The sequence below is a fragment of the Cervus elaphus genome, chromosome 13 (genome assembly GCF_910594005.1).
Source record: "Cervus elaphus chromosome 13, mCerEla1.1, whole genome shotgun sequence".
Lineage (NCBI taxonomy): Eukaryota > Metazoa > Chordata > Mammalia > Artiodactyla > Cervidae > Cervus > Cervus elaphus.
Genome location: NC_057827.1, coordinates 51530325 through 51652250, shown reverse-complemented (window position 1 = coordinate 51652250; position 121926 = coordinate 51530325). Strand labels below are relative to the sequence as shown.

At 37.6% G+C, this 121926-nt stretch overlaps 1 protein-coding gene across 2 annotated transcripts; it reads left to right on the top strand.

Moving 5' to 3' along the window:
* Window positions 1-6556: 6556 nt before the first annotated feature.
* On the top strand, window positions 6557-66090 carry SEC23A (SEC23 homolog A, COPII coat complex component). 2 transcript variants are annotated; one of them, XM_043921483.1, is made up of 20 exons: window positions 6557-6748; window positions 10523-10764; window positions 12143-12200; window positions 12430-12516; window positions 13420-13656; window positions 14853-14932; window positions 16116-16260; window positions 22415-22573; window positions 24761-24876; window positions 29018-29141; window positions 31943-32023; window positions 33965-34054; window positions 35705-35811; window positions 40409-40562; window positions 44365-44442; window positions 46128-46289; window positions 49739-49825; window positions 52048-52203; window positions 54196-54261; window positions 64697-66090. In XM_043921483.1, the coding sequence occupies exons 2-20, from the start codon at window positions 10544-10546 to the stop codon at window positions 64784-64786; spliced, it is 2298 nt and encodes a 765-aa protein (XP_043777418.1). In that variant the 5' UTR covers window positions 6557-6748; window positions 10523-10543; the 3' UTR covers window positions 64787-66090. The 2 variants fall into 2 exon arrangements, with proteins under 2 accessions (XP_043777418.1, XP_043777419.1); XM_043921484.1 differs by having other exon boundaries at window positions 6558-6713.
* The last annotated feature ends 55836 nt before the right edge of the window (window positions 66091-121926 follow it).

Genomic DNA, 121926 nt, shown 5'->3' with positions numbered 1-121926 from the left:
ATGGACTATGATGTCACATATGAAGTATATATGGACATTCTGCTGATGCTTAGTATTACTTTTTCTAGTGAGTACTCCAAAAATAGTTGGGTAGTGTCTTATAATGTCACCATCTGAACACATAAAAGAAAAAACTGTTAGAAACACATGTTAGAAAAAACTGCAGGTGCTTCATTTATTCCCTGGTCTAGTGGTTAGGATTTGGTGCTTTTACTATTGTGACCCGGCTTCAATCCCTGGGCAGAGAACTGAGATCCCACAGGACAAAAACCAAAAACAAATTAAACCAAAAAGAAAAAGTAGTGGCAAAGGCTCCATCTGGTGGTGAGTATATGCAATTCCAAGAAATTTGCATTCTCTGTGTACTACTGGAATCTCCAGTTTGGAAAAATCTGTGGGTTCAAAAGTGGGAAGGAAAATACTGGCTGTTACACATTAACTAGTGATTAAAGTGATTAATGACTGAAGACAAAATCATAGGTTGTTCAGAATACTTGCCCCTAGATAGTCCCTGGAAAAAGTCCTAGGTCAAACATCTTTGCGAAATGTACACAAATGCCACTTTTAAAGATTCACAATAAATATTAACATATTAAAACTCTTGACAAGTTAAGAGACCTATTTTACATAGCTGGCATTTCCAGACTTTATTTGACCATGGGACCTCTCCTTCTTCCTCTCTCTTTTTAATTTGCTGTTGTTCAGCCACTCAGTTGTGTCCGACTTTTTGTGATCCCATAGACTGCAGTACCCCAGGCTATTCTGCCATTTTCAAAAATACTAGTTTGAAGTAATTATCTTAGGAGTATTTACTTTTAAAAAAGACTTTTTCTGTGGGGGATTTATGTCAGATTTTATAGTTTTACAGTCAATCTAAATACATAAGAATGATGATGATAAAAACAGTATTTTATAATTGTTTAGGTTTCATGCTCAATTCATAAGTATTTCGGGGAACAGTCATTTTGTGCTAGGACTTACTGAAAGCAAACAGTTATAATCGGTTGCATGTTGGTAAATGTTTAACTAGTATCCTTCAGGTTAATAGATTGATCTAAAATGCCTTGGTCTATCGATGTCTATAATTAAATTAGAAAGCCAGGAAAGATTGTTTTTGGAGATTTTCCCTTTTTCCAATTCATTGTCTGACTCCTTTCTCAGAAGCTCAAGAAATTTTCCATTCTTTAAAATGGCCATACTCTTCAAAGCAATCTACAGATTTAATACAATACCTGTCAAATTGCCCATTATATTTTTCACAGAACTAGAACAAATAATCTTAAAATTTTTATGGAACTTCAGAAGACCCAGAATCGCCAAAGCAATCCTGAGGAGAAAGAACAAAGTGGGAGGCATGACCCTCCCAGACTTCAGACATTACTACAAAGCTAGAGTAAGCAAAACAATGCTGTTTGTTGTTGTTCAGTTGCTAAGTCATGACGAGCTCTTTGAGACCAGAATACTGCAATGGGTTCTCCAGGGAATCTTCCCAGACCGGGGATCAAACCTGTATCCTCTGCATTGGCAGGTGGATTCTATACCACTAGCCACCAGGGGAGATCAGTGTGGTAGTACTACACAAAACAGGCATATGGATCAATGGAGCAGAAAAGAGAGAGCCCAGAAATTATCTCACACATGTATGGTTAATTGATCTTCAACAAAAGAGGCAAGAATATACAATGGGGAAAAGACAGTCTCTTAAGCAAGTGGTGTTGGGAAACCTGGACAGTTGCATGTAAATCAATGAACTTAGAACACACTCTCACACCACTTGCAAAAATAAGCTCAAAATGACTTAAGACTTAAATGACATGATACCATGAAACTCTTAGAAGAGAACATAGGCAAAACATTCTCTACTATAAATCTTACCAGTATTTTCTTAAGTCAGACTGATCTAGTCAAAAGAATATATACACATATCTATGTATCCGAATCACTTTGCTGTATACCAGACCAAAAACAAACACAACATTGTAAATCAACTATACTTCAATTAAAAAAACTTTTTTCCCATTCTCTATTCTTCTTCAGATCAAAACTACTTAACTCTCAATATATCAGAAAAAATAGTCTTCACCTTTTACCATCTGGACTCATTATATTTTTAAAGTTTATATCTTCAAGTCATTTCATGAATAACTGATACATATTTAGATTAAAGGGATATTCAATAAAGCCATTGTTAAAAAAAGAATAAAAGGATAATGGAAAGCAACTTTATTGGAAATTTAAATAAGTATCTAAGCATAGAATATCCCAGTTTTTATTCCCTTTTTTCCTGGTTTTGAAGATATACCCCAAATGGGCAATGTGCTCTGAATGCAACTACCTTCTAATTGCCTGCAATAATGTGTCTGGAACACATCCATCTTGCACAAAGTGACTGCAAATTCCAAATACATTACTACTGCATGCTATGAATTGCTTATTGTTACTTCTGGTTCTTTTTGTAGTTGCATCATCAAAACATAAGGCAAAGAATTTTCTGAAACCTTTAAAGGCTCATCATTTTGTTGAACAGAAGACAGCCATCTTCTTTGCTGCTGCTGCTGCTGCTAAGTCACATCAGTCGTGTCCGACTCTGTGCGACTCCATAGATGGCAGCCAACCAGGCTCCCTAGTCCCTGGGATTCTCCAGGCAAGAATACTGGACTGGGTTGCCATTTCCTTCTTCTTCTTTGCTACCTAGTTGCAAAACATTTGTATTTTTAGTTTAATAAATGAGCAACTCAAAGAATTTTTAATTTCTAGGTTATCTGTTTATCATCTTCGTATACAAAATTGCCATTAGCCAATATCCCCTTAAGAATCTTATCAAGTAAATTATCCATATAAACATCATAAAAGATGAAACAATTCAATAATATGTACTCTTAGCAAAATAAGATCATGCAACTGCTTGTTGCAAATCTTGTGGAATGAAGTTATTCCTTTTGAATGAATAACTGAATGAGAATATCACGGTTTTTGTCTTTAGAAATATATTGTTGACTCATTAATTCTTGACTTTGAAACATTCATTTAGGAAATGGTCATCTAAAGATTCTTAGTTTAAGATTTTGCTCTCATTATTAGAGAGCAATTTCTGTATTTCTATTTCTGTATTCATCTTCTGAATTCTCAACTATATTCAATGAGAGCTAGAGGCATAGTACAAAGATCTTGAAAGAAGCTACAGTACTTGGAGCATTGCAAAAAGAAAACTGAAGGATAATGCAATAGTGATGACTTACTTCACTATTCTATCATCTTAGGTAATTATATCATTTTCCATTTTCTTATTATTTTAGTATATTTTAAAGCATAGTTTGGAACAATTAATCATTAATGATGAAATAATTCCATGGATGATGAAGTAGCAGAATGTTGCAAGACAGGAAAAATAAGATCAGTAAGATTTCATGATGTATCCTAGATTTACAGCAGTTCAATGGACCCATGTAACAACTGCAAATAGAATTAAGTTTTATCCTATTTTTTTAAAATGAATTTTTGTTTTTTTGAAGACCTTTAAGAAATAATAAAAGTTGTAAAAAATCAATCCTTACAAATAGTACTCCCAGAAGAGGAAATCTTTGAAAACTAAAGTTGGGTCTAATAGTTCCTAATATGTAGAAGGGTTAACTCTTAAACTCATTAATCCTTAAGTACATAAAAATAGATATAATTGAATGTGTTACCCATCCTAACATTTATTTCATTGTAATAGGAAACAACAGCCTTTTGTCCAACTGAAAACATAAACATTATGAGTTCTTAGAATTCATTGAGTTGTATGGTAAAGATCCCTCTCTGGGGACCATAAAATGAATGAACTTACCAAAGGTGCTGGACTTTGATTTATTTCTCACGGAATTCCAGAATCCCAGTGGATCCGCTCATCTGTGTCTATTTACCCTACTCATTCTTAGATCTTGCTTTTTTTTCTGTGAATGTCCATATTCCACCTTTATATCATTGTTTACAGCTATTTACTTGCTGTACTTTCAGTCAAGAATCCTTGTTAAGGTGGCACATTGACCCCACTTTATTTGCAGGTCTGTACAGAATTTTGGCCTTTGATTCCCATTTCCTCTTCAGGATTGTTTAAAATCTGACAGCCAAAATCATCCTCTTTTATCTTACAAAACAAGTTTAGAGAAAGTAAAATATATATTTGCTATGTATCTTCTTTCTTGTGAATATAAGCTTTGAAGAACAAAAAAATTAATCATTTTCTCTGTGCAGTAAAATGCTTATAGGGCTAAGCTTGGCAAGAGTTTAGGTGTTGTCCTTTTTGGAAATAATTTCATGAACAATCTGTGACATGAAGTAACTCCTGCCATATCAATAAATAAGAAATGTCACAGACATCAGCAATTTTGGAACACAATGCCTTCTGTCCAGCAGATGCTGCCATGCCCCCCTCCTTACCCTCCACCCCCAGGATTGCTGAGAAGCTAGGGGAAGCAGCCATCTGCCACATTTGCCACTCCTAAAGGTGAACAAGGAATTAAGGATGTAAACAATCAGGAAACAGGATTTGGCCCCAGAGAGTTGAGGTCCATATAAAAGGAATGAATTCAGTGAGCCCAGAGACTTGCATCTTCCCATACATAGAATGCTAAATTCCTTAACTTGATAACTGATTTCCCTTCAGTTCAGTTCAGTCGCGTCTGACTCTGCGACCCCTTGGACTGCAGCATGCCAGGCCTCCCTGTCCATCACCAACTCCTGGAGTTGACTCAAACTTGTGTCCATTCAGTCGGTGATGCGATCCAACCATCACATTCTCTGTCGTCCCCTTCTCCTCCTGCCTTCAATCTTTCCCAGCATCAGGGTCTTTTCAAATGAGTCAATTCTTCACATCGGGTGGCCAAAGTATGGGAGTTTCAGCTTCAGCATCAATTCTACCAATGAACATTCAGGACTGATTTCCTTTAGGAAGGACTGTTGGATCTCCTTGCAGTCCAAGGGACTCTCAAAAGTCTTCTCCAACACCACAGTTCAAAAGCATCAGTTTTTTGGCGCTCAGCTTTCTTCACAGTCCAACTCTCACATCCATACATGACCACTGGAAAAACCATAGCCTTGACCAGACGGACCTTTGTTGGTGAAGTAATGTCTCTGCTTTTTAATATGCTATCTAGGTTGGTCATAACTTTCCTTCCAAGGAGTAAGCATCTTTTAATTTCATGGCTGCAGTCACCATCTGCAGTGATTTTGGAGCCCCCCAAAATAAAGTCTGACACTGTTTCCACTTTCTCCCCATCTAATTCCCATGAAGTGATGGGACCAGATGCCATGATCTTAGTTTTCTGAATGTTGATTTCCCATACCTCACAATAATCTTTGATGGTCAGACTGCCTGCTCCACTTTGTTGTAAACTTGTATAATAGCATGACTTCCCCTCTTGCCTCCTTGGAGCAGTTTTCTCAGGTCTAGTGAATGATGCTGCTTCTGGGCTCAAAGTCCTTAACATTCCCACCAAATAAAATACCTCTCTACTTTAAGGTTGTGACTATATTATTTTTTTAGTCAACAAACTCCTCACTGAAGGGTGGGGTTGCCTCAGACCATCAAGCTCCAGTGTCTTTCCAGCCTGTTTCGGTCTTCCCCATTTTACTCAATTCTTTTCTTGGAAAGAGAATCAGAAAACACATCAAGATTAATCAACCAAAGATTGTAGAGGGTGTGTGTGTGTTTATTTGTATGTGTTTAGGGGGGAGAGGAAGCAGAGGCAGTGTGGGAGGGGAGGTAAACTGACTAGGAATACATCAATAGTGTACAAATAGTATGTAAGTTCTTCCAGACCGAATATTTGGCCCTTTTTGCTTACGCGGTATCACAGCATCGCTGCTGTGCCTAGCACAAAGCAGACAAATGTTCAGTAAATGTTTGTTGTACTAAGCGAAAGAACGAACTTCTCACTTTGCTTTTTCAGGGGAGATGCGGCTTGTTCTTGGAATCAACCAGGGCCCTAGAGGAGAGGATGTCCTAGGGAACACCTCCGTTTCTCTCAACGAGGTGAGGAGTCTGGCGACAGAAAGTCCCACATCGTGGAGGCCCACGGGGAATGGGATCCGCCGTGCCTCCCGGGAGAGGAGACCGCATCGCCACGACGCAGCCCCACCCTGGCGTTTTAGTTCCACCGGGTTTCTGCGCCTTTCCGGGGTATCCGTCTCAGATTTGTCACTGTCGCCCCGCCCCTCAAGCTCCGTCTCCGCCTATTCCCCCTCCCCTCTCTCCTCCCCTTCTCCAACCTCCGGGCTCCGCCGCGCTCCCGCGGGCTCCCCTGCGGTTCTGCGGCTCGGTCGCCCCGCCCTCAGAGTGGCCCCGCCCTCCAGCCCCGCCCGTCCTCTCCTCTCCTCTCCCGCCCCGCCCCGCCCCTCCTCTCCTCTCCCGCCCCGCCCCGCCCCTCCTCTCCTCTCCCCTCCCGCCCCGCCCCTCTCCCTCCCGCCCCCGCCCCGCCCCTCTCCCTCCCGCCCCCGCCCCGCCCCTCTCCCTCCCGCCCCGCCCCTCCTCTCCCGCCCCGCCCCTCCCCCTCCCTTTGACGTGGCAGAGGCGGCATCAGCCATGTTGGTCCAGCAGAGTTCTGTGCGCAGGCCGGGGGCGGGGCAGCGCGGTCCCTGATTGCGGTGCCACGGCCGCTCCCGCTCGGCGGAGAGGACGGGTTTGTAAGGTAGAGGCTGCGACGGGCGCGGATCTCATACGTGGTGGCACTGTGGTAAGGATCGACTTCGGGGCCGCTAGCGCTCACTGGTAAGCGGGGGAAGGGCGGCGGCGGGTCCGCGGGGCCGGGGTCTCGAGGGTGGTGCCCACTCTGCCCTCTGGGTGGCCCGGGCCAGGTGGGGGTGCTCTGGGGCTGCGACTCGGCCCGGTGAGGGCTGCCTTGAGCCCTGAACTTGTCACCTCTTCACCCACCACCTCTGCTTAGTTCTGTCAGGGCCTGGGAACCGGCCCCCTCACCCATCTCCCCCGGATCAGGGGTGAAAGATGAGAGTCGAGTGAAAAACAGCAGTTGGGGCATCTCTCGCAGCACCCCACCCTCCGCTCCTGGCCGATCTGCCTTCTCCACCGCACCTCACCCCACCCCATCACGGCTTCTGGGTACTTTGGCTTCTTGGGTCATTCCTTGCCTCATCTGAAGAGCCCTAGACTTTGACCCGAGGTGACTTCGTCACTCGTAGTTTGGCCTTGGGAGTTAAAGGGGAGAAGGAGAAAAGTGCCAGCTAGAGCTCACACCTTGGGCCTTGATTACAAATAGATTTCAGTTTTCAGATTGGACCCATCTTCCGTACTTCCGTTCGGCCCTAAGTGTTTTCCCGTTTTGGTGGTAAGGGAAAAGTCATCGTAAATCCGCTTGGAATCACTGGAGTGAGTTTATGTTGAATCCGTGTTTTCACGGGAGCTTCCTCAAGGTCCAAGCCTCAAAGTCGTGGATAACCAGCCAAGTGAACTTGGTTAAAAGAAGTTTTAGATTTAAATATAGATGTATGTTAAGTCTTCCTTTTCTGCCTTCTCCAGTAGTCTAACAGACATCATTTTAGAAGTTCAGTTATTTTTAATTGGCTCAGCATTTTAGATTTGGAAGGGGCCTTGTAGTTTTCCAACCCAAACCTCTCATCTTACTGATGAGAATTTGAGGATCTGAGAGATTAAGCTATTTGTGCAGCATAATAAATCTAGTCGTGGGAAGTAGTTGAAGACACTTCAATTGAGGATTTTAGGACAGAAAAGTGGGAAAGCCACATTTAATTGTCTGTTAACAGATACATCTGTTTGGAAGGAACTCAAATTTTACTTACAATTTACAGTTTTTTCACTTAGCTATCTATAAAATGGCTAATGGGCATATATCTGATGTGCTAGGTTACAGTGACTTAATGTTTCTTTACTTCTAGTTATACCGTGAAAAAGTATTTAGAGTAATTCCCAATGATTATAAGTTGTGCTAAAAAGGAGACATTTCTTTAGAATGGTCTTTTATGTTTTGTACCACTTAATAAAATGTAATGACTAGTCAGTCTATTTTCTGCATCCTAGTTTAGTGTTTGAATCAAAATTTTTTAGTTTTATGCTTTTATAGAGACAATACTAGGGGAGAGAATGCTTATCAAATAATGCCATTTCATAAAGAGCTGGTTTGCAAAAGGACTTTATTTCAGATATGATGTTGTTGAGTATGGGACCAAGCCTGGCAGCATTTGTTCTAGAGTGAGTGATTTTAAGATTAATTTCTCCCTAGGAAAGGTGAGGGAATTTGGGGAGGTGTTTTGCTTATCTTTGTAATCAGACCAGTTAAGAAGAAAAACGTGGGACATTTTTCAGACTACTGTTGAAAAGTGATAATGAACAAATCGGATGTTAGAGCAGAGCGATTGAGAGGACAAACAGTGAGGAAGAGGAGGGGAATTGTACTCAAATATCAGTCAGGTGATACTCAGTATGTCTCAATAAAAAGTAAGGATGTGGAGTTACAATCCAGGCTTGTTACCTCTTGTAGAAACATACCTGGCCATTGCCTGTGTGTAGATGTCTTCATGATAAGTTTCATAGAGCCTTTCTCTATCAGCTTCCATGCTTTTAAATTAAGCCCTGGAATCCTAAGGAGGTGATTCTCAGGACCTCTTTATACTCTTAAACATTACTGAGGATCCTGAAGAAAAGAAAAGAAAAAAAAAATAAGTCGATCAGTCACGTCCTACTCTTTGCAACTCCATGGACTATACAGTACATGGAATTCTCCAGACCAGAATACTGAAGTGGGTAGCCTTTCCCTTCTCCAGGGGATCTTCCCAACCCAGGGATTGAACCCAGGTCTCCTGCATTGCAGGAGGATTCTTTGCCAGCTGAGCTAGGCTTAATAGAAGACAGGTGGATTTTCAGATCTACTTGCTGTCTGTTTTGATATGTTGTCTGGTTGAATTGTATGAAGGAAATCTGGCCTCACATAAACACATAGTTGGAAAACTCTTATTGTTTCCTGTGCTAAAACTGAGGTTGGCATCTTCTAACTCCCCTCTGATTATCCTTGACCTTTGTTTTATCATTATCTTTCAACAGCCATGTTTTTCTTGAATGCTTATATTTTTCTCAAAGCTGTCTGCTATATTTAGCTTTAAAATAATCTTTTCTAAACAAATCTAGTTATCTTAGGATTTCTCTCTACCCTTTGTCAATCTTTGAAAAATCCATGATTGCTTTTGCTTAGTATAAGATTCCCTAGTTGTCTCTGAAATTCTGATAGGAGGAATTACAGTGTCTAATTTTTATTTTCTTATTATATTTTCAATTAGGATATAATTTGACTAATAACATTCTTATTTCTTTTAAAGAAGGGAAAGTTCTTAGCTGTTTAAGATACTTAGATTTGTTAAGCATCAGTTTCTGTAATTTGCATTATCAAAATATATTTGAGCATTTTTCTGAAAACTGTTATATCTAATAATACCTTTTCTTCCCTCACTTATATTTTAGAATCATTTCCTCATCCCATCATTGTTCTTAGCAACTTCAGCATCCATGCTGGCTCTGTTGGTACCCTACCTTCATAATTCTTCAATTCTTGATGCCATTCATCCCTCCCACAAATCTTTTAGCCAGCCAGATAGTACTTGAGATTCTATCTTCTTAGACCTTTAAATTTTATAATTTCCCTCCATCACTAACCACTGCTGCAGTTTGAGAGCATGAGATAGACCTGTTGCCTAGGTAGGAGAGCTGGCATCCTAGTCAAGCAGTTAAAGAATAACAAGATGAAGATGTCTTTTGATACCGGGCCCTAACCAGAATGGCATCTCCCTCTTCTGGTAGTGAGTTTAAATGATTATATTGAAATTATGTATCTCAAATTAGAGTTTAAAATGCTGTCATAAGTTGGAATATTAGAAGTATTCTGAATTGTTTCTGCAAAAGAAATAAATGATGTATACATCACATGGAACACTTATCATGTATTTTACTACTTATCATGTATTTATTTCTTGTGCCTCAAATGTCCTGTATTAGTATGATAAAAAATTGCCTGTCTAAAATAGAAGTACCTCTTTTAGAAAAATCTTTTTGTTGTGTACTCTTAAGCATTATCTTTAGCAAGTTTAGTGGAAGCTTACTACCTTCTGGGTAGAAAAGCATGTGAGTTTTAGAATTTAATGTTTTTGACAATCTGTTTATTAAAACGATGTAACTCACAAGGCTGATACAAAAAACTTAGGACTTGGATTTTCTCCATTTTTGACTTAAATCAATAGGACATCAATTTTATCATTTATTATTTTTTCTGTAGTTTTTTTCAAGAGTGAATGAAAAAAGGATAAAATACCTCACTTGGGGCTTAATGAGCTTTGGGTTCTGTAGAGCCATTCATTATTTTATTATAATTGAGGTCATTGTTCACTTACTAATTTTTTTCTGAAATAATTATTTTCTTTCGTTTATGATTTCTAATGGATGAGTATCAGTAGAACTGGGAAAAACATACTTATTTTGAATTTTCTTAATAAGATTTAAAAATATCTTTAAATTTTGTTTCAGAAATAAGAATCAAGCTCTACAATGACAACCTATTTGGAATTCATCCAACAAAATGAAGAACGAGATGGAGTCCGATTTAGTTGGAATGTTTGGCCATCGAGTCGATTGGAAGCTACAAGAATGGTCGTTCCGGTAGCAGCCTTATTTACACCACTGAAGGAGAGACCAGATTTGCCACCCATTCAATATGAACCTGTTCTCTGTAGCAGGACCACTTGCCGTGCAGTCTTGAATCCTTTATGGTAATTAAAGCATATGGAAAACACTAAAGTGTCCCTATGATTTAAAAATGTAGTTTCTTTCATGTTCATTTATATAAAATGTTTTTGTTTATAGTTGTTTTTTAAGTTAAAGTAGAATCAGAGTTATAAAATTTTAGACTCATACTAGTTGTAGTGAGTTAAAAAGAAACCAAATGCAAAACTGTCAGTATGTAAACTGTTAGATTCTATCAGTATTCTCTAGATACTGATGCTGGCTATCACCTTATTTTGTGTCATTTGAAAAGTCATAAATGAGTGGTATGGTGTTTAAAAAATGTTATGATTTCTTGTTATATAAGCCAGAGTCTGAAGAATCACCTTTTATTCCTCTTTCTACTCCCTCTTTCCACTCAATCCACTGGCAAATCTGGTGGATTCTGTCTCAAGAACATTATTGATCCTGTCTCTTACTCTCATTCTCTGCTAGTACATGGTGCTTCGAAAGATGGTGATCTTTTCTTGGGTGGTTTTGTTATCCTCCTAACTGTTCTTCCTGTTTCCATTCTTGCCTTTCAGTAGTCTCTTCTCCACCCAGAAGAGTGGAGAATTACACTTATAATGAAAAATCCAAACCCCTTATCAAGACCTGTAAAGCTCTATATAATCTAGCCTGTATATATTTCTGCCTTCATCTGTATCATCCATTTTCTTCATTTCACCTACATTACACCTTATCATCTTTCTATTCTTGGATATACCTAACTTATTTCTACCACAAACTTTGTGCAGTAGCTGTACATGCTGCCTGGATTGCTCTGCCCCCAGATTTTCTTGTAACCGGTTTCTTTTCATTTCAGTTACATTTTAGTTGTTTATTAATGAAGGCTTTCCTTTAAAGTTGCCCTCCCAAATAACATTCTCATGTCTTGCTTTGTTATCTTTAGTTTTTATTACCACTATCTAAAAGTATTTTCTGCATTTATGCATGTATTGTTTATTGTCTTTCACTTCTAGAATATAATAAGCTTTAAGATAGTAGGACCTTTGATCTCATTTACTTATCATCAGCACCTAGAATAATGGCCTTCAATAACTGTATATATTTTTATTGAATATGTGTTTTCTAGAGCTGAGTTTAGAAGTTACTGAGTCACTTGGAGAAAAAAAATAGTATTATCTTAATTTATTGTTGGTATTTGCTGTATATTAAAAGTTACAATATATTCATTTTGGTGAGCTTGTATGTGTTAAAAGTATGAATTAAATATTGGCAACACCTAAAAATACATGGCTTTTAAAGATCGCTTTCACTGTCAATTTGAATTAATTCATTTCAGAAAGAAGTTAATTTTATTCAAATTGGAATTACTGCACAGTTTAGCTGAATCATGAGCTATTGTATCTTTTCTTAAAACAGTCAAGTGGATTATCGAGCAAAACTCTGGGCTTGCAACTTTTGTTATCAAAGGAATCAGGTAAGAAAGCCCCCAGTGTAGATGTTAATGCTGTAATACTAATGCTGATCTATATATGCAGGAAAATACATATTTAAAAATAAAGATTAATTTTTTTAGGATTAAATAAATAAATGATTAAAGTATCTATTTTTAAGTAATTAAGTGATCAGGAAATACTTCTTTACAGTTTAAAATTTCATTACTTGGTAATAATTTCTTAAAATATTTTGCTTTTTTCTACCTGTAGTTTCCACCGACTTACGCTGGTATATCTGAACTGAATCAGCCTGCTGAACTTTTACCTCAGTTTTCTAGCATTGAATATGTAGTTCTGGTAAGAACATAAGAGTAACTCTTTAAGAAAGTTTAAAATATCTAGTAATTTAGCAGTACTTTATACCAAAATAATTATTCAGTTGAGCTGACTTAAAAGGTTCATTCTTCATTCTCACATTGAATTGATTGAGCATTTCAAAGGTAGAACTGTCAAGGTCAGTTTGAGCAAGGTAATTTCTATTGTAGTTATTTGAAAGGTGGCCAGGATTTTGGGCGGGGAGGTTTGATTTGCTATATTGAGTAGGTCAATAAATAGTAAAGAATCAATTTTGCTTTGTAGTTGGAAGGTTAGTTACAGATACTTGGTCAATATGATACTGGAGCTTAATGATATATCCCCAAGTCTAATGATGAAATTACTCTTGAATTGGTTCTTGTTAGGAAAATAATTTTTCTTCCCTTTCTGAACAGCTTTACATAGTTTATTTTAATACTTAAGTATTAAGGTAATATCTTTTATGAATGTTGTAGAGAAAGCAGAATATGACTCACTTGAGCCTGTCAGTAATTTGTCCACTCTGACTAGTTTCCAGTTCCTTTACAATGCAATTCAGATTAGGTAATTGTTTTATAAAAATAACCTAATTTTGCTGTTAAGCTTTAAAGTTACTGTTTTCTTATTTTAAAAGAAATACTTGTAAGAAATCAAACTTCATGCAGTTAAGTAAAATTGAAAGTGAAAGTCCCCTTCGTGTAACATAACTAATGTTCATAAAGTTAATTTTTCACTTGATGATGTATTAGATATAGAATCTGTTTCATTTGTAAAATGGCTTTATTAGAATTCCATTGTTAAACATATAATACATTATTTAATTAGTCCTCTATTGATTATCCTGTGTATTGAGCTGAAGTGTTATACTTTTAAAACTTTTTTTTTTATCACAATGTTTTTTAAAAGCGTGGTCCTCAGATGCCTTTGATATTCCTCTATGTGGTTGATACTTGCATGGAAGATGAAGATTTACAAGCCCTGAAAGAATCTATGCAGATGTCACTAAGCCTTTTACCACCTACAGCTTTGGTTGGCTTAATTACTTTTGGGAGAATGGTGCAGGTTCATGAACTTGGATGTGAGGGCATTTCAAAAAGCTATGTCTTCAGAGGAACAAAAGATCTGTCTGCCAAACAACTGCAGGTAACAACAAGAATGGTGGTTTGCCTGTCTCTGCATATCTTTCTATGTACGTCTAAAAATGCCTTCTAGATAGATGCTTCCAGAAAATGTTATGAATGACTAACATAGTTGTCTTAAAACAAAGCCTTTAAACTTAGTGTTGGCCTCAGCTTTCTTTCGTTTGCCTCACGCTGTAATCATAGAGATTGAAGACCCTTCACCTTTGAAGTATCTGTAAAATCTGGAGTGAAACTGAAGCTCTTTTACCAAAAATCTGAAGGCTTGTAGAAGAGTCATGCTGAGACTGCGAGGAGGCAGCCACACAGTGTTATCTCTTGTTTCTTTGTGTGTCACTTAGGAGCTGAGCACTTTGTGTTTGGCAAGGGGAGCTATTTTAAGGCTTGAGAGTTAATAGGTGAACCGTGAATATATGTATTTTTTCATACACTGGGATATTTTTGTTTTTGCAGCAAATTAAAGCCTTGTCTTCCAAGGCAGGGAATTATGTGCAACATACTAGGATTATCTTGGTATATTTTTCAAAATCTTTTTCTGTCTAGATATTTTGACAGATCATGAGAGATATTCATATTACTTTAAATAAATATGTTCATCAATTGGAAGATAGTTGAGAGGGCAGAGAATGTTCATGTAAGTCAGAGAATTAAAAATCATAGGCATGCAAGATGTTTATTACTTTATAATCCCCCTTTATACAATTCCTTATTGTCTATCCATCATATTTATTATTACACTTAATTAGCTAATACTTTAACTTTTGTTGGTTTTGCCAGATTTAAATTTCCATATAGTCAGGGACTATTTATATTTTTCACCATTACATACCTGGCCCATAACAGATACTTGAACTATTTAGCTGCTGAAAGGAATAAATGAATACAAGTTAAGAATACAGACATTCAAGTTACACAGTAATTTATTTTGACTGTTAATTAGAAGTGAAGTATTCTGAGCCAGTTTCCCCCTTCTTTGCTCACATAGCACTTTGTACTTTGCTCTCCTATGATGTTTATTTCATTGTATCACTGTTCACCTGACAGTCTGCCCACTTGGAACTTTTGCTTTCAAGGGAAGAGATTTTGTGTTCTTTATTTTTGTGTTTCTAATGCCTGTGGAAGCACCTTCCATGCCATAAATAGTTAGTACATCTTTGTAGGAGTAATTAAACGGACATCACAGAAATAATCTCTTTACAGGAGATGCTGGGGCTCTCTAAAGTACCAGTTACTCAAGCAACACGTGGTCCTCAGGTGCAGCAGCCACCGCCTTCCAACAGGTAATAAATATGGCAAAAAGAACCTCACAGTTTTACAGTTAATGCATCTGTCTTCACCCTTAACTTGAACACAGGCCTTCAGTGATATAATACTGTTAAATATTTTTAGGAATATAAATACTGAATTAGTGTACTTTTTAAAAAAGAGTTGAGGTAACATCACATCGCTGAAATGGTTGGTTTTTCATCATTACAATGTAAGGAGTTACTTTAGTTTTGATACAGTCTTTAAAATTTTTTTTTAAATATTGGAGTATATATATATATTTTTAATTTATGTGGGGCATTTTATTTATTTATTTGTTTGGATGGTACTGGGTCTTTGTTGTTGCATGGACTTTTCTGTAGTTGCTGTGAGCAGGGGTTACTCCTCAGTTTCAGTGCAAGGGCTTCTCACTGTAGTGGCCGCTCCCATTGCAGGGCACAGGCTCTAGCGTGTATGGGCTCAGTAGTTGCGGCTCCCAGGCTCCAGAGCACAGGCTCAATAGTTGTGGCATAGGGGTTTAGTTGCTCTGCAGCATTGGGATCTTCCTGGATTTGGAATCAAACCTGTGTCTCCTGCATTGGCAGGCAGATTCTTTACCACTGAGACACCAGGAAAGCCTCTGGAATACAGTTTTGATATATTCCAGATTTTTCTATTTTTAAGTTCAAAAACCTTAATTTTTGTGCTTGGGAGGGCAGCCAAGCAAAAATAGGGCCCCATAAGCTTTTTACTTTACCTTCTTACCTTTATGGGTAGCTTTTTCTGCTAAACTTACTGATCAGAGGTGGTATTAGTAAAATTGAGTTGATGCATCTTCTCATAATTAATTCAGTAACTTTAAAACTTACTAGATTGGTAAATGGAAGATGCAATCTCAAAGTAACACTTGGTTTGAGTGTTTTCTTTACAGTAGTTGTACACACGGAGTTCCTCAGCGGTAAACAGCATCACTTGGGAGCTTACTTGAAATGCAAATTCTTGGTCACCACCCCAGACCTGCTGAAACAAAACCCTGGAACCAGCAGTCTGTCAGTACAAACCCTCTGACTGATTCTGATATACACAAAAGTTTGAGAACCATTTGGTCTGCCATGTATTCAGCTGCTTTTTCTGTTTTTAAGAAAGTGGACAATTTGTTTCTTAAACCTTCACCCACAAACATTTATCAATGGCTTTTTATTTTATTTTGTTTTGTAGATTCTTGCAGCCAGTACAGAAGATAGACATGAATCTCACAGACCTTCTGGGAGAACTTCAGCGAGACCCCTGGCCTGTACCACAGGGAAAGAGACCTTTGCGTTCCTCTGGGGTGGCACTTTCCATAGCTGTAGGACTCCTTGAGGTAGAGACAGTAACTTTATTTTGGAATGTAAATATGTGCATGTATGTGTGGACTGATATGCACAAGATGATGCTGGGTGGAAAAATCAGGTCACGGGACAGCACATACATGATTTTATTTAAAGTTTGATCCATGGTATATCCTTTTGTGTGTAGAGAAGCTTCTGGAATGATGTTTTCCCAAATATTAAGAGTGGCGGGATAAGGAGAATTTTACTAAATACAATTTGAAAATTTTAAACTTGATATATCTTGGCTTTATATTAATAATTAGAAGAGTTTTTGTTAAAAAAAGTTTTTTTTTAAATTTGAAATGTTAACTAGAAAAGTTGCAAAGGACTTTTTTCTCTGAACTATTTGTGATTAAGTGATGTTCCCAATTCCATGAATACTTTAGCTGTATTTTCTATAAACTGAGATATTCTCCTATATAACCACAATACAGCTTTTAAAATCAGGTTTTAAAATATGTGATATATATATCAGTGTATATATACCGATGTTTTATACAATACATGACACTGATGTATTGTTGTGTTGTTGTTGTTCAGTTGTAAGTTGCATCTAACTCTTTGCGACCCCATGGACTGCAGCACACCAGGCTTCCCTGTCCTTCACTATCTCCAAGAGTTTGCTCAAATTCATATCCATTGAATTATACAATACATAGCACAGATATATTACTGCCATCTAATTCTCAGAACTCATTCAAGTTTCACTGATTATCTCAATAATTTTTTTTTGCTTAAAAGATTTAATTCAGAGGCATGTAGTGATTGGGTTCCCAGGTGACACCAGTGGTAAAGAACCTGCTTGCCAATGCACAAGACATAAGAGACGGAGGTTTGATCCCTGGGTCGGGCAGATCCCCTGGAGAAGGGCATGGCAGCCTACTCCAGTGTTCATGCCTGGAGAATTCCATGGATAGAGGAGCCTGGTGGGCTACAATCCATGGGGTCATAAAGAGTTGGACACGACTGAAGCAACTCAGCATGTATGCACGCACATGTAGTGATTATGTCTGTTTAGTCTCCACTTGAGTACATTTCCTCAGCCTTCCTTTACTTTCATGACCTTGGCATGTTGGAAGATTCAGGCCAGTATATAGAATATCTCTCAAATTAGGTTTGTCTTGATGGTAGCCTTACAATTAGATTGAGGTCTTGCATCTTTGGCAGGAAGATCACAGAAGTGATCTGTTCTTTTTATAGCCTATCAGGTGACACATGATTTTCATTTGCCCCATTATTGATGATGATCACTTTGATCATTCATTAAAATGTGTCTGGCAGAAGTCTCCACTGTAAAATTATTCTCATTTCTCTTCCCTTTATGATTAATAAACATTAGATGGTGAGGATCTTTAAAACCATTCCTCATCAAACTTTCAATTTATTCATTTATTTATTAATATCACTGTGGATTGATGGTTTCCTGTTTTATACGAGTTATAATCTGTTACTTTCAGGTTTTTTTTTCCTTTAACTTTCTAGTTTGACATAATTCCAAAACATATGGAAAAGTCACAAAAATCGTTTAAAGAATTCCTTTATATCTTTTAACCAGATTCCTCAAATGTTAACATTTATTACGTTTGATTTGTCCTTCTCTTTCTAGATGCTTATATAGATAGTGAAACCATTTGAAAGTAAGTTACAAATATGTCCTTTTACTTCTAAGTACTTTAGTGTGTACTTCTTAATTACACAAGAACATTCCTTTTATAATGCAGTTCATTTAACAGTCATGAGATAACAATGATAGAACACTATTTTCCAAATCTTTAAACTTTATTCAGATTTCACCAGTTATCCTAATAATACTCTATTGTATTCGGTTGTCGTGTCTCTTTAGTGTCCTTTATTCTAATAGTTCCTCAGTTTTTCTTTGTGTTTCGTGACATTAATATTTTTTAAGAGTACAGTCTAGTTATTTTTTTATTTTAATTTTGAAATTTTTAATTGTAGGACAATGGCTTTATAATGTTGTGTTAGTTTAGGCTAGTTATTCTGTAGAATGACTTTCAATTTGAGTTTATCTGATCTTTTCTCATGAGTAGATTGAGCTTTTGCACTTTTGGCAGGAATATTGCAAAAAAAAATGCAAATACTGATTTGCGATCTGCTTAGTGGAGCATCTGAGGAAGTCCATGATGTGACGTTAACTTAGTTTATTTCTGCTGGTTTACTTAGCTTTGATCACTTGGTCAAAGTAGTTTCTACCAGGTTTCTTCACTGCAGCGTTATATTTTTCCCATTGTAAGTATCTAATGGGGAGATTCCTTGTGTACTCATCAAACTTTTACCCAGTAGTTTTAGCATCCATTCTTGATTCTTGCTTGATCAGTTATTATTGTGCGGGGGGCTAAATTGTGACTAATTCCATCATTTCTTCTACATTTATTGACTTTCTACTTGAGGAAGAGTGTTCTATTCTTCATTTATATGATTATATCAACGTGAATTCTTATTTCATCCAATGGATTATATTCCTTTACTGTCATTATTTATTTTGAAAATCAAATTGTCCAGATTTGGGCAATGGGAGCCCTTTTAGGCTGGCTCCTGGGTCCTTATTATATGTCCTCATCATTGTTTGAACATTTACTTGCTTTCTAGTATAGTAAGATGTTCAAGGCTCATCTTACATGTTCCCTGCCCTTGACCTGAAATCAGCCATTTAAAAGCCCTGGTTTCTTTTAGCTCTGTTTCTTTTTAAACATAACCATGCTTCTACTTCTGCTTTATTGACTATGCCAAAGCCTTTGGCTGTGTGAATCACAACAAATTGTGGAAAATTCTTAAAGAGATGAGAATACCAGACCATCTTACCTGCCTCCTGAGAAATCTGTATGTAAGTCAAGAAGCAACAGTTAGAACCAGATGTGGGACAAAAAACTGCTTCCAAATTGGGAAAGGAGTACATCAAGGCTGTATACTGTCACCCTGCTTTTATTTAACTTATATGCAGAGTACATATAATGCCAGGCTGGATGAAGGACAAGCTGGAATCAGGATTGCCGGGAGAAATATCATTAACCACAGATATGCAGATGACATCACCCTTATGGCAGAAAGTGAAGAGGAACTGAAGAGGTTCTTGATGAAAGTGAAAGAGGAGAGTGAAAAAGTTGGCTTAGAACTCAGTATTCAGAAAACTAAGATCATGGCATCTAGTCCCATCACTTCATGTCAAATAGATGAGGAAACAATGGAAAAAGACTTTATTTTTGGGGCTCAAAAATCGCTGCAGCTGGTGACTGCAGCCATGAAATTAAAAGATGCTTGCTCCTTGGAAGGAAAGCTATGACCAGCCTAGACAGCATATTAAAAAGCAGAGACATTACTTTGCCAACAAAGGTCCATCTAGTCAAAGCTATGGTTTTTCCAGTAGTCATGTATGGATGTGAGAGTTGGGCTGTGAAGAAAGCTGAGTGCCGAAGAATCAATGGCTTTTGAACTGTGGTGTTGGAGAAGACTCTTGAGAGTCTCTTGGACTGCAAGGAGATCCAGCCAGTCAATTCTAAAGGAGATCAGTCCTGAGTGTTCATTGGAAGGACTGATGCTGAAGCTGAAGCTTTCATACTTTGGCCACCTGATGTGAAGAACTGACTCACTGGAAAAGACCCTGATGCTGGGAATGATTGAAGGCCGGAGGAGAAGGGGATGACAGAGGATGGATGGTTAGATGGCATCACCGACTTGATGGACATGAGTTTGAGCAAGCTCTGGGAGTTGGTGATGGGCAGGAATCTGGCGTACTGCAGGCCATGGGGTTGCAAAGAGTTAGACACGACTGAGTGACTGAACTGATGGTTCATGTGTTCACTGTTACCAGAATGTCATTGCTTTTATGTCCTAGTGAATAGAGCTAAGAAGTAGATATGTATAAGAAGAAGATTAGTAGATATATCTATATGTATGTTTCCCTCTCTCTCTATAGCTGTATATTTATATACATACACACATATCCATATAATTAAGTGTATGTGTACATATGTGTGCATATATTTATACATATATCTACATTCCCCTGCAAACATCTATGTCTATCTCTATTAAAACCTTAAACACTATATATATTAAAAACCAAGAGTTCTTTCAGATGTATCTAATTCCAATTTAGTACCACAGGGTTTATTCTGTCCTTCCCACTTTGCGTATTTGTAACTCCTTCTTTGACTGTGAGAAGCTGGCTGTGACTATTCAAAATATATTTACTTGTTTTCTCAGTCCTAGAATACAGATAGACTAGTTTTATAATTTTTAGCTCAAACCTCTGTGAAAAAAGCCTAGGAATTAGGGCTCAAGGTTTATTTAACATTCTGAGGATATATGAGACAAAATATACTATACTCAAAAGTGAACTGGGTTAGTTATCCATACCCTCCCCCCACTTCATGTGGTTATGTTTTACATTTGTTGCACATTCTGTACATTTCTTTTTTAAAAATCCCATTCTTGTTTTGCATGTGTGTATATGTATAGTGAAACATTAACATGCTTCCAAATCAAAGTTGTACAAAACTATGTATTCAGAGTAGTGTCAGTCCCTTTGTTGTATGAAATTTGTCTTCTAGTAAATTTCTTAAGAAGATGTAAGGGTACAGAATTTCATAAACTGTCTAATGTTTAAACACTTTTTCTGTGGCTTTTTTATAGTTGAAGGATAACTTGGCAGGATATAAAAAGCCTTGCTTCTCACTTTCTATCTGGTAGTTTTTGAAAATGATGCTCTGTTGTTTTCTTGCTTTGATGATTTTGAGAAGACTGATGCCAGTCTAATTCTCATGCCCATGTAAATTATTTGATCATTTTGCTTGGAGATCTTGAGGAATTTATCTTTATTATCTTAATAGCATTAGTAGTGTCTTGTGGGTAAATTTTCTCCAGTGTCTGGTGATCCTTTTTTATATGTGTATTCAAATCTTTTGTATCATAGTTTTAAGTGTTTTTTCATTGTTTTATCTTCTTTAAGAACTCCAATTACACATAAATTGGATCTTTGCCTATTTTCAGCCACTTTGTCTCTGCTCTTTTATTCTTCTTTGTCAGCCACTTTCATTTCAGCCACTTTGTCTCTGCTCTTTTATTCTTCTTTACTTCGTTTTTATGCTCTTGGGTAATTTCTTGCTTTTCTTTAGTTTCCTTTAAGTTTTCATTTGAATCTGGCAGTTGTTCTATGCTGGTTGCTAGCTCCCTTCTTTTTTTCCCTGTACTTTTCCCCAAACTGCCCTTGCTCTGTGTGAAGGTTTGCATGGGAGATAGCTCACTGGGACTTAGTGTTTATTTTTTTCCTTATAAGTAATTCAAAGTTTAAACGTTTTTTGTGTTCTAGTTATGAAGATGTGTGGTTTGTATACTTTTTTTTTTTTTTTGGTTTGGTTTGTATACTTTTATTTGTTCTTCTTTACTGATGTTTCAGCTTTACATGATTGCTATTACATCAGGAAGATGATACCCAGGATGAAAAGAGTATTTTTATTTATTAATCTAGTTTAAGAAAGTTATACAAGTAATAAGTATACCTAATAAAAACATTCAAACAATATATAAGGATATATGAAAATGAAAATTAAAAGGCAGTTTTCCTTGCTTTTCCCTAGATTTGTTAAGTATGTGATTTTTAAAATTATTATTAAAGTTTATGTCACTTACATTCTTTTCTGCACTTGATCTTAGCCAAAAGCCTGAGAAGTGATATATTCTTTTCTGAATGTAATGAATAAGTAGCTTGAGAATGCACTCTGAATTTTTATTCAATAACTGCTTATAGAAACTAAAAATAAAAGCATTTTGAATATGATATTATTCATTACTAATGTGGAACAAATAGAGTGCCCTATTTTCTTCTTCTTTCCCTACTCCTTCCCGTCTGTACTAGTTAAGCAGGAGGAACAACCTTGCTTATAGGGATCAGGTTTATAGATAATTTTAAAATTAGAAAAATAAAATAAGGAAAACATGGTTATTAGAATAGACTTTCAAAAGAAAGATATTAACATCTCGTGTTTAAATTTTGTTTTAAACATTTGATCATTCTTGAAATATGTGTGCTCTCCTGTTGTTTAGAAAGAATATATCAAAATTCACTATCAGAAATGTATATCCATGTTTCCCCTTAAACTCTTCTCATGGGTTACTTTTTCCTGATAGTGTACTTTTCCCAACACTGGTGCTCGTATCATGATGTTCATTGGTGGTCCAGCCACTCAGGGGCCTGGAATGGTGGTTGGAGATGAATTGAAGACACCCATAAGATCATGGCATGACATTGAAAAAGACAATGCCAAATATGTCAAAAAGGGAACTAAGGTAAGTTTTATTTTTAAGTCTTTTTGCCTTATTAGAAAAATTCATTTGATGAAGGAGGAGGAATATAATTACTTGATGATAAATCCGATATTGTGGTGAACCTATAAGCTGCCGTTCCGAATTAGAGAAATAGTCTTTTTTTCCTTGATAACTTAGGGTATTTTATTTTCTGGTTTTAAATATTTAAAAACTTAATTTTGTTGTTTAGTTGCTCAGTTGTGTCCAACTCTTTGTGACCCTGTGGACTGCAGCACGCCAGGCCTCCCTGTCTATCACCAACTCCTGGAGTTTACTCAAACTCATGTCCATTGAGTCTGTGATGCCATCCTCTCATCCTCTGTTGTCCCCTTCTTCTCCTGTCTTCAATCTTTCCCAGCATCAGGGTCTTTTTTTTTTTTTTAATTTGTGAAGAAAGCTTTTTTTTTGTTAACCAGAGTTTTCTATTCATTGTATTGTCGTGGGTTTTAACATTTAACAAGATTATCTTTCAGGAATCAGAGTTTGAATTTACAGCATGGTGACTATAAAATTAAATACTGAGGTCCATGCTTATGAAGCTAATTGGCACATAATGATCGATATAATGACATTTTAGTAATTCCAAATATGTATTTTTCTTCATTATTCAAATTCTTTTGTTTGCCTTCACGCTGAGACTTTACAGACTGTTTTGCAGCCCTCTGTATAAAATATGTCCCAAGATGGACACCTATGAAGGAAATCACAGCTACAAGAAGCCAGTTCTTTCTGATCCAACTGTTATTTTTCATCTCTTCTTTCTAGCTCAAGCTCTGACTCAGAGCTGCTTCTTTCTGAAACTTGCAAGCCTGTTACTTCCCTGGGAGGTGGTTCTTCTTAGGACTTGTAAGTGCCAATGTCTGGTTCAGAGAGGTTGTCCTTACTAGGAATTTGGAAAACAGGGCTGCTTTTGATCCTGTGCCACCCCAAATGTATGAACCCAATCAGAGGTACCATAACAACCAGAACTTTGTAGTCTTTCCAGAAGTTCTGAAAGCTCATAGTACTTCAGCATCAGTGTACCCTCCTCCAGTCTACTTTCCACTGCCCTTACGTTTCCTGGATCCTCTCTGAACACGCTTCTGCCCGCCAGCCGCTGCCCGCAGCCTCCGAGGCTGCACCCCGTGCCGCCGCCGCTCCCCAGGGTCTTTTCTTTTTTTTTTTTTTCCCCCCAGGGTCTTTTCTAATGAGTCAGACCTTTGCATCAGGTGGCTGAAGTATTAAAAACTTTAAAAATTTGATTTTTTAATTAAAAACTTAATAGTGAGCACCAGTAGGTGTCTCTTTAGAAGTTAATCCTGGGAGAAAACCTGTGTGTCTTTTTAATACTCATGTTAATGAACATCTTTCCCATAAGGAAGAATTTCTTAAACTTTCCTATTTCTTGTTTCCAAGAGGCTGCCCTTTTTAGATGTGAGTATTATTCGTAATTTGAATAGTCCATCATTTTCTCATGAGTTGTTCTCTGTTCATGAAACTTCAATTTTACCTGGGTTTGTGTCAGTACATTTTTACTACTTTTAATTCTTGACACCCTTGTATTGGTTCTGCTTGTTAATTCCCAACCATCCCCCCTTTAAAAAAAATTCTCTAAAGTTTACAATTTTAGCTTGGTTGTGCTGTATTGTCTCGTATTTTTTTTTGGTAGTCATTATTCAATTTTTAGTATGTAGTTAATAACAGATAATTTTTGTTACTATTAATGGATACTATTTTCCTGACACCTAACTTCTCTTTTGAGCTTGGAATATTTCTTAGAGCTGCAAAAACAGTTTTATATTTGTTTATCTTAACACTTTTGTTATTGTCTCTCTGTTTTTGATGTTACTTGGGTATAGATTTAGCCAAGAAAAAGTTCTGTGTTGATTCTTCTATTATTTTTATGTATGAAGAGCAAGATGTTCACTATGCTTTTCTTCAAGGTTAACTTGATTGAGGAGTTTAGAAAGAATAGCAGTTAAAGTAAAGAATGTGAAAGTGCCAGATTTACTGTAATGTATTGTATTATTTTATGAGACATTATAGAAAATTAAATTAGGACAAATCACATTTAAATTACTATGGACTCTGAACATTTCTTAGATCATCTTGACCTATTAATGGCAAAAGAGTTATAGGATGATGAAGTTTGTACATTACTTTGATTTGATCTTAAAAATTCTGTTGTAGCATTTTGAAGCATTGGCTAATCGTGCTGCTACCACTGGTCATGTTATTGATATCTATGCATGTGCATTAGATCAGACAGGTCTCCTAGAGATGAAATGCTGTCCTAACCTTACCGGGTATGTATTCACATTTTTATATGTTTTACAATTATAAATTAATAATGAGAGTTTACAAATATGAACCAATGACAGTTTCGGAAAAAGTAACTGAGTCATCATCTGGCCACTCTCGGGCAACAGCTATTAAGTTCTTGATACTCCTTTCGGTGATGCTCACTTTAAATTTTTTCTAAAATACAGTTAAAAAGGCACAAGTTCTCTTTGAAAAGCTCATCTTGATACTCTTAAGTCATTGTTGTATTTTATTACTTCAGTGACTTTTGTGAAATTTAATCAACATACCATAAAATTTACCCATTTAAAGCATATAATTTATTTTACTTTCTTTTGGCTGTGCTGCATGGCATGTAGCATGTGGGATCTTAGTTCCCCGACCAGGGATTAAACCAGGGCCCTCTGCATTGGGAGCACAGAGTCTTAACCACTGGACAGCCATGGAAGTCCCTAAAGCATATAATTTATTTTTTTAGTATATTCTAACTATCAACATAATTTAATTTTAGGACATTTACATTATCCCAGCAAGAACCTCTGTACCCATTAGCAGTTACTCTCTATTTCTCTTTCCTTCCCCTCCCCTTTCAGCCTAAACAACCACTAAACTACTTTCTGTGTCTATAGATTTGCCTATTCTTGATTAGGGGGAAGCCATTTTGTCCTTCTCCATTAAGAATAACATTAGCTGTGGATTTTTGTAGATGCTTTTATCAGGTTGAATATTTTCCTATCCCTAGATTGTTGGATTTTACTTTGAGTGAGATGGGAAGTCATTAGGGAGTTTTCGGGAGAGGAGTGATATGATTTGACTAAATGTTTTAAAAGGGTCATTGATTTCAGTTGTCTTCAGCAGTGAGATACAGGAATACCAAGTGGTGGTATCACAGATGGTGAGACATGGTTGGATTTTGGATATATTTAGAAGGTAGAAGATTTGCTGATAGGTTGGATCTGGGGTTTGAGAAAAGCAAATGAGTCTAGAAGGATTGTGCTGTTCCTTATTGAAATGGGTACGACTGGGAGGAAGAACAGTTGGGGAGAAGATTAGGAGTTCAGTTCTGAGCATGTTTGGTTTCATATGCCAGTAGACATCCGTTGGAAGAGTTGAGTAGGTAGTTGGATATTAGAACCTGGAAGGCAGAAGATAGGTCTGGATTTATATCTGTAGATATAAATGTGGGAGTTGCCAGAATAGTACAGATTTTTTTAAAAGTAGTAAAAGTGGATGAGATTATAAGATTGTGTAATTTATCACTGTGAAGGTCATTGGTGACTTTCTTAAGAGGTTGAAAGTTGACTTAGAATGAATAAGAAAAGGAACAGGAGAGGGGAGTGGGAGCAGCTGGTATAGACCAGAACTTCTCAGACTTCCATTTCACATTTACACATCAGCTGGATATCTTGGTAAAATGCAGATTCTGGGTTTAGTATGCATAGGATGGGACTTGAAATTCTGCTTTTCAAACAAGACCCTTGGTGATGCTAATGTTGATGGATCAAGGGCCACACTGACTAGGAACGGTATAGACAGCTCTTGCATAAAAGTTTGTTGTAAAAGGGAGCAGGTAATAAGAGTGCAGTATATGTTGCCATTAATTTAGGATGCTTAACTAGGTTTAGTATAACGTAGATCATTATAGATGGTATGTTTACAAAAGTAGAAAATCTGAAAGAATGTACATGTCGACTGTAAAATCAGTATGTTAGGCTGTCAAGACTTCTAAATCAGAGTCAGTGTACAAGCTTCAATTATATTTTTGTATACCAGTAACAAATACAGTAGACCCTTGAATACCATGAATTTGAACTGCACAGGTCCACTTATATATGGATGTTTTTTCAGTAAATATACACTGAATTACTACACTATCCTTAGTTGGTTGAATCTGGGGATGTGGAACTGTGGATACAAAGGGGTAACTAAAAAGTTTTACATAGATTTTTGACTGAGCATAAGGGTCTGTGTCCCAACTCTGGGTTGTTCAAGAGTCAACAATAAAGAGCAAGCAAAATTTAACAACATACAATCTTTAATAGCATCAGAAATGACATAAATTAGGACTTTAGCAGTATCAAAAATAAAATTACTGTTGAGTACTTCCCTGGTACTTCAGTGACTAATAAGACTTCACACTCCCAATGTAGGGGGCCTGGTTTCAATCCCTGGTCCAGGAACCAGATCCTGCATGCCTCAGTGAAGACCTTGCACAGCCAAATAAATAAATAACATTGATTAATTACAGTTTTATTCTTCTGCCTAATTTAATTTTTGATTGTTTTTATTATTTAAAAACTGCTCAAAATGTTTTTATTATTTAAAAACTATACAAAATGTTTATAAATGTTTGTACTCATGTTTATGAGTATATGTGTCCTCTTTTAATTTTTTATTAAAATTTTTTTAATCCCCCATTTATTGTAAACAGAAATTTTACATGCCTTCCCCTACTTTGCATTTTTTCCTACTTTGCATTTTTTACCCACATCCTGGAAATAGATTTATACAGTTGACTCTTGAACCATTTGAGGATTAGGGGAACTGACTGTTTGCATAGTGGAAAGTCTGAATATAATTTTTAGCTAGCCCTCCATATCTGTGGTTCTTCCATATTTGCAGTTCTACATTCTCAGATTCAACCATCAGTGAATAGTATGGTTCTGTGTATTTACTACTGAAAAAAAAAAAAAAAAACACACGTGTAAGTGAACCCATGCAGTTCAAAACCTTGTGCTGTTCAAGGATCAATTGTATATTACTCCACAGTGTGGATATAGAGTATTTTATTCAGCTAGTTCAACAGATGATCATCTGGATTATTTCCAATCTTTTATTATTGTAAAAAGTACTTAAGTGAATAGACTTGTGTCTATATTTTGCTTTTTGTTTTTGTTTGCCCAGTGATCTTTGGGATGGATTCCTAACAGTGTGTTTGCTGGATTAAAGAGAAAATACATATTTAGTTTTGTTATATATTGTCACATTCCCTTGCATTGGGGTTGTACCATTTTCCATTCCCATCAGCAATTATGAAAGTGCCTACTTTTGCCACAGTCTCCTCAACAGAATATATTGTCAGACTGCTTTGCTGATTTATTAGGGTGGAAATGGCATCTCAGATAGTTTCTGTTTGACAATTAATATTTTTTTAAAACTTAAATTTACAGAAGTACATGGTTATGGAAAAAAAAAATTAACAGTATTTAAGTGCATAAAGTGAAAATGCTCCCAAAGTATCCCTGTATTCTCATTCACGGGGTTAAGTTTGATGTGGCACACAGAGACAGATACATGCATATACATGTACACATGTAGATACTTGTTTTTAAAAATGAGAATGCATGCCATTAACTCAGCTGTCTTCACTAGCAGGGAGAACTGGGTAACCGGGGTAGGAGAGACCCACATGTTCAGTTCAGTTCAGTTGCTCAGTCGTGTCTGACTCTTTGCGACCCCATGGACTGCAGCACGCCAGGCCTCCCTGTCCATCCCCAGCTCCCAGAGTCTACCCAAACTCATGTCCATCGAGTCAGGGATGCCATCCAACCATCTCATCCTCTGTCATCCCCTTCTCCTCCTGCCCTCAATCTTTCCCAGCATCAGGGTTTTTTCAAATGAGTCAGCTCTTCACATCAGGTGGCCAAAGTATTGGGAGTTTCAGCTTCAACATCAGTCCTTCCAGTGAACACCCAGGACTGATCTCCTTTAGGATGGACTGGTTGGTCTTCTTGCAGTCCAAGGGACTCTCTAGTCTTCTCCACCACCACAGTTCAAAAGCATCAATTCTTCGGCACTCAGCTTTCTTTATAGTCCAACTCTCACATCCAACACATGGTACTGTGTACCCATTTGTGCTCTCTGAATTTTGTAATGTATGATGTATAAACTATTTAAAAAAGATTTTTAAAAAATTACTGAGGACAAATACAAGTGTTAGGGGCACTCAGGTACCCTCAGAATTGAGATTATTTGTGGGGAGGAATATTTTCATATAATTGAGTTTTTAAAATTAATGTTAATAAGCACATTTTAGGAAGTATCTTTAAAATGTTGTTAGTAGTGTTGAGAAATAGTCTGCTTTTCTGGTTTTACCACATAGACCCAAGTACTCGCATCACATTGTTTCTTGTTCTTTTCATGCAGAGGATACATGGTAATGGGCGACTCTTTCAACACTTCTTTATTCAAGCAGACCTTTCAAAGAGTTTTTACCAAAGATATGCATGGGCAGTTTAAAATGGGCTTTGGTGGTACATTAGAAATAAAGGTAAGAGCTAAAACTTGACATGTGTGGTATGTTACTAAGAGAGAAATTTGTATGCCTGATCATAATTTTAAAATACCATCAGTCAAATTCAATATATACTTTAAAAACAGTGGTTATTTTACATTGAAACCTGGAGTTAGAGATTTTATTCACCATAATACTGTTCATTATTAAACATATAATGAAATTTTCCTTGAGCATCCATAGATAATTGTTAAAACAAAAAATCATGTAAGTAAAATTTCCTTTGACTCCATTTTTTGTTTATATAGGGTTTAACTTTTTAAGGCTAGGTATACCTCGTATTGGGGGCTTCCCTGGTGGCTCAGAGATTAAAGCCTCTGCCTAGAATGCGGGAGATCTGGGTTTGATCCCTGGGTGGGGAAGATCCCCTGGAGAAGGAAATGGCAACCCACTCTAGTATTCTTGCCTGGAGAATCCCATGGACGGAGAAGCCTGGTGGGCTACATTAGTCCATGGGGTCGCAAAGAGTCGGACACGACTGAGCGACTTCACTTTACACTATACCTTGTATTATTGTGCTTTGTAGGTACTGTTTTTTTACAAGTTGAGGATTTGTGGCAACCCTGTGTGGAGCAAGTCTGTTAGCACCATTTTTCCACCAGCACTTGTTTATTTTATGTCTCTGTCACATTTTGGTAATTCTCACAATATTTGAAACTTTATTATTGCATTTGTCATCCGTGATTTTTCATGTTACCATTAATACCATAATTGTTTTGGGGCACCATGAACCATGCCCATTTAAGACAGTGAACTTAATCAGCAAATGTATATGTTCTGATCACTCCATCTGTCTCTCTTCCTCTTCTCAGGCCTTCCTATTCCCTGAGACACAATAATATTTTTAAATTAAGTCAATTAATAACCATGTAATGGCCTCTAAAGCATTCAAGTGAAAGAAAGAGTCCCACATCTCTCACTTTAAATCAAAAGCTTACTGAGAAGAAAAAAAAAAAACTTACTGAGGAAGCCATGTCAAAAGCCAAGACAGGCCAAAAGCTAGGCTTCTTGGCACCAAACATTTAACCAAGTTGTGAAGGCAAAGGAAAAGTTCTTGAAGGAAATGAAAAGTACATGAATGATAGCAAAAAGAAGGTGAAATAGCCTGATTGCAGATATTTTTAGTGGCCTGGATAGTGGATAAAACCTGCTATAACATTCCCTTAGGCCAAATCTTAATCTCGAGCAGGCCCTAACTCTTCAGTTCTTGGAAGGCTGAGAGAGGTGAGGAAGCTACAGAGGAAAAATCTGAAGCTAGTACAGAGTTCGTTCATAAGGTTTAAGGAAAGTATGAAAGTGCAAGGGAAGCAGCAAGTGGTGATGTAGAAGCTGCAGGAAAATTATCCAGAAGATCTAGCTAAGATATTAATGAAGGTAGCTAATTAAAACAAGTTTTCAGTGTAGGTGAAATGGTCTTCTACTGGAAGAAAATGCCACTGAGAACTTGCATAGCTAGAGAGAAGTTAGTGTCTGGCTTCAAAGGACAGTCTTGACTCTCTTGTTAGAGGCTAATGCAGTTGGTGACTTTAAGTTGAGTTAAGACTCATTTACCATTTTTGAAAATTCCTGGACCCTTAAGAATCTTCTCTCCATGCCCTTTAAGTGGAAGAGCATAGCCTGGATGACAGCATATCTGTTTACCGCATGTTTACTGAATATTTTGAACCCACTGTTGAGACCTACTGCTTAGGAAAAAAAGGTTCTCTTACGTGTCCAAATCCACCACAATGGACAATGAGATTCATGTTGTTTTCATGCCTGCTAACCCAATATCCATTATGCAGCCCATGGATCAAGGAGTAATTTCAACTTTCAAGTCATATTTTTTAAGAAATATGTTTCATAAGGTCATGGCTGCCATAGACGGTGATTCATTTGATGAATCTTGGCAGAGAATTCACCATTCTAGATGCCATTAAGAACATATTTAATTTGTGGAAAGAGGTAAAATATATCAGCCTTAACAGGCATTTGAAAGATGTTTCAAGCCTCATAGGTCTCTGAGGGGTTCAAGACTTCAGTGGGGGAAGTAATTACAGATATAGTGGAAACAACTAGGGAACTAGAATTAGAAGTGGGGAATTAGAGCTAACTAGAATTAGAGCCTGGGGACTTCTCTGGTGGTCCAGCGGCTGAGACTGTGCTCCTAATGAGGGGGCCTAGGTTCCATCCCTGGTCAGGGAACTAGGTTCCACATGCGGCAAATAAGAGTTCATATGTTGCAACTGAAAGAAGTCACGTGACACAACTTAAAGATCCTGCATGCTGCAATAAAGATCAAAGGTCCTGTGTGTTGCAGCTAGGATCTGGCACAGTGCAATAAATAAATATATAAAAGAAAATGAAGCCTGAAGATGTGACTGAATTGCTACAATCTCATGATGAAACTTGAATGGAGAGGAGTTTCTTCTTAAGAATGAGCAAAGAAAGTGGGGTTTCTTGAAATAGAATCTGCTGCTGAAAATGCTGTATAGATTGTTGAAATGACCACAAAGGATTTAAAGTATTATATAAACTTAATTGATGAAGCAGTGACAGAGTTTGAGAGGACTCACTCCAATTTTGAAAGAAGTTCAATTAATGGGTAAAATGCTGTCCAGCAGTGCTGCGTTCTACAGAGAAATTGCTTGTGAAAAGAAGAGTAATTTGATGCAGCAAATTTAATTGTTGTCTTATTTTAGGAAATTGCCACATATATCCAGAAAGCTCTCATTCAAAACAATGCTGATGTGGAGCCCACCAATATGGAGGGCTGACTGTATATTCTTATTTTGCAGACCTCAAGGGAAATAAAGATTTCAGGAGCTATTGGACCCTGTGTGTCTCTCAATTCTAAAGGACCCTGTGTGTCTGAAAATGTAAGTCATGACCTTTTTTTCTAAAAATCATTATTTCTCAGGGCAGATCCAATAGAGACCTGGGGTGGCAGTATGTAGCATTCCTTTTCAAAATTACTGTGTGGGCTGCTTTTCAGTAGAATGTGGTTCAGCTTCCATTGGTATACCTCTGTTTGTGGTTGTTCTTTCCACATACTACTATTTCCATCTGTCCCTAAATTAAAACTTTTGCACTGTCACTTGCCTTCTATTTTTTATGCCTAAGTTATTCCTTGCCCCATTGTGCCTGGGGGAAAGAAAGCAACTACTACGATTTGGAAAGTTGGAGATTTCTGAAAGTCAAAATTAATCCCCCCATTTTTTTCATTAATAGAGGTTCCATTGGAGTAATTAAATTAGATTTAAGATTTTGAAAGTGAAAGTGAAAGTCACTCAGTCATGTCTGACTCTTTGCAACCCCATGGACTATACAGTCCATGGAATTCTCCAGGCCACAATACTGGAGTGGGTAGCCTTTCCCTTCTGCAGCGGGATCTTCCCAACCCAGGGTTATAACTCAGGTCTCCCACATTGCAGGCTGATTTTTTACCAGCTAAGCCACAAGTTGAATTAATTCCTTTCTTTACTATTATTCCATCTAGGAGATGTATAAGGCGCTTTGAAATGGTAGAATCATGTAGCTGTGAAGAAAATGATGGAATAAAATACAAAGTGTGCAATCATCTTTGAAATGACACTTTAAAAATTAATTTTAAGCAGTTTTCATGGTAAAAATTTATATCTAAGATGTTTTCTTGGGAATTAGACTGCTTAAATTACACAGTTCTGATCCAAAGAACCTGTATTCATATATGTATGTGTGTTAGTCACTCAGTCTTGTCCGACTCTTCATGACCCCATGGACTCTAGTCCACCAGGCTCCTCTCTCCATGGGATTTTCCAGGCAAGAATACTGGAGTGGGTTGCCATTTCCTTCTCCAGGGGACTTTTCCTACCAGGGACCTTCCCGATGGGATTGAACCCGGGTCTTCTGCATTGCAGGCAGATGCTTTACTATCTGAGCTACTAGGGAAGCCCTGTATTCATATATGCGTATGTTAAATCACATGGAGAAGGAAATGGCAACCCACTCCAGTACTCTTGCCTGGAAAATCCCATGGACTGAGAAGCCTAGTAGACTACAGTCCATGGGATCGCAGAATCAGACACGACTGAGCGACTTCACTTTCTTTGGGCTTCCCTGGTGGCTTAGATGGTAAAGCATCTGCCCACAATGCCGGAGACCTGGGTTCGATCCCTGGGTCAGGAAGATCCCCTGGAGAAGGAAATGGCCACCCACTCCAGTACTCTTGCCTGGAAAATTCCGTGGACGAAGGAGCCTGGTAGGCTACAGTCCATGGGGTTGCAAAGAGTCGGACACGACGGAGGGACTTCACTAAATCACTATCTCTTTAAGTGGGTTAAATCATTGGATAGAAGGGTAATGTTAGTTGTAATTACTTCATTAAATTGAGTATACTTTTAATGTCTACAACATGAGGAACTTATGCTGAAACTTTTATAATTTAAGTACTTAGCAAGGATTTGAATTACTTTTATTTGTGTGAAAACTGCTTAATTTTATTTCATGGCATATTTAAATGATCTTAAAAAAATCTTAGACATTTGACATTTATTGAATTGGTTAGAAACCTGAAGTAAATTTTTTCTCACTGGTATTTTTTCTAGTTTTCCACCTTTATATATATATGCATGTGTGTGTGTGTGTGTGTGTGTGTGTGTGTAGTGGTAAATTCCCACTCCAGTACGCTTGCCTGAAGAATCCCATGGACAGAGGAGTCTGGCAGGCTACAGTCCATGGGGTTGTAAGAGTCGGACACGACTTAGTGACAAAACCACCACCACCACCAGAGATAAATTATATTCTCTAGCTTTCAAATATGCTATGTTTTATTTTTACAGGAGATAGGAACAGGTGGCACTTGTCAGTGGAAGATATGTGGACTCAGTCCCACTACAACCTTAGCCATATATTTTGAAGTGGTCAATCAGGTATGACTTTTATATTTGAATATTGAAATGTATATTTGAAAACATAATTTAGGCCATGAGTATTTCCAGAGCTATGACCAAAAGCTTATTCTGTTTTGAAATTTTTCTTTGTCATTTTCTATTTCTCAAGGCTATACTCCTTGGTGAGAGGACATACTGTATAATAGAGATGTCAGGGAGAGCTGCAAATACCCAACCTTGGGCAACCCAGCTTTTGGTCTTTTGTTCTAAAACTGTAGCATAAATAAAATCTTAAATTCTGTTCTAGTTATGCAGTTTTGTAGGTAGGTATCTAGTTCCTCCTAGGTGTCACAAGGTATATACTGATATATGAGTCCTTTTGAAAGAGAGTTTAAGATATCAAAATTTATAGAAGAAGATTGGAAGGTAAAGATGCCAGTATTTGGAAAGATATTTTGTTCTGCTGCAGGAGAACATTATCATATTAAAGAATGATATAACATATAAATATTGATATACCAGTAGTTACTGGGCATAAAATGAACTGTGAAGTATTAGTAGTGAGCCTTCCTAAAATAGATGCAGTAATTTTTCTTTAACTATTAGAATTTGTGAAAAAGATAGTGGCTTTTCTTGACAGACAGTAACAACAACAGCAAAGCAAGAATGTCTGTTGTCAAAGGGCATGAAGAAAGTTTCCCTTTTGACCATCTTGTTTCTGAGGATTATTATCATATATTACTGTTGGTCTCTTCTCGTTAATGGTTTTCTGTTGGTCATCTGTTCATCATGTGGTTATCTTCCTAAAGTCTCTGTTTTCATCTTGTGTACCTAGGGGAGGAGACGTTAGCTCAAGTTCTTTTTCTTTTTTGAATTGTACTCAATTTAAAATGTTGTGTTAGCTTCAGGTGTACAGCCAAGTTATACATATGTATTTTTCTATTCTTTTTCAGATTCTTTTCCCTTATAGGTTATTACAAAATATTGAGTATAGTTCCCTGTGCTATACAGTAGGTCCTTGTTGGTTGTCTATTTTATATATAGTAGTGTGTATATGTTAATCCCAAAATCCTAATCCCCCACCCCAACCTTCCCCTTTGGTAACCATAAATTTGTTTTCTATGTCTGTGAATTTGTTTCTGTTTTGTAAATAAGTTCATTTGTATCTTTTTTTTTTTAGATTCTACATATAAATGATATCATATGATATACATGTTTGTCTCTCTTACTTAGTATGATAGTATGATACTTACTTAGTATGATGGACTTATATCTCAGTCCATCCATATTGCTATAAAAGGCATTATTTCATTCTTTTTTATGTTAGTTCCATTTCTTTTTATCCAGTTACTGTTAGGCAGAATTGCCTCACATATGCTTTCTTTTAATCTTTTAATTTCTTTACATTTCTCCCTTCATTTTGCTTTTTCATGTTTCTCTGAATTATATATTACTTGAAATTGGTTTCCTAGCTTGACTCAATCCCCTTTTATCCTGCGTAATTTTTCTCCTCTCCCCAATCCATTTCTCTTTCATGTGGCAAATCACCATTGTTCTGTATGCCCTTGAAATAAGCATCCTTCTGATAGATTTTAGAATGAATTGTTAGTGCTAGGATATGCAATCCATGAGTGCATGACAACATTGTAATAGACTTTGCTTAGATTCTACTCTTTTATTTTTATGCAGCATAATGCTCCAATTCCTCAAGGAGGGCGTGGTGCAATCCAGTTTGTGACTCAGTATCAGCATTCAAGTGGGCAGAGACGTATACGAGTGACCACCATTGCTAGGAAGTAAGTTGTATTTGTTAGAGATTTAATTTATGTGTCATGCTCCCAAAACTGGCTTCCTATTTTGAATGACATTTTGGAATGAAGTTAGTCTGGAAAGGATTCTTAGATGAGCTGAGTCTAGATGTGAATAGACTTTTGGTCTACTTTTGTCTGTCTTGGACTTGATTGTCTGGGTAGGAAGTGTTGGTCAGTATAAACTTAACCTGGTCTAGGTATGGTCTAGAAAATGCACACTGAAGGAAGGCATCATAGCTCTTCTTTTACTGAAATGTATTTAAATTCCAGCTTCATTTCTGAAAGCCGTGAGACTGTTTTGGTGAGTGATGGACATGGCCTAATGTTTCAACATAGTGTTGTGTTGGATGGCCTGTTAAATAGTAGAGGGCAGTATGTAGAGAGATTAGATTTATTGTCCTGCTATAACTTTGCTCTGACTTAAAATCCTTGAATGAATGTTAAGGGAATATATTATTCTTTTGAACAAAAAATGCCAATTGGGCTTTCCTTTATATTTGTTCAGATTTCATGCTACAAACTTTGAAGTATTGATTCTTGGCAAATAGGTCAATTTATTTATGCCCCCTCAACATATACACATCCCACCCCCACATGCATGTATAGCTTAATTTGGAATTCAAAGTATTTCCTTAAGGAAACAACTGAGCATGTCAAATTGAGGGATAGTTTACAAAGCCACTGGCTCAGACTCAACAAAAATGTCTTAGAAGGCAGAGAAACTGTTAGTAACTTGTTGAAATTAAAGGAGACTAAAGACATGACAACTAAAGCCAGTATGTGATCCTGGATAAAATCCTGTCCGGAAAATTTTTGCTGTAGGGACATTGTTGAGACAATTGGGGAAATTTGAATTTGGTCTGCATATAGGATAATAATATTTTATCAGGTTTTTTTTTCCTTTAACCACGGACTTTATTGTTTGAATATTTGCAGCTATTATTCTATACACAAATTTTAATTTCATACAAAAGTCTAAATTCCATATTGCTAGGTCACTTCACTTTCCATTTTATGCCAAATTTCCATCAAGAACTATTTCCCCAAATCCCAACCTCCAGATTGTGTGGCGGTGGTGTTGTTCAGTTGCTAAGTTGTGTCCAACTCTGCGAAGCCGTGGACTATAGCCTGCCCGGTTCCTCTGTCCATGAGATTTTCCAGACAAGAATACTGGAGTTATATCAGTGTTTAACTTCATTAATTTTGTAACTGGGGGTGTATAAGGGAGCTTTTTTGTTCTTAGGAGATACACACTGAAGTATTTAAGGAGAAGGTGATATATCTATCTTTAATTTACTCTCACAAAGTTTGGCAAAAGAAAAAGTATGTGTGTATGAAGGAAGAGAGAATGGCAAAGCAGAATGTTACAGGGCTGACAATTGTTTAATCTAGGTGATGAATATATAGATTATTCTACTCATTGCTTTTATGTTTGAAATATTCTTAAAATGAAAAGTTTTAAAAAGAGGTTAATCTTTCAAGAGAAAGGGAACTTTTGTTTTGAGAAATTTTTCATGGATTTATAGATCTTCAATTTTTTTTTGCACCGAATTTTTGAGGCCATTTGTAGAGAGATACCATGTGTGTTTTGGTGCCATTTATATCGTTGTGTCTCATCAAAGCGCCCACTCCTTCAAATTAACTTATCCTGGCCATTTTCAATAATCAAGTCTTATTTTTTTCCTTTTATTTATTATAAATACGACTTTAGGGGCTGAGGTAAGTACATTTGTTAAGTGAATAAGCCATGTGAAAGTAAAGGACTTAAGTTCCTGAGATACAGTCAAGTTATCCTGTGTTGTATAGAGAAAATAGCTTTGATCTTGAAAGTTTGGTTTGAAACTAGTGGTAAGAATCATAGTGAAGGAGTATTGAAAATACAGAAGACAGATTTTGCAATGTGAACAAACCCTTTAAACTTTAAGAATAAAATTTTAAATTTATGGTTAAATAACTTTAGGTAGTAAATTTGTATGTGTTTGCTTGCTAATGTATTTTTCACTGTTGAACCGTTATGTTTTCAGGAGAAAAATGTTTCAACAAGTGAATATCATGGTCGTACAAGTTGGGGAAATTGCTATTTAAAACAATTTTGCTTTTGAGAATTCCGTGGTGGTCTAGTGGTCCTAACCATTGGTACTTCAACTGCTGTTGGCCCTGGTTCACTCCCTGGTTGGGGAACTAAGATTCTGCAAGCCCTGCTGCATGGCCAAACAAGCAAGCAACAGCTTTGGTTTTAGTTCTATGTTATTTTTTTAGTTAAAAAGTAATTAAATTAAACTATTAGTATAATCACTAATTGTTTAAATTGTGCTAAAAATAACCTTTAAATCACCAATTCTTATTCCTTTATTCATTCTCATTGTTTTCTGCTTCTTGGTATTTCATTAGACTGAGATAATCTATGGCTATAAGTCACCTGGAAAATATTAAACAATTATTTGTCTACTTGAAAAAAAATTGAAAGCAAAGGAAGAAAGAAGAATTTGAGTGTTGCTGCCTGAGTTTTCTTGGGATCCCTTCTTAGAGCTCTGAGTCATATAAAAGTGGTTCAGCTTTTCACAAAGCTATAAGTATTGCCAGAATTGCTTAAAGTGAGGTACTTTAGGAACAGGATCAGCTGAAGTATTAAAAAACTCTGCCTGTGGAATGTTAGACAAACAAACAAAAGCTATTGATGGGTCTCCCCTTTATCAGCTTGACTGGATTAGATTTATAGTGCAAGTGAGTTTAATAATTTGTGTTATTTTATATATAATATCAAATGAATCACTTAGACTAAAATTTTACTTATTATTTTTGATTGTTTTATTGTGTCAATATGGAGAGAAAAGAATACATAATAATTTTAATTAGATAATTTTTATTACTAATAATTGAATTAAAGACCAATGAGAAAAAATTCTGATATTTTATTCATTTTCCAGTTTAGGAAATGGTAATTATTTAGTCTGGGAGAAAACTTAATTTTTTGCATTTCCATTTTTCTGTTTTTATAAGATTGAAGAAATGAATTTTTAAAATCTGATATACCAACCCATGTCAGTGCAGTTCAGTTCAGTCGCTCAGTCGTGTCCGACTCTTTGTGACTCCATGGACTGCAGCACGCCAGGCCTCCCTGTCCATCACCAACTCCTGGGGTTTACTCAAATTCATGTCCATTCAGTCAGTGATACCATCTAACCATCACATCCTCTGTCGTTCCCTTTTCCTCCTGCTTTTAGTCTTTCCCAGCATCAGTCTTTTCAAATGAATCACTTCTTCACATCAGATGGCCAAAGTATTGGAGTTTCAGTTTCAGCTTCAGTCCTTTCAATGAATATTCAGGACTGATTTCCTTTAGGATGGACTGGTTGGATCTCCTTGCAATCCAAGGGACTCTCAAGAGTCTTCTCCAGCATCACAGTTCAAAAGCATCAATTCATTGGTGCTCAGCTTTCTTTATAGTCCAACTCTCACATCCATACATGACTACTGGAAAAACCATAGCTTTGACTAGATGGACCTTTGTTGGCAGAGTAATGTCTCTGCTTTTTGATAGGTTTGTCTAGGTTGGTCATAACTTTTCCTCCAAGGAGCAAGTGCCTTTTAATTTCATGGCTGTAGTCACCATCTGCAGTGATTTTGAAGCCCACAAAAATCAAGTCTGTCACTGTTTCCACTGTTTCTTCATCTATTTGCCATGAAGTGATGGGACTGGATGCCATGATCTTAGTTTTCTGAATATTGAGTTTTAAGCCAACTTTTTCACTCTCCTCTTTCAGTTTCATCAAGAGGCTCTTTAGTTCTTCGCTTTCTGCCATAAAGGTGGTGTCATCTGTGAATCTGAGGTTATTGATATTTCTCCCAGCAATCTTGATTCCAGCTTGTGCTTCATCCAGTCCAGCATTTCTTATGATGTACTCTGCTTATAAGTTAAATAAGCATGGTGCCAATATGTAGCCTTGATGTACTCCTTTCCCGATTTGGAACCAGTCTGTTGTTCCATGTCCAGTTCTAACTGTTGAATTTTCCACAGTTTGTTGTGATACCAACCCGTGTATCTGTGTGCATACACACACAGATAGTTATGCTGTTATTTTTATGTGTAAAGATCTTAATGTTTTAAGGAATGTGTTTGGAAATCTGCTGCTTCTGTGGTGGCACTAGTGGTCAAGAGCTTGCCTGCCAGTGCAGGAGACATAAGAGACATGGATTTCATCCATGGATCAGGAACATCCCCTGGAGGAGGGTGTTGCAACTCATTCCAGTATTCTTTCCTGGAGAATCCCATAGACAGAGAAGCCTGGCGGGCTGTGGTCCATGGCGTCCAAAGAGTTGGACAGGACTGAAGCGCGTAGGCACATGCAGTTATTTTAGAGGATTTTATTAGGTTTGCATGTATTTTTCTGAAAAACAGTGAGTACTATACTGAAACTACTACTAGTGATTTTTTTAACCTGATTTTTCTAGGTAATACTGGAATTTTGAAATATTGAAGTAATTTTCTGTATCTTTTAAATTTAAATCTGTGTAATAGCCAACTAAGGTATCATGAACATAATAATTTAGCAGAAATTCTGTGTTTTCTTCTTGTTTTTAGCTGGGCAGATGCTCAAACTCAGATCCAAAACATTGCTGCATCTTTTGACCAGGAGGCAGCTGCCATTCTCATGGCTCGGCTGGCGATTTATAGAGCCGAAACTGAAGAAGGTCCAGATGTGCTTAGATGGCTAGACAGACAGCTCATCAGACTGGTAAGAAATAAACATACTGTTCTAAATCGGTATGCATTTATTTATGGTCAATACTTTCTGATAATTTCTTTCAAAGGTATTTGACAGTGTAACTGAAGGACTGTGTGAGGGACTACTGATCAAGTTGCTGAGAAAGGCATAGTAATGAATAGTAGAGTTCATTGATCTCTTCCAGTAAATGAAAATGCCTTTTTTCCTTAAAATGAAGGAGTGACAGTTATATAACCTATTATTATTTTGGGGGACTGATATCAAATTAATTCCCAATTTAATTGCTGTATTTGTCTTTACTGTATTTTTGCATATTTTCCTCCGCTGCTGTGGTTTTAATTTTCTATTTTTATTTTAGTGGAAGTTTGAAGAGAAATTAATTAGGATGTAAAAATTATACACATTAACATACAAAACTTAGACAAGTCTTTATTATCTGTATCTAGGCTACCAAAGTATATGTTAGTAAACTTATTAAGAATGATAATTATACTTGGGCTTTAACGTATCAGGAACCCATTACTCTCCTTATGACCTAGAATGCCTAGTTAAGTTCTGTTCTTAATGCTTCCTATTTACTCAGCAAATTCTGGCCTATAATTCTCTTGAAAGTACTTCTTCAATTCTTCCTTGAGTTTGGAAACTCTATTGAGAACTCTATTTGCTAGGCTATCAAACTTCTTTTTTTAGCAGGAAGTTTTTGTGTTTTTTGTCTAAATTTTCATGTATATTTAAAACATTATTGAGGGAACTAGTATTTGTTTAATAAAGTTAACCATTTTTGTAGCATCATCCAGTGCTTTCATTCTTTCACTTTCGAGGGCATTTTTACGCTGGTACCTCTTTGTGAAGAAAGCAGTGTTATGACAACATCAGCCTGTCTTTTTTTGACAAGAGTCATAAAACCTCTCTTGGAGCCAGCCATTAATTGGACACCATCATTACAAATGCCAGCATAGTTTCTCCAAGGTAGACTTCGGTTTCCATTTAAGAAGATCAAAACTTTAAATATGTTTTTGCCTTTTGCTTATTTAGGGCAGCAGAAAAGTCCTCTGGAATTTCACTGTCATTTAGCAACTTGGCATGACATTGGTGAAATCTGTTGACTTGTTCGCTTGAATAGGGAAGCTGTTATTTTTCAGCCTATTATACAGACCTCTTCAACATCATGTAACATGTCATGAATGCATTCATTTTTTATATTGTTTTACAATGGAACCTTTTTAATTTCTCAGACTTCATCTTATCCTAGCATTTTTACTTACTGTAATTTTACATGTGGTCATTATTAGGTTCTTATTCACTGTGTGACTTTTACTTTTCTAGATAATAAATTTTGCTTTGAAATATCTTGTTTCCTGAGCTTTTTCACTGATTGTGACTATGTAATTTTAACAAATGCTTTACTGCTTTGAGAATCTAAAAGCTGTTTCAAGTAATCAGCACATTTATTTGTTATATGGTTATGATTTGTAGTAAAGTACTTTTTCCGTTTTGCTGGAGCTATCACTGCATTTGTAGGTTATGACATATGACATAAAATTGAATAGTACAACTTGGGTTGTCAACCGGTGTAAAACCCACTGAGAAGTAGCTTTCAGTGTGAAGCTGGACTTTTTCTGGTATACTGATGGGACCAGGCACTTTAGTTGTGCTGTTTGTAAGGAGGACTGCTTCCGTTATTACCATATTCTTATAGAGGTTAGGCTTTGACCCTTTGGGCCCATTTATGTGGCTGGCTTTGTGCATAACTAATTGCTGAATTAAAGACTAAAGTTTTTACAAGTGTTGTTATTTTCTCCAAGAAAATTGTGTTACTGTCGGTTTATTTGCCCAGTCTTACTGCTACTAAATAACTCAAACAGTGGATCTTTGATATACCTCCTTTTTGCTTCAGTTTTTTTTTTCTTTTTTCCTCATTTGTTGTAGTGTTCTGTTTGGGTTGTAAATAAGAACTACTCCTCACAATTCCAGTAATTAATTCTAGGGCATTTGAGTGTTCAATAAAATTTTTAAAAGTAACCCAAAGATTAGAGATTTATGTTTGTGTATATTACACAAAGTTTATATTGTCATCTGTGGCATAGGCAATATTTATAAAAAAAATAAGTTAATATGTATTTAACTTCTGGATGAAAAAGGACTTTAAATATGAAACATATAATCAGGAGCCATTAAATAAAAATATTAAAAGATTTGTTACATTCAAATGAGACAAGAGTCTGTGTGGTAAAAATACCAGTAGCACAATTTATTACCAACATTATTACATGTATGGCAAAATGTGAAAATTTTCATATATAAGAGCTATTGCAAATCAGTAGTATTTGGGTAAAAGATAAGCAAAGGTCATGGACAAGGAATTAGCAAAAGAAGGAATGCAGTGACCAATAAAAATGAAAACGAAAAACATGAAAAAGTAACTGATCTTCTAATAAAATCAAATGATGTGTGACATACTGGCTTTTCTGAAGAATCTTTTCAATGTGTTTGATGTTCTGGATCTCAAGTATATTTTATAGTTTAGACCAGTCCTTCCAGGAGAACTTTCTACAACGGCAGAAATGTTCTGTTATTGGCACTGTCCATTATGGAACTACTACAGACATGTGGCTCTTGAGTACTCGAAATATGGCTAGTGCAACTGAGAAGCTGGATTTTAATTTAATTTTAATTAATTTAAATTTATCATAGCTAGTGGCTTTTCATATTGGACAGTGAAAATTATTATCCTAATCTATAAGTTTCATCAGTGAAATGTCACTAGGGCGCATTGATGTCAGAAATACTTATTCCCAGATACCAAGATGTATTTTCTGAGGATTAGTGCTGCAACTGCAGCTTTTTTATCCTTTGGATAGCTGTGGTTCTGAAATGATTTTTCCTGAAAGCCAAAGATGTGATCAAACCAATTATGCCTTTTATGTGCTCTTTATGGCACAGATAGCTACGTAAATGATTTAGTTGAACATTTTAGGCTACAAAAGCCCTGTACTACTTTCAGCAGTGAATCTTTTGTTACTTTTTGCTTGTTATTTTTGCCCTTGATTATATGCAAGTACTATAGATGTCGCCAGGAAGTAGACCAGTTACATAAGTACTATAGAAACTTTTCAGGTCAGAGACTTTGCTGAAGAACAAAGAGGAAGCTACCATTTACTGGTGCTTAGTGTCAGCCATTGTGCTGAGCACTTTCTCCTGTGGATTATCTTAGTTATTTTGACGCCTTTTGTTATATTATCATGGAGAGTTTACTTCCCTATTGCTAGAGTATGTGTCTCCTTTATTGTCTTTTAATTTCTGCCTTTGTGTTCTTTGTTTACTGGTTTACCTGTTTATCTTGATTTTCTTTTCCTCAGTAGCTCTTTCTTTTTGGTATTTTTTCGAGTGTACCCAATTTTATACCATCATTTTGCCTTTAGAGCCACTATGGTATCTTGACAGTACATCTTTCTGTCTGTAGACTATTGTCTTTTTTAGGTAGGGTCTTAGGGGGCACATATTGAGCTCTTTGGGCCATCATCCAGAGCTCTTTATTTGCTATCAGAGACACTTAGTTTAAAAAAATTTAGACACTTTTAAGGTGAGTTGTTCTGCACTGAAGCAAATGTATTGTTTGCTTCCAAAATTCAAATTTCTGTCTTTTTTTATAATCATTATCTTGGTAAGTCTATAAATAATATCCCAGTTTTATCCTGTGTCAAGTATCTGCCTCCTAAAGAGAATAACTTTTTAAAAATAGAAAACACATAGGCAGAAGTTTTAGCTCTGTGCCAGAGAATGTATTACTAACAAGTTTTATTTAATTTAGTGTCAGAAGTTTGGCGAGTATCACAAAGATGATCCAAGTTCCTTCAGATTTTCAGAAACTTTCTCCCTTTATCCACAGGTGAGTAGACAGGAGATCTGTGTTCTTAGTGTTGATAATAGCGTTGGGTCTCACTTTTCCTGTTGCCTTTATTACTCATCTTACAGGATTATTCTTTTGGTTAGGTTTTAAGTTTTGAGATAGCTAAGAAAATAGTATTATGGTTGAATAGTTAGTGAAAAGTAAGTAGTATTTTTATGATAACCTTGCATATAGCATTTATTTGTGGTGAGTAGAAATTTACACCAGAACCTTATCGGGGAGCACAATTTGGTATGAAGCAGATTAGCTTTCCATCTGATAAAAGGGATCTAACTAATTGCAGTACTGCCGAAAGGAAATAATCTTAACAATCTGCTAGTCTTATGGGTATCACTGCCTGAGGACAACTTTATGGAGACATCCCAGATAAATAGAAGAGAACCTTTATCTTACAGAACCTTTCTACTTGGATAGTGGAGTCTGTCTGTCTGTTGTTTTGGTAGATATTCTCAAAAATATAGGTTTATATGATGAGTAATAGAGATAATATTTATTCAGCTGAGTATATACGAAGTGCAAGTAATTTAGGAGAATAAAGATGGTTGACATGGATTCTGTTTTCAAGGAGCTTTCATTTTGAAGGATGAGATCTGAAATATATGTAAACAATGCAGAAAAGAAAGTGAGATACAACACTACAAGAGAGACACAATATTTAAAGGAAACTTTAAAGAATCCTTCCAAATGGATTATTTGGTATATCTTTATGGAAGAAGTGATATTTTATTTTACCTTAACCTGGAAGGATGATTAATATTGAGATACGGAAATTCAAATTTTTGCTCCTCACAAAAACTTTGTTTAAATCTCCGGCCTTCTTTTCAGAGATACTCTTATTTTTTGAAAATACTTTATTGATCTGTAACCTAGAAACTCCATGTTTATAGGGGGAGACTTCCCCAAGTCTCTGGTTGAGATTTTGGAGAATTAGAATAAGGCATTGTCTTAATGGAGAGGGAATGGCTACCCACTCCAGTATTCTTGCCTGGAGAATTCCATGGACAGAGGAGCCTGGCAGGCTATATATAGTCCATGGGGTCGAAAAGAGTCAGGTACAACTAAGTGACTGTCACTCACTCACTTGTCTTAAGGGAGGCAACCCTTTGTGTTTTGAGAATTCTCGGACCTCACTTCATATCAGAAAATAGTAAGGGAATTGAGGGCATTAGTCTAAGTTATTGTTGTTTAGTCACTAAGTCGTGTCCAACTCTTTTGTGCCCCTATGGATTGTAGCTCGCCAGATTCCTCTGTCCTTGGAATTCTCCCGGCAAGAATACTGGAGTGGATTGCCATTTCCTTCTCCAGGGGATCTTCCATCTCAGGGATTGAAACTGTGTCTCCTGCATTGGCAGGCGGATTCTTTACCACTGAGGCACCAGGGAAGCCCTTAGTCTAAATATTTGACTTAGATCCAAACAAGGGGTTTTTGTCCCTAGTCTTGTTTTTCTTTTGAGTCATCTCTTTTACTTTTTAGTTGTTGTTGAGTTGCATTTTTAAGTAACTGATAAATATCATGGGTAAAATTCTGAGAAATACAATTTAGAATGTTCTTATTGTAAGTTGTTTTTTTGTATTAATGGTTGTAATCAAATATGTTCATAGTAATAAACTTCTGTTGCTGTATTAAAATCAGTAAAAGCTATCTTGCGTGTTTTATCTTGTAGTTTATGTTTCATTTAAGAAGATCTCCTTTCTTGCAAGTTTTTAACAATAGTCCTGATGAGAGTTCATATTATCGTCACCACTTTATGCGTCAAGACTTGACCCAGTCTCTCATCATGATTCAGCCTATTCTATATGCTTATTCTTTTAGTGGACCACCAGAGGTAAGGGGGTAGAAAAAGAAATTGGTTTTGTTACTGTGCTGTGTGCTATTAAAGTAAAACAACTAGGTCTTTCTTGAAATATAGTTATTAAATGTGAGAATTTAATTCAAGCATGAATATCTTCTTATTCATATATACTCTTAATATTTATGAGTGTTTATGCTAGATAAAATGCTAGGCTATATTAGGAAATTATTAAAAAATAAACAGCTATAAGAGACTTTTTATTTATTTAAAAAATTTTTTAACAGACTTTTTAAAAGATCATTTTGTCTAGTCATTTGGTTGATAAAAATCCTACAGGGCTCATGACTAGTCTTATGTCTTTACCAGTGTCTGCAGGTGATGTTGGTTCTATAAGCTGTATTCCAGAGTTTACTGTCTGACAATTAGGGCATTCTGTCTAAACAAAGCCTCTTGTTTAATACAGTCCCATTATCCTATATTCTTTTGGAACATAAGATACAGTTGATTATAAAGATATATACTCAGAAAAATGATAAAGCTATCCATTTTGCCTTTTTAGCAAACTGTCCCAATTATTTTAACCTATTTTCAAATAGATAGTTTTTCTGTTTCATGATTAAAACAATTTGTTCACTTAAAAGTATATAATGACTATATTTGAAAATAATAACTTTAGGAAGGGTCAGTATAAAGAGAATATAATATCTATTGATTAATGATCTCTAATGCTGCCTTTATTCACTTTTGTAAAAAAATGATGGTTAAAAAGTTATATTTTGTTGCTATTTTTTAAAGTAATTTGTCATAGTTTTTACATTTCTAGAAAATACATTTTTAATTGGTCTAGCTATATAATTGGTCTCACAGTTGTTTGAATGAGGAAAGTAAGTTTTAGAAATATCTTTTTTTTTTAAATTATTTTTTTTCATTTATTTTTATTAGTTGGAGGCTAATTACTTTACAATATTGTAGTGGTTTTTGCCATACACTGACATGAATCAGCCATGGATTTACATGTGTTCCCCATCCCAATCCCCCCTGCCGCCTCCCTCCCCATCCCATCCTTCTGGGTCTTCCAAGTGCACCAGCCCTGAGCACTTGTCTCTTGCATCCAACCTGGGCTGGTGGTCTGTTTCACCTTTGCTAGTATACTTGTTTCAATGCTGTTCTCTCAGAATATCCCACCCTCACCTTCTCCCAGAGTCCCAAAGTCTGTTCTGTACATCTGTGTCTCTTTTTCTGTTTTGCATATTGGGTTATCGTTACCATCTTTTTAAATTCCATATATATGCGTTAGTATACTGTACTGGTCTTTATCTTTCTGGCTTACTTCACTCTGTATAATGGGCTCCAGTTTCATCCATCTCCTTAGAACTGATTCAAATGAATTGTTTTTAATGGCTGAGTAATATTCCATTGTGTATATGTACCATAGCTTCCTTATCCATTCGTCTGCTGATGGGCATCTAGGTTGCTTCCATGTCCTGGCTATTATAAACAGTGCTGCGATGAACATTGGGGTGCACGTGTCTCTTTCAGATCTGGTTTCCTCAGTGTGTACGCCCAGAAGTGGGATTGCTGGGTCATATGGCAGTTCTATTTCCAGTTTTTTAAGGAATCTCCACACTGTTCTCCATAGCAGCTGTACTAGTTTGCATTCCCACCAACAGTGTAAGAGGGTTCCCTCTTCTCCACACCCTCTCCAGCATTTATTGCTTGTAGACTTTTGGATAGCAGCCATCCTGACTGGCGTGTAATGGTACCTCATTGTGGTTTTGATTTGCATTTCTCTGATAATGAGTGATGTTGAGCATCTTTTCATGTGTTTGTTAGCCATCTGTATGTCTTCTTTGGAGAAATGTCTGTTTAGTTCTTTGGCCCATTTTTTGATTGGGTCATTTATTTTTCTGGAATTGAGCTGCAGGAGTTGCTTGTATATTTTTGAGATTAATCCTTTGTCTGTTGCTTCGTTTGCTATTATTTTCTCCCGTTCTGAGGGCTGTCTTTTCACCTTGCTTATGGTTTCCTTTGTTGTGCAAAAGCTTTTAAGTTTCATTAGGTCCCATTTGTTTATTTTTGCTTTTATTTCCAATATTCTGGGAGGTGGGTCATAGAGGATCCTGCTGTGATTTATGTCGGAGAGTGTTTTGCCTATGTTCTCTTCTAGGAGTTTTATAGTTTCTGGTCTTAACATTTAGATCTTTAATCCATTTTGAGTTTATTTTTGTGTATGGTGTTAGAAAGTGTTCTAGTTTCATTCTTTTACAAGTGGTTGACCAGTTTTCCCAGCACCACTTGTTAAAGAGGTTGTCTTTTTTCCATTGTATATCCTTGCCTCCTTTGTCAAAGATAAGGTGTCCATAGGTTCGTGGATTTATCTCTGGGCTTTCAATTCTGTTCCATTGATCTATATTTCTGTCTTTGTGCCAGTACCATACTGTCTTAGTAATATATGTAAATTGTCAACATCTGGAAAATGTCAAAAAGTGTTTAGAAGAAAAATGGAATCCCACTGCCTGCTCCTGTCAGATTTCAAACTCTCCATTTAAACCGTGAATCCCATTCATTTCTTAAGGCTTTGCATTTGAATTTATCCTTTCTCTTCTGCCTTGTCTTATCTCTCATCATGATCATTCTCATTAACATAGAAACCTTAGTGTCACTCCTGTTAAACAAAAGCCCCTGGACTTCGCTTTGTCTCTAATTGCTGCCTCATTGCTCTGGCCCCAGTCACAGCTAAACGCAGAGAGTTATTTGTTGTATATATGTTCCCACGTTACATTCTCTTCTCAACCTAGATTAGTCAGACTCTTGTCCCTGAGATTATTCTGAAACAATTCTTATCAAGGCCACCAAGCCCTCATCTTGCTGGAACTCACAACAGCGTTTACCCAGTGAGGACTCTGCTTGAAAATCTTTTGCTCTAGGCTTCTCCAACGCCTACAGCACCTACTGGTTTTCCTCCTCCTCATTGCCTGTTCCTTCTCAGACTCCCCCTGCTGGCTTCTCGCTTTCTGAACTCTAAATGTTGGTGTGCTCCGGGCTCAACCTCTGGCTTCTCTAGATTCCCTTGAAGCGGTGCAGTCTAATCACATAGCTCTAATTGCCATCTTCATGCATGTGATACCCCAGTTTATGTCAGTTCAGGCTGTTTCCTTCTATTTCATATTCAGAACTGTGTTTCCATCTCCAAATTTTCTCTGTCCCAAGCCTTTCCCCTCTCACTCAGTGGTGCCGCACACCATCAGACTTAGGAGTCATCTCTGATTTCCTATGGCTAGACTCTAGTTTCAATTGTTATTTCAGTTTAGTGATTTCTCAGAAAATTAAATTGAAACATCCTTTAAGAATTCATAATAGCAAGAGGTTTTAAGTAGTAAGATAATGCATTTTAAAAATTTAAAAGATCCTCAAAAGATAAATTTTTATTTTTAAGTAATTAATTTTTCCTTCTTCCTCTTTCATTATTATCCTCACATCAGCCGGTTCTTCTTGATAGCAGCAGCATTCTTGCAGATCGTATTCTCCTCATGGATACGTTTTTCCAGATTTTGATTTATCATGGTGAGGTAAGATTCCCTTGTGTTTAAAGCTGTGCGCATAGTTTCAGTAAAGTCTTTTAATTCGTATTGCTAGAAGCTTCCCTCCCTTTACTATATGACTAGTGTCTCTATGGTAAACTTTATTTCCATTTTTATTAAGTTACGTGTAAAATGTGATTCTTCCTTTTGTGAATTTTTAGACTTAATTTGCAGTTGACCTGTCTGTGGTTATTTTCTTTGCACATAATTGGAGAAATGAATTTTATACAAAGCATAGCTGTGAAAGTTGGGTTTTACCTGAAGACACTGAGAAGGGAAGAGTCAGTAGGTGGGCTTTCCTTTTTCTTATTTCATGTGACCATTTAAAAAGTGTTCTGGGAAAACAAACAAACAAAAAAATAAAATAAAATAAATAGTGTTCTGGGACTTCCCTGGTAGTCCAGTGGTTAAGACTCCGTGCTCCCAATGCAGGGGGCCTAGGTTTTCTCCCTGGTCAGGGAGCTAGAGCCTGCATGGTGCACCTAAAACCCGACACAGACTCCCTCCCCACCCCCCAAATATTCCACATGAAGTATTTAAAGTAAAAAGAAATATTTCAGTTGATCTTAAAGATTCATTTAAAGCACAAGGTAATTAAAATTTATAACTTAATTGGATTGGTAAATGATTGAAAACAGCCTACTATTTGAGTAGCAATTGAGTTTAATCTAGGTTATTTAGCATAACTCTATTCATTCCTGTATTTATTCATTCAGGCAGTATTTAAGTGCTTCCTCTGTGTAAGAAAGCACTGAAATCTAGGTGCTTTGAGAGATACAGATCTTCTTTTTCATAAACTTATACTCAAGCTTATAGTCTAGTATTCAGGTAACTTGTGCAGATATATTTTTCCAGTGTTATAACTGTAAATGATTTTAGATTCGCACTGTAATACGGAAGGGGCTTCCCAGGTCAGTAGTGGTCAAGAACCCACCTGCCAGTGCAGGAGACATAAGAGACATAACCCGGGGTTTGATCCCAGAGTTAGGAAGATGCCCTGGAGGAAGGCAAAGCAACCCACTCCAGTATTCTTGCCTGGAGAATCCCATGGACAGAGGAGCCTGGCGGTCTGCAGTCCATAAGGTTGCTAAGAGTCAGATGCCGCTGAAGTGACTAGGCACGCATGCACTCAGGGAAGATCTTATTCAAAATATCACTTTAAATATGTGGGACTTTTAAAGACCTATAGATGATTATTTTTAATTGATACCAGTTACTAGAGCTATTTAACTTTTAAAAATAATGCCTCTGATACTAGCTCTGTGACAGAGCTAGGTTTTTGATTATTTCTTTTGTCTTTCGGTAGTTTTATTTCTTCAAATAGCTCATTAACATGCATAAATGAGAAATCAGAAATTCAATTAACTGTTCCTCTGTTAAATATAGAGATATAAAGATATGCACTGATTGATTCAAGTAACTTAGAAATCAAGCCAGGTTAAATCTTTGGATGATTTAATTAAATGGTGTTTTGGAGTCATTTACCTTAATAAAAGTTGATTAATAAGATCATTATTTTTGCCTTAAAAATATTGATTCAGATGCTCTTTTATAGGTATATTATCTTTATAATATTATTGCTATTATTATTAAAGTTTTTCCTTTTATGTATCTTGTGAGAATGTAACTCTGTTGGTGAAGATTCATAATAAGAGGTAATTAATTTTGAAGTCTCTAGGAAATCTTCTCTACCAGAAATCCCCTGTACTTATCATAAGCTTAGGTAGATACCTTTTTGTTGTTGTTCAGTCACTTAGTCATGTCCGACTCTTTGCGACCCCATGGCCTACAGCCCACCAGGCTCCTCTGTCCTTGGAATTCTCCAGGCAGCAATTCTAGAGTGAGTTGCTGTTTCCTTCTTCATGGGATCTTCCCGACCCAGGGACTGAACCCTTGTCTCCTCCATTGATTTGTGGATTCTTTACCACTGAGCCACCTGGGAAGCCCAGCGATACCTTTTAGCTAACTTTAATATGACAAATGTAGTGTTTTAAAATTTTTCTTCATTATTATTTCTTTTTACTTTTAAAGAAGAAATATCCTAATTTTGCATCTGTTTACTCAAGAATACTGAAATTAGTATTGTAACTTAAAAATAAATGGGACAATATTCTATGATTTTCTTACTTTCTGATGATTGTTTCATTTGAAAAAAAAATTTTGGTTAGGCAAGAAAAAAGTAATAATTCCTTTAATCGTTTTAAAATTAGACCATAGCTCAGTGGCGCAAGTCAGGATACCAGGACATGCCAGAATATGAAAATTTCCGCCACCTTCTGCAAGCCCCAGTGGATGATGCCCAGGAAATCCTTCACTCCAGGTTTCCAATGCCGAGATACATTGACACTGAACATGGGGGCAGTCAGGTATACTCTTCATTTGTTTGCATGTGTGTTGCTGATTTTGCAATGAGTTGTTCCTATTTGCCTTCTGACGTTAGTTTGAATAGACTGCTTCACCAGGCAAATGAAAAGGAAAAAGATGGGCAGATGGTTTCCAGAGGAAGGTATGCTTTCTTCTTGCCTTAGTTTTGAGAGCAGAGCAGTAAGATCATTGACTAAGCTGACTACAGGGGGTGGTTTCTCCCGTCTTCTTCCTCCAGCTCAGCTCTAATAAAGAGCCAGGGTGGTGTTTTGGTGATATGCCAGCTTTAGTTGAGCAAGTAGATACGAACAACTTAGGAAGTGATTTAGTGTACTTTTCTCAGACCACTTTGTTTACTGACAAAGTCTATGAATATGAAGTTTGTGGTAACATAATTTTTGTTTTCCTCATTCTATCATTTCACTTTTCTAGAAAATGCCATGTAATAGGAAAGCATTATGGCATTATAAAAAGGTGTGTAATTTTTAGAGTTATGAGGGTTAAATAAGGTACATATTCATATAGCCCTTTTTGGCCTTACAGAAGACTCAATTAGGACCCCATACCACACACTCATTTTTTTTTTTCTGTTTTTAAAAAAAATTTTTTTTATTTATTATTTTTGGCCACACTGGGTCTTTGTTGCCACACAGGCTTTTCTCTAGCTGTCGTGAGCAGGTACTGCTCTGTTGTTCTGGTGCACAGGCTTCTCATTGGGGGGCTTCTCTTGTTGTGGAGCGTGGGCTCTAGGGTGTGCAGGCTGTAGTGGTTGGGGCACATGGGTTTAGTAGCTGTAGCTCCCAGGTCTTAGAGCACAGGCTCCATAGTTGTAGCACACAGGCTTAGTTGCTCCGTGGCTTGTGGGATCTCCCCAGACTGGGGATTGAACCTGTGTCTCCTGCACTGGCAGGTAGATTCTTTACCATTGAGCCACTAGGAAAGCCCAACTCTTGAGTCACTTTTACTGCCTCCTTTTAATTCTTATTAGAGGTATATAAATTAATTATAGGTTATTGTAAGTTTTTTCACTTGTTCCTAGAAAGTACAGACCTTGCTTTGTTTATTGACGTATCCCTAGTGCCTAGCACAGTATTACAAAGTAGGTAGTAGATATCAGTAACTATTATTCAGAAATGATAGCAATTATTATTAGGGTTTTACTATATTTATAATAGAAGCTACTATACCCTCTTGAGAATTTGCAAAGCTGATAAAACTTTACATAACTTCTCTCATTTGATTCTCTAGCAGTCCTATTATTGTTTCCATTTTACAGATAATAAAACTGAGACTTAGGTTACTTGTGCCCAAGGAAAACTATAAATGGAGGAATTGGGATTTGAATCCAGGTGTTCTTTAGAAGTAGAAAAAGATTTTGTGTGGTACTAAGTTTCAAATGATAGGACTGTCTTGTTCTTTTAATGTGAAATAATTTATGAATTGTTCTCTCATTGATGTCTCACCACATGTAGTGCTATATTCCTTTTTAATTTTAGTTATTATTTCATGATGATAAGGCATAGTGCGTAGATGGGCAAAGTGTTGGGCAAGTGCTCTCATGGAATAGCCTACAGTTTGAAAAAGTTTGAGAGTCATTGTTTAAAGTGAAAGAACATGTAGAGACTTTGAACCTTTGGAGACTTTGCACCTTTGTTGATGTTTCAGACCAGGTGTTTGGCAAATGTCACACTAACTTTGTCATAATTGTTGCACATATACTCTTTATATGCTGAGTTTTGAATTCTCCAATTTGTGTTTGTTACTGTAAATGTTATTATGTATGTGTGATTTGGAGAGGTTACACTTATTTGTAACATATAGTGGCCTACATATTTCAAGATTTATCTCATTTTTTAAAGTTTCATTTTAATAAAATTAATTTTATGAAAATATATTACATAGAATTGATTTTATATGGCATAATGTATTTGTTTAGCCTATATTGACCAAATCTTATATTTGATGGATAATATTATTTCTTCTTTGCTTTTAAGGCTCGTTTCCTGCTTTCAAAAGTTAACCCCTCACAGACTCATAATAATATGTATGCCTGGGGACAGGTAAGTGTAAATAGCAGGTCGTAGAAATTATTTCTTTGTGTTTTTTATAGTTCGTTACTTTAGTGAAAGCTACATTTTTTGCCTTTGCTTTTGGCAATGGTTTCTGTTGGAAAAGTAATTAAAAAAAAAAAGGTGAAAATAGAATTAGCATTTGGTGGCACCACAGAAAATACAAAAGTGATTGTATCAAATATATAGAACCCTTTCATATTTCAAGCTTAACATGTTTCCCTTGAGACAAAAAACAATAAAGTGTATAATAAATGAACTAGAAGGTGATGATTCAGACTTAATCCTAGGCTGTGAACCACAAAAGGCCACAGTATGCTCGGAGTGATCAGGGATTGTGGTTGAACAAGAGAGGCTGGAGGCCTGGACATCATTATTAATATATTTTAATTTGGTAGAGATTCTACCTCTTGATACACTATTATCACCACTTATCAAGTGTCCAATCTGCAGGACTCTATATTGGTTTCTTCAGGATCCCAGCTGTCATCCCTGCCTTTGAAGAGCTTGTAGTCTAGTATTAGAAATAAAACACATACCTAAGTCGTTAAAAATACAAGGCAGATTGAGTTGTGTGCTTTTAGGAAAATTTAAAGTGTTACGGGGGGATAGAGGAGAAGGAGGGGAAAGGGTCACATGATGGCAGAAAAAGAGATATTTCCTTTAGAGTGCTTATTATTACAATAAGTAGAAATTGTGTGAGGAATGGAATTCTAGGTAGGCGACAGTGTGGACTAAGATAAAGAGTATCTGTCAGGATGAATAGTAGAACAATAAACTGGAAATGTAGCTGTGCAGTCAGTTATGGAGGCTCTTGAATACCAGGCTGAGGACTGAGGAGCTGAGTTTGTATTTGCTGAGTTATGGAATGTCATTGAAGGTTTTTGGCCAGAGGGCCAGTTTTGACTCTCGGATAATATAGTTGAATCTTAAGATTAATTGGAAGCAGTCTGTAAGTTGGAACTGTTTCTGCTGAAGTAATCCAAGTGAGAGAGAAAGAAGATGAGATGGTGAAAAGGAATAGATTTGAGTTATATTTCGAGAGGAGACTCAGTGAGATTTGATCAGCAGTTGCAGGAAAGTAAAACTTACTCCGGGGCCAGAGAGCTGTATGCAAAATCTGAATTCTGATTGGATTCTGGATTAGAGCAAACAGCTTATAAAGAACATAATTGGGATGATTTGTGAAATATATAGACTGTATGTCAGATACAGTCTGACATATATTACTAGTATATTACTAGTAATAGTAATATTACTAGTATATATAATATATACATACTAGTATATACAATATATAGTATTGTATATACTATAGTATATACTATATATATATAGTATACAATATATAGTAATATTACTAGTATATACAATATATACATACTAGTATATACAATATTACTAGTAATAGTAATATTACTAGTATATATACAGATATATTACTAGTATAGTAATAAATTTCTTAAGAGTAATAATGGTGTTGTGGTTATATGGGTGATTGTCCTTGATCTTGGGAGATATATCCTAAAGGTTCAGGGATAAAATGTTGTGATGTCTTCAACTTGCAAAAATGATTCAACAAGAAGAAAAAGAAAAGGAATAATAGATACAAACATAAAATGTGGCAAAATGTTCATCATTGATTTTAAGTTTAGCACTATGTTGGTATTCATTGTACTTTTTCCCTAAGGTTTGAAATTTTTGAAAAGTAGTTGAGGGAGAACAAGGTAATAAGGAGTTTTGAGCCTGGGTAACTGAGGAGAGCATGTGCCAGTAAGAATGAGAGTGAATCATTATTAGAGAAATGCAAATCAAAACCACAATGAGGTACCATTACACGCCAGTCAGGATGGCTGCTATCCAAAAGACTACAAGCAATAAATGCTGGAGAGGGTGTGGAGAAAAGGGAACCCTCTTACACTGTTGGTGGGAATGCAAACTAGTACAGCCACTATGGAAAACAGTGTGGAGATTCCTTAAAAAACTGGAAATAGAACTGCCATATGACCCAGCAATCCCACTTCTGGGCATACACACTGAGGAAACCAGATCTGAAAGAGACACGTGCACCCCAATGTTCATTGCAGCACTGTTTATAATAGCCAGGACATGGAAGCAACCTAGATGCCCATCAGCAGATGAATGGATAAGGAAGCTGTGGTACATATACACCATGGAATATTACTCAGCTGTCAAAAAGAATTCATTTGAATCAGTCCTAATGAGATGGATGAAACTGGAGCCCATTATACAGAGTGAAGTAAGCCAGAAAGATAAAGAACATTACAGCATACTAACACATATATATGGAATTTAGAAAGATGGTAATGATAACCCTATATGCAAAACAGAAAAAGAGACACAGAAATACAGAACAGACTTTTGAACTCTGTGGGAGAATGTGAGGGTGGGATGTTTCAAAAGAACAGCATGTATACTATCTATGGTGAAACAGATCACCAGCCCAGGTGGGATGCATGAGACAAGTGCTCGGGCCTGGTGCACTGGGAAGACCCAGAGGAGTCGGGTGAAGAGGGAGGTGGGAGGGGGGATCGGGATGGGGAATAAGTGTAAATCTATGGCTGATTCATATCAATGTATGACAAAACCCACTGAAATGTTGTGAAGTAATTAGCCTCCAACTAATAAAAAAATTTAAAAAAAAAAAAAAAAAAAAAAAGAATGAGAGTGAAAAGAAAACGTTTTAGACCTTGAGTTTGAGATACCATCTAGATGCCCAAATGAGTAAGCTGTTGAAAATTTGGGTTTGGTGGTCAGGGCAAAAATTAGACAAGTGGTACTTAAAGCCATCACAGTGGATGGTTGTCCTAGGAGAGACTACAGAGGCAAAGGCAGGATGAGACAGAACCTTGAGGAAGTACAGGTGGTAGGAGTATTTTATATGTAATCAGAGAAGTGGAAGGAAAATGGGAGGAATGCCATGTCTTAAGTGGTGAGGGAGAACTTTATAGAAGGAAGAAGAAGGGAGTGACAAACCCTGAGATGCTGCAGGTACTTGATTTGAGGACTAGGCGGTTACTTGTGCCCTTGCTAAGCAGTTTTAATGTAGTCATTGTGTAGAGGATAGATTGTTAAGGAATTAGTGAGTGGTGAAGAAATGGAGGTCATTAAGTATAAATGATTCTTTTGCAAATTTAGCCTGAATAAATAGTAGAAGGATGATTGTTATTAGAGTAAGGGCACAAAACTTATTTGTAGACTAAGTGTAAGGAGCTAATGTCTGGGAGACACAGAAGAATGGTGTATGGATGTTTAAGATCCTCAGAAGGAGACAGTGTGATCACATTATGTGGAGTTTAAGCACTGGTATGGAGGCAGGACATTTCTTTCTGGAAAAGCAAAGAGTGAGAAAAGGGGTGAAGACAGGAAGATTTTGAGGTGCAGAGAAAAACTCATTGGAGAAGCCTGTTTCTTTTCAGTAATTATTTGCTGGAGTGAGAAATGCTGGGTTTAAGGACTAGATAACAGAACAGGTTAAAAACAGCTGTAAGGAATATAAGAAAACAATAGAGGATGAATAAAAGACTTACAGCAGTGATGAGGGTCCATTTTGTTTACTAACAATTTCTTGAGCATGATTCCATAATGTTCCTTAGCCAAGCTGTGTAGTTAGGCATTGCATCAAAGATGAAAGAGCTGGGGCTAATTTAGGACTAGAGGTAAGAAAGATGGACATAGCAAAGAGAGTAGAATGTTTGAGAGCATTGTTAAACAACTGACTATGGGGCCCAGCCTGGGTAGAAGAGAAATAAAGCAATAATTGGAATTCAGGCCCTTTTTTTTGAATCGAGTGATCGAGTGAGTGAGTGAAAGTCGCTCAGTCGTGTCCGACTCTTTGTGACCTCATGGACTATACAGTCCATGGAATTCTCCAGGCCAGAATACTGGAGTGGGTAGCCTTTCCCTTCTCCAGGGGATCTTCCCAACTCAGGGATCAAAGCCAGGTCTTCCGCATTGCTGGCGGATTTTTTACCAACTGAGCTATGAGGAGAGCCCTTTGAATATAGAGATGCCTCAAAAGTTTGCCTTGAATTCTCTACATTTTAGAGAATTTTCTCTGGGTGATTGCACCCATTCCTGTGGCTTCAGCTTTCATTTGAGTCTAACTTGTAAGTCTCCATCTTTGCTTTGGCTTCGCAGTGACCTCCAGACTGGAGTATCTACGACCGCCAGGTGTGGAGCATTGAAGCTTCCTGTAGACATTTCATACGCAGCATGCCCCAAGTTGAGCTCTTGCATACCATCTTGCCTACCATCTTGCACTTACTGACTTGCAGGTTTTTTACAGAGGAGCACACCGTTCTCTCAATTGCCAGGGCTTGGAACTTTAGTTATGTACATTTTCTCCCATCTGCCCCTAATTATTGACTTATTTTCCCTGGCCATTCCCTCCTTTCCCTGTCGCTAATCAAGGTCAGGCCCTTGTTACTGTCCACATACTGTGGACAGGCCCAGTACTGTCCACATACTGTTGGAATTACCTGCTGGCACCGCTTCAGCCGTTTCCTCCCATCTTGGCACTGGTCAGAGTGGTCTCCCTAAAACGGTTCTACGTCAAAGCACTGTCTGGAAGTCTTTAATAACCCCCTGTTGAGTTACTGAAAACTCTGCATTGCTATTGAGGGTCCTTTGTGGTGTGTTTCAACTTTGCCCACTTTTAGCTACTATGTAGTCTTTTTAATCAAACTAGTCTTCTTACTGTACTCTGAGTATACTGAGCATGTAACTCGCCCCTGTCACTGCTTGTCACACATCGTAGCCATCCCTCAAGGCTCAGTTTTAAAAGTTTACTAGCTCCATGAAACTTTTTCTGTGATTGTATGACTGGATATTGTGGAATATCCCTGACTCTTCATTCCCCTTCTCTTTCCCCATCCATTTATGATGCCACTTATTTTTCCTGTTAGAATATAAATTACTTGAGGGTAATAACTGTGTCACTTTCATTTTTGACTTTCCACAGTACCTTAAACATTAGCACATATTGACTATAATACATCTGGACAGGAGAATAGAGATTAGAGTAAGGAAGTCTGTGGAGATGCTTTAGGAGTTAAGAAGCTTTTGTGATATAGGTAGGTAAATTGAGTCCATGGTCTAAAAGTCCTGAAAAGTGAGGAGGTTTTTTTTATAGCAAGGAAAGGAACTTACTCCTGGAAATTGTCCAAAGGGTACATAGCACATGTGAGAAAAATTTGTCTCCACCTAATACATGTACGTATAGATTTTCAGTATCATCCCTCACCGTCTTCCACTTGGCGGGAGGGAACAAAAAGCCAAGTATAATACTGTGAGGTGGAACTTTGGACTACAGACTGTCCATGAGTTAGCCTTTCTTTTATACTTTAGTCAGTTGAGTATTGGCTTTGGTTCTGGATCCCACAAGTTAAGAGGAACTTCACGAGAAAAGAAAATCACAAGAATATAGAAAATATAGCACCAATAAAGAGAGTTAATGAAAATAGTAAATAATCAGTATGAAGGGGAAATTAAAGGATACTTTAGTATTCTTCAGGGGTCATTTATCAATTGCCCGTAGGGACTAGGTGAACAGGTGAGTGAAACTGGCTGCATATAAGAGACCCTGTCAGTCTCAGTGTCAGAAAGCAATATCTGAGGGCAGGGGGCCATGGCAGACTAGGGTTTATGGGGAGGGTCCACAGATCTTTTTCTAAAGGGAGTGGTTGTTCCTCCCCTCCAGATGACTGTTGGTGTTCATGTAACTCAATTAACAAAGTGTTGTGAGCTCACGTTATGAAGTCCAAATAAAACATATCTCTTGTGGCTGAATTTCTGCATTAAGAAAGCATGATTTAGTTCTTGGAAATAATGACTTGTTCTTTGTTTTGGGGGATTTAAATTACAACGTGGAGATGTAGATGGAAGACTTATAAAGAACCTGTTGAGCTGGCTTAAATGTTAGAGCTCTTGTTTATGCCTCTAATGTTCCTATTTCCAGGCAGTAATAATTAAGTTCCAGTTTAATTATTATAGGTTATATTATTATAACCTATAATATTATATTATATAACCTATATTATATATAACCTATAGGTTATATTATTATAACCTATGGGCGAATTGAGGTGGAAAACCATCATGGATGTATTTTTTTTTTTTTTCCAGCGGGTTTTGTCATACATTGACATGAATCAGCAATAGATTTACACGTACTCCCCATCCCGATCCCCCATCCCACCTCCCTCTCCACCCGATTCCTCTGGGTCTTCCCAGTGCACCAGGCCCGAGCACTTGTCTCATGCATCCCACCTGGGCTGGTGACCTGTTTCACCATAGATAATATACATGCTGTTCTTGTGCAACATCCCACCCTCACCTTCTCCCACAGAGTTCAAAAGTCTGTTCTGTACTTCTGTGTCTCTTTTTCTGTTTTGCATATAGGGTTGTCGTTACCATCTTTCTAAATTCCATATATATGTGTTAGTATGCTGTAATGTTCTTTATCTTTCTGGCTTACTTCACTCTGTATAATGGGCTCCAGTTTCATCCATCTCATTAGAATGGATGTATTTTTAAAGAGAAAAAGGGTACAGTCGAAAAATTGAGATCAATCAACTGGAAATTTTTGATAAGATTGAGTTGAGCATTAGTATGTATCATTTCAAATAAGATCACAGTATATAAATTAGAAAACCCGTATATATTTTGTCTGGTCTAGGAGAAATAGATCTGGGACTGGGTGAATTGAGGTGGAAAGGCATCAATCCATGTGTCATTCTGGGCTGGTAGCTGAAAATTCTGCAAGTTACTAAACTTCCCTATGCCTTCTTTTCCTTATCTACTATAGAGTTTAATGACACATACTTGATATGCCCAGTAATACTCAGTAAATATTAGTTATTAGTTTTCCTTGTTATCACTGGAGAAAACAGTCTCTCTCTAAAGATATTTAAGATAGGAAAGAAAACCTATAATAATATAACCTATAATAATTAAACTGAAACTTAATTATTACTGCCTGGAAATAGGAACATTAGAGGCATAAATAAGAGCCCTAACATTTTAAGCCAGACCCTGAAGGAGGGAGATCATTTCATTGGGTGAATATGATGGAGAAGGAAATCCCAGGTCAAGGAACAAACATGCAAATTGCTTATCTTATTCACTCATTCATTTATCCATCCACCCATCCATCTATTCAATTTTGAAAGCCATCGTCTTTGGAGAAACTTAAATATGCTTAGTTGTTATTAAACGAGTTCTTTTTATTCATTTGATAAAACCTTGTTTAAATATTTGCAATCATTCGGTTAAATTATATCCTTACACTATATGGTGGTTTTAATTACGTTATCAGGTCTGTCTCTCCTTAGGTTATTTTATAAAGTTTTTTCCTCAAAGAGGCAGTTAAAAGCAGTTTGGATTTCTTCTCATTATTACATTTTAGAAAATATAATAATCTTTTCCAGAAATGCATCTGGTTTAGGAAAATTTAGAAATTAGTCACAGTTACACCTTTGGGGGAAGCTGGCATTTGATCCTATCTTTTATGAATAGACTCTTATGAAAACAAAACAAACAACTCCTTTTAGGTTGGTTCCAAACTATTTGAAAGATCTTTCAGTCTGTGTTGAATTAGTTCATGTGTCTAAAAACAATGAAATTTTGGTCTGATGTATTTATATCAGTGTTTCTCAGTCTTTATATTTTGTTAAATTTGAAAGCATCCCTTTTTTGTAATGCTGTTTGAAATGTCAAAATTAAATAAATGTGATAATTAGAAGTAAGAAAGAAACCAAGAGCCTAAGGTTTTTCTTGACAATGACTTTTATAAGAGAAATTATGTTAATTTTTTTATAGATAATAATAAATTGAATCTACACTGTTTTAGTCATTATACTAAGATTTTCTTAAACTCTTATTTATGAAAACACTCTTGTGAGGTGAGTACTGTTAATCTTATTTTTCAGAAGAGGAAACTGACACTTAAGTAGATTAAGTAACTTTCCCCAAATCACATAAACTGTGACAAGGGTTTGGATTTGATCCTAGGTCATTATAACTCCAGAATATGAATTTTTAACCATTAAGCTTAATTGATGGTTGAAATTTAGGGAGTTAACATGATAGCCAAGCATTTTGCTAAAAATGATGAAATCTAATACCTTAGTCTTCTTTTTGTCAGAAGTCAAGAATCCAGTGTGAGGATTATCCATGGATGACCTGAAGGGGGCACCGCTGCGACACTGCTTCTATGGTGGTGCTGGAGGCCTCTGATGCTGTAGTGCTTCATGTACTAAATGATAGAAAACTTGGCCCTTTCTGCCCGATCCTGGGTGTATGTTAAAGAGAAAAAGGGTCCAGTTGAAAAATTGAGATCAGTCAGCTGGAAATTTTTGATAAGATTGAGTTGAGCATTTAGTATTTATCATTTCAAATAAGGTCACAGTATATAAATTAGGAAACCCATGTATATTTTGTCTTTACTAGGAGAAGTAGATCTGGGATTGGGTGAATTGAGGTGGAAAATGTGTAAAGTGGAAAAAAAATCAGGTTTAATTACAGGAAGAAGAAGAGGGAGCTCTTGGCTTATTACTAGTCTAAGTCACATTTTTGATACCTTACTTCCTGTGTTAACTAGGAATGTAGAGTAAGAAGTATTTCAGCCTATAAAAGAATAGATTTTCTAAAATAGATAATAATGTTTAGGCCAGCTGCGTGTGTCAGGTATTGTTCTGTTTGCTTTATACACTTTAACTCATTTAATCAATATAACAACCATGTGCAGTAGGTTCTGTTCTTACCTGTATTTTACAAACAAGGAAACTAAGACTCAGAGAGGTTAAGTCACTTCTTCAAAGTCATGCAGGCAGTAAGCAGCGGAGCCAGGATTTGAGCTCAGTCTGTCTGGCTCCAGTCTCTAAGCTCTTAATTCCAGTGCTGTTGTCTCCCTTCATTATGTAGTTTTTCAAGTTTATGAATTCACATATGAAAACACATAATAAAATTGATTGTCCTTTATTCAGGAGAGGTCATGCATGTCTGTGGCTATAGCAGATAAGAACCACAAGAGCTGTAAATTCTTATCTCATGTTTGCCACTAATTTGCTGATATCCTCTGAAAATTACTTAATTTCCTTATTTTAGACTTTTATATATACCTATAAATAAATTGGATATCAGGTGAAGAATTTAAAAATCCAGATATAAAATACTCCGGGAAACTTTCTTGCTACAATAAAATTTCATTATTAGTGGATTGGATTACTAAGATCATTTCATCAACACAGTTTTTATTAAAATAGAAGTCAGGAATTTTCCCTAACTCTTGTTAGTTACATAGAACCCACAAGAATCAATGAAAATGACTTGAATGAAAATATATGTGTGTTTTATTTAAAACATGATATAAATTCTCTTCCTTCCAGCTGGCAGTTCTGCTAAAATATGTGTAATTGAAATTTTATTTTAGTAAACAGGCAGCAATGAGGGAGGGTTAACATCTTAGTAGAGATAAAAGCACCAATGCATTCAAGACAAATTAACACGTTACTACTTTAAAGACTAAATTGGATATGGAGCTGTTCTAATGCCAACTGATGAATTGCAGTACAAATCTGACTCTCACCTCTTGGGGTTAGTGCAGACCCCAAAAATTAAAGGACATGGTCCACCCAAGACCTACCCTACTTCAGATGCCAGCCAAAAGTCGAATCCCAGGTTACCCACATTTCCGACCAGCTGGCTCAAATCTGTGTGTAGGGGTGGTGAGAAAGGGAGAGTGGTCGGATGGGAGATGGGTCGGTGGGGTGGATGAGGGGTTCCCACGACCCCCATCAGGTTTGGAAATTCCCTGGAACAACTCACAGAGCTCAGAAAAGCACTGTATTTATGATGACAGTTTTATTATAAAACTGATAATAATTCCTTTTCCCATGGAATTGGGGTTTGTCACCCTCCCAGCTGATGTATTAATGTATTTATTCCTCAAATAGGAATCTCCACTTGGCTTTGGTATCCAGTGGGTTTTTTTTTTTTTCTTTTGCCTTTGTATGATTGATTGAAAATCTAGCCGCACCCCCCCCACACCATCCCTTCCTCCCTGGAGGTCAGGCTATCTTAAAGCCCAGCCATCTAATTACATGGTTGATCTTTCTGGTGACTGGTCCCTATCCTGAGTCATCTCATCTCACAGCATAAACTCTAGTGTGATCTGAAGGGCTCATGAATAACAGATGCTGCTGTCAGGTAATTCCAAGGATGTAGTCTCCCTCTCAGGAATCTGGGACAAAGACCGGTCAGATTTTTTATTATACAAGAACATAGACATTATTCTCCTTAAAATGATTTCCTTGTCTATTTTTTTCTTTTACACATTTGCTTATACATTTTAAGGTATCATCCTGTGTTTTTAATTATAGAAAATATCTTCCTTTTCTTCTAGGAGTCTGGAGCACCGATTCTCACAGATGATGTTAGTTTGCAAGTGTTTATGGATCACTTGAAAAAACTTGCTGTGTCGAGTGCTGCTTGATGTGCTGAACTTATTAAGATTGAGAAGATGAAATAGTATTTGTTTCTTTTTTTCTCTTCTTTTCAGTTAATCTGTGGAAATCAACAGAGAGATCTCTGTAGACTCTTTTTGTATTAGTATGGTTTGAGACAGCATTTGGAAAAATGTTCATGTTTGTAGATTAAGCTAGAATATAAGAGCAATACGAACAAATTTGTTTTCCTTGCCACAGTATTATAACTGGTTTTAGAAATTTGAGGTCTTTATAACTTAATTATGTTAAAAAGTAAAAATAGTCTGCCTTGCACTACAGGGATATAACTCATTTGTATGTTTGCAGACAAATTCAAAGTGGCACTGAGTGTTCCTGACTCTTTGAAAACTTGTTTCTTAATTTTAACCAGAAAGTAAACAAAATCATCAACAGTAATGATAAATGTGAACATTTTTGCCTATTCATTGAATATTTTTCCATGATATTCAGCACTTATGTATACACTTCTGTACTTACTCTGTTAAGGCAGATTTATTTTTATGATGACTTGTTTAGGAATTATTTGACTTTATATATGGTAATTTTCATGAAGATAATTTAATGTTTTTGGTCATTTGAAAAAAATAGTTTAGAGGTGAAAGTTTTTTTGGGTGACAATTCCATAACTGATAACATGTGAAATTCCCACAAAGGACCCAACTATGTGATTAAACATATTTTTTTTAATAAAGGGAAATAGAAAAGAAATAGTTTCGTCACAGTATGTTTTAGAAAGGCTTTGCAGTAAAAAGACTATTGTAACTTCTAAACCAAATTTAATATTCATTGCATGCTTTTGTTTTTCTGAGGTAAGTTTTATATTATATCCTTCAGTATTTTAAACTCTTGGGAGTTTACACACTACTTTCTGTTTTTGCTTCCATTTTGTGAACTGTATTAAGTTGTAGTCCTTATTGAAACAGTATTATCTAATATTTTGTTGAATTTTATCATGTGATGATGCTCAGTTCTCTCTTGATTTATTCATTAGTATCATTCACTTTTACCTTTTAAAGTTTACTTGTAGCAGATGTTTACATTGCTAAAGCCAGATATGTTTGACGATGAAATTTACATCAAGTACTGCAATAAAAGGTGGTGCTACTATATGGGCTTAGAAGGACTGTGCAGTGATTGTATTTGCATGAACACAATCATTTGATGGTAAAACAGATACTTTAAATGAATTGTTTATATGTTTTATTTGATTAGAGTAAATAAATTGCTCTGTTCCATTTTATTTGAACTGTGATAGGTCTAAATACCAATAAAATAACACATTTTCTCTGTTTTCCCGCTTATTTTGAAATCTAGTAAGCCTGAAAAGCCTAGTATAAAATTAGAGCATTTATAAAACCTGCTATTGATGGATTAAAAAGTCACTTATTAAAAAAAAATAACAGCTTTATTGAGTTTTAATTCACCTCACACAATTCACTAGTTTTTAAATATTCATGGAGTTGTGTAGCTATAACCATAATCAATTTTAGAGCATTTTCATCCCCCAAATAGTTATTTGTTTTTGCTGTCAGGCCCTGAGAAGAGTCCCTGTGATGATGATACATGTTTGGTTGGTCTGGCCCCTTTAACTTGGGTCCTTCAAGAATGTATTGTTATTTCTTCTCTTGAGTGATGAATTGGTTCTTACCCCTAAACTGTCCTCATTACAGCTGAGAGAACTAAAGTGTTAATACCTCTGTATTTAAGGGGTAAGGATGAACAAATATATCATCATATCCTTTTAACTTACCATTTGAAAGAAATCACCTGGATTATTTTTTAGCTATTACTGAATTGCTAGCTATTTAAATAGACTTGAAGGAAGAAATGTTAACCCTTTCTGTGAATTTAGAGTGGGTAGTCAATATTTGCTAAATCATGAGCAGCACTGAGAAGCTTTGGTGTGTCCAGAACTGTTTGCGAATTCATTCTTGAACCTACTTACCCTTGGTGCCCTTATCTCTAAAAATGAATTTAGATCTCATCTATGCACAGTTATAGTTTGTTGTAACAGAATAAATTTATTCTTTTATTGGCTGATTGCAAAAGCGATCTGATATTTTCTCTATCCACTTCTTCACTTGATAAACTTCCGTCTCATATTTCCTAGCCCAGACTGCATGTGAGGAATGTGCTTGTTGTCCAGACCAGACCAGAAACCAAGGAACTATTTTCAACTCTTCGTCTCCTCAACATCTTTAGTAACCAGATTGTACCAATTCCAGCTCTTTAGTATCTCCCTAATCTGTTTTTTTTTTTTTTTTTAAGTTTAAGTGAAGTCGCTCAGTCATGTCCAACTCTTTGCAACCCCATGGACTGTAGCCTACCAGGCTCCTCCGTCCATGGAATTTTCCAGGCAAGAGTACTGTAGTGGGTTGCCATTTTCTTCTCCAGAGGATCTTCCCAACCCAGGGATCGAACCCGGGACTCCCACATTGCAGGCAGACGCTTTACCCTCTGAGCCACCAGGGAAGCCACTGTTCACTGTTCTCCATTTTACTGCTATTGTACCTTCGTCATATCTCACCTGGTTTGGTGAAATGGTTTTCTAACCAGTCTGCTTTCCCCAGTCTCTTTTTCTCCATCTCTTCAGTTCACTGAAACCTGGGTTATGATTATGTCACTCCCTCTGCCCTCCTAATAAAATCCAAGCACTTTGACCTGGTAACATTGTGTACTATATACCAAATCTATAGCTCTCCCTAGAAATAGTACAAAGGATGCAATTGAAAAGGTAGGGCAGGAGGGTGGTCTCTAGTTCTACCTAAGTTTTAGACTTAGGTGTGGTGTTTGGGGTCAGTACAATGATGGGAGCAGATGTGTTCTTTACTGGCTGCTACAGATTAAGTGCTGTGGCTTATTGCACTGGGCTTTAAAAAAATGAACATATTTTTTGTTATTTTTCAAGCAATACTGACCAATTAAGATTATTTGTTTTCTAATGTCTTATTTTCCCTGTTTCTGATGTACATGCATACATACTTCTTGTACTCTTATATACTTGGTTTGTATTCATCTTGAGCATTTTATCAAGTAATTTCAGAGATATTTCTATTTTTTGTTTGCTTTTTAATAGTCTATTTATACCTTCTCCTTTCCTATGTGCATTGTCCCTTTTTTGTTAAACATATTAAAACAAAAGCTTGTCTAAGTTTGACATATTATCTGGTGACTATAATAATAGGCATGCAATTTGCCTATTCAGTATGTAATACTGAAGTTGGAGAAGGGAATGGCAACCCACTCCAGTACTCTTGCCTGGAAAATCCCATGGACGAAGGAGCCTGGTAGGCTGCAGTCCATGGGGTCGCTAAGAGTCGGACGCAGCTGAGCGACTTCACTTTCACTTTCAGTTTCAAGCATTGGAGAAGGAAATGGCAACCTACTCCAATGTTCTTGCCTGGAGAATCCCAGGGATGGGGGAACCTGGTGGGCTGCCTTTATAGGGTCGCACAGAGTCGGACACGACTGAAGTGACTTAGCAGCAGCAATACTGAAGTTACATTGGTAAATCACATTTTTTCCTCCCTCATCCCTATCTATGGCTGATACTGAAATAAAGCCAAATTATTTGGGTTGAGAATGTGATACTTGGGAAATTGAGGATTTTTTTCCCTAAGTAAACATAGAAAAACATATATAGTAATTAATACTTCTGAAGTGTTTGGAAGATGGGTAGAAATATTAACTTTAGGCTTTGTTAAATCAACATGACATTAGCTATGTATTTTTAGAAGTTAAAGGTAACAAAGATAAAACCGGGATACATACTTTTTAAGCCAGATTTAATTTCCAAACCAGTGGAGGAAAAGAAGCAATAAAAGTAATTTGATGGATCAAGAAAAAGCAAGAAAGATTAGGAAGGCAGCAGGGCAAATGGGAAAGCATGGTAAAGGAACACAAAAAGGACGAAATAATGGATTAATACTTTTTTAGTGTATTTTATGAAAATGGAGAAATATCTACTAGCCTTTCACTATAATAAATAATAACATCACATGTACTGTTTTTGAACATTCTGCCAACGTGTCTTGGACTATAAAAACTGGTGTTTTCATATACCATACAGAGTATAGCCAGGTTGGTCATTCTTTATTCATAGTTGAGTGAATAACTGCTTTATTATTTAAAGCAACAGAAACACAAATAGGAAAATAAAGATAAGTTTCATAGATATTCATAAATATTCCATTTCATAATTCCTGGATTCTTAAAACTTTCTTCAGGATCTTTCCTAGTGGCTTTCAAAAACGCTTCTTGGACTAAAAAATTCCACTAATATATATAAACCAGAGAATTCAAGATAAATTCCTTTTAAATCTGATAAAAATCCTCCAAAATTTTTCTTTTGCAAAAATTGAGAGCAAATAGCTCAATGCTGATGAACATTGACATTATTTGATCCATTGATTTAGAACAAATGTCCATTTATGGTGAAAATGATCAAGGCATTTGAACATTGCTCTTTTAATTTCTTCTGATCATTTAAGACCAACATCTTTCTGTCGCTTTCCTGGCATTCTTCAAATTTGATTATTCAGTGTAAATGCATATCTTACATTTTTTGTCATTGCATAGCTGATAGTCTCTACAACTGCTGTGTGCTGCTCTTCACAATTTAAAAATGGAGGAGCAATTTAAAAAATGTTTTACTGTACACTGTTTAGTTCTGTTTAGACTGCAACTATTTTCATTTCCGATCAACCTCATCGAAAATTTTGCACCGAGGAAAATTTCTAAGTTGTGCCATTAATGTAATGTTTTATTTTCTTGGTCAGTCATTTAGTTTTAAAACAGTTCAAAAGAAAGTTTTAATTGTAAAGATACTAAAGCTCAGTAAAGGTTTCAATATGCACACTAAAATTCGCACTTACAAAAAAGATAACACTTCAAAGTTCACACTGTTTCACTGTTTTAAAATTTAACCACAAACAAAAACTCTGGGTGGCCATATAAAGACTGAGTGAATTGTTTCTTCACCTTTTAATTACCACTGTTTAATTGAATCTACTGTTTAAACACTAGGATACTTTGAACAATGGATATTGAAGACCAAAAAAAAAAAATCTCTTCAAGGGAGATGAAATGATTCAAAAACTGTTACTAACTTAACCTTCCAAAGGCAAGGGTGTCCTTATGTTGGGACTGGATTGTATGGGATTTCTCTGAATTAAGTTCTGAGTATGGGACAAACACAATGTTTATGAAAGGATAGGTAGTAACAAGGTAATAATCAGAAAGTTACACACATATTATAACTCAGGGATAGCCATAGCAATTGTATAGATTGTAGGCCAGTAAAAATTGTTTTAAGCTGGAGTATTTTATCATTGATATTATTTGGAATTGCTGGGATATGGCAATAAAACTCAAGCCAAGTGCTTTGACCTTGTTACACTGCTGTCTTGGAAACAAGGTTATTTTCTCATGAGTTATATAAGAAATTTCAATGAAAATTATAAAATATTTAGAATTGAACAATAAAAGTACTCTATCAAAACTTGTGGTATGGAAAAAAAGATTACTAGAGGGATATATTGTTTTAAAGGCAACTGGAGAAAAAAGATTGAAAAATAAATGAACTTTGTATTCAACTCAAGAAAATAAAAATGAACAACAAATCTAAGGAAAGAAGGAGAAAGGAAATAAAATAAGAATTTTAATGAGATAGAAAACAAATGGAGGAGATGCTTCATAAAACCAAAAAGATAATAAGCTTTGAAAGTCTTAAATGCACTTCAAAAGCAAAGAAGGAAATTGAATATCAGCTCATCTTCTGAATAGTTTTTTAATAGAAATCTTAAATGAACAATTATTCAAATTTTTTTGGTCCAGGCCATTTAAGAAGCATAATTGTTTAGTTTTTTAATTACCAAGTCATCTAAAATTAGTTCTCTAATGAATTTCAGGGAAACTTGATGTTAAAATCATATACTTACTCCTTATGAACATAGAAGTACTTATGAAGTTGAGAAATTACAGTTAAGAGTCCACTGAGATCGTTAAGTCCTATTTCCTTACCCAGTTCAAGAATTCCCTCACAATATCCCTGATGGTTGATTGACCTCTCTAGATCACTTGTAGTGACAGCTAAGACAGGAGAGCTGTAATTGCTGACCCCTACAAGTGACTTACACTTTTAAAGAAAAGATAGTGAACTGGGAAGGATTAATATGTGACATACCAAAAAGAAGCCTTGACCAGAATTTGATGGCGAACATTTAAATATGTTTTACACAACACATTCTGAGGACCATAACCACTGACCTACAAAGCCTTCTGGCCCTCTGATACTGTCCTTAAATGAGAGCGGGGCAGCCCGTAACGCAGGAAGTCTGTGCTAGTTTAGAAATACGCTTTCCAAGCAGGACATCATGTACCTACTTCCCAGCAGAGCCCTGTGTGTTTCCCAACTGCAGTAACCAGAGTACACTTCTAGGTAGAGACAAGGGCATGAAAAGCCGGGGGGTGCGAATCTGTTTCCTAGGGAAAATGTGGCCTGAGCTGCTGCTGGAAAGAATTCTATTTTCTGATCTTTGTCAAGATCTTGCTCAGCTGCCTTAACAGGGTGAAGCAGCCACAGAAGGATCCTATGTGTACATTTAAACTTGTCTGAGGACTGCACTGTTTGTTTTAGCAGAACAGGGAAATCCATAAAATCAACAATTTTTGTAGGGGTTAGACATTTTTCTAAGGATAACAAATCTGTAGGTTACTTAGGAGTTACAGTAAAGACATCACTTGAAGTGATAAGCGTTCTGATTGAAGAACCTCCAACGAGGGAGGATCACATTTCACTAGATGTACTGGTTTAGGGCTGATAGTTCCTGTCGTGAAGGCAATTTAAAAATAACTTAATCTGCAGAAAATTAATCTTCATAAAATCCTTGTGATGTTGATAGGTCAAGTATTTTGCCTGTTTGAAAACATCTGGGAAGAAAAATTCAACCGAGATGAGAGAATCATAGCACAGTGCTTCTCAAGCTTGACCAGGCATAGGAATCACCTGGTGATGATAAAATGCAGATTTTGACTAAGTGCTAACAAGGTAGGTGGGGAATACAGAGTCAGACACAGTCCTCCTCTGCTGAGCCCAGGTTATTCCATCCTATGTGATCTCTTGAAATGTATCATTCTAAAATTCTATTTTTAATGAGAACATTAAGCCAACTGATTTATCAAATATCCCATTTCAGCAAGTATTTCTATTAAAAAAGTTATTAAGTTACTGAAATATTAATGGGAGTACAGTATCATGTACCTGAAGAGAATGTGTTCATTGAATCTTGGGTTTTGGTAATACCTGGAATCAGCTTCTATATTTAGATAAAGGTGTTGAGAAAATAAGATTCTGAGTAATAGACTTTGGAATAGCTTTAATTATTTTAGGGAAGATGCATCCTATTTTTTAGGACTGTGAAAGCGAAGGCATGTTACGAAATGTTCTTCACTAGGTATATTTATTAGTTGCTTAGACAATTATTATGGGTTAGATAGACATGGATATCCGGTGGCTCAGACAATAATATGCCTGCAATGTGGGAGACCTGGGTTCAATTTCTGGGTCAGGAAGATACCCTGGAGAAGGGAATGGCAACCCACTCCAGTATTCTTGCCTGGGAAATCCCATGGACAGACAACCTGGCAGGTACAGTCTATGGGGTCACAAAGAGTCAGACATGACTGAGCAGTTAACACACTAGACAACCATTATGGGTTAGACAGACGTGGATATTCATGGAATTAGAAAAATAAATTCAACAGTCTGAACAGTCTTTACACCAACAGACTACTGTTCTGTGTATATTACATTGTCTCTTTTTTTAAAATTTTATTTCTTTAAATTTATTTTCAACTAGAGGATAACTGCTTTATAATATTGTGTTAGTTTCTACCATATATCAACACAAATCAGCCATAGGTATACTGATGTCCTCTCCCTCTTAAACCTCCCTCCCACCTCCCACTCTGTCATATATTTATTTACAGTAGTATTTTCAATTATGTTCACTTATTGAGTATCATACAGCTTTTGATGTGGCTTGTTGTAAATGACTCTAATAGTTTCCATTTGGAGTCTAAAGTCCAGCATGGTTTCAGGGAGCTCATGCTTTGTTATTGCAGGTTCTCTGGCAAGAACATTCACGGCGCCCATTGTGCTTACTCAGCCTCTATGGGAGACAGCTACATCTGCTTCTCCATCTGCACCTTTAAGTTTTAAGTCCATATGTCCATATCATTAGCTGTCCAGCTGTCTAATGAAGGAAATTAACTGGATTCAAACAAATCTCCACCTTGCTGCAAGACCTTCCACAAAACAATAGTTATGTGGAACGCTGCAAGGATTTCTTATGATTAAATAGATCATGAAACTGTGATGGCTGAAAAGAGATACGTTTAAACATGACCAGAGTTTACTTTTATTTATTAAGAATATAATAAAAAAATGTTTAATAATGAAGTAGCCATGCTACATGTTATATATGGCTCTGCACCCGTCATAGATAAAACCCACTCATAAATAAAATCTAAGGTTGCCACTACAGGGTAAGAAAACCAAATCCTTAACATGGTATTCTAGACATATTAATCAGCACGCCTATAACACTCAGCAAGTCCTCTGCTTGCAGCCCCTCTGCCGAGATAAGCAGTCAGTTCCAGTTTCTTCCTTAAACAAAGGCGTGGGATCATTTAAAGTCATCTCTAATCTGCAGACTGGCTGCTAACCTATAAAGTGATTTGGCATGAAAAAGTTTTCCCAGTAAAGATCAGTTCAGTTCAGTCACTCAGTCGTGTCCAACTCTTTGCGACCCCATGGACTGCAGCATGCCAGGCTTCCCTGTCCATCACCTACTCCTGGAGCTTGTTCAGACTCATGCCCATCGAGTTGATGGTGCCATTCAACCATTTCATCCTCTCTCATCCCCTTCTCCCATCCAACCATTTCATCCTCTGTCGTCCTCTTCTGCCTTTGATCTTTCCCAGCATCAGGGTCTTTTCCAATGAGTCAGTTCTTCGCATCAGGTGGCCAAAGTATTGGAGTTTCAGCTTCAGCATCAGTCCTTCCAATGAATATTCAGGACTGATTTCCTTTAGGATGGACTGGTTGGATCTCCTTGATGTCCAAGGGACTCTCAAGAGTCTTCTCCAACCCCACAGTTTAAAAGCATGCATTCTTTGCAGCTCAGCTATCTTTATAGTCCAACTCTCACATCCATACATGACTACTGGAAAAACCATTGCTTTGACTAGATGGACCTTTGTTGACACAGTAATGTCTCTGCTTTCTAATATGCTGTCTAGGTTGGTTATAGCTTTTCTTCCAAGGAGCAAGCGTAAGGATATCCCAGTAAGGATACTGGCAATTAATTAGACTATGTATACTTCCTTTTCTTCTAAAATTTGAATAGGAAAACTCAGAGAGCAGCAGCTCTTCTGTAATGAGAGGAAAAATGATAGAGAAGAAACAAAGAGTGGAAGAGGCACATTGATTGTAGAACCAGAGGGTGAAGGTTCATGAGCCGTGGCTGAGGGAGGGTTCCGAGATGCCCTTGAGCCTTGAAGCGTAGCTCTTTATGGAATCCTTTCAGCCTTACTCCCAAATTGTCGTTGTTGCTGTTTAGTTGCTCAGTTGTGTCCAACTCTTTGGAACCCTGTGGACTGTAGCACGCCAGGCTCCATGGGGATCTCCAGGCAAGAATACCGGAGTGGGTTGTCTCTTCCTTCTCTAGGGGATCTTACCAACCCAGGAATTGAACCCTTGTCTCCTGCGTTGCAGGCGGATTCTTGAACCAGTTGCAAATGTGCCCTTACATCAAATCCCCACTATTGAAAAAGAGTTAAACTTGTTGGTGAAACAATGGTCACAGTGACAATGATGATACTAACTTTTCACCTGGCTGTTGGAAGGAAAAGGGATTCAGCATTGAGAACACTAATCAGACAGTGAGGTATGTGGCACATTGGAGTCCCCGAAGATGCTTTATCTGCTCACTTGGAACAGATAAGGTTCACCTGGTTTGGGTGTCTTTCTAACACTATCTAAGAGGATCCCTAGCTTATAGCTTTCTGAAGACAACAAAAAATCTTAATATCGGTGAGTAATGGGAATTACACATGACTCACTCCACGTCTTTATAATTAGTGCATTGAATGAGCAGGGATCAGGGATCGTGAACCATAATTTTGAGAGCTACTGTATTTTTATCTCTGTCCCTTTAAACTTGTTCAATGTGTGTAATTTCCATTCATCAACGACTTGCGGAAGACCCTAGCAGGTTGATAATTTGGGCGTGACTTCTACCTAATAGATCTCTCTTAAGTCATAGACATAGTCCCACTTACCAATAGCCAGATTCTTGCTAGGTGGAAAGCATTCATCATTTCATTCACAGTTCTGCATGCAGTCTATCTTACAGCTCACGTTGTATTCTGCTATCTATGTTATCTTAGTCCAAGTCACTTGTTTCATATTTATCCACAAGAAGAGTATAAACTATACATACACAGAGAATTCCATTGTCAGTCTCTGGTTCTGCTCTCAGTGAAGCTTCCTAATCAGCCTGTCTTGGGAATAGTTCTATTCTCTGTATACTCTTTCCCCAGGACCTGGAGATTGCCTCCTGGGTCCGACCTGTTCACCTCTTCCTCCCCAACATTTGCTCTGTGATACACAATTCTCAATTTAGGACCTTTTATTCCAAGTCACAGGATTTGCTTATAAACAGCTCAGAGTAAACCCGAAGAGACAAATCTTTATCAATGAATTCTAGTGGAAGGCTACATTTGCCTCTCAAATGCTAGACAAGGCCATCTGTCTGTTTTTCCTGTTAGTGAAGGTGGTGATCTGAGGCGTGGCTTTGTGCAGAACATCGGTGGTTATGTTCTCCTCTGCCCACTGGGTCTGCTCTGCTGGTGGGCCTTCTCTGTGGGCTGTGACCATGGGAAGGGTGACTCAGTGGCGAGAGTCCCACCCTGGTGGGCGTCCATGCTGAAACTGGACACTCCTCTGTGCAAGTCTATGACACCTTGTCTAACACTTCGTGTAAGTGTTTCTCGGTAATTGTTGCTAAAAAATATCTCGGAGGTACTATCATTCACTCACTTTATATGCAATACTATGTAGGTTACATAAGTGCTGATAGACTAGATATGAAAATTATTTATAGAGCAGTGCCTTGTGCTAAAAATATCAGTTGCTGATGATTCTAGAAAGTTAGGAAAAGAACTAACCTACCAGTCAGATATATGCAGGGAGGGAGACATGAAGTATTTTATCGTTTATCCTTCCTGTAAAGAAAATTATAATTTCATTTCAAATAATCAATGAAAAATTTCTATGTGTTAGATGATTCATACATTAGAATATCTGTCCTTTATTTCTGACTTTTGTACTTAAATGAAATTAATACTAAAATATTTCTTGCCATGTCTTCTTTACTATTAGATTTTAAAAGGACTGAAAAACAAATTTGTCAAGAGACAAAAATTATTCTGTGCTTTTTTTTTTCTGTTAAGGGCTGTGTCATTACATTTCTCTATTATTTTCACTTTCTATTTATTTGTAGAATTGCTGAACTAGTTCTTGAATTGTGTGAAAATTTTAATTCACTGTGTTTTTTTACGTTAATACTATTAGACCTTCAGTAAACAAAAGACAAAATGACTAAGGGAAGAAAATAATGACATAATAAAAATAACAAGGGAAGCATTTCAGAGAAATGTTAGAAAATGTTGAAGAAATTTCAAACAGGAGGTGAAAATAGCTTAAAGGCACTAACACTTCTTCACCACACGGGGGCAGCAGTTACTGCATAACTGAAACAAGTCATTTTTTTTGTATTTCTCCACTTTAAATTCTGGACATTTCTAGTTATTTTCTGTGATTTTAAAAATACCAATGCCCATGCCTTAGTGTATGATTTTTGACAGCTAATCCCTACTCTTGTTAAAATAATTGGACCCCCAAAGTAAAAAAATAGTTTGTTGAAAGTGTACAGAATTGGAAAGTCTGAGTTAATGTCCACATCATGCATGGAAAACTTAAAAAATCCGAGATCCCAGAAGAAAATTACAAATACATAAAATTAAAAATTTTCTGTAAATCAATTTTTTTAAAAGTAGCAATTGTGAGAAAAAAAAAATAACAATTGTGGACTCTGTAGCACAAGAGAGACTGGGAGGGGATTCCAAGGTCACACATAACCCTAAAATCTCCAGATTGACCACGTTTTTGACCTGTACTTTCTCGCAGAATATTTAATATTTTAGTCATGTTTCATTTGGTTACCATCTAAATATAGATTTTTAAGCATGATGTTCATTTTTTAAGCAAAAGCACAATAACCATAACCAGGAGAATTTGTGTAAGAAAATTATATTTAGTAGAAGATCCTAAAATGTCAAAAATTCTCTGACTCTTATGTTTCCATGCTCGAGTGAATTACTTATATGAGTGGAGATCTTCTGTGGGGATAAACAGCTTTGGTAAATGTTAGACATAGTGGGTGTTTCAGCTATTTTTAAACATCAAGGTTTGAGCATTTGCTGTTTCCAGCAGGAGTAATCCAACAGAGTTTAGATTAAGAGGTGCTTTCTTTTTTATTTTTCTTTAGTATAATCAGTGTTTGTCTATCTAGGAAACAGGGGGAAACAGATAGTCTATCTCTTTTAAGAAGAAGAATCCATGGGTGTTGATATTAAGCGTACACGCAGGGGACTGAGGGTGCCGAGTGAGGTGTTTAGGAGCATGTCATGACTGCATGGGTTTGAGTCCCAACTTTGCCACTCCCCAGCTGAATCACTTTGGGCACGTTAATCTCTCTGAACCTGCTTCTCAGCTGTAAGATGGGGAAAATCACAGTACCTGCTCATAGGGTTGTGTGAGCACTAAGTGATTAAGTGCCTGTAGTATGCTTAGCACAGTGCCTGGCGCTTACTAAATGCCCTACTCTAAGTGTTGGTTGTCATCATCGTCATGGGAGGCTTTACTCCTCTCTGACTCTTCATTGTCTGTTGGGCACCCCACGTTATTATCTGCCTTTTACGGATAAAGTAACTAAGACTTAAAGACCTTATAAAACTGTGCATGGCTGGTAAGTGGTAAAGTACATGGATTATATTATACTGATTGTACACAAACACACCATGAACTGAAACTGAATAACAAACTTAATAGTAATTAATAACGAATTTAGCACTCACTTTGTGCCAGGCACTGTTTTATGTGCTAAGGATAACCTCTGAGACAGGCACCATTATTATTTTCATTTTGTCAAGGAGGAAATAAAGGTACAGAATGATCAAATGACTCATGCAAGATGATATAGCTACTTAGTGATAGACTTGAGTAAGTCCAGGTAATTTGCCCCAGAATCCACGACTTATTTTTGCTGTTTTCCCTGGGGGTGATTAAAAGTTCCTGTGGAGCGTCTATGGAGTCCTGAGATGAGGGAAGGGTATGGGAGGAACTCATTGAAAGGATGTGACCACCAATTGGATGGAGAACCGGACCAATACAGTTAATGCTCCTCACCCCTGCCCCTGTCCTTGGAATGATGCTCTGCCCATTGTTCCCAAACTAGAGGCTCTTTGAAAGACATAGCCTTAAAAAAATAGATGTTGATGAGACCATCTGAACTGAAAAGGTGACAGAATCTAATTAAAGCCTCTGTATAAGCTTTTAAGGTTCTGGTGGGTGAGTGCAGAGATCAGCTCATCTAGCAGCCACCCAAGACAAGTCTTGCATGCGAATTTTCTTGTTTATTAAAACTGTCACCCACCAATCTGGAGTGGTCTGCCCCTTTCCTCAATTCTTCCTTGCTCTCAGTGTATGGGGCCAGTTGAACCAACAAAGTGTCATTTGGTCATCACTGGCTCGGCTGGAAGGCCATTCCATTTGGTGTTTGGTCATCAGCCTTCCCCTCGCTGCCTGTGGCCCCTGTATCTTGAGGATTGTCTCTCTTGGTGATGCTTCAGGAGAGCCCAGCCAGGAGCCCCTGCTGACCAGCTCCCACGCCTACTCACAGGGGTCCTACTGATCTTCCCAGACTCAGTCGGTCTACACTTTGGCCACTGGCTGTGGGCTTCCATCACTGCCCCATGCTGCAGTGACCTCTTGCTTGGTATACTGATTTGTGATTTTTCAAGTAACTTCAGGATCCTTCATTAAAGTTTCTGAAAACTTCTGTTGCTCTCTCTAGCTCTATGCCTGCATCCAGGTACACCTGAGTAGGGGTTAAACGCAGTTCCCATAGGCCTTCTCCACACTGCTGTCTCCTTTATTATATTGCCTGTTAGAATAAAACTCCAGGCAGGAACAAAGACTCAAACTCCTATTGATTTGGGATTTACACTTACCAGAACTTTTTACTACTTACCTCCTCCACCGCAGGTGCTTTGACATTGAGTTGAGGTGCTCAACCTCATAAACATGTCCTAGATATCCCTCTTTTACTCCCACCCACCTCCTACCTACTTTCCTCTCCTTCTCTACCCAGACTCCTGATTTCTTTAATTTAAATGGAAGTATAATCTATTTCCAGTACTATCATTACTACAAGCATTGTCACCATCACTGAGACAGCAAATTCCCAGGCCTGGGTATTATATTAGGGATGTGTTGCAAACAGACTGTTGGAACCTGCAAGAAAATCTAACTTACAAGAGTCTAGGGGGTTATTGGGCAATATCTGCTTCTCCAAATTAATCCACTGGGAAGATACAGTAGATGAAACAGCTGAGATAGACATGGGTCATATATTGAGGGGCCATGTAAGCCAAGTTAAGAAGTTTGTATTTTATCTTAAAGGCACTGAGAATCCCATGGCAGATTTTAAGCAGGACAATGTATGATCGGTGTGGACAATCTGGAGGTTGGTAAGGCTCAGTTCAGTTCAGTTGCTCAGTTGTGTCTGACTCTTTGTGACCCCATGGACTGCAGCACACTGGGCCTCCCTGTCCATCACCATCTCATGGACTGAAAATCTTTTGGATGGACTGGTTGGATCTCCTTGTGGTCCAAAGGACTCTCAAGAGTCTTCTCCAACACCACAGTTCAAAAGCATCAATTCTTTGGTGCTCAGCTATCTTTATAGTCCAACTCTCACATCCACACATGACTACTGGGAAAACTATAGCTTTGACTAGATGGACCTTTGTTGGCAAAGTAATGTCTCTGCTTTTATATGCTGTATAGGTTGGTCATAACTTTTTTTCCAAGGAGTAAGCGTCTTTAATTTCATGGCTGCAGTCACCATCTGCAGTGATTTTGGAGACCAAAAAAATAAAGTCTGTCACTGTTTCCACTGTTTCTCCGTCTATTTGCCATGAAGTGATGAGACCAGACGCCATGATCTTAGTTTTCTGAATGTTGAGTTTTAAGCTAGGTTTTTCACTCTTTCACTTTCATCAAGAGGTTCTTTAGTTCTTCACTTTCTGCCGTAAGTGTGGTGTCATCTGCGTATCTGAGATTATTGATATTTCTCCCTGCAATCTTGATTCCAGATTGTGCTTCATCCATGCCAGCATTTCTCATGATGTACTCTGCATATAAGTTAAATAAGCACAGTGACAATATACAGCCTTGACGTACTCCTTTTCCGATTTGGAACCAGTCTGTTGTTCTACGTCCAGTTCTAACTGTTGCTTCTTGACCTGCATACAGATTTCTCAGGAGGCAGGTAAGGTGGTCTGGTATTAGCATCTCTTTCAGAATTTTTCCACAGTTTATTGTGATCCACACAAAGGTTTTGGCATAGTAAATGAAGCAGAAGTAGATGTTTTTCTGGAACTCTCTTGCTTTTTTCGATGATCCAATGGATGTTGGCAATTTGATCTCTGCTTCCTGCGCCTTTTCTAAATCCAACTTGAACATCTGGAAGTTCACGGTTCACATACTGTTGAAGCCTGGCTTGCAAAATTTTGAGCATTACTTTGATAGTGTGTGAGATGAGTGCAATTGTGCCATAGTTTGAGCATTCTTTGGCATTGCCTTTCTTTGGGATTGGAATGAAAACTGACATTTTCTGGTCCTGTGGCCACTGCTGAGTTTTCCAAATTTGCTGGCATATTGAGTGCAGCACTTTCACAACATCATCTTCTAGGACTTGAAACACATAGCTCAGCTGGAATTCCATCACCTCCACTAACTTTGTTCGTACTGATGCTTCTTAAGGTACACTTTGCATTCCAGGATGTCTGGCTCTAGGTGAGTGATCACACCATCATGATCGTCTGAGTCATGAAAATCTTTTTTGTATAGTTCTTCTGTGTATTCTTGCCACCTCTTCTTAATATCCTCTGCTTCTGTTAGGTCCATACCATTTCTGTCCTTTATTGTGCCCATCTTTGCAAGAAAGTTTCCCCTGTCATATCTCATTTTCTTGAAGAGATCTCTCGTCTTTCCCATTCTATTGTTTTCCTCTACTTCTTTGCATTGATCACTGAGGAAGGCTTTCTTATCTCTCCTTGCTATTCTTTGGAACTCTGCATTCAAATGGGTATATCTTTCCTTTTCTCTGTTGCCTTTTGCTTCTCTTTTCATAGCTGTTTGTAAGGCCTCCTCAGACAACTATTTTGCCTTTTTGCGTTTCTTTTTCTTGGGGATGGTCTTGATCACTGCCTCCTGTACGATGTCATGAACCTCCGTCCATAGCTCTTCAGGCACTCTATCAGATCTAATCCCTTGAATTTATTTGTCACTTTCACTGTATAATCATAAGGGATTTGATTTAGGTCATACCTGAAAAAAGGAGGACAGCTGAGAAGTACTTGTGGACATCTAGGCAAGAAGGATTATGCTGGGAGAGGGGTAATGAGAAGGATAGTATTCAGAGACTGATGTGGGAGGGAGAACTCCCTCCCACAGACTGCCTCTGCCTGGAGTTATTTTAGCTAGGAAACTCATACTTATTCTTTCAGTTTTTAAAACAATTTCATTGAGATATATTCTACATAAAATTGTATATATTTAAAGTATTCAGCTTGATGTTTTGATAAATGTGAAAATATCACCATAATCAAGCTAAGTAATTTACAAATCAGCTCTACACAGTTACAATTGCATGTACAATTCTATCTTGAGAAGATTTAAATTGAGATCAGTCTTCTTAGCCAATTACAAGTATGCAATATAGTATTGTTGAAAATGTGAAAAATATGTATATACGTGTACACACACACAAAGAGAAATATTATTCAGCCTTAGAGAAAAATCCTGCCATTTGAAACAACATGAATGAACCTGGAGGGCATTATGCTAAGTGAAATATGCCAGAGAAAGACATACTGTATATTTGTCCTGAAAGAGCTCCCCAGTTAAGACTTCCCTTACTTCTCATGGCTTGCTCCCATAGCTTACCTGTGCACATTTGATATGATAATTTTTTTTTTTTTTTTTTTTTTTTTTTACTGTGTCTGTCTTTCTCACTAGATTGTGCTGTCCCTAATGAGGGCAGTAAATTTCCCCCAAAGTTTTTGTATTCTCAGACTTTATTCCGTTGCTTGATACATAAAAGCCTGTTAAATATTTGGTTAACAAATGAATGGGTGAATAAACAAATGAATAGACCTATCAGAGTACTAGGTGTTACTCTGGAAAGTTATGCCATGTTGTGCCTTGGCACCCAAATCCCCTGAGTCAACATGAATGAAAACACCTGGATCCTACAATGCAAGAGTATTGACCCAGACAAGGAGACTGGCCCAGAGCTGGCACAGCAGGAATGTCAAGGAATGAAATCTGAACATTGAGCACAAGCAAGGCAACTTGACTTCTTGCAAAGCAAAACCTAAGTCCGAATTTTAATGTATCTTAGGGTATAAAAAAAATCACGGGTCCCTCCAGTCTGTACTTCTCTAACATGGTGGACTGGAATTCTAGTGTGGCACCATGAAAAGCAAGAGAAGTTACAGGCAGCCACATCCACCCACCTGCATCATACCCTTCGCACTATTTGCTGCATTGGAAGCAGATCAAAGGAAAAGCAACTGTTTAAACTACTTGGTGTCTCTGGTCTTTCCTGCCCTCCAAACCAAAGCATCTCTCAGCGCATGCACCACACATGTGCAACACTGGTTAGATTTTTATGATTTTTGCTAGACTAATTGGTATGAAGCTCTATTCCATTGTTTGATCAAGATTTTCAAAACTTTAAATCTTTTACTTTAAAAAGTTTCCCTTATCTAGATTCTAGATCCTCTGTAACTACTTTCTGTCTTTGCTTTCTGATTAGAGCCAACAGAAATTTGTCCTTTTTTTTTTTTTTTTAATTTCAAAGAACCATCTTTGGGGTTATCCTGATATTTTTCTATTTTCGTCTTCATTACTTTCTTCTCTTAATTCCTTTGTGCTTACCCTTGTCTTGCTTTACTGCTTTCTTAGAAGTTCTCAGCTCATATTATGATGCTTTCTTTGAGTGTGAATATTTTCCTCTGGATACCTGATTGGTGATACTGTATTCTTTAATGTGTAGTGTTCTCATTTTGGCTATTTCTAAATTTATCTTAATAATTTTTGTTTTACTTAGGAGGTTTATAGGAGTTGGTGTTCGGTTTGTTGTATAAACAATATGATACACATATCCAATAAATTGATCTTATGTATTTCTTGAAATATCATCCTTTTTATTTTTATTTTTTGGCCTATATCTGATTGGCCAAGATGCAGACAGTGTCAAAGTTCTCTACTACTATTGCATTGCTGAAAATGTATCCTTGTATGTCTATGGATATATTTCCAGTGTGTGTTTTCGATACAATCCTAGTTGGCATATAAAGATTTGACTGTTGTTCACGTACTAAGGACTTATTAATGTAAGATAATCCTATTTTAATGTAAAACAATCCTGTGTAATGCTTTTGGCCTTATATTCCTCTTAATTAGTTATTAGTATTTTCATCACTGCTTCTTCCTCCTGTGCCCTTGTTTTTCATACATCTTCCTTTCCTTTTACTTTTTTCCTTTTTATGTCACTTGATTTTATACGGGGCTCTTAAACTCAGCAGTTTGGGATCTGCAACCCTCTGACTTCAATATGTTTGCTGTTACCTGTCATCTTGTTTCATGTTTTGTTTTCCCATTTCTGTGCATTTCCATTGTTTTGAAATATGGATCTCATTTTCTTTGCTTTTATCTTCCTTCGGAGATACTCACACATATATTTAAATTTTGCTAGTGGTACTTAGCTTAAAAGTTTTTCAAAAGCATTCATAAATTTACATTTCTGTAACTCCCAAAGAGTAAAACCATATCTTTGATTACCATTTAGAGCAGTTTAAACTCCCCTCCGACTTTTCCTTGAGGATCCCTGGGGGGTTCAATGGTAAAGAATCTGCCTGCAATGCAGGAGATGTGGCAGAAGCCATAGGTTCCATTCCTGGGTTGGGAAGATCCCCCAGAAGGGACATGGCAACCCACTCCAGTATTCTTGTCTGGGAAATCCTGTGGACAGAGGAGCCTGGTGGACTACAGTTCCTGGGGTCTCAAAAGAGTCAGACATGACTTAGCACCTAAACAACAGCCACCACCTTCTCCTTGCTTATTACCTCTCACCCATCCAGTTCTTCTTAATGAAATCTGAGTTTTAAAATTTAGATTATTATACAAATTTTAAAAATATTTTTTTCTTTCAAAAATGTTTATTTTTAATTGTAGCATCAGGACTGTTTTGATACTGCTTTAGTTTCTCTTTTTAAACTCTTCCTAGATGATTAAATCCATCTTTTAGCCACTTTTGAAGCTCTGGAACACTTCTATGTTTACCTTCTACATTTTTACCTCCTTCTAGGCTTCTTCTCTTGGCCAGTTGAAATTGGTTTTCAAATGTATATTTTTTTAAAAGGTTTTAAAAATATGAGTGGGTATAGTTTCTGGAACACCCGAGTCTGTTTTATTGCTTTCACAAGTATGAGACAACTTGGGTGTATGAACAGGACACCCACCCTAGACAGCCTATCAAAGACAGGATTTCAATGAGCCCAGACTCTTGCATCTTCCCCTACAGAAAAATGTGCTAAATTCATTAACTTCAGATGTCTGATTTTCTTTCATTAACAGTGATCTTCTGATGTTCCAACTACCTGGTTTTTGTTGCAAAGCTTATATATACCCTACCTCCTCTCTAACTTCTGCTAGAGCAGTCTCTTCCAGCTAGCTGAAAGCTTGGCTTAAGTCCTCAGGATATCTTCAGAATAAAACACAATTATCAAACTTAAGGCTTTTTCTTTTTTGCTCCTTAGTCAACAGCTGTGTATAAAATTCTTGGATCACCATGAATTTCCCCTCAGGTGTAGCAGGGCGGAGACAAGGTCTTGCACACTTGATGGTGCCCCTCAGAGTGGCGTGGTCCCTGAACTGGCGCCATTGGTGGCCAGGAGGCCCGTCCGGTTGCTGCCTTTTCCCCAGCAAACACCTCTGCACTGACTGGGCTTTGTCCTTCAGGCTCCAGCACTGAAGGTGAAGAGAGAGCAGAGAGGGTTTGTGGAGGACCTGGCCCCTGACTCAAGATCATCTGGGTTCTCTGGGGGACGACTGTGCAGGGCACGGCCCTGGTGGCGTCCCTGCGGCGCCGGGTCACCAGGGCCAGGCAGACGGCCGACTCCCTAACGTAGTCTGCGCACTTCGCAAAAAGCCAAGCACGACATACGTGCGGATGACGTGGACGACCCAGTGTTGATGACGCAGACGACCCACGTGCGGATGACGTAGATGACCCACGTGCGGATGACGTGATGACCCACGTGCTGATGACGTGGACGACCCACGTGCTGGTGACTGGCTCAGAGTAGTAGTGGGCCCTGTGGAAGGCTGAGGCTGTGTCCGGAGCCGGGCTCTGTGCACCTATAACCCCCGGCGCCCCGAGACCGCAGCCCCGTGGCTAGAAGGCCTGTGCGGAAGTGGCCGTCGGTGCTGCGCTTGCAGAGGCCACCCGCCGCCTGCGCTCCGAGACGTGGTCTAAGACCCTCTCTGCCCCCGCCCGGCTGCTGGGTCTCGGGTCCTGGTCTTGTGCGCAGCTCACGTGCAGTCCCCACGTGCCGCTGGTGCGGCAGGTGCGTCACAGGCAGCAAGTGGGTCACGTGTGGCCCCTGCGGCCAACCAGGAGCGCCGGCCGGTGCCCGGCGGTCAGTGTACTGACATCTACCGTCAGCCTCGCCTGGTGCCCAGGCTCGGCTCCAGTGGTAAGTATTTTGTACTAAATATAGGGTGGCGTTGATTGTTCACTGTTTCACAACCTAGTTATATCCTATAGAGATGCATGATCTACTTTGAAAGGCTTTTCCGGCAAAAGAGGGTTAAAAAACCATACGGGGTCATACATTCTGAACAAAATAACTAAAATAGCATAATATTTAAGGGTCATTGTCGTTGGTTATTTTGTACTTTATTCTGTAGAACAAGCGCAAAGAACCTAGAAATTAATTAGTGTTTCTAACCAGAGCGTGTGATTGCTACTCCGTTAGTACCTGTCAGGAAGCATTTAACAAGAGGCTTCTGTGTGCCGTTTTGGATCTGTCAGGAATCTTCTGGTCTTTATTAATTCCTGAATATTCAGGAATTAAGAGGAGAGGCACTCCTTTCCTGGGTCTGAGGAATCCAGGCATTTCTCATTATGGTGATAAGTACTCTTCCTTTTTATGAACCATACGGTAAAAAGTTTTTGTTTGCAACTCTCTCTTTGATAGGGATCATGTTATGTTTCATAAATCTGAAATTTTAATCTTTATCTTTGCTGAGAATAACTACCTTGTAAGACAGTGTATGTGCCCACACCATGTTGATTAAAACACCTTTGCTCCATCAGAGCTTGGTTCCCTGTGTCTTTCTTTCTTTCTCTTCCTCTCTTTCTTTTTATCTCTCTTTCTGGCTGATTCCCTGGAGCGTGAAAGCTGGCTGCGTAACCCAGGGAATATTAGCCTCTTTCCTTCTTTCACTCTCTCATCCTTGACTCTGGACCACTAAGTTCTGGTCCAATAAAGGACCAACAAGTACCAAGGTAAACTTGACTTTCTTTTTTAGAGAACATTAAGTAGAAGGTGTTTTTTCCCCATTCAAACATGACTTATTTAAAGTTTTTTTTTTTTTAATCAATTTTGGACTCTGTAGTAAGTATTGAATACGTCTGGTTTTGTAATAAATGACTCATAGTTGTTGGTTTAGGAAAATCTATATTTTTAATTCTGTTTAGTTTGAATAAATGCTTTTTGTAATGAGTGCTCATGTTTAGAATTGGATTAAATGAACTCTGGAAAAAAACGAACAAAAAAAACCCCAGCCGAAAAACATGCCCAAACAAATAAATAAGCAAACAAATGAAAAATGAATTTCTCCTTAAATCTTTTAAAGGATTTTTTTCCCTCTGTCCTTTGGCCTTGAGTATTACAGTACATTTTATTTTAATCCAGGACAGGAAAAAAGAGGGGGCAGTATTGTATAGTGTTTCAGAAGACTGACTTTAGTACTTCACAGAGATTTAACGTTTCTATCTGTCACTTACCTGCCTACCAGAGACCAGTCATAAGATCCTGGGTAAGTTAGGCTTCAGTTTTCCCACTAGCATGAGGAAGAAGCCCAGTGATGGTATTGAACCTCATAGTAACTGTACGCATTCAGTGAGTTAATTTCTATATTTAGCCCAGTACTTATTGTTCTGTGCTGTGCTAAGTCCCTTCCATTGTCTGACTCTTTGGGACCCTATGGACTATAGCCTGGTGGGCTCCTCTGTCCGTGGGATTTCCCAGGCAAGAATACTGGAGTGGGTTGCTATGCCCTCCTCCAGTGGATCTTCCTGACTCAGGGATTGAACCTGCATCTCTTAACATCTCCTGCATTGGCAGGTGGGTTCTTTACCACTAGTGACACCTGGGAAGCCTTCAGTACCTATTACGTTACTCATTTATTTACTTGATTTTCCCTTCTGTCTGTTGGGGCTTTTTCCCAGAGATGTCAGTTGTCTGCATTTCAATCTTTCCTTTTCTTTTTCTTCTGCTGTCATCATGTTACCTCTTATTGTTTTATATTTTATAACAGTATCCAAGTTCAGGAACTTCCCTGGTGGTCCAGTGGCTAAGACGCTGTGCTCCCAGCAGCGGACCTGGGTTTAATTACTGGTTAGGGAACTAGATCCCACATGCTGAATCTAAGACCTGGCACAGCCAAATAAATGAATACTAAAAAAAAGGTATACAAATTCATTCTCATTTTTTCTTTTATCAGACCTGCATTTTCTCTCAACCTAGATTTTAATTTTGCTAATAGGTTTCCAAAACTTTTAAAGTCATGAAATGTCATGCACATACAGAAAAGTATATATCCTAAATGCACACACTGAGAAATTCTAAGAGGAGGAGGTTGGAAATGGAACATGGCGGCATCCCAGGAGTCTCCACATGCCCCATCCCTAGGGACAAACTCTTTGTTCCTTTCAAAGGTAATGGTCTTCTGACTTTGATGGTAATCACTGCCTTGCTTTCTGTTCTTTAATCATTTGGCAGCCTACATATACATCCCTAAATATTGCAGTTTAGCTTTTTAACTTTATGTACAAGAAGTCAGCCAATGTGAATTGTCTGTTTGACTCCTTCCATAAGTCATTGTACTTATGGCACTCATCTGTGTTGGGGTGAGTAGGTGTGGTCTGCTTCATTTTCGTTTCTCTATGGTAGGTATCTCAACGTTATGTACATCACCATACTACCCTGTCCACAGGCGTTGGGTTGGGTCCACATAGTTGGGTTGACTGTGGTCTTTGGCTACTAAAAAAATGCTGCTGTAAGCATTCTCTAAAAAGTAAAAATTATATATATTTAAGGTACATACCATGATGATTCAATGTACATATACATAGTGAAATAATTACCACAGTCAAGCTAATTAACATATTTTTCCTTTGTAGAGTTTCATTTTTTTTTTTTTTTGCTCATCATCAACAGATATTTATTGAGAATGACTTTAATGTGGACGGTATCTTTTTAGGAGATTACGAGGAGTTTGACTCAACAAGCATTTATCTGACTTATGTACTGTGTTTCAAACAGTAGCGAGTATACAAAGACCAAAGCAAGTCTGCCCTCCCTTAAGATGCTTATAGTTTTTTTTTAGTTTCACTTTTTAAATGATTAGAGCACCTGAAATCTAAGCAAGTTTCCAGTATCCAATACAGTTTTATTAACTTGAAATTTGTATTCTGGTGCACTCTGTGATATTTCTTAGGGTAAATATTATATGTCCACTAGAAGGTTTGTTGGCTAATAGAGCACAGAGATAATCAAGTCTAGTAGATATTTTCAGACGACTTACCGGAACAGTACTGTGTGCTATAGTACTTTTAATTTCCTTAATTAAAATTCCTAATTTTAAAATTTTAAAATTAAATTTAAAATTTTTAAATTTAAAATTTTAAAATTCCTAATTAAATTTCCTAATTCATTTGACCTTCTCATTTCACCCTGCTCTTTCTTTGTCCAGATTCTCTTCGTTAGATCAGATGTCTTTTGATATTGTTCTTGAAGACTAATCAGAATTTGGAAATTTTTTGCTGGAATATAAACAGTTTATTTTCAGACATTAGCTCTTTTTTTCCTGGACTCTCATATATGTTGTTCTCTTTTTCTTTATCCTGTATTTTTTCCCCTCATAGACTCATGTTGGTTTTTTCTCCTTTTGTTTCCTTGAACAAAGTGAGATGAATCCAAACTCTGTATTTGTCATCAGATAGGGTGAGTGGACTTTCTCTTACCTCCTCACTCATATCTTTAACAAACCGTATTGGTATATTGATATGGTTCAAAGATATTTAGATATGATCTCTTTTTCACAGGACATGTGAAGGGCAGGTTGATGCATTGCGCTTTCAACCCAGTTTCCCTTTTCTTTTTTTTTTTTTTTCAGTTTCCCTTTTCTAAGCGGGTGTTTGTTCAGTTAGCATACCGTTTGTCTCTGATGCTTGATTCTGTGACATGTGAATCGCTACAGTGCACACAAGCTTCGATCCTCAGCATTCAGTGTTCATAGCAGAGAACACAGATGTCGCCAGTCCCTTCCTGCACCTCCTGCCACCTCTGTACCCATTACTTATTGTCCCACTGCTTTCTGGTGTTTACTGTCCCTGCCTGGATGCAGAGATTTGGAGGAGTGAGGTAGGGAAGGGGAGTCTTGTGTGGTTTTGTTTCACACATAGAACAGCATCCAAGGGGCATGGAGGGCTTCGTCTCTGTTTGCTACATTCTTTTTTTTCTTTTGGGCTGCGCTGGGTCTTCGTTGCTGCTGGACTTTCTCTAGTTGCGACGAGCAGGGCCTTCTTTGTTGCGGTGTGCGCAGGCTCCTCATTGCGATGGCTTTTCTTGCTGTGGAGCACAGGTTCTAGGCAAGCGGGCTTCATTTTTTTGGACTCTGAATCAGGGGACTGAAAGTGGGATAATGTAAATATCTTTTTTGAATTTTAAATGAAGCTACAAACCTTGGTGTGGGGGTTAGTGGTTGGCAGGAGCCTGAGGCAACCCTCTGGGCAGCTGGTATTATTCTGTCTGTTGATCTGTATGCTGGTTACACAGACGAGTATGGTTTGTGAAAATTCATTGAGCTATATGCCCTAATGATGCACAAACTTTTCTATATGTTACTCCAATAAAAAGTTTTTTTAAAGGTTAAAAATAATTTTTGGTTGTGTATTTTTTTTCCTGAAGTGGCTTCTTTTTCATGATTCACACCAGAGTATGTGGTGTGGTGAAGAACAATTAGGTTTTTGTTAGTGTATTTTCAAATGCTTGGGCTTTGTGTTGATTCCACTGATTGTGGCATGAGGTTATTGATCACTTCATTGTATGTGCGATGGATTTAGTTTTATATTTCCATGGGTTATTAGTGCAGACATAGGAGCATCTTTTTGGAAGCTATTAACCAGATTCCAGCGCACTCCAGTATTCCTGCCTGGAAAATCCCCATAGACAGAGGAGCCTGGCAGGCTTCAGTCCATGAGGTCACAGAGTCGGATATGCCTGAGTGACTAATCACAAAACCAGATTCCACATTGATCTGGAAATTATAACACATTACATTTAATTATCAAAGTAGAGAAATATGAGGACAAGGTATATATGCTTAAATCTACTGTGCTATATCAGCTGGAAACATTATACTAAACATTATACTAAACATATACTAACATTATACTAAAGATGCATTAGTATCTGTTCAAAGATACCAAGCCTAAATCTACTTTGTTGTTTTATGGGGTAATGGTACCAGTTTTAGACTGACTGCTGAGATTTAAAAACTCACCTTTTGAGATACTAAACTGATTTTACACAAGTCAGCATTAAAGAAGATGGTTGATGACATCTAGTGAATTGAAGATGTCAAGATAGACAGTCCACATAATTAAAAATGTATCATCTTTCACATACCATTAGTATGACATGTGCTCTGAAGGGTAAAAACTAACAGTTTTTCCTGAATTAGTTATATTTTTAAATGGACAGAACAGTGGTTTTCAAACCTAACTGTGCATCAGAATCAATTGGGGATCTTGTAAAAAGTACATATATTTTTGCTGTTACACCAGACTTACTGAGCCAGCATATACATGGATGCACCTGGATATGGGTCAGCATTGTGATGCATTGGACTGGGGCACATAACTTCTCTTCTTGCTTTTCTAAGCTTCTGGGATGTTATTTTTTCTTTTTTCATGCATTCTGCTTTTTCTCAATCCACTCTGAGTTTTTTTTAAAGGTTTATTTTATTGAAGTATAATTAATTTAGTGTTGCATTAATTTATACTGTACAGCAAAGTGATTCAGTTATACATATTTTTGTGTACATATATGTACATTCTTTTTATATTTTTTCCATTATGGTTTATCACAGGAAATTGCATATAGTTCCCTGTGCTATACAGTAGGACCTTGTTGTTTATCCCTTCTATACACAGTAGTTTTCATCTGCTAACCCCAAACTCTCAATCCATTATCTTTATGAGTTTTTAATGTTATATTTGTTGCTATGGAAATTCTGTAGCAAAGCAATAAAAAATGAAGAATTTCATTCATTCATTGATTTACTCAATCAACATATATTTTCCAGGTACCTTTTCCCAGATATCTTTTATTACATCATAAATCTGAAAACTTAGTTGCTTAAAACAGTAAGACTTAATTTTCTTATAGTTCTGCAATATGGGGTCACCTGGAGAGTTCTGCTGATCTTGTTGATGGTCACTGTGGTGGCTCATTCAACTTGTAGGTCAGGTGGGGCTTGAATTAAATTGGGACACGAAGATGACGGGGCCTCTCTCCAGCAGAGTCGCCCAACTTTCCACGGGTTCCATGGACTCAAAAGCAGAAGTTCCAGGTGTTCTCAAGGCTTAGCCTGGGAACTGGCCCAGTGTCACCGCCACTGTGTTCCGTGATTAAAGCTAATCATGAGGTGTACACTAGTTATGGGGAGGGAAGCACATGAGTATGTTTAAATCAGGAGTTTTGGGTCACTGGGAGCCACTGGTATATTAATAATAGATTATCACAATGATTTCTGTTGTGGTAGATATTTACAAAGGGGTGGAGATAGAAGGAAGTGAAACTGATATTGAAAAGTTACATTCTAGTTGGAGATACGGTGATTAAAAAATATACAGGTGTTGTTAAATAACGCTGAACTAAGGCTATAAGACCTCAGATGAGTGCCAAATTCATGCTAACAGGGGATAGAGGGTCAGGCAAGGTCACAGATATGTGGTGAATGAGGTAGATTCTTGATATACAGGTAGGAGTTTCCCTTGGAGGAAGAAGGTAGGTTGTGTGCCTAAATGGTCATTAAGCTCTATAATAGTTCACACTCCACAGCTGCTTTGTTTTAGAACCTTTCTAAGCCACCACTAGTCCACAGATGCATTTCAGCTTGTTGGACAGGGGTTAGCTCAGGCGGGAAAGAAGTGTGGGCACGTTGGGTGGTCAGAACAAAAAGGATAAACTTGGCAGATCAGCGTTAGGGTTATTTTAGGGTTGGTCTGCCTTTAGAAGAACATGCATGGTAGCTTTTGCAGGAATGATGCCTGTATTTTCATTGCTGGAGTTTTCAAAAGGCCCGGTTTTCCTAAGGCTATCTTTTGTTCCTTAAGTGTTGAGGTAACATTGGTTTATAACATTATGTTAGTTTCACATGTACAACACTGCGTTTCAACTTCTGTAATGGCTACAGGGTGCTCACTGCCAAAGCTTTGGTTTCTGTTCATCACCATACAGTTGATCCTCTCTATCCATTTTGTCCCCCACCTCCCTTTCCCTCTGGTAACCTCTACTCTGCTGTATCTGCTTGTTTGTTTTTATGTGGTTTGTTTTGTTCATATAGTTTGTTTTTCTGTTTGTGTTTCCTTTTTGCATTTCACATGTGAGTGAAATCATATGGTATTTGTCTTTCTCTGTCTGATTTATTTCACTTAGCATAGTGCCCTTGAGGTTCATGTTGTCAAGAATGGTGAGATTTCAACTTTTTTTTTTTAATGACTGAAAAGTATCATCTTTTTAATGATTGAAAAGTATAATATACACACACACACACACTGCACCTTCTTTACCCATTTACCTGTTGATGGACATTTATGTTTCCATATTTTGTCTAAACAGTGCTGCATGATCATAGGGCTGCGTGTATCTTTTTCAGTCTGTTTTTGTATTCTTTGGATTAGAACTACTGGATTATAGTTCTGTTCGTTTTGAAAGGAGTCTGAATACTGTTTTCCATTGTGGCTGTGCCAATTTACTTGTCAGTAGTGTATATGGGTTTCCTTTTCTCCTGACATTTGATATTTCTCCTCTAACACTTGATATTTCTTGTCTTTTTTTATCTTCTGTTTTAAAATACTGTTTGCCTCACAAGGTAGGATTTTCAATTTAAAATTCTATTTTTGCAAAGAGACCAAGAGTCTCACTGTTCTATATCTGACTTTATATATGGAGCTTAAATTTTTAGTCACACCATAGATATTTGATGCTCATAAATGACCTGACTTGACACACAAAATCTCCATCCTTGAGCAAGTATCATGGAAAGAACAAGCATTTAGTGCCAATGGATCTAGGTTCAAGTTCAGATGCTTTAAGTTCTTTAACTTCTCTGTCTTTCTGTTTTCTTAAAGTGAAGTGCGTTTCAATAATAATATAAAGTTTCCTAACTAACTCATCAAGTTGGGAGAATTAAATGACATAATGACACATAAATGACACAATTATTCTCAAAACAATTTGAAAAAATGAGTACCATATATATGTTTTTTAGCTACCTCAGTTCCATTATAGAATAAGAGAATATTCATTGCTATTGTTATCCAGTATCTGAATGGTGTTAACTGAATCAATGCACAAATTTAGAAAAGCTCCCCGCCCCTGGATCAACTGGTTGTTTGATCAATTTGAGGCTGACTAAAATCGTAATGTAACTGTAAGCTAAATTAACCACATGTGTATTGCTAATCTAAAATTCAGTATGCTAGAGATAGACTTTTAAATCTGCAGAAGATGTTTTCTTGGTATCAAGCGTCAATGGCTTCAGTTCTTAAAAACCCCAGTGAACATGGCTAAATGTTTTTTTGTAGGCTGTCAGACTGAGAACAGCTTTGAAAAACCTTAGTACACTAATATACTATTACACTGAAAGCTCAACTGATTATCACCTTTCAAAAAGTTAACTTTCCAAGTGGAAGTTTAAACTTGTCTTATTTACTTTTTGTTTTTATTTTATTCCAGTAAATTCAAAAGAAGATCCTTCTTAAAAAACCTGAAATGCTTTAGAACAAGGGTTGGCAGAGTATGGCCCCTGAGCCACTTCTAGTTCCCTGTCCGCTTGTGTATGACCTGCAAGCTAAGAATGTATTTCTCAGTTTTAAATTATTGAAAGAAAAATCAAAAGAAGATAATACTTTGTGATACATGAAAAGTATCTGAAATTCAAATTTCAGTACCATAAATAAAGTTTGATGCGAACTCATCCATGCACATTCATATATGTGCTGTCTGTGGCTATTTCCATGCTGCAGAGTTGAATAGCTGCAGCAGAGACCGTGTGGCCCACAGAATCTGAATTTGTACCATCTGCTCCATTACAGATAAAGTTCACTGGTCCTGCTGTAGGTTCTTCAGAAAGGAAGCCGAGCATCTGGGATTTTCCCTACAGCATAAGGAGTGGCTGACATTTGGGATTTCCAGATAGGGAGTAAGGAGCATCTGGGGTCTGTCACCCTTGAAAACACCGTCTGTTGTCCCCAGAGACGGAAATTTCCTCCAATGTTGATGGAAGTATAGCTCTGTAGAGCCTCTGAGGCTTCTACAGGACTTCTCTCTCTCTCTCTTTTTGTAAAAGGAATTTTCTTATTCAGTGAGTGTGTGTAGAATGTTCACTAATGATGTGTTTCATGATAGGTTGGAAGATGAAGGATAGTGAAAGTCTCTGATTTTCAAGAACTTACTGTCTAGGTGAATGACGCATATAAATTGTCATTATCGACAGTATTGGTGCTAACTTGAGAAGATGACTTTGTGTGTGTGTGTGTGTGTGTGTGTCGCACTATTGGTTTTGGTGTCAGAATCCCTCCTTTCTTTTTGGGATTCTCCCTTCCTCCTTTGCACTGCGTGGATTTTGGGTAGAACTGATCTTGATCCCTGTTCCAGAGGTGAGCATCTAACTCAGGGCTGGGCCTCCTACCAACAGCCCTAGGACTTCTCCTAGAACTCTGGGAAGGAGAGTCCTTTTCTCCTGGGATTTTCAACTGTTAGGATTATATAAGCCACCTTGTAGGGAGAACTTGCTTGAAGAAAATGCACAGAGGGAAAGCAGAGCCAAAGGGATGGAGAAGGAGGCAGAGAGTCCAGTGACTCTGATTGAACCTCTGGACACAGCTAGGCCTTAATTCCTTTTCTTTTCTGCCTTAGGAACCAGTACAGTTCATTTATTAGACTTCTTGCCAGTGAAAGAGAAGAGAATGTGGGCTTCAGTGCCAAGATGAGTTTTATAAATAGAAAGAGTCAGGGAGTCAGAGATCAAGATCGGAGGGAGCTGTGCATAGTGGGGAAGTTGATGTTGAAAAAGTGGACTTAGCTGGGCTGGGAAGGATGAAGGTGTAGGCTGAGAAAAGGAGGGATGGAAGGGCAGAGGAGAAGTGTATGGAAAGAAAAATTTTCTCCATTAATGAAGTGCAAGCAATAACATGTGAGAGGGAGTAGATTAAAGCAATCTCAAAGCCTAGTTAAGTCTTGCAGAAGTGGAAGTTAACTAGACTTCTTATCCCAAATCTTCATGCCTTCAAACAGTTCTTTTTCATAGCAAAGGTAGGCTAAATTTTCTCTCTGAACAGTATTTGAAAAGAAAAATGAAATGGAGAAAGAGAAAGACAGTAGTTATTAACTAATTCTTCCAAGGAGTGGTCTGGATAATAACAGCAACAAAATGCTTTACATTCATCTAGGTTGAACAGGGCCCCTCTTCTGGGTTCAGTCCAGCAAGTCTCACAGACACAATAACATCAGGTACAATAATGTCAGACCTGGCCTTTAGCATTTAAAAGGGAAATTTGACCTTTAAATTTTAAAGGAAATGAGAAACAAAGGGATTACATAATTAAAAATCTGTTTCTGTCTCTTAAAAGCAATTCAATTTAGGTCAGGAGCCAACAGACTCCCTTTCCCTCTAATTGTTTTGTCTTGGCTCCTGGTACCCAGTTCTTGTTTCTCCTGTGACTAGCTCATTAGTGTTGGGCAGATGTTCCCATTGGGTGCACCATGTTAAGGGGAAATAATAGAGGCAGTATTGTCATCCAAGAGACGTTAATACTGGCTCCAAAATAGAATGATGAACGAGAACGTGGCCTCTTTCACGCCTCTTAGCAGCCAACCCCCAGCTAGGGTTTGTTTTCTATTTGACCTTTTTGGTAAACCTGCTATTAAGAAACACTGGGCAGGGACTTCCCTCTCAGTCCTGTGGTTAAGACTCAATGTTTCCAACACAGAGGATAAGAGTTCCACCCCTGGTGGGGAAACTAAAAGCCCACATGTCATGTGCCCCACCCCACCCCCCAAAAAAGAAAAGTATGGGGCAAAAATATTCAGTCCTATTCGGTTGGTAGGATGCTGAGACTGCCCCCACCTACCCAGGTCATCTAATCTTTAACATTCAAAAAGAGAGAAAGTAGAAATATTAAAAAATATCATGGAGATGGATATTTGAATATAATTAATATTAAATCAAGAGTAAACCACTAAACCAATCACTTATAATTCTGAGGATACATGACAAGTCATTGAAAAGTGTAAAAGATTAATTAAAGTTTTTATTTTTGACTAGGTAATAAATTTACAAGTTTCAAATGTAAAAAAACACGAAGAGGTTTATCTCTGTCCCCCATCAGCTCAGTCATTATTCCCCACAGGCAAACACTGTTAAGTTTCTTATTTACCCTTTCAGATAATTTTTATGCACATGGGAGCCAATCTGATATATCCTTTTGTGAACAATTGGCTGCATACTTTATACATTTTCTGCTTCTTCATTTTGCTTTTTCACTTAATAACACGTTAGAGATGAGAAGCCTGATGATTTTAAAAGAGCACTATATGTGGACTCTGGAGGTTTATGTACAGATCTCATCACTGTATCTATAGCATAACATTGCCTGCTTTTGGAAAGAGACACTAGTACAAAAAAAAGCAAATGCTGGGTAACTACTTGAATGATAATCTTCAGCCACAACTGTGGCTGTTTTCTTTATAGCAGTTTTCTTTGTGACAGCCTTCTTTACTTTTTACATTTGTAAGTCATATCTCTTACAGAAAAATAATTGAAATAAGCAAGAAGAAAGAAGTCATTCATAATTTTTGCCTCTCAAAAATATCCATTTTCATCTTGATGTTTATTGAGACGCTTCCCTTCCTCCTCTCTTTCTCCTGTAGTTCTCTCCCTCCTTCCCTGTGTACACATATACATTTATATGTGCAAAAATACATATTTTAAAAAGGAGATCACATTGTACATGCAGTCTGTGATGTGATTTTCTCTTCTAACAACTGTCCATGTCAATGAAAATAGGTGTATACAATAGCTTTAAATCACAGCCTGTTACTCTAATGCATGGATAATCCGTAAATTATGTTACCAGTTTTGCAACTTCAAGTGTTTACTATCATAAACAGCTTCACACTCTACAACATTAAGTGCTTAAAGTCTTATTGACAGGAGATTTTCAGATACTTTGCCAAAACACATTTATTTCTCCTTCATTCTGTCCTCCCCCTCACTTCTTTTCCTCTTCTCATTCCCCTGTGTCTCTTTCCTTTTTTAGAAACACTTCTATTAGCAATGTATTTCGTTCTGTCTGGTTACCAAGCCTGAATCAGGGTGGGCAGCTGGCTAAGGAGGCTAAGAGGATGCTTTAAAAGCTGCTGGTAAGAAAGAGGTTTCTGCCTTGCTAACTCCCCATGGTCATTAAGGCAGTGTACAGCCCCGCCTTTCCACACGCACCCCACAAGCTGATGTCTGTCATCCTTCTCTGATGGCCTCTTTTCTCGTTCAGACTTTGTCTTGACACAGTATTTTCATGAAAGCTCACTGGTATAAAAATGCAGCCATGTGACCTAAATAATTATCCTACCAAGGTGACTATTTAGAAAGACAAGACTTGTTTGGATACAGAAGTTCTGATATGTTTGTTTGAAACAAGAAGCCTCACTATCTTATACTAATGTGAGACATTTCACCGAGTAGAGTCTGTAGGCTGCAGGAGTTGAGACTTAGGGGAATTAAACAAAATAAGGACCACTTTACCTGAGCCTGTTGGAGAAGAAAAATACATTGGAATAGCGTGAGAACAGCTGTAATTATATCAACATTATGTCTTAATTTGCATCTCATCTTCCAGGCAGGTCATGCTGGGTAGCAGAAACAATTAGCATTTCATAATGTAGTAATCCTGTGTTCTAGAAAAACAACCTACGTGTGAAAGCCAGATTAATTCACAGAACATGGTGCTGAACTCACCGGCACCGTGTTTGGTTCCGTTAGCACCTGGTTTGTTCTTGCTGAGGCAGGGGAAGCAGAGTGTTGGAGATATGGGCTTCCCTCTCTCGAGGAAGATACATGCTAGTATAGTAATTTTCCTTCTGCTCTTTCAGTGTGGTGTTGGGTATTTGTGGGTGTTCACATCTGTGCTTTTGGGCTCAATTCTCCATTCTTTCTCAGTTAACTAACAGTTTCTGTGAGCACAACATCACAGAGGCAGGAGCCTTTGTTGCTGACAAAGGCTGTATGCCTGAAACTAACACAACATTGTTAATTACTTATACTCCAATATAAAACAAAACATTAAAAAATGAAATAAGAAATATGGAGGGATTTGAACCACTTAACAAGAAAGAGACATCCACTAAGTTGCGTTTGAAGTGAGAGAGACCTGGTGGGTCTACTTATCCCTTTGTGATAACTGACTTATTGTCGTCTCCCAGATCACCTGGCCTTGGGGTGTTATTTCCTAGCTATGAGTTATTAAAGTAAATAATCTTTCTCACTTCAAAGACAACTTAATAGATGTCTCTTTCTTGTTAAGTGGTTCAAATTCCTCCATATTTCTTATTTCATTTTTTTAAACTTTTTATTTTATATTGGAGTATAAGTGATTAATTAAGGTTATGTTAGTTTCAGTGTACAGCAGAGTGATTCAGTTATACATGTACATGGATCTATTCTTTTTCAAATTCTTTTCCCATTTGGGTTGTTACATAACATTGAGCAGAGTTCCCTGGGGTATACAGTAGGTCCTTGTTGGTTATCCATTTAAAATAAAGCAGTGTGTACATGTCAGTTTCCAATTCCTCCATATTTTTTGAAAGAAGTACTATGTATATAAGTGAGTCACTGATACTCCAGACCCCATCTTTCTAACCATTTTAACGTGGCATGAAAGTGAAAGTGTTCGTCACTCGGTCATGTTCAACTGTTTGCGACCCCATGGACTTAGCCAGCCAGGATCCTTTGTCCATGGAATTCTACAGGCAAGAATCCTGGAGTGGGTAGCCATCTCCTTCTCCAGGGGGGTCTTCCCGATCCAGGGATTGAACCCGGGTCTCCTGCATTGCAGGTGGATGGATTTTTTACCATCTGAGCCACCAACTGCATCCGAGCACAAAACTTTTCTGGAATTTAATTTTAAAGGTTTTCAAGTCTTCTGGCTAGATAGCCTGCATTTGCTTCTCTGGATTCCCTTTCCACTCTTCTCCATTCTGCTCCACATCCCAGGAGGGTGACCTGTAGAAACCCTTCAGTGGGCTTCTGTGACTTCTGGTTGGGTTCAGCCCTGACAGGAAGTTGGAGGGAGGGAAGCTGGGGTACTTACCTCCCCAGCTGTCTCCCTGCAAACCACAGTGTTACAAATCCTGATGGAACAACTGAGTGCCTACTTTAGATTAGGACCTACTTGCCCCAGTTCCCAAAGATAAAGAAAAAGCAGAGCCTTTTTGTTGTTTCTTTTAATGTTTCTGTTGTTAATTCCTATGGAGAGTGACAAAAGTAAATGACATTATGAAAGTCTAAGAAATCTTATCTAGGTCTTAAAGCCGTTGTCTCTGGGCTGTAATTCCTGACTCCTTTTTTCTTAAGTTATAATAAGATCTTCGTGTTTACTCATATTGAAAAATTAAGAATAGTAATTCATTTCTAGATTGACTTCTATATATATTTAATTTTAACCCCAATAATGGTACCATATAGAATGTGTAGCCCTTGGCCCAGCTAACATGGAAAATATGAATGTACATATGTAGCATGGTTGCAATATTCAATCTGGTCTTTTAGCCATCAGTTGGAGGCTCCATAAAATCGATTTAGTGGAGACAGATATTGATCATGAAGACAGCTAATGCAAAGAGATCAACTCTGCCCATTTCTCCTCATTTTCCCAACAGCTCCTCAAGGTCAGGGAACATATCTGCTTCTTTCTGTAAATCTTCATTAGGTGTAGGACAGGGCTGTCCACAAAGGGAGCCCTTCCAGGTGCCCTTGAGAGAAGGGAAGCTATTAAAGGACTCGGTGAGTTGTTTTGATTAAAAGTAAAAACAGCATCTTGAAATAGTGACTGGATATACCTGACTGAGAAAAACATGCATGTGAAAAAGTGGGAGAGATGAGACTGCAATTGTGGGTTGAGAATAGCCCAAGGAAGGCCTGGAAAACCAGGTCAGAGAGCTGGAACTCTGTAGAAAATGAAAAGGGATTAAAGGGAATTCCAGATGCATTTCTCTTCCTTATACTGGAAGGAAGCTACGGGGAGCTTGGGAGGGAAGAAATACAATTTAGAAAAACTATCTTTTCTCAGTTCTCGTCTGTCTCATGTCAGTTCCGTGAGGGCAAGGGACATATGTTTTGTTCCCTGCTGCACCCTCAGAGCCCACTGCAGTGGCTGCACAGGGTGGGTCTTCTGGAAATGCCCATCTCCCCTTCTCCTTTTCAGTTGTTTATAGAAAACTTAGAGTAGGAAGACGTAAACTCTCCACCTATTTTTGTTTTTAATCCCGATCAGGTAACGTTCTTTGTTTTTCCACTGGGACGCTTATAATCTCCTTGATAGCACCTTCATCTGGTTATTATATTTTTCTTTTTTATTTACACTTAAGGGAATGCACTTGATGTAGTTTTGCATTTAATTTTTATATTTGAGTTTTGATACTAAATATATACTTCCCTGGTGACTCAGACGGTAAAGTGTCTGCCTACAATGCGGGAGACCTGGGTTCAATCCCTGGGTTGGGAAGATCCTCTGGAGAAGGAAATGGCAACCCACTCCAGTACTCTTGCCTGGAAAATCCCATGGATGGAGGAGCCTGGTAGGCTACAGTCCATGGGGTCTCAAAGAGTCAGACACGACTGAGCGATGTCACATCACACATCACATTGTACTCATAATGCTGTTTTGTGACATAATATAAAAGCTTATTTTATTTTGCTTTCTGTTTTTTAACTTTTCTAGCTTTTTGCCATGGGTAGCATGCAGGATCTTAGTTCTCTGACCCGGGATCAGATGCATCTCCCCTGCTGTGGAAGTGCAGTGTCCTCACCCCTGGACTGCCAGGAAAGTCCTAAAAGTTCATTTTAAAAAAGGAAATAAATTTACTTTGTTTAAAGCTTAAGACATCACATTTTTATATTAATACATTTTGTATATACATATGTATTAATGTCTTGTGGTAAATTCCCAGGGGATTATATCTGAAGTAAAACCCTCAGGGATATTTTGTGTGTTAAAGATATAATTATAGTGCCAAACTACAAGCAAATCTTTTCCAGTCTAACCAAGGATGGACCTAAGCTTATATTTTTCATTTTGTTTCAAGATATATTAGTTCAGTAAAAACTCAAGGAATTAAGACATTCCAAAATAGATCCTTTTTTTTTTTTTTTGGTTACTAAAGCATCAGAAGCCAAAAATTAATGTATGTTAGTGATGATAATTTATCTACTCAAGCATTTTAGTCAGAGACTATTAGAGTTTCTGAAGAAAAGTTTCAAAATTATTTAAAGTGTAATTCATCTTAAAAACCATATTGAGAGCACTGACTGTTTTTACCTGTCATTTGCATTTTACTAGCCTGTCACTCACACCATTAACCCTGCTGAGACATATGTGCAAAGATGCATTTTCCCTGTGACCATCTGGTACTACCACACTGACAGTCACTTACCTGGTTACTACCATACTGTGTGGGTGTCACATTTTTTCTTGAGAATTAGCTTGATGGGCTAATTTTTAAGATTTACCAATAACGTGGGCTAAATTACAAGCTGCCACTAAAATAGCAAGTCTTTATAGGATGGAATCTCTTTTTCTTGCTACAGAATCTCTCTTTAATGGGTATCTTCTGCCTGGAATGTATGTCCCCTTCTTTGTCTAGTTCAGTCTTGCTTTTCTATGTTGCTTGACACCCAGCCCACATCAAAATATTTGTTCATTGAATTAATGTGTTCAATAATTAACAGGAGAGGAGATTTTAAAGCCTGAAGAAGCAGCAGAAAATAAGTTAGTGTAAATGTGTCCATTATTGTGACACACCAATTATATTCAGATAGGATAAAGTTGTTAGGAGGCTAAAGGGAGCTGGTAGTGTTTATTTTCTCAATGCTAAGGAAGACAGAATCCAGTAACTACCAGCGTCATGTTGGGGGGAAAACATACCAGAGTAGAAGAGATACTGTGAAAGCATCAAAGGATGCCTCTTTTCTCTCTCCCTCCTGCTCCTCATTCATGCTGACTGCTGAAATTGATCAGGACCCATGCTTGGAGTCTTGATAGTGGTGTCTGAGATGTTAAGTGGGAGTTGGTTGTCACTCATTTTGTGAATTTGCTTAATCAGATTTCATTTATCCTGTAGTATATTTGCATATGTGGTTGTTTAGAAACAATAATTTATCTTTTAAAAAAAGTGATCTTGATCCAGTGTCTTATTTATATATGAATTTTGATTATATATTGTAGAGATCATCAGGCTTGTCACTGAAACTAATAGCAGTAATCTGGGACTGGAGAAAGTATTCTTAGTGAGGATCTTAATATTAAATGCAAAAATCTTAGAAAGAAGATCAATGATCCCTAGGATTAGAAGAGACCAAAGTCCCCAGTGGGTGAGACATAACATGGCCTCTGCTGTTGGCTCTACACATAGTAGTTGCTTAAAAAATGCTGCTGTTATTTGTATTTCCAAGTGCTGAATTTTGAATTATCTTTGGGTTATATAATTACAGCCTCAAAAATAATATGAATATTTGTAGATTTTTAAAAGAATATTAACGTTTCTATTTTTTATTTATGGAAGGGAAATAAACCTCACTCCTTGTTTTTCTTCTTCCCCAAAGCTAGGTTACTCTTGGTTACATTGGATACCTTGGGGCTATTTGTTAAATTCTATTTGGGCTCTTATTGGTTGGCAGGAGGGCAGGGGTTATGGTGCATCATTTTGAAAGAAACCTAGTAACTCTTGACCCTGGGTTGTGAACAATGGTTTACTCTGTTTTCACTTGGCCACCACTGTCACTAGAAGCACAAATTATCTTTCGAGTAAAAAACAATTATATGCATCTTGATTATATATTAATTTGTCCAGAAGATGTCAATTTGTTTTATAACCTAGGTATTGAGAGGGAAGGATAAATCTGTGGAGATAAAAGTAGTATTTGAAATAAAATTTCTTAAATTCACTAATCTCAGCTTGTCATTCTTATTTGAAATGATAAAAAATTACCTTAGGGAAGAATGCAGATTCTGACTAATGATTAAATCTGAAGGCAGCATGGGACAAAGGAGTTTGAAACTCATATCATTTTATTATTGTCAATAGCAGTCACACAGACAGACAGGAACACCTAATAGATACCTCCTTCAGTAAATTTATAAGCTAATCTGAATTAATCTTTATAAAATCCTGTGATCCATCTATACCTGGACACTCCACTGAGCAATCCATGAGAGGCCACATGGCTTTGTCGTAATTAGAAAAGAGAGTTGGAGCCTGGTGTACTCTATGCAATCATAAAGAAGCCTCAGTGCACTCTGCTGTGATTAAAACTCCAAGATATACAGAGAAAGAACAAAAGGCTCTATATTAGAATTCTCTGGCATGTTTAAGAATGAATTGAGTGGCTCAGACCTAAAGCTATCATACAGAACATTGATTAGTCAAAACACAAATGTGAGCAGGCCCCAGGCTGCTGTTAAGAAGAATAGAATAGCACCAACCCTGTACTGACAGGGTTAAATTAACTAAACTATGAGGCAGGCAAAAATGTGAGACTCAGTTTTCTTGTCTCCAAAATAAGACTTTTGGATTTAGATGATCTGATAAATATCTTTTAGGTTTAAAATGTCATGAGGGAATAAGTCTAAAATTTAGGGATTCTCCATTTTCTTGGGTTGTAAAATGTCTTTCTGGGCTTCCTTGGTAATTCAGTGGTAAAGAATCCACCTGCCCAAGTTCAGTCCCTGGGCTGGAAAGATCCCCTGGAGGAGGAAATGGCTACTTACTCCAGTATTCTTGCCTGGGAAATTCCATGGACAGAGGGGCCTGGTGGGCTACAGCACATGGGGTTGAAAAGAGTCGGACATGACTGAGCAAATAAACGATAACAGCAAACAACAAGCTGTCTCTGGGGCTCCTCCTTCATCTGTGAGATATCAGCCTGTCTTCTCCATCTCACACCTCGCTAAGGGGCTTCACCAAGATCTGCCTCTCACTCGGCTATGGATGTTTTTATTTCCTCTCTACTCTCTCCTCTCATGGATTCTTCTGCTTCAGGACACCTAGGCCAGAAACCTAATTTGTTCAAATGATGATTTTAGTAGTTACCTCCTCTATAACAGATCTCCATTTACAGAGGGGTGTATGCATGTTTCCCTTTCTTACTTCCTTTAGTCCTTTCAGCATTAAGATTAGACAGTGAAGCTGAATTCTCTACTCTCAGGGAAAAGACGAATACAAACAAGTAAGGAGAGAAGGAAGGACTTCATTGAGTTTCTCTCAAGATTTAAACAAGAGCAGCAATGACACTATAAGGAATAGGCACAGAATTCCTGGATTTTAATAGCAGGTGCTAGTTTCTGCTTCTGATAATGGCTTAGAAGCTCCTGTCAGAATAACCTTTCCACAGATAACTATAAACACCACATAAAACGGAAAACACGATCATCTGAAGGCATTAGAGAGCAAACCAAAGTAGGCACATTTGTATGTGTTTTATATGGACATTTAGAGGAAGGGACCCCACTGAGTGGCTTTCCAGTTTCTCTAATAGATTTTAGCCTGAAGGAAAGTCCCAGGCTGGCACACTTGGAAACCAAACCATGGATAGTAAACCCATAGCCTTACTGAGGATAGGGTTTGAGATAACCATAGCAGCTGAAGAGTAAGGCAGGAAGTAGGAGAGAGCCATGGAGAGGGAGCCCCAAATTCTTTGTATCAGTTGTCCAAATATCTAGATGGGCCCTGAATGACACATAAAGAGCTGAACTGAGATTTCAGTTTCGAGTTTGAGTTCAGCCTAGGTAAGTTTTTGTCAAAACAAAAATAAATCTCTCTGGAGAAACATAACAGTAACCAGAGTCTCTGTAATGTATCGTTTATCATATCCAGGTCCATTTAAAATTATTAGACATGAAGAGACCTGAAAATGTGACTCACACTGAAGAGAAAAACTGACCCAAAGATCACTGGATGTTGGATTTAGCAAACAAAGATTTTAAAGCAGTGATTATAACTATGTAAAGGATAGAAAGGAAGATACTTCTGTAATGAATAATGATATCTCAGCACATATACTGAAATTACAAAAAAGAACCAGATACAAATTTTAGAACTGACAAGTATAATACGTGAAATAAAAATTCACTGAATGAGCTTAATACTTGATTGAAAATGACAGAAGAGTCAGTGAACTCTAAGATAGATCAATAAAAATTATCTTTTCTGAAGGACAGATAAAAATGATTTTAAAAAATGAACAGAGATCGCAGACCTGTAGGGCAGTATTAAAGTAGGTTGAAAATAAATGGATGGAAAAAGAGATACTGTGTGAACTATAACCATAAGAAAGCTGAGTAAACTGTATTAATATCAGATAGACTAGACTTCAGGACGAAAGTTATTATTCGTGTTAAAAATGTAACAGTCATAAATAAGTGTGTACCTAATAGCAGAGCTTCAAAGTACGTGAAACAAAACTGGACAGAATTAAAGGTAATAGCAACCACTAGGCACTTGAGAGTTTTCTAGATCCCCAAAGCTTTTCTTACTGTTATTAAAATTCAGAGTCTGATGGACTAAGTACAAATAAAATGAAACTGAAAATAGAAAGGATGCAGGATGTGGAGCATAAAGATTTGTGCTGTATTTCCCATAGCATGGTGCAGGAAGATGGAAAGCAAAGGATAGAGAAATGGATAAGCCTAGGGAAGCCTCACATAGTCCTCAGATTTTCTGAGCCTGCAGGGCCTTGCAGAAGTGCTGAGAGGGCTGGTAGGCTAAACGAGGGCCCAGGTCTGACTGAAAAGGTTTCAGAATATGCTGCTTTCAAGATTGGATTGGAGTTGAGGCAGGAATTGAACTCATGTTTATCAGACACCACTGCATGATGCCCTGCGACCAGGTGGGTGAGCTGGGTGCTACTGGACCAGATACTTCAGTTGCCAAGATTTCTTGCAACCACCTTGGGAAATAATGTTATCTTCAGTGGAGAGGGAAGGTGGAAGGGAATGGGAGACTCTTGAACCGATATATTACCCAGTGAGACAGGTATAAATCAAAAGTGGCAAGACTAAGGAATTAAAAACATTTTTTTTAATGTTGAAATTGAACAGCTTGTAAAAGTACATATCATGTATGTGTACAGTTTAACAAATCATTCAGATTAAGAAATAAGACATTGTGAGTATTTGAAAATGTTTTAGTATGTTCATTCATGGTCACAGCCCCCTTCCTTCCTCTTAATGGTAACCACTGTGTTGATGATTGGCTGTTGTTTCTTTTTTAAAAAATAATTTTACTACTTACATAAGAGCAGTCATGCCATGATTATTCTTGTATGGGGCCGTGATTACCTAAACACACATTTCTATAGTATGTATAACTAGGAATGACTGCTGGGTCACAGGATATGAACATCTTTGCCATTACTGAATTTTGTCACACTGTTTTCCAAGTGGTTCTACCAGTTTTCATGTCCAGTAGAAGGAAATGGCAACCCTTTCCAGTAATCTTGCCTGGAAAATTCCATGGACAAAGGAGCCTGGTAGGCTATAGATAGTCCATGGGATCACAAAGAGTGGGACACGACTGAACAATTTCACTTTCAGGGTATGCAAAGAAAAAGAAAAGTCTGAAGGCAAAGTGGTTATCTGTGGAGTCCTTGCAAATAGTTAAAGAAAGAAGAGAAGTGATAAACAAGGGAGAAAGAGAAAGGTATATTCAATTAAATGAAGATTTCCAAAGAACAGCACCAAGAGACAAGAAGGCTTCTTCAATCAGCAGTGTATAAAACTAGAAGAAAACAACAGAAGAGGAAAGACTAGAGAGCTCTTCAGGAAAACTGGAAATATCAAGGGAACATTTTGCCCAAAGATGGGCACAGTAAAGGACGTACATGGTAGAGACCTAGTAGATGCTGAAGGGATCAAGAGGAGATGGAAAGAATACACAGAAGAACTGTACAGAAAAGATCCAAATGAACTGGATTGCTTTGATGGTGTGGTCAGCCACCTAGAGCCAGATATTCTGGAGAGAGAAGTCAAGTAGGCCTTAGGAAGACCTGCTGTTAATAAAGCTAGTGGATGTGATGGAATTTCAGTAGAACTATTCAAAACCCTCAAGGATGATGCCATCAAGGTGTTGCATTCAATATGTCAGCAAATCTGGAAGACCAGCAGTGGCCACAGGGCTGGAAAAGGTCAATCCTCATCCCGGTTCCCAAGAAGGATAGTACTAAAGAATATGTTAACCACCGGACAGTTGCACTCATCTCCCGTGCTAGTAGTTCAGTTCATTTGCTCAGTCATGTCCGACTCTTTGTGACCCCATGGACTGCAGCATGCTAGGCTTCCCTGTTCATCACCAACTCCCAGAGTTTGCTCAAACTCACGTCCATCTAGTCAGTGATGCCATCCAACCATCTCATCGTCTGTTGTCCCCTTCTCCTCCTGCCTTCAATCTTTCCCAGCATCAGGGTCTTTCCTAATGAGTCAGTTCTTTGCATCAGGTGGCCGAAGTATGGTTATGCTAGTAAGGTCATGCTTAAAATCCTGCATGCTAGGCTTCAGCATTATGCAAACCAAGAACTTCCAGATGTCCAAGCTGGGTTTAGAGAAGGAAGAGGAAGCAGAGATCAAATTGCCAGCATTCGTTGTATCACAGAGAAAGCTAGGGAATTCCACAAAGATATCTATCTCTGTTTCATCGACTATGCCAAAGCCTTTGACTGTGTGGATAATAAACTGTGGAAAGCTTTTAAAGAGATGGGAATACCAGACCACCGTACCTGTCTTCTGAGAAACCTGTATGCGAATCAAGAAGCAACAGTCAGAACCCTGTATGGAACAATTGGTTAGTTCAAAACTGAGAAAGAAGTAGGACAGGGCTGTCTCCTGTTACTTTGTTGGTTTAATCCATATGCTAAGCACATCATGAGAAATGCTGGGCTGGATGAGTTACAAGCTGGAATCAAGATAGGTGGGAGAAACATCAACAACCTCAGACATGTGGATGATAATACTCTAATGGCAGAAAGCTAAGAGGAACTAAAGAGCCTCTTGATGAGGGTGAAGGAGGAGAGTGAAAGAGCTGGCTTAAAACTGAATATTAAAAAAACTAAGATAAGGCATCCAGCCCTATTACCTCATAGCAAATAGGGGAAAAGGTGGGAGTAGTGACAGATTTCCTCTTCTTGGGCTCTAAAATTACTGTGGATGGTGACTGCAGCCATGAAATCAGAAGACGTTTGCTTCTTGGCAGGAAAGCTAGAACAAACCTATACAGTGTGTTGAAAAGCAGAGACATTACTCTGCTCACAAAGGTCCATATGGTCAAGGCTGTGGTCTTCTCAGTGGTCACATATGGTTCTGAGAGCTGGACCATAAAGAAGGTGAAGCACAGAAGATTTGATGCCTTCAAACTGTGGTGCTGGATAAGACTCCTGAGAGTCCCTGGGACAGCAAGGAAATCAAATGAGTCAATCTTAAGGGAAATCAACCCTGAATACTCATTGGAAAGACTGATGCTGAAGCTGAAATTCCAGTATTTTGGTCATCTGATGCACACAGACAACTCATTGGAAAAGTCCCCGATGCTGGGAAAGATTGAGGGCAGAAGGAGAAGACGACATCAGAGCATGATGAGATGGCTGGATGGCATCACCGAGGCAATGGACATGAACTTGGGCAACTTGGGACATGAACTTCAGCAGATGGTGAGGGACAGGGAGGCCTGGCGTGCTGCAGTCCATGGGTCACAAGGAGTCCAACACGACTGGGTGACCGAACAACAAGTGTATGCAAGTTTCTGTTGTTTCACATCATTGACAGCTCCTTTTTCGGGTGTGTCAGTCTTTAGTACTTTTTTTTGCCAGCAATGCTTGCAGTATTTTGCAGTCTTCATTCTAAGATGATGACTTTCCTTTCCACTGCTCTGAGAAAACAGAATAATCAGAAGAGATATGCCACATTGCCATCACCACTTCTACCTGCATACCTGCATCAGTGCCCCTGTAGCTTGCCTTTCCTCCCATTATTGTGGAGGAACTGCTCTTAACTGTGACAGTCATCCCACTTGTGCCCTGGATCCCATCTTTTGTATTTACTCAGGGACATTGCCCCATTAATTCTGTCCTCTTTCTTCCACACCATCATTTCCCTTTCCTCTATTGGATTGTTTCCATTAGTAACAGATAGGCAACTATTTCTCCCAACTTAAAACAACAACAGCAACATAATGATAATGCAAGTGCCAGCAAGTGCTCCATTTTCTACTTTCCTCTACGAAACTTCTACAGAGTTGCTTCTGTTTGCTCTCCCCAATTCCTCACTTCTCATTCCACTCTTGTCCGTCACCAGTGACTGCCATATTGTTAACTCCAGTGGTCACTTCTCAGTCCTTATCTTACTTGATCAATCAGCAGTATTATTATCACTCTTTCTTTAAATTTCCAGGATACTTGTACTTTCTTGATCTTCTTTGCTGTTTCCTCTTCATCTTTCTCATCTCTTAACATTGGATATTCCAGACCTCAGTACTTAGATTTCTTCTTTATTTTTTCCCTCTTCACTGATAAACTTATCCAGTCTCATGGTTTTAAGTAGTATAATTAAGCTCACAAGCTCCTAAATTATATTTCCTTTCTGAACCTGTTCAGGGAACTCCAGATTTGTTTATTCAGTTACTTGAGAGATTAACTTGGCTGTCTAATAAATCCCTTAACATGCCTGAAACCAAACTCTCAATATTTCCTAGAGTTGTTATACATTTGTTTTATGCAGATTAGAGAAAGACTTATCTTCTCTAAACAGAAGCTCCCTGTGTAGGGTGCACAGCTTTGGCTCCCCCCCACTTTTTTTGCGACTTTTCCTTCCCCTAGTTTTCAGCTAATAGCAGTGCCATCTTTCTTGTTGTTTTAGTCAAATATTTTTGAGTTATCCTTTGCTTCCTTCTTCTTTCCAGCCGTTTCCAATTAACCAATAAGCCCTGGTGGATATATTCAGTTGGAGAAGAGGAAGGACATTTGTAGCTAAAGGAAAGCAGAAAGACAAGGAGGCCAAAGAGCATGAAACATGTTTGAGGCAGCGCTTCAGCCTTGCCGAGATTCCAGCCTTGCCACTGGCAATGTCTTCCTTTCTGCCTTTCATAGCCCAACTCATCTTTTACAGCTCAGCTCAAATAGGATCTACTCTGCTGAAATTTCTTTAACACTGTTTTAGCACCAAACTGTTCTTTTTACTACTTTTAATCCTTTGTGTCAGTTTGGTTTTCGCCTTGGTTTCTTTATCTGTATGTACAATGCAGATATTAAATTACCCAATTCATAGCTTTATGAGATTAAATGAATATAAAGTGCTTTGGATAGTGCCTGGCCCATGGGTAATATCAAAAAAAGTTAGCTCTTTGGATAATGCTGATGATGTCACTGTCTTTCTAGTAGATTGTGTGTCTCTGAGGGGTCCGTGATGTTATCTGAGTCACCTTTGGATGCCCGGCCTTTTTTTTTTTTTGCTTGAATTTATTAATTTTATGTAAAAATCTCCTAAATGCCCATATTTATACAGGTTGGAAAAAGCCCTTTTTGAGGCCACTTAGACATATGACATTCTACAATACACTTTTCAACATGAAAAAAAAGTATACAATATTTTGAGCCTAGTGCCAAAAAGTTAATGTATTATTTTCTCTGATGGGGTAGTGCTTCACACTTAGCCTGGAGAGCAGCTGTAGGCTCTGTTTATGGGACTTATCATTGCAGTTGTCTCTCAGTATCTGGGTATCTGTGGGGAACTGGGTCTAGGCTCTCTGTGGATACCAAAACCTGAGGATGCTTCATTATGTGAAATGGCATTGTACGGTCAGTCCTCCAAGCCTGTGGATTCTTAATCCAGGAATTCAGTCAACCGGAATTCTGTCTGTGGTTGGTCTAATGTGCTGATGTGAATACCTTAGCATACTGTTAGGCACAGAATAGATGATCAGTGTTTATTGAAGAGGTGGATTCATAACATTGGCCATGCAGATGTGATTGGATGGACGTAGGTACATGGAGGCAACAGCAACAGTGGTGCATTGGAAAAAGTGATGGAATTAGATTTTATGGCAAAGCTCTGGCTCAGACTTCATCAGTTGCATGACCTTGGGCAAGCCCCTTAACCTTTCTGAACCTTAGTTTCTTCAGCAGAAATGAGAGATATGTCTTAGGATAATATTTTAAGGACCACTGGAGTTAATACATAAGAAAGTACTTGGTAATCTATAGCTTATGATGCAAATTAAGGTTGTTTGGTATTAAGGTTTGTAATTCAAAAAATATACCTAGTGTAATTATAGAGCAATGAGACTTAGTGTAAATTGTATAAGAAAATCAGTCCTGTCATTTTATGCTTATCTATATGGATCTCTTTACTCTTTGTCTGGAAAGGTGGCAAATGGCTTATGGTTACTTTTTGTTCATATAGTGGAGGCTGTGAGAACATTTCCACACTGTGTTCCCAGAAGGTTATTTTTTTTTTGGCTTGCTTGAGTAGTCACAACTGAAGTCTGTTGTTCTTTCCTACATGGCTTCTTCGTTTTCTCCCTTAGAAAATCAGTTTGTGAAAAATTAGGTAGGTTGAGCACAATCAAACATTTTGAAAATAATTTGTAGAATTAAAATTTTAAAAACCTAACTATTAGTCAGTGAGATTATAGCTTTTTTTTTTTCCAAAATAAATTGCTGGATGAAGAAATCTACACGAAAACCCCTGACACTTGAATATCAGCTTTCTCTTAGGTGCGTTTTTCCCAGTCAGTTTGTGTACAGTTATGAGTGGTCATCTTGAAATCTTAGTCAGATGGAGCCCATAAGTCCCGCATTCCTCACTGCTATGGCTGCCTGTGCTGGTGTTTTTCAGCAGATCTCAGCTGTTAGGTCTAGTGCAGTCTTTGAGCAGAGAGGGGCTGCTCAGATACAAGCTTTTTGCTCATGCAGCTGCATCTTATCCCATTTGTTAAGGGTTTCTTCAATGTCTCCTCACAAAAGTAAATAAAGAACTGTTTTTGTATTCTACTGTTATCCTTTTAAACCTGGCCACGTTGAAACATAATAAGCCTAGTTTCTATGTTGTAGTATCGATTACATTTCAGGCCCTGGGTATTGGTGATCTGTCTCATCGTGTAGTGCTCAGCAGCATTGATGGCACTGCTCAAGGAGCCGTGTGTGTCATCTGTGGCAGTTGCAGATTTTACAGTCATACTAAGGCTTATATCTTACCATTTTTTTTTTCTGAAGGATGTGACCCAAACATGACTACCTTGCAACCCTATAAGCTATTTTATTGTTTTTAAACTTATTTTGAGACTAACCGTAGTTATGGTGGTTTCAAGAATATCTCAGTGTTGTTAGAGTAACTCTCAGTTGAGATTCATTCATTTCTTCATTTCACTCAGAAAGAGTTATATAGAAGGATCTCTGCTTATTCTGTGTGAGAAAACAATATCTAATGTGATTGAGTACATAGTTTTTTGTTTTTAAAATTGAGCCGAAGTTCTCATATATTCTGGGTAATTCAAATTTGTGATTAGGGAAAGCAACATGATATCCAATTTCTGTTTATAAAGTCAGATGACTCTTTAGTTCCTGTCATGTGTACATGTGTGTGTATATATATAACACTCCTTTTCCTGGGGGCAGTGAAGACCTTTGACTCAGAAGAGGAAAGTCAGGAATCAGCAAGGAAAATTAGCTTATCTTTCTACATAGGTGATATTGCCTGCAGTGCCATTGGCTACAAAGAATATCCTGGAGGTCCTCCTGTAGGAAGTGGCAGCGTGGCCTGTTTTGAAAGATGAGTGAGAATGAACTGGATTCAGAAGGTGGAGGGTGATACTGCTGGTGAGGGAGGAGTGTATAGAAACATAGCAAGAAATATCACATGTAATTGGGGAATTGTATTTGGTCTGGTGGGATCAAAAAGAGAATGTAGGGGAATGGTGGGAATGAGCCTAGACCCACAATTGGGCAAATAATTAAGTTGTTGCTGAAGTAATTGTCATCAAGATCATCAGTAACATCATCACCACCTTACCCTCACACCCACTGTCATTGTTATCATCCTGACAAGTTGCATACCAGGCTCAATCAAGGAAGTGGCAGAAAGGGAGATGTTGGGGCAGTCTAATCTACAGGATTTGGGGACTGATTTGATGTGGGGTGACTTATGCATAGATGGGTTGTTGTATTTGTACTGCTGTGGGACATCCAATAGAGCTGTCAATCAGGAATATGGGCACGCAGGACTGGAATTCAGCAGAGAGGTCTGGGATGCAGATGCACTTTAGGAATCATACTTGAAGCCTTTCTTCTTGTGTATCTCTTTTAGAAAGTGTGTAGGAGAGGAAATAAGGGAAGAGAGAGCAAGTTATATTTTTTGGTGGGGGGAGCTTGAAAAAAATGTTAATGTTATGGAACGGAAAAAGGGAAAGAAGAGAGTTCATAAAGAGGACAAAAAGGACTAAAGGGGAATTGGAGAAAATGTGAATAGCAGAAAGAAAAAGAAAGTTCATTTTTTTTGTAATTTTTGCTGAGTGCCTGTTGTGTGTAGTCATGTGCTAGATACTGCAGAGACAGAGTGAATGACTGTGCTAGGTGTTATAGGCAATGCACGATGAGTCTGAGAAGAGTCTGTGTTTTCAAGGAACTCATAGTATTTTAGTGAGGAGAGGCACATAAGCTGCTAACAAGAAGTAATAGGAGGGAAAATGTAATGGCACAATGGTAATAAATTATTCCTGGATGGAACTGGAGAAGGCTTCTTGGAGACGATAACATTTAGGTGGACACTGAGTGGAATGTCTCTCAGGGGAAAAGAGAGGGAGGACCTTTCTCAACTGGTGATAGTGCATGAGTGTTACTTACTAAATTGTCTTCCCACCAAATTCATATGTTGAAGCCATAACCACCCCCTAAGTGACTATATATTTAAGGAGGTAATTAAGGTCCATTGAAGTCAGAGGGTGGGACTCTTAGAGGACAGATGTCTTTATAAGAAATGAGAGAAACACCAGAGCTCTCTTCCTCTTCATGTGCTCACAGAATAAATTCATTTAAAGGCATAACAGGAAGGTGGTTGCCTGCAAGTTGCAAAGAGAACTTACATAAGAATCTGAATTTTCTGACACCTTGATCTCAGAGTTTTTGCTTCCAAAACCATGAGAAAATAAATTTCTGTTGTTTAAGCCAGCAGCCTATGGCATTTTGTTGTGGTGGCCAGAGTAGACTAGAACAGTGAGCAACTCATAGAGACACACAGTGTATTTAAGGGAAGATGAGCAGCTCTGTGAATCTGGAGACAAGGACGTAGGAGGGGCTCTGGTGGGAGATGAGAGAGTTAAGTGCATTCTTTGAGTAACTGTATACCCTTGCAGGCAAATGGCCACTTGGCTTAATGCCCCTTGAGTTTTGAATACTGATAATAGGGTCCTGTGAGCAAAAGGAACAGAACTGGGAAAATTTGGGGGCTCCTTAAGGAGCAGCAGAGCTAATGGTCAAAATAGATTTATGTCACAAAGGCAGTTGGAGTAGTCACCCTTTATAATGAAGACATGAAAATTTAAGATTGAAATTAAAACATGAAACATTTTCTACATTTCCTAATAGACAAGGTCTGTTACTATATAGACATTAGATATGATCTGTTTGATTTTGTGATTTTTGGATCTTTGGTTAGTAGTATTTGAAAATCAGTTTAAGGGTAGCGTTGAAAGCACCATCCAGGTGACTATATTCATTAATTTTGTTACTGTCAGTGAATGGAATGCTTACACAGGCAACCTCACTGAACTGTGGTGAAAATATTCCTTTTCCATTGTGTTGAACTTGTGAGTTTCAGTGTTGATATGTTGGCTGGTTAATGCTAGTCTGGGCCAAGTCAAAGTCATGTACAATGCAGCCAGCATTCTCTTGAATAATCAACTCTCATTTAGAAGGAAATGGAAAGTTGTTGTAGATTAAACACTAAAGGGAAAATGGTGACAGATGTTTAATTGGTTGCTTTCTTGTCACTTCTTAATGTGTGAGATGCCCTTACGAGAAGGGCTAGAGTAGACAGATTGAATGGAAACAGCCATTTAACTATCCTCTGACTCATCCTTATGATAGTATTCATTTCTCATTTTATTTCTAATGTATTCAGTGTTTATTACAGTTTTCAGCATCTGATTATAGACAAGGAGTAACTGCCCCCCATATATTTGTCATTGTTTGGAAAGACAATACTGAGTGAATTTTATACTCTCTCATCACACATGAAGTACGGAAAGCTAAGCATGACCCAGCCTTGAGAAGTTCAAAGAACTTGTTGCTTTCATCCTGCACCCTTCAGATACTTTTGACCTCCTCAGATGAAGTCTGTTGTAAACACACAAGCCAGGCATGCTGTTTGAGCTCATCAAGACTGTCAACAAGTTCTCTTCCTGTTTCTACCTTTAATTTTTGATCTACCCCAGCCTCTGAAACCCATCTTTCTGGCTGTGACCTTTGGCATGAACTTGGGATTTGTTTTCTGGCTTTATGCAATAATAGCTGCTAGTCAAAGTATACTTCGGCCTGTGGAGGGGACTGACTGGAGGATTCAACACTCGAAAGTCACCTGCTGAATGGGGTCGTATATATGAAGTATTGAGCATGGAACCTGGCATCAGGTAATGCTATATATTTCAGTAAATGTTAATCCCTTGCAAGTTTTCCATGCTTAGCATTTCCAGATGTCAGAAGGAGGAGAAGATGGTAGAGGAGAGACTTAGGCTGCTTGCTGTACAGAATCAGAATTGAGAAGGGAGATTTTGGAATGTGAACATTTTTTTTTCTTTCCTTTGATCCATCACAAGATCCAGTGTCATGTTAATTCTTCCTCCTAGGTGTGGCTACTGAAGTTGGAAACATGTTCAAATCAAAACTCACTAGCTATGTAACTCTGAGAAAATTACTTAATGTCTGTGTGCGTCATCTGTAAAATGGAGATAATGATAGTACCTAACTAAGAATCGTTGAGATAAGTAAAAGACATCACATGAAAAGCACCTAGAAACGGAGCCTGGTTGTTAATGCGTGCTTAGTAATATTAGATACTACTATTGTTCCTATTATTTTCTTGTTACCCACAAAAGTCCCTGCCATGTAGAAATTTTTTTGTTAGGACTATCATTATTATTGTTACCCACATTAGTTATTTTTGTAGACATAAGTGAAACAAATTCAGGGGTACTGTTTTCTGCATTATTTGTCTTATTTAAATGGCACATGCATTTATTCATGTATATGTTACCAGATCAATAAAAATGCACACTCTTATTTCAGCTTTTATTTTTGGCTTCTCTTTTTCAGAACCACCAGAAGCTATCTCCTAGACAGGTGAAGCCACTTATCTCTTTGCAGCTGTGTGCAGAGACTTGGCAGCCAGCATATGAGATGCTTGGCTGAGACAAATTTTGTATCAGAGTCAGATTTACAACATGATGCCTTGACTGCTGATGCCTTGAAATGACCCATTTTTCTCCCCAGGCTTTGAATCTTTTACTTGCTGGTACTGGACCTCTGCTCATTGCTTCCCCAATGTATGGATTGTTCTCCATGAATTACTGCTTGCCTGTCTCTCCTCTCACTGTGAATTGTTTTGAGTCCTAGCTCTTGTCTGTAAAATCTCATCCCTTGTCCTGTTTCTGGGTTCAAGTAATTGCATACTGTTTATCTTGCTGGCCTGGAGGCTGACCCTTCTGTCCTGACTTTTGATTCTCACCTGGCCTCGTATTATCAGTAGCCTCTCAGTCTAAACATCTTCCTGGTCCTACTGACCCATTACAACTAATTCTGCCCAAGTGACCAAAGCCTTTCCTGAAAAATCGCTGTGGCTGATATACATCATGCCAGGTTTAGTTGCCATTTGGTAGTTTGTTCTAGAATATCCTGAGAGAATTCTCTGCCTTGCCTTTCATGAGATGTGAGTCAGTGTATATTGTTCAGGCACAAATGAAAAGTGGGTTTGAATTTTTATCCTTGAAAATGGATCCTTGCACTGTTAGGGGAGGGGTATGGGTCAGAGAACAGTTCCTAGTGACCTGGCAAACCCATACACTGTCTTTACCCCAAATAGTGGGCATTTCTTGTTTTGTTTCCTTCTACTCCCAAAATATATATAGTGCTGCATACTTTTTTGAGAGAGTAAGTTTTGTTTGTGTCACAGACTCAGGGAGTCCTTGATGGCTTGTTGACAGGTATTGAAAATGATGGGATTGGAGCTCTGACAGGTGACTCATGCATATGGATGTCTTCTGTGATTATACATAGCAGTCTATCTGGGGTTATTTATGGTAGCATTGTCATGGCGATCAATGAGCAGTAAACAAGGCTCTCAAAGCCATAGGGAGAGTTTTTACAGCTTTTATGACCAACTGTGGAACCTCTAATTTATTTGTTTGTCTATTTAATTAGTTTTTTAAAAGTTAGAATCTGTTTTATTCTTTTTATATGTTTTTATGAAATATAAAACTCTGAAAATTAGGAAGTGTAAGTCATTGCCTATTTTCTTATAAAATTTATGGATTAGGTCTTTTTATTTGTATGCTTAGTAAGTTTTCTGAATATGAAGGTACAAGTTATATTAAAAATTTAAAAAATAATCTTGGTAACTTTAAAAAAATTAATTAATTTTAATTGGAGGCTAATTACTTTACAGTGTTGTAGTGGTTTTTGCCATACATTGACATGAATCAGCCATGTGTGTACATGTGTCCCCCATCCCCAATCCCCCTTTCACCTCCCTCCCCATCCCATCCTTCAGGGTGGTCCCAGTGCACTGACTTTGAGTTCCCTGTTTCATGTGTCAGACATGGACTGGTGATCTGTTTCACATATAGTAATATACATGTTTCAATGCTCTTCTCTCAAATCATCCCACCCTCACCTTATCCCACAGAGTCCAAAAGTCTGTTCTTTATATCTGTGTCTCTTTTGCTGTCTCGCATATAGGGTCTTCATTACCATCTTTATAAATTCCATATATATGCATTAATATACTGTATAGGTATTTTTCTTTTTGACTTACTTCACTCTGTATAATAGGCTCCAGTTTCATCGACCTCATTAGAACTGATTCAAATGCATTCTTTTTAATAGCTGGGTAATATTCCATTGTGTATATGTACCACAGCTTTCTTATACATTCTTCTGCTGATGGACATCTAGGGTGCTTCCATGTCCTGGCTATTGTAAACAGTGCTGCGATGAACATTGGGGTGCACGTGTCTCTTTCAGTTCTGGTTTCCTCAATGTGTATGCCCAGCAGTGAGATTGCTGGGTTGTATGGCAGTTCTATTTCCAATTTTTTAAGGAATCTCCACACTGTTCTCCATAGTGGTTGTACTAGTTTGCATTCCCACCAACAGTGTAAGAGGGTTCCCTTTTCTCCACACCCTCTCCAGCATTTATTGCTTGTAGACTTTTGGATAGCAGCCATTCTGACCGGTGTGAGATGGTACGTCATTGTGGTTTTGATTTGCATTTCTCTGATAATGAGTGATGTTGAGCATCTTTTATTGTTTGTTAGCCATCTGTATGTCTTCTTTGGAGAAATGTCTGTTTAGTTCTTTGGCCCATTTTTTGATTGGGTCATTTATTTTTCTGGTATTGAGCTACATGAGCTGCTTATATATTTTTGAGATTAATTCTTTGTCAGTTGCTTCATTTACTATTATTTTCTCCCATTCTGAGGGCTATCTTTTCACCTTGCTTATAGTTTCCTTCATTGTGCAAAAGCTTTTAAGTTTAATTAGGTCCCATTTGTTTATTTTTGCTTTTATTTCCATTACTCTGGGAGGTGGGTCATAGAGGATCCTGTTGGGATTTATGTCGGAGAGTGATCTGCCTACATTTTCCTCTAGGAGTTTTATAATTTCTGGTCTTACATTTAGATCTTTAATCCATTTTGAGTTTATTTTTGTGTATGGTGTTAAAAAGTGTTCTAGTTTCATTCTTTTACAAGTGGTTGACCAGTTTTCCCAGCACCACTTGTTAAAATAGATTGTCTTTTATCCATTGTATATTCTTGCCTCCTTTGTCAAAGATAAGGTGTCCTTTGGTGTGTGGATTTGTCTCTGGGCTTTCTATTTTGTTCCATTGATCTATATTTCTGTCTTTGTGCCAGTACCATACTGTCTTGATGACTGTAGCTTTGTAGTATAGTCTGAAGTCAGGTAGGTTGATTCCTCCAGTTCCATTCTTCTTTCTCAAGATTGCCTTGGCTATTTGAGGTTTTTTGTATTTCCATACAAATTGTGAAATTATTTGTTCTAGTTCTCTGAAAAATACCACTGGTAGCTTGATAGGGATTGCATTGAATCTATAGATTGCTTTGGGTAGTATACTCATTTTCACTGTATTGATTCTTCTGATCCATAAACATGGTATATTTCTCCATCTATTTGTGTCATCTTTGATTTCTTTCATCAGTGTTTTATAGTTTTCTATATATAGGTCTTTTGTTTCCTTAGGTAGATTTATTCCTAAGTATTTTATTCTTTTCATTGCAATGGTGAATGGAATGGTTTCCTTAATTTATCTTTCTGTTTTTTCATTGATAGTGTATAGAAATTGGAGAAGGCAATGGCAACCCACTCCAGTACTCTTGCCTGGAAAATCCCATGGACAGAGGAGCCTGGTAGGCTACAGTCCTTGGGGCTTCAAAGAGTTGGACACGACTGAGCGACTTCACTTTCACTTTTCAGTGTCATACATTGGAGAAGGAAATGGCAACCCACTCCTTGCCTTGAGAATCCCAGGGACAGAGGAGCCTGGTGGGCTGCTGTCTCCGGGGTCACACAGAGTCAGACACGACTGGTGCAACTTAGCAGCAGCAGCAGCAGCAGTGTATAGGAATGCAAAGGATTTCTGTGTGTTAATTTTATATCCTGCAACTTTACTATATTCATTGATTAGCTCTAGAAATTTTCTGGTGGTGTCTTTAGGGTTTTCTATGTAGAGGATCATGTCATCTGCAAACAGTGAGAGTTTTACTTCTTCTTTTCCAATCTCGATTCCTTTTATTTCTTTTTCTTCTCTGATTGCTGTGGCTAAAACTCCCAAAGCTATGTTGAATAGTAGTGGTGAGAGTGGGCACCCTTGTCTTGTTCCTGACTTTAGGGGAAATGCATTCAGTTTATCACCATTGAGGATAATGTTTTCTGTGGGTTTATCATATATGGCTTTTATTATGTTGAGGTATGTTCCTTCTGTGCCTGCTTTCTAGAGGGTTTTTGTCATAAATGGAAGTTGAATTTTGTCAAAGGCTTTCTCTGCATCTATTTAGATAATCATATGGTTTTTATCTTTCAGTTTGTTAATGTGGTGTATCACATTGATTGATTTGGGAATATTGAAGAATCCTTGCATCCCTGGGTAAAGCCCGCTTGGTCATGATGTATAATCCTTTTAATATGTTGTTGGATTCTGTTTTCTAGAATTTAGTTGAGTATTTTTGCATCTATGTTCATCAGTGACATTGGCCTGTAGTTTTCTTTTTGGGGCATCTTTATCTGGTTTTGATATTAGGGTGATGGTGGCCTCATAGAAAGAGCTTGACAGTTTACCTTTCTGTGCAATTTTTCTGGAAAAGTTTGAGTAGGATAGGTGTTAGCTCTTCTCTAAATTTTTGGTAGAATTCAGCTGTGAAGCCATCTGGTTCTAGGCTTTTGTTTGTTGGAAGGTTTTTGGTTATAGTTTCAACTTCTGTGCTTGTGATGGCTCTGTTAAGATTTTCCATTTCTTCCTGGTTCAGGTTTGAAAGATTATACTTTTCTAAGAATTCATTCATTTCTTCCAAGTTGTCCATTTTATTGTCAT

Bases quoted from the DNA above. Each gene is read 5' to 3' on its own strand.
- SEC23A (XM_043921483.1), top strand. From the start codon at position 10,544: ATGACAACCTATTTGGAATTCATCCAACAAAATGAAGAACGAGATGGA. The intron at 12,517-13,419 runs GTAAGAACATAA...GTTTTTTAAAAG, and splicing joins GCATTGAATATGTAGTTCTG to CGTGGTCCTCAGATGCCTTT. The intron at 34,055-35,704 runs GTATGACTTTTA...ATTTTTATGCAG, and splicing joins ATTTTGAAGTGGTCAATCAG to CATAATGCTCCAATTCCTCA.